General features: G+C 37.2%; 1 protein-coding gene, 1 non-coding gene and 2 pseudogenes across 6 annotated transcripts; all 4 read right to left on the bottom strand.

Moving 5' to 3' along the window:
* Positions 1 to 18971: 18971 nt before the first annotated feature.
* Positions 18972 to 97746, bottom strand: PKIB (cAMP-dependent protein kinase inhibitor beta). 5 transcript variants are annotated; one of them, XM_036024637.1, is made up of 4 exons: positions 38663 to 39253; positions 35834 to 35938; positions 23243 to 23419; positions 18972 to 20227 (listed from the first exon to the last, which is right to left on the bottom strand). In XM_036024637.1, exons 2-4 carry the CDS (start codon positions 35916 to 35918, stop codon positions 20160 to 20162), a joined length of 330 nt encoding a protein of 109 aa, XP_035880530.1. In that variant the 5' UTR covers positions 35919 to 35938; positions 38663 to 39253; the 3' UTR covers positions 18972 to 20159. The 5 variants fall into 5 exon arrangements, with proteins under 5 accessions (XP_035880530.1, XP_035880531.1, XP_035880533.1 ...); XM_036024638.1 differs by lacking the exons at positions 35834 to 35938; positions 38663 to 39253 and adding an exon at positions 97670 to 97746; XM_036024640.1 differs by lacking the exons at positions 35834 to 35938; positions 38663 to 39253 and adding an exon at positions 77738 to 77901.
* LOC114495754 lies at positions 95196 to 95302 on the bottom strand. The gene has a single exon (XR_003684431.1). It is a non-coding gene; the product is annotated as a U6 spliceosomal RNA (small nuclear RNA).
* A 12818-nt stretch (positions 97747 to 110564) lies between the features above and the next one.
* LOC114495080 lies at positions 110565 to 116777 on the bottom strand (annotated as a pseudogene).
* A 4152-nt stretch (positions 116778 to 120929) lies between these two features.
* Positions 120930 to 121799, bottom strand: LOC114495707 (annotated as a pseudogene).
* Between the last annotated feature and the right edge of the window lie 11618 nt (positions 121800 to 133417).

Here is a 133417-nt window from a genome sequence, read left to right as displayed (position 1 = left end):
GGCACAGCTGATGAAAATCAAGAGTAATACACTGGCACCACCCCTTGTTCCCTCAGGAACCACCATTATAACCTGGAATGCAGCCCAACAGCAAGAATGAGGGCGGAGGCAGTAATAATGGTAGCAAACATATAGGGCGTTCCCCAGACCAGGCATTATTCTGTGTAGTTGAATTCTCACATCTCTCCTATGAGACAGGCGTTACTATAAAACCCGTTTTACAAATGAGGAAACAGGCACACTCAGGTTAGCAATTCTGAATTTACTTAATGAGGTAGAATTAACTGACATCGGTTTTATCATACCTTCTAGATGAGAGTGTTCAAAGAAAAACTTAAGTGTACATACTTATTTATGTACAGATTTGTTATACACCTGCATTTCCACACAAAGGTTTAAACCCATTAAACAGATGTCTACTATGAATTTTTAATTATGAGTTTATTATGTATACCAGATAACAAAGAATTGAAGTAACAGCATATTTGGCAAAAAAGAAAAAACAGAAAAAAAAAAACACAGAAAAAGTCATAGTAAACTCAAGCAACCTAGAATAGGAAAAGCTCCGCAATCTATCCTTTCCTCATCAGCACACACCGGTTCTTTCCACTTTCCCTTACTCTCTCCTTGTCAGCTACCTTCGGACTTCATTTTTCTCAATTCATGGGCCTTGCCCTGGAGTAAATCATTCCAGTGTTACTTTTATCATCACTGTAAACTCTTTCACAACATCTGGGTTTAGACCAAGTTTCTTCTCTGTTTGTCTTGCCTTTAACACTACTGGGTTCCAGAGTCAAAATAAAAGAAGAGACATACATACTATTAAATACATGTTCTGTCTCCCAGCTTTGACAAATATACCTTCATAATCTAACATAATATTTTGAAAATTAGCAAAATGTGGAAGACAAAAGAATTTAGCTATTGCTGCATGTTTTGGATTGTACTGCTAATAAACTATCAATATGTGAATGAATTATATAATAAAAAGCTCAACCTATGAATTATTATATGACTATTCTACAAAATATTTTTTTGCTGTCGTTTAAACAAAATAATTATGTAGTAATAATCAAGATTTTCTACCCCTTTGGTGTTCTATTTGCAGCAATTATTATAAAGAATTAAAAGATATATAATATTATTAATTGTATACAAGCTTGAACATAGCTTCATTAAAAGTAAATTAAAATTAATATAAAACTTAAAAAATTAAAATTATTTTCATACATTTTAAAGCATTTTTCCTGAAATATCAACACTATAAAATTTATAAAGCAAATACAAATTCAAAATTGAGTGTTAAACATATTAAAATTAATAAAGAGCAAAAAATTTATTTAATTTTTCAAAGATTTTATTTATTTACTTTTAGAGAGAGAAGAAGGAAGGGGAAAAAAGGGAGGGAGAGAAACATCGATGTGAAAAGGAAACATTAGCAAGAAACAGTATGTCTGGTATTAGGGGAAATGATATTTTATAATGCAAGAGCCTACTGCCATCCAACTGCCTGTGAAACAGAATTTGACAAGTGCATTTGTCTTTTATCTCAGCTAAATGAACCTCCTCAACACCCCCTGCACCCAAAGCATGGTTCGTCTCTGTCAATGGCAAGGAAACTGCACACAGACTTTCAGGCACTAAGCATTGTTGCCTTTCATTTCAAGAGTACAGGCTTTAGGCAATGATACCTATGGAGAAGTGATTCCTTGGGGCCTGTATGGTTTTAGTCATGAAAGTGATATTTAGGGTTACAAGCCATGATCCTCCATCTAGGAGCATCTGATCCCTAGAAATAGAGATGTACTTCTTTTCCCTAACTAATATAGAAACATGAACATATACACAGATGTAGAGAGAATATTAATGATCAGTTAGTTTCCAGTGTTTTCATCATGGTCTTATGTTCTTTAATAAATATGTGCAGTATCATGAATTTCTTTTAATTAGGGGAAATGAAGTGTTCACTTAGTTTTTGTTGATTTGCTGCTTTGATCAGTACAAGTATCAAATTCTCCTTCAATCGAATTTTGCAGGGTTCAGATGTGGCCAACCCTCTTTGTTCCTTGCCACAGCAGGGAAAACAAGTGTCAGTCATTGACGATCCAAGTTCCTTCTTTCTACAGCTAAAGCGTTCAGTACCAGAGCCTGTCTCAAGTGAGACTGACCAATGTGTTCCAGGAATTATTTGCTTTGGGAGGCAACAGTTTCTTCCCCCTGTGGGATGTTTAAGCTGGGAGGTAGGAGTCCGTGGTTGTCAGTTGCTATTCTTCTGTCAGCCACAGGTCTAGTCCTACTGTGAAAAGTCAAGCCAGGCAGAGACAAGCAGAACCAAGGGTGACATAGCTTGAGCTCCTAGACACAGCCATGAATAAACCAGATACAGAGGTCTAAGAAATATAGTCAGAGACCAATAGCCTTATTGAATGTCCTGGACCCCATTCCAGAGGTAGTACCTCTGGACTTAAAGTTACATGAATCAATGAATTCTTTTTGCTTAAATTCAGATTGAATATCTGTATCTAATAACCAAAGAGTGCTGACAATGTTTAAATCTATAATAACTTCATTATAATGATTAAATATAGATTCACATCATAGATACTATCTAGAAGTGCAACCAGTGGGTAGAGGAAGAAGCAATAGTGGTGGGTTCTGTCCTTATGGTGATATGAGGGATAAAAATGGCACCATCATAAAAAGCGTGCATTGCAGAGCTCACCCAACTAGTAATATTGAGTGATCTGTGAAGCAAAGGATAATTCGTTTATTGTGCTCAAATAACAGATATTTAAGAGTTGGATTAGAGGTTTGAATAGAGTGCAAGTGCACACGGTGTGGGTGAGTCTGCATGGTGTGAAGACGGAGTCACCGTTTCAGGACTTCCATCTCTGCCACCTGCACCTTCTTAGTGGTTCATGCTTTCCAGAGAATTCAAACCCAGGGCTTGTGGGAAAAGTTGCGGTATACCAATTATTTTATTTTTAGAGACTGAGCTGTCTCATTGTAATGAGAAAGTTGAGACAATTCATCTCTAGGAAAAATAAAAGAAAGTACTTGGGGAAATTTAAATTATCAATCTGTGTGAGCATTTGCACCCATGTAAGAAATAGTGAAATAGAGTTAAAATAGTTTTCTCTTTTTTTTCAAATGTAGACTACCAAATCATTAAACTTAAAAATCCTGATAATCAGTTGCCTGAAAAACCACATAATTCCAACAGTAAAGTTGAATAATGGGACTTCTATTCACAATGTAACATAGGTAAACTCAGTTCACCTTCTTAAACAACTACATCAAAATTACAACTAAACTACAGAACAACCATTATTCAGAACTGCCAAAAATAGAGCCAACTGGAAGTCCTAAAACTACAGAATTAAAGAAGAACCCTCTTCAAGACTGGTAGGAGGGGCAGAGACTGGAATGGGCTGGTCCTACACCAATGTAAACAGAGAAGAATTGGGGGGGATATTTTGGGAATGAGGGACTTCTGCCTTTCACCAGAACCTATAGCCCAGGGTTCCAGTGCTAGGAAGATTAGTCCCCCTAACTTCTGCTTGTACAGACTAGTGGGGATTGAGGCTGTGGAAGAAAAACTGCTAGATTCCCAGGCAGTTCCTCTTAAAGAGCCCATGCACAGACCTACTATGGCTCACTGGACTCCAGCATTGGGGCAGAAGATTGACAGGCACCAAAAGCATATGGGAAGGAACTGAGGTATCTGGCATAAGGCATGAACTGGGGGGGGGGGGGGGGGGGGGGCGGGGGGAGGAGCTTTCCCCCAGGCAAAAGTGCTGGCAGAGGCTAATGTTCCTTTTCTGAGCCTTTCCCCAGCAGAGCAAGCAGGCAGGTGCCATATCTGAGACTCCATCAACCTGGCTCATACTGTTTCTCCTAACCTGGTGATTCCCTGAGGCTCTGCTCCACCAAACTTTTAGACCCACCCAAGCTATTTCCAGTGGCTTTTCCATGTAAATGGTCTGTCTTGGCTCATGTTTCAGGCTTTCCTAAATTCTCTCAAACAAGCGGCATCTGGACTCAGCATGCCCCGTGCCTATTGCTAAGTGGACCCAGGCTCAGCATTAACAGTATCTAGCCTTAGACTTGCTTGGGCACCTCCAAGCTCAGCATAAGTTGCAGCCAACTGCAGATTGCTTTGTAGCTTATTTGGGTGACCCCTGACAGAACACAAGTGGCGGCTGACCTTGGACCGTACCTCCCAGGAAGCTCCAGAGTGTGCACACCCAGGTGACAACCACAGACCACATCAGAGCACCACTGATCAACCACATCCACAAGTGACACACTGAAGGGATGGATTCAGTGGGCACAAGAGCCCTGCTGAACACCCATTCTGTGGAGTGTGCCCCTGCACAGCTGATCCTTCATTTTGGTGGGAGGTTAGTGGTCAGTGGCACCAACCAGTCCTTGCAGCTGAATGACCTTGGTAAATCCTTCCCACTGACCTGCCAAAAGCAATCAAGGCTCAACTATAAGAGGAGGGTGTATACAGCCAACCAATGGGTATGACTCCATTACCCAGTTTGGGTGATATGGGAGGCTGTGCCACTGGCCCGTACAGGACACTTATTACATCGAGCCATTCTTACAAGCTAGGAGGTTGTAACAGCTCTACCTAATACAAAGAAACAAATACAAGAAGGCTGCTAAAATGAGGAGACAAAGGAACATGGCCCAAAAGAAAAAAAAAACTCCAGAAAAAGAACCAAACAAAATAGAGACAAGCAATCTATCACATGTAAAATTCAAAACACTGATTATAAGGATGCTCAGTGAACTTAATGAGAACTTCAACAGCATTAAAAAAAGATATTGAAACTATAAAAAAGAAACAGTCAGAAATGAAGGATATACTAATTGAACTGAAGAGCAATTTATAGGGAATCAACAACAAAGTGGTCAAATTGAAAATCAAGTCAAGAATTTAGAATATAAGGAAGAACCAGAACAAGAAGAAAAAGAACCCTAAAATGAGGATAGTGTAAGGAGGCTCAGGGACAGATTCAAGCATGCCAACACTCACATAATGGGGATAATGGAAGGAGAACAGAGAGAGCAAGAAATTAGAAACCTATTTGAAAAATTAATGACAGAAAACTTCCTTAATTTGGTGAAGGAAATAAACATGCAAAAATCATAAATACAGAGAAAGTGTTGATGTTTGCCAGATGGAAGGGGTGTTGAGGGGTTGGATGAAAAAAGTGTAGGGATTAAGAAGTACAGATCATTACAGAATAGTCATGGGGATGTAAAGTACAGCCTAGGGAATAGGGTAGCCAAAGAATATACATGCATGACCCATGGACGTGGACGTTGATGTGGAGATTGCCTGAAGGAGTGGGGGGTCTGGGTGGAGGTGGCAAAAGGAGAAAATCTGGGACAACTATAATAGCATATACAATAAAATATAATTTAAATTTTAGAAACTTGAATTATCTCATTACCAAAGGGCCAGAAGAAAACACTAATTTGATTAAAGTGTTTTGTGACACTATAACAGAAATCAAGAATTTAAGTCTTCTTCATACTGCTTTAAAAGAACTAAGAACTACAGTAGGAAAAGGTTTTTCATATGAGAGCATTGTGATAGCCAGCTTATTATAAGTAGGCTACCATTCTTATCAAATATGTAAAAAGCTTAAGCTTGGTAAATCTCACTCAATGGAAATATTTTATTCTGAATGAATTTTCAAAAAATCTATCAGATACTACGAAAGTAGTTACAGATAATATAAATTGATGTATTATTACATGGTGATTTTTATTACATATAATTTACCAAGTATAAAAGTATTTTCTTGGTTAAAGATATGTTTTATGTCTATTATTTCTATATTTCTTGGAAATTATGTACTCTAAATATTAGTAGCTGTAGATATGTTGTAAACATATTAAATAACCTAGAAGATTCTCCAAAAATTTTATATAAAATAATACACAATGTGGGTAATTCATATAGTTATATGACTAGTAAAAATTGTTTTTTTCTGCAAATAAATAAGTTTATTGAATTTAAGCATAAATTTGTAAGCAGTTGTGCTTTTAAACTATATACCTCAAAATTTTAGAGACCTGTGGCATTTCCAAAATTTAAAAAAAATTATTATACCTCTAAAAAATACACCAAATTAATTTCTTAATTTTCATAAATAGAATCTCATGTTCAAATTTTCAAAATGAGATATAGAATTTTTAATGAAATGGTAATAAAGCAGACTCTTTTGCAAACATTGGTAAGTTCACTGCCTTTGCTAAAGGGTTAACGTTCTAGGAACATTGAATTTATTGGGGTTCCCAAACTGAGACTGCTAGATCTATTTTCCAATATTATTAAAAACTATTGAAAGCAGGTTAAGGGCTCCTTATGATTTCATCAATACATTATCCCAGTTGCTTATTAAAATATGTCACTATACATTTTCACCAGCATTAGAGCAACCATAATATATTAAGATTAAACTCTTGATATAGGCTACAGACAATGTTAAGCACACTGGAATGACCTTATTTAAATCATCATTAATCGCCCTATGGGTAAGTGTCATGGTGATTCCCAGCTTACAGTGGGAAAATGCAGACTTGCCCAAAGTTTGCAGTCTGTGTGAGAGGCACGACAACAACACGACAGCAACACCCAGCGGCTTTGCGTGCTGCAGAGCTCATGCTCTTAGCCAACGTATGTATTGCTTTATCGTGACTAAGTAAACAGTCAAAAATTAAATTTGTGCTTTTTCACATTCTCATAATTTTTTCAAACTTTTGTTTTTCTTCCTTTGTGAACTATTTCTGGTATTGTCACTTATTTCTTTTTTAATCTGAATACTACTGCTTTTCTTACTGTTTTATATGTCTAAAAAATTGTAAATTTTTCCCAAATTTTTATCTTTCCTTTGATTTCATGTAAGATATTCTTTTTTAAATAGTAAAACTTAGAGAAATATTTTCAGAATAAAATTATTAGAAGAGCATCTAAGCCAATTCCCTAATATAATATTTGGGGAGATTCAAGGTCATATACACTCAGGTAATTGCCTTTTTAATTTTATTATATTTAATTGATTGTTATTACAGTTGTTACAATTTTTCACCCTTTGCCCCCCTCCACACAGTACCACTGCATTGTAACTTGTAAGGCAGCGGCTAAGAAATATACTATATTACCTTTATAATATAAATTTTATTGGAATTTTCAGAATTATTTATTTTAATATAATTAAAATAAATCATTATTCTTGAATTAGATTATGTTTTACTCTTTTGTAAGGTTTACTTAGAATTTAAATGTGTGGTTGCCAATGCTGGCATAAAGACCTAAAAAATTGTATACATACATGCATAGCTATGCCTAAGTGATTTACAATAACCAGAGATATAATATGTATACCTGACTTTTCTTTCAGCATTGCCTAGATCCAGTAAAATAAATAAATGCAACCAAGACAAAAATCCCACCTATTTTCTTGACTTCTCTGCCCTATTTTAATTTTGAAAATATCTTGGCCTTAATCCAGATAGGTGGCCAAAGGTTAAGTATTTCATTTGCTTTACTGCTAGTCCCTTGGTGAGCTTCTCAGACTATACTTTGTTCTATGTTAGATGAAAGTAAGGAGGAGTAAATGATTGACGAAATGAATTCCAAGGAGGAAATTCAAACATTTGCCGAAAGCCAAAGATACTATTTTGTTTTATGTTATGCCTTTGCAATTCGTTGTCTACAAACATAAATATTTACGATCTAGGATTCATTCTATCTTGCAGAATAGAATATGGTTTTCCCTTATTGGAAACCTGTGTAATGTGAAGGGAAACTTTGGTGATATAATTAAAGTATGTTTGCAAACAACAGCAGAAATTCTTACACTCTTAAGTTTAATTTTTGTTTAGGAAAAAGATGATGCGAGAAAAGTGACTCAGTTTGGCAGCTTTTGTCTCATTGCTTCACTACTCATTATGTAAAATGGTCTCTCCAAACCCTGTTGCTCCTCCCCCTACCCCATCCCCACACTACTGCAAACGCACGTGTTCACAGATCAAGAATTTAGCCCAGGATACACAATAGAAATGGGTTTATTTGTAAAAATGTAATATTAACATTTCCTGAAAATACAGTAAACTACAGGAAAGACAAATTCAAATTGGAGCAGTCAAGTTTTTTTTCATACTTTTGTTCTTTAATATGCTATGATTTTTTTAAAAAAAGCGAAAATAGAATCCATAGAAGCTGCATACAAATGGAAAATAAAAACTGCTTTGTAATGTAAAACCTCATTTGTCTCTATACTACATGACCTCAGGTATATCAAGCTCTGTGCATGGAAAAATGTTTTTCAGCAGCATATTTGTCCAACTGTAAAGCTGATCTCACAGTGCCAAAGGGACTTTGAGCTGCTTGCTAATTTACTTTTTCCACGGTTTGTTGCACAATGTTACACATACTAATGTGCCGTCCTAGACTAATCTGATTTTTCAAAAATTTCACCATTCTATGTTTCGATCTTACTATGTCTCTCCTATTACCCTCCAAAACTGTTGAAATCAAATTCTTCTACTCTTAGGAAAAATAACATAGGAAAATACGGTGCTCATAACTATTACATCTGAAATGTGTTTGTTTTCCAGTTGATACTGGCAGAGCCAACAGACTCTAAATACCATGTGCTCTTCAACAATTACTCAGTACAGACAGAACCACTCCTAGTCAGGTTTCCTAGGCAACCATTTGGTAAAAAATCTGCAATTATGTCTTCTCTCTCACTTTTTTAGACTGATTAGTCCCCACCTTTTTCTAATATCCATGCCTCCTCACATTTCTCTTTATATGTTATCTTTAAAATTTCTTCTCCTCTTGCTTTTCTCTTAGCTCTTTGTTAGAGTAAGTAGTTAGGCAGGATATGAGCAGAATAAGAATGAGAGGCCAGGTACAGAAGGTCACCAGGGTAGAAAGCCCTGGCTGCCTAGCAACAGGCAAAACTGGGAAACAAGTGTCATAGGATGGGACCTTGCCCCCAGGGTGACCTTTCTTCCCCTGGCATGTTGCTGATCATGCAGCTCAGATCCCCTGACCTTTCATATTGCTGGCCATGTGGTTCAGACCCTCCCCTGGCTTTTCTTCTAACACTGGGGTGTTGCTAGTCCTATGGTAGATCCTCTTAGACAAGGAAAAAGCAGGCCAGAGAGTAGCTTCATACAACTCCCATGCATGCCCTTGCACAAGCACTCCCTCAAACATTAAGCTCTCAAGACAATGAGATTCTGGTCCCCATCAAATAATCTTAAGAACAAAGCTTTGGGTCTATTGCACAGACAGTGCAACTAGAGATAATATCTAGGCCTCTGTTGTGTTTCAGCTTCAAGCCCAGAAAAGTAGCAAAACCAGACTAAGTAATGCCATGGCTGACATCAGGACCAGCTACAGGGACTAATGATCCTAGTGCAAACCAATTAATAGAGACCATGACACTTGGAAGGCTGATGAATTTTCTATTGAGATCCTCCCCTGAATCCTTCCCTAAAACCCCCACCTTTGGAAACCAGATAAAAGCCCTTAAGTCGCAGGACCCAATGGTCCCTCTCTTTTGCTAGTGTACCTGCCCCTTTCCTTCCCCTTTTCCTTCAAGGTGTGTAACTCTGCTTTCTATCTCCCAAGTTCCAAGGGCCCTTCTTTTCCTCTGTAACTTCTTTCCTGAGTTCACACAGCCCAGCTGACTCATTTCTTCTACTCCTGTGATTGTCTAAATAAACTTGCACTTGTATTTGAGTTCTTGGCTCTGAATTCTTTCTTAGCTGAACTCAAGGACTGGGGTCTAAATGAGCCAGTAACATCTGGTGCCATTCACTATTAACATCTTTGCTTCTATTAATTATCTAATTTTTCCCCCTTAGGAAGGCAATCAAAATAAATACTTGCCTTTAAAGTTAGCCTGTCGATTACCATCTGGTTACCCTTTTGTTTCTTTAAAAAAAATCAACAGTCAACCCTTCATGATTATGGAAATTATGCTCATTTATACTACCAGAGCATGGTTGTTAAAAATGATTTTTAAAATCCAGCTTATTAAAATGCAGAAGTCTTAATTATAGAGACAACAGTGATTCAGATTCTAATTTCCACATCTGCCTGCTTCTCTGAAGGACGAGGGAATTTGAAATGCTATTTCTTAAGGGTGAAGAAATTTTCATCTAAAAAGAGACTGTTTTTGTTTTCAGATTACCAGGTATGCAAAAGGTCAGTCAGATATGCAAGAAACACATCACGTGTTCTGGGAAGGGAATGTGTGAATGTTGACTAGTCATTTGTAAGGATTCGGAATTCTGGCAGCATCCAGATCTTGTTCTCGGGTGTGGAGATCTTTTCGATGATGTTGGCTAGATTTTGTTAGGTGCCATCCATTTATTGACTGAGAATAAAATATGAAATGCTTTCATTTGCATTTGAAAATGCAAGCTTAACAAAATAAAGATGTGTGATAAAGTTTATATCTACTTTACTACTCAAAAAAAAATTTTTTGAAGCATTCCCATTGCCTACAGGATACGGTAGGTCTCTAGAAATCTATTCTTAATCTCATTTCCAGTTTTATTTGCCAATATCCCGCTACTTCTCTCTGCACCTCAGTGTCAACCACACCTGCCTGTTTCTCTCCAAGTAGGCCTGGGACAGGCACTTCTGCCTCTCAGCCCCTCAGCCCCTCAGCCCCTCTGAAATGCTCTCCAGGCCTTACAAATTATGCTGTCTACACCCTGCTGCTCAGCTTGTCTTCAGAGAGGAAGTAGTTCCTCTCTCCACAAGGATTCCCAGAAAGGCAGCCGCAAGTGGTTTCCCTTCCTCCCTTCTCTGACTGCTGTTGCCAGAACCTCTCAACTGTGGTAACTTCAGAACCACAGGATGAAAAGAAGAGGAACAGGAAGATTGTTTGGAGGGATGAAAGACTTAAGGGAGAGAAAGAAGACTTAAGGGAGAGACCATGTCTTTATATGGTCACTGGCCAGAGATGGGTTAGTTTCTCACTGAGGGTAATGTGGTGTTTCAGGACACACAGGGAAGTTAAGACAGGTGTCAGTGTGGAGCTGCCTTTCTCCACATCTTGAAAGAAGCAGTGAGGAGGGAGTGAGAACAGCTTTAGGAAAGAACACAACTGAATGAAGTCGAGTAAGTAAAAGTTTTACATAGCATTACTTGCCATGCAGACTCTGATCATTTCAATTTAATACTAAGAATTTTTATTATCGCTCATGTGTTAAGCATGCAGTTGTGAAGACTGCACACACACTGTCCAGTCTGCTGTTTCTTGGCCGGGAACTGAAATGAGTAGCACAGAAAACAACTTTAAAACAAACGAAACAAAGTATGAATTTGTACATGTGCTACTATTGCTAATATTTTTATTCTGTGAGTTTTATTCTCTCAAAATATCTCTTAAAATGCGTCCAAAAGTAAGAGAACATCAGAATTAGGTAGAATGTAGAGGACGTCTCAGTTACTTTATTCTACATAAGAACACTGAAGTTCTAAAAAAATTTAAGTTGTTTTGAAAAGAACCTATGAATGGAAAAAAAATGAAACACTCTTTCTTCCTCTTTTGGATTTTCTGTCCCCACTCATGACATAATCATGAGGCCCTTTGGCCTCATTTTCTGCTAAGAGATGAATATGTTATCTCCCCGGGTCTTTGCCCTTCTCCTCACGCTACCTCTGGACCAACCATCTGGATGTCCATTGCTTTAGAAAGGCAGGTGTTATCATTGGAAGAATTGATTTCACTTTGTTAACTACAGTGGAGGGGACAAACATTTGGGGAGGAGTCCCAAGGCCACTGTGGCTGTGGGGGGAGGGGAAGACAGGTAGAAAGGTATGTCCATGGAGGGCAGGATGGTGTTGAGAAGCAGGTGAGCTTCTGTGAAGCTGCCCCAGATCTTGTGGCTAAAGCACCCCTATCTCAGAATTAGCACTCAGGGCAGAGGAATCTAGTGTTTCTTGTTCTCCCTTTATATTTAGTGTCTTTTTAAAAAAAATCCCAACCTTGATAAGAGGCACTAAGAGAAGCTCATCCCTGCTTAGACCAAAGCCACCAAAGAGAGGCAGTGAGACTCAGGGGCAGCCCGGAAGGCGGGGGCAGAGGGGCAATAACGGCAATAAACAAACCTCAAGAAAAAGGAGAAAAGGGGGAGGAGGTAAGAGCTACTCTGTACCTGCTGTGTACCCTTTAAATGGATTTTGTTTTAAAGTCTTATCTTTAAGCACATCCTCAATTTTCATTACCATCTTAACCTTTCAACTGATCTGTGCTTCAGTTTCCTCAGCTGTAAAATGAAGACAATACCTACGTGACAGGGTTGTATTAGAAGAGTTAATATGGGTAAAGCACTTATTACAGAATCATATCTGGCACCTAGGAATCGCTATAGAAATGTTTGTTCTCGTTTAGGAAGATGATACAGGTTAGCGGCGAAAAGCAGACTCGAGTCAATCTGTTTTGGTTTGCAGCTTAGTGTGACCTTGGGCAAACGCATCTCTGGGCCTATTTTTTCATGTGTAGGGGTATTGTAAGATCTAAATCAATAACATGCAACAGTTGGAAGAGTCTTTAATGCATATTAAGCATTATCCCCATTCTCTCTCTACTCACCCACAAGTGGCCCATCAGTGAATATGGGACTTCTTGGCCAGTGACAGCACTCCAGAGCCATCGAGAAGCTGTGCTGGGGCCTTTGGGCCCCAACAGGGACTTTGCGGAGACTACTTGGCCAGCATCTCCTCTGTGCACCCAACTGCCCCACACAACAAACAGCGGGGTTTTCGGGGGAAGTTTTCCCTATTCCTGCCCCTGGAAGACCAGGAATAACCCCTTAGTTAACCTTCATTCTGTTTTCACGAGCCCTGTTTTTCTCCAAAGTAGAGGGGGAAATTGTTAAGTGATAGATAACGTTTTAAATTAAATCAATAATAAAGTTACACATTCACATACCATTTACTTGGGTTCAAGGTGAGGGGGGCTTTTCAAAAGTCTCAAAGGCAAATTCAAAATAGTACATTTTAAAAAATAATAGTACCTTTATATTTAAAGCCATCAAGGGTCTGTTGTAAATCTAAGATTGTTGAATACTGGGAAGTGTTTTTAACTTGATTTTACTGATTTACGTGCATGACTATTTTAAATTTAAAAAAGGAAAGAAATCCAGTCACATGGAAGTAAATATTCTGGCCTTTGCATTCCTAATATATATTATTTTGAAAATGCATTAGAGCACTCTCTTTTGTTACTTAAGAACACAGAGTATCCTAAATAACTGATAGGCAAAGATTAGCACACTTTTTATCACTTTCTATTATAATTTCCTTTTTGTACAGCCTCTCAGAAAAATTGTGGTTGAAATACTATACTTTGTTTGTTGTATTTTGTGTTTTCAATAATCCTGGTCAACACACCTAGCAGAACTGGTAAAATGAAATAAAATAAAACAAACTGGAAACCTTAGGAAACCTAATTTGACTTTTGTGAAGTGCGTCAGAAGTGTAACGCCAGCACCACCTAGTGTCCATTTTGAGTAAATCTCGCAAATGAAAACAGGAGGAAAACAATTTATCCAAAAGCACACAGTCAAGGTTAAATTTAGGTCAAAATCCTGGAATAAAACCTACACTTATTGACTAAAAAGCACCTGATTTTTCCTCTGATTTCCCACAATATCACATAGCAAATATATAAAAAGCAAATACTTTTACTAATATAAATTCAAGTTGGTGAACATTTTATTATAAAAAGGGAATATCTGAATGTCTACTATGTCTAAAGAATTTTGAGAGCTTTCACGGAGCTGCCAAAGTCAGTTTCTTATACGCTGTACGGTGCGGCAAGACCTTTTTCGAATGTCTTGCTTTGAGAAGAACAGGTGATCGGCATAGAGTGCCTCTGGTGCTTCTCTGCTAATCAGTATCGCCAAACATCGTTCACCCTCGGAAACTTGTCTGTACGGAGCAAATGATCTGCTTCTGTCTGCCTACGTGGCCCCAATTTTAAGATATTTATAATATAGATATCTATAAAAGATATTTATAGATATTAGGCAATCCCTAAATCCATTCTCTTCATCTGTAAAATGAGAAACATTAACAACTGTTTTGTATGATTATTATACATATCTCCTGCAGAAGGTCAGTGTGCCCTTTCCACAATCATGGCTGAGTGTGGCGTTTCTCTGCTTTCCAGGTCAGCTTTTGCCTCCCTCTGGGTACTACCTCCCGCCCAGAGATCCACCAGCTCCTCACCTCTTTTCCATTCTTTCAGGGTCCTGCAAGTTGATGACAAATTGTGCTTACCAGAGAAAGCCTTTTCTGGAATAAGGTAAAAATATGAATGAATGAAAGAGGGAATGAATGAAAAAATACCAAACAAAGAAAAAAATTGCTGTGCTAAGATAGCAATGCTTTGTGATGGCTTATGTGATATACTACCTATATAAAACTTTTCAATTTTCCATGGAATCCAGACAGATTTAACAATTGAAATAAGCCTGCCAGAGAAAAATAAGTATGATATGATTTCGGTTATATGTGGAATCTCATGAAAAAAAAATAAACAAAACAGAAAGAGACTCATAGATACAAAGAGACTGACAGCTGTCGTGGGGCTGGGTAAAAAATGTGAAGGGATTAAGCAAAAAAAAACCCTCAAAAACAAAACCCCACAGACAGAGACAACGGTATGGTGATTACCAGAGGAAAGGAGACAGGGCCTGCTAGAAAAAGGGGATAAATGGTGATGGAGGGAGACTTGACTTTGGGTGGTGAAAAAAGAATACAATATACAGGTGATGTATTATGGACTTGCACACTTGAAACATATATACTTTTATTAGCCAATGTCACCCCAACAAATTCAATAAAATTTTTTTTAAAACACACACACACACACAAACAAGATTCAGGGATGTGAGGGTCTGCGGCAAAGGGACCTCCCAGTGCAAGGGTGTGCGAAGGCAGTACACTCCTGGACCTGAGGACCCTATCTCCCACCGATGCTGCTTTCTTACCTGCATGAACTCTCAAAGGCCATCCCTAAATCTGTTTCCTTCATCTGTGAAATGAGAAACATTAACAACTGTTTTGTATGGTGATTATTATGAAGCTTCAAAAGGACCTACTAGTGTGTTTAGTAATCACCAGTCACACAAAGTGTGACTATAATAATAAAGTTATCCCTGTTGATGTGAGCTCAATAAGAAGTCTGTTCTAGGATCTAACAGGTAGCAATAGCACTTTTCCTTAGCCCTTCATTTGAGCCAATGCTTCCATTTTAAATGGCTGTGAAGTTTTGTGCTGAGAGTTGTTACCAGTAACTCTGAAAAAGAAAAAAAAATCCACTCTGATTCCTCAGTCCTTGTTTTAGCCAAGGAGTTGCTGATCATGGAATGAAAAGAAATCAAAGAAATAAAGGAAAATCTACTTTAGCAAATAACATAGAAAAATATCAACAGATGTAGGACATTCACCTTAGAGTCACCACCACCATTTTTGCTCATAAAATTAATAATAATAATAAACTTTTGCTATGTATCAGGCACTTAGTGATTTATCAGTGTTCACTAATTTTATTCCCATAATAATTCACCATTTTTCACACTGAAGAAGTTGAAGCACAGAAAGTGAAATAACCAACGTCCTAAGAGCAAATGGCAAAGCTGCAATTTGAACGTGAGTGAGGTGTCAGTTTCCACAGATAAGGCATCAGGTTAGCGTACTTCGGGAATTCCCCCTCTTGTCCTCTCTGTCTCCGCCATCATCTGCCCAGCTGCCCAAGTCACTTGAGCTGGCAAAGCTGAAGAGAACGAAATGTTTCTTTTTGCCTCCCATTGTAGTCACTCACATTCTAAGGAGATGCAAATCTTTCAGCCAGATTACAAAAATATCTTTGGGCACATGACACAGAACAGTTTCTTTTTGTTCTTTCTCCTCCTTTGTACAGAATCGAGTTTTCAGATAGCTGGTTTATCATCCCCTTTGTCTCAGTTTATCTCACAGTATTAATTAAGACTCTACAATCATTAAGGAAGAGGCTCATAAAAAATGGCAAAAATGGGCATGGAGATTTTCTTTAATGAGCCTCGACTATGCAGCTTTGTTGAAAGTGCCTACTTGCTGTAACAAAATACTGTTATATTTTATAATGTATAAAACAAATACATACATTCCCCCAAATAGCCTGATTTTTTAAAAAAGAAACTGGTAGTTGAATTCAACTTTTCAAAAAATCCTCCTCCAAGAATATATTTATTGATTTGAGAGAGAGAGAGAGAGAGGGAAACATCGATGTGAGAGAGAAACTGATAGATTGCTTCCTGTATGAGCCCTGACCAGGGGAGTGTCAAACCCCCAAACCTGTGGTGTCTGGGATGACGCTCCAACCAACTAAGCCACCCAGCCAGAGCAACTTTGTCTTTAAACTACTGATCTCTTCTTGTTCTCTTTTGTCCAAATTCCTTCTCAGGAAAAAAAAATCTCCTGTTGGCAAATATTGAATAAGCTTGGTACATTGTGTAACACAAAATACTTATAAATATGGCATATAATGGGACGTTTCTGTGTGCATTGGGATGAATAAGTGATTCCGCACATACAGCATTCAGAACATATGTCATCACTAGCAATAATGAGGAAGAACGTGGCTTCATTTCTTCATTGGTGCACATCTCACATTCATTTCTAAATACTAGATACGCACCAAATACCACTGTGACCCAAGAGGTATGTTGCTTTCTTTCTCTTCCACATTTTCATGGAACAAGTTACTTATTTAGTTACTGACACAAAATTCTGTTTAGTTGCAGTAAGTGTCACAAAACACTAGTGAGTGACTCATTATTAAAATGTTGGCAGCTCATTAGCATGACTGAATTGGCATCAATGTGGTAATTACCACGAACTGCCCATTTTCATCATAGCGTCTTCCTTGTGGTAACGCAGAGGAAGGCAGAAGATGGCCAAAAGAACAAACCCACCACCCTCCCTACCAAAGAAAAATGGCAAACACACCTGGAACAAAAATGATGGTGGTGATAGGTAATATTTATTGAATGATTATTCTGTGCCAGGAATTAATCAAGTGTTTTACATATACAGTGAGTCCATCCTCACTTAATGTCATCAACAACTTCTGGAAACTGTAACTTTAAGTGAAATTATTTGTAATGACATCAAAATCCCTAGGCTAATTGATATAAACAAGAGTTAGGCTCTTATTCCTGGTCACAAAAACATCACCAAACTTTTAAAGCGAGACCTAAAACACTGCCCTGATTGATTGGCTCAATGGGCTGGGCATCATCCCACACGCTGAAAAGTTGCCAGTTTGACTCCCAGTCAGGGCACATGCCTGGGCCATGGGCCAGGTCCCCTGATGCCATCAACGTTTCTCTGTTTCTCTCTTCCCCTCTCTCTAAAATTAAATAAAATCTTTAAAAAACAGGACCCAAAACACTTCTAATATTCAACATTAAAATAAATGTAAGCTATACATAAAGTTAAGAAATACTAATAGAAACAATTAAGAATTATTTTCCAGCTCACTTGTTCTAGTTCAGGGGTGCAGGTGGCTGGCTATCCTGCCACAAGATGGCAACCAACCCTGGACGGGACGCCCTTCCATCAAAGGCGCCGTCACACACACACTCACTCAGACTGATGCAGTTTAGACACTCCGATTCACCTAGCTCGCATACCTTTAGGATGTGGGAGGAAGCAGGAGCACCCAGAGAGAACCCGTGCAGACATGGGGAGAATGTGCCGACTCCACACAGACAGTGACCCCGGCTGGGAATTGATTTTTTTTTCCCCTCATCAACATTGTAACAAGACAACATTGAACAAAATCAGCTTATTTGAAGACTTGCTGTACTATCTCATTTACTACTTCCATTAGCCCTATAAATTATGCATATTATTAATACCATTCTAAGAGGATAAAATTGAGACCTAGAAACATGATGTAAATTGCTGAAGATCACACAGGTAGTGAGTTGTAGGGCTAGAATTCAAACCCTGATCGTCTGAAGCCAAAATCCACATGCTTGACAGTTAAACCGCACTCCAGGACTTCTCAGCCTCAGCACCACTGACGCACATGACCAGGTAATTCTTTTCTCGGAGGGTCTGCCGTTAGGACTGCGGGATGCTTAGCAGTTCAACAAACATCCCCGGCCTCTGCCCACCAGATGCCAGTAGTGCCTTCTCTCCCAGACCCCTCCCCTGCCTGTAGCAGCCTGTGTCTCCAGATATTGCCAGATGTCCTCCAGGAGGCAAAATTGCTACCACTACCCCAGGCTGAAAACCATTCTTCTACTTTAAGCCTTCTTTATAATGATTGTAACGTCATGCCATTAAATAACTCAGAAAAATCATTTTAATGACTAAAATGTATTTTATTGAATGTTAAATTAGTGTTACACCTAAAATAGTGTTTTTGATTTTTTAAAAAATCCTGGGCTGTGAATACGTCTATTCATTTTTAGGGAGAAAGCGGGAGAGAGAGAAAGAGAGAGGGAGAGAGAAAGAAACATGGATGTGAGAGAGAAATATCAATCGGTTGCCTGCTGTAAGTGCCCCAACCAGGGATCGAACCTAAAACCTAGGTATGTGCCCTGACCAATAATCAAACCCGCAACCATTTGGTATATAGGATAATGCTCCAAACAAATGAGCTGCCCAGCTAGGGCAGTACTTTTGATAATTTCATAAAGAAAAAATTGTATTTGAGAACTTAAAACAATCAGGTTCTTTGAAATCTACCTCTTTGGTGTATTTTACATATAAAGGTAAACTTCATCAATGAAATAATAAGAAAGAGGTGTTTTATATTGCAAAGACTCTTACCTCCCTGCTTTAAATGCACTGCTGTTTTTCACCTGGTGTACTTTAGAAGCTAAAAATGAAGGAGACTTGTTTCCATAACAGATTTAACAGTGAAAAAGTTTATTTGATCACTGTATACAGACATGGCCTAAGCTATAATCAAATGAAATAAAACTGCATGCATATATACTTGACAATAAAAATAAATTCATTAGTCAATTATTTTAAAATTCATAATTCTATTATGTTCCTAAAATGTCTAATAAATCAACACAAAGGCTTTGGTTTTGTTTTTGGTTTTGTTTCTTTTAAAATATATACTTAAATATATATATTAAAAGCAAGTATTTTGCTATTTCTACCTATATCATTCACCAAATATTTAAGTGCCTACCATTAGGTTACCTACTTTAGGAAAGATATAAAAATTAAAGTCTGCATTCCTGAGAAAATTGTTTTAGAAACTAGTCATATATACACAACACCCTAAGAATAAGAAAAGACCATATAAAGCAACTAGTAAGGTGTTTTACATAATTCACATTAAAGAAAAACATACACACACACACACACCAAAGTTAAGGAAGATAGTGAAATTCATTTACTAGGCATATTACATATAAATAATTTGTCACAATTTTTGCACTTGAAGAGTCCACATGAAAAATTACAGTATGCATAGACTAGAAGCGATGTGTACCAGACAAAAGCATCCTGGAGAGATTTAGGTTGTTAAGCTTTTACAGTTTTTCCCCAAATCTTTTTAGGATTTGGGGCAAAAAAAAATGTGGTTAAAAGCAGACATTCTGTCCTTATGGTTTTGACCTATTATTCCTTCTACCATAAAACAGGAAATAAAAACAAGCAAGGAACACCATAATTTGCTACAAATTCCATAAAGTTTTAATTAATGGTGTTTAGTTTATAGTTACTGAGAAATGTTTTACCCACTATCGTTAAAATATAATTAAGAACACACCTGGCTAAATAAATCCAAAAGAGAGCAGTGGATTTTGTTGAGTTTATAGACAATGATAACTATTTAAGTGACCATACATTTTTAACCTTTTCCTTGGGTGCAGTTTGGAAGTAAGCTGCCTTTTAATAACCTACATGGGGCATCATGGTTGTGATCCAAGCGAGTAGCCTCATGACAAAAGCATCTAATACACACATGTTGCTTAGGGCTGCACTGTTACCATAGTTACTACCACATCAAACATCTCAGGAAAGCAGAACCACTGGTTTTTCAATTTGCAGGAAGTCAGCACTTTCGACAGGTTATGAGCCTTCATTTTCCTTCATTAGGGGGCTTTGTCGATTGGTCTTGTGTTGTTTCTTCATTTTTCTCTTTTACATCTAAAAATAAATAATTTTCATTCATCTATTGAATACATTAAGATATGTTTTATATTACATTGTAATAAAACCACTGGTCTTTTTCTGTTATGTACCCCAGTCATTTTCTACTTGGTTAAGACATATTTTGTCATCAGTCCAGACTTGGAAATGACACAAAAAATATCAGGTCCCAGCTTTTGGGTTTTATTAATTGAGAATGATTAATTTTTAAACCCTTAATAACATTTGTGGTTAGATAGTTTTTAAAATAGGCCTTAAATATGTTTATTTATAGCTGTTAAAAAAACATTGTCTCTTTGTCCATTTATCTACCTACCTCTGAAAATGCATTTCCTTTTGTGTGTTCTTTAATATCTGGTGTTATATACTGATTGTATTTTTAGCACTTTAAGTTTCTTAGTTAATGTCTTTGACTTTATTTCAAAATGACTTAAAGGAACATATAAAAGTAGTAAAAATATTCTTTCAGATAATGGTTTCTTAAGTGACTAAAATGAAATGGTGAAAACTACTAACTCTCCTACAGTAAGTACAGTTGTTCTATTTTCCTTAACTAAGTAACGTCAATGCATATTAAGGTTTTGTGTGTTTATTTCAGCCTTTTATATTAACAAGTAGCTTCTCTACCTCAGTAGCTGAGGACGGTCCTTCAACAGCTTCATCATGCTCTGATAATCATAGACTAGTCCCCCCTTATCCACCCACAGTTTCACTTTCTGTGGTTTGAGTCACCATGGTCCAAAAATATGAAATGGCAAATTAAAGATATAAACATTTGTAAGGTTTAAACTGCACATTGTTCTGAGCAGTGTGATGAAATCTCGTGCCATCCTGCTCCGTTCCACCCGGGACGTGAACCATCCCTTTGTCCAGCGTCACCAGGCTGTAAACACTTCTGCCTGTGAGTCACATGGCCGCTGCCTTGGTCATCAGATTGAGACATCAGATCAACTGCTGCAGTATTGCAGGGCTGTGTTCAAGTAACTGTTACTTTACTTAAAAGGGCCCCAAAGCCAGTCCCATAATTTTTATTCCAGTATATCATTATAATTGCTCTATTTTATTATTAGTCATTGCTATTAATTTCTTACTGTGCCTAATTTACAAATTAAACTTTGCCATAGGTGTGTATGTATAGGAGAAAACAGTGCATGCAGGGTTTGGTAATATCTGTGGTTTCAGGCAACTACTGGGGGTCTTGGAATGCATGTCCTCTAGATAAGGGGGAACTTCTGTTATATGACATTTTCAAACTTACAAAGCCAAAAACATTATACATATTTTATTTCTTTTCTTTTTATGTCTTTCATCTCTTCTTTCATCTTATGTGTATACTATTCTACTTTTACTTGTAGTGAACCATCTGAGAAATGCAATGACCTTTAGAAAAAGGTGAGATAACTGCAGGACTCCAGGATCTGACCACAGTCCCTGGCCTAACAAAGATATATTTATTTCATAGGGATCAAACCAGGAACATTTGTAACTTTAGCCGGTAATAACTTCCTGAGGCAAAGAACTAAGAGCCCTGCTCTGGGGCTTGCATTAATGGGGTAGATGTGCAGAAGCTTCCAGCTCTTTTGCCTAATTGCCACCAGGAAGAAATTTCTACACACAGAGTCCACTTTGACATCTAAAATGGGATAACTGGGCAATTCCACTTCAAGGAATATATTCAAAGAAACCCAAAACACTAATTTGAAAGAATATGTTCACCCCTATATTCATTGCCATGTTATTTACAATAGCCAAGATCTGGAAGCAGCCAAAGTGCCCATTAATAAATAAGAAGATAAAAAAAGCTGTGATGCATTTACAAAATTGAATACTACTCAGCTGTAAAAAAAAAAGAAGGAAATCTTACCTTTTGCAACAACATGGATGGACCCGAACAATACTATGGTAAGTGAAATAAGCCAGTCAGAGAAAGACAAATACCATATGATTTCACTCATATGTGGAACTTAATGAACAAAATAAACTAAAAAGCAAATTAGAAATACAATCAGATACAGAGAATAGACTGACAGCTATCAGAGGAGAAGGGAGTTGGAGGACGGGGTGAAAAAAGTTAAGAGGTTAAGAAGAAGAAAAAAACAGGCATAGATATGGACAGAAGTGTGGTAATTGCCAGAGGGATGGGGGCGGGAGGAGGTGGAACAGGGCAAGGGGGTGACAAATGGTGGTGGAAAGAGACTTGACTTTGGGTGGTGAGTGTGCAATGCAGTGTGCAAACAATGTGTTATAGAGTTATATGCTGGAAACCAGTGTCACTCCAATAAAGTCAATTAAAAAAAGAAAATAAATAAAATGGGGCCCCAGCCACAGGTATTTTGGTAATGACTTAAAATTGAAACTATCTTTAACCTTTTTGAGTGTTTTTTAAATGAAGAAATGCTTTTAAACCTTTATTAAAATTATCATTATATTTAATTCTCAGAAAACTAAACTCTGCAAGGTATAGAAACTGTATGTAAACCATGGGAAGAAAGAACCAAGATTTTCTTTCATTGGCTTGACAGCTCTCCTTTTTTTTTAGTTCAACTACTGGTTGAAGAATGACCATCTTTTATACAAATACCTTAAAGATCTCCTCTGTAGTTGATAAGTAAACTTCTTCTAAGAGACATAGCTAAGCTTATAGAACACTGCAGTGAAGCAGAAGCTTCCAGGATGATTTGTCAATGGATGGCAGAAGAAAAATTATATTGTTTCTGAGTACTTCTTGATTAATTTTATAAGTGCATTGAGGGAAAGGATAATTCCCAGTCACCAGGACTGTGCATGATAATACACATCCACTGAATAAACAAATGTCGTTTCCACCTACACACCATGAGATAAAAAGATGAGATTGTCCACTTTTGGAAAGCCTGAAGAATTTACTTAGCCTTAAACAAAAGCTGGAATGTTTTAGTATACCGTAAGAAAAAAAAAACACTTAAAATGAGACTTTCATAGGAAAGGATTAAGAGAGAAGCATTGCTGATTTTAACAGAAGTTTGCTGTTACCTTCTTTGATGGAGAGGGCCTCCAGTTCAAGGGGCAGCTTTGAAGCTCCGCCTGTCCCAGCAGCACCCTGGATATCTGGGATGGCATTCCGGCGGCCTGCCCTTGCTGAAGATGCAAAATTGTTGACCACAGCCTCCACATCAGTCATTTCTGAAGCATCTGTCCTCATAGCAACATCTACAAATAAAATGTGAACATAGAGAAAAGGGTGAGCCTATTCTGAGGCAAATGTTCACACCAGTGGCTGAAAGGCATGGGTTGATCAAATATGCAACAGCCTCAAAAATCTAATCATTGATCATATCCTGCATCTATGTCCACTGTGCTGGTGCTGGAGTTTCCAACTGCACATTCGCTCAATAGAGCAGGAAGTTCCCAGTGTGAGCCAGATTGCTATAGATAACCCCTGAGCCAAAAAGAGCCACTTGGATGTTTTAGGGTACAGTAATCTCCTACCTTTTGTTCTGCTTTTCTATGGAAGGATCAGCCAAAAGGGGCTTGGAAGGAAATGAACACTGACTTGTTTGACCATTCTCATACAGACTCTGCCTGCCAGGATTTGCTTTGGGTACTTGTTCAGCTTGAAACCAAATCACTATAATTTGTGGGAAGCAAACAAAACACATGCTGTTCTTACTCTTTAGAAATAAGAAATTAAACTTTTTCTCAAAAGCTTTTCCCCCCAGTGACAGCTGTGTATTTCTATCTGTTCTCTTCTTAGACCTAATTTTCAATGCTGCATATTCATGTTGGGGAGAGTAGGACTTGTACAATCTTTTCTTGCTTTCAAGTGGACATGGTAATTACTAGTGCTTTCCTAAGCAATCTTTATCTTCCCAGCATCTGTCTGTCTCTATGAAAAGATTCTTAAGAGATCATTCACGACACAGGGAAAGAAGGAGCAGATATTGCTTATTCTAAAACCCTTTCATATGATGTGTTCTTTTATTAACCTTTAAAAAATTTAAATTGCAGCTGATGTCCAATAATATATTAATTTCAGGTGTACAACCATATGACTGGACATTTATATAACTTATGATCATCCCGATAAATCTAGTGCCCATCTGATATCATATATAGCTATTACAATATTACTGACTATATTCCCCATGCTCTACTTTACATCCCCATGAAGATTCTGTAACTAAGTACATCTTTGCCTTTTTTACCCACTCCTCCAACCCAGTCCCCTCTGGCAACCATCAACATGTTCTCTGTATCATATGATGTTTTCTAGTGAATCTTTCCTAAGAAGTCAACACTGAACACTACCTCAAAAGCAGGAGGAGCAGGCACAGGAGGAGCAGGAACAAGCATTTGCTGAGAAGCTGTTAAGTGTTAGGCTCTCAGCTGGGCACTGAGAGCACAGAAGAACGATGTATTCCCTGTTTTTAGGAGACTTGCACTCTCAAAGGGGAGGACAAAGGTACATATGCAAAGGCACATAACATCATAACACGGAGTGTGCTGAGTGGCAGCCAAAGGATGGAGATGACAATCATTTGCGGTACTCGAGGGCAGAAATATGTGAACATTGGCCTACAGAAAGCAGATCAAACTTTTCTTTGTAGTTGGAAAAGAGCCCTTTCCAATCAGTTAACTTCAATTTAGGAAATGCTAATAATGAAGGGACATAGACACAAAATATGGTGCAATTGTTATGAAAAATGCACCTCTTTTGGTCTAGAGCACTCAAGACATGCACACTGAGCTTAGTGTTGGCCTGAAGAATCCAGGAGTAATCTAGACTATTCTCCAGATATTTTTATCTTTTTAGGAATTAAGGAAAATTTGAGAATAATGCTAGGTTTTCAGACATAATTTTGGAATCAATTAGACTTCTGTTTAATATTTGCCAACCGCCTGGCATGTACAATACTGATAGTACAGAGCACTGGACTAAAAGAACATTACAGGCTTACAAGGTGATATTGGTTAGTCCATTTAATTTCTCTAAGTCATGGTTCCTCCCCTGTATAGTGAGTATAAAAAATGGCCTGACTGATTCACAGGATTCTTGTGAAAAACTAATGAAATAAAGGATATAGAAACTCTTTGTAACTATAAAACCATATGGTTGATTATTGGCCTCATTGTCCATGTCTCACTAAGTTTTATTTACTCTACCACTCTCCTAGCATCCTCTTTAACAAGAAATATCTTCCTATTAGAAGACCTCTTAAGTTTTCTAAGAGGGAAATGAGTTTTCTAAGAGGAAACCTATGAGGTAGTGAGGAATAATCCTCCCTCTGTGGATTTGGAAACTGGTGCTCAGGGAGGTTAAGTGACTTATTTAAACTCGCATAGCTGCTGATCTGGTATTCGGGGATGTAAATTCAATTGCCACTGACTCTAAAAGCAAGATGACATGGATTACCACAGAATTAGCTTTCTAAATCTCTGAGATATGTATAAATGGCCACACAATAGCAAGTTTAGAGTCTGCCCTACATTGCTTTTTTAAATATATAAATAAATAAATGTTATCTTGTGAGCACCCCTGTGATACACGCCTTTCAATTAGAGATCTCTTCTCCACTTGGGAGCAGTGCCTGACACCAGTTTGGAAACAGACCTCATTTCAGGCCTCCACTCTGTCCTCAGCCAGTTCACAGCACATCCGGAGCCATGGCAATGATCCAATGTTAATTTCTGTGAAACATCTCCCTGTGGAACTACAACTAACTATGCTAAGCCTGAAGGAGCAGTTCCATGAATACCTTGATTATTACTGGCCAGATAGTCCAAAATCTTAAAATTGAAGATAAAAGCAGATATAAAAAATGAACATAAATAATTATATGCCATATAATTTATGTTAAATAAATGGGTAAACTAGTTTTTTTGTTTTCCTTTTAGCAAAATGGGATAAGTTGAAGGTGTATCAAGTTAGCATTTGTGTATTGAAAGAAAACTTCCAAAAGGTGACCTGTAGAACAGGCTATCAATATGGAAGGAAAGATTCTGGGCTCCAAGTTTATTTCAAGGTTTCTTTGCTGCTGGCTGCCATTTTGAAAGTTTTTGCTTTTACCTGTATTATTTTTCTAAATTAGTTCTTTTATGGATTGGTGTTAGAGAATAAGCTCATCACAAAATTAAGTTTGCCAAAATTAGCTCATTAACTCTCCTTGTAAGATAAAAAACAAAACTGGATGTGCAGGGAGCCCAAGCAACAGCGGGCTTCTCTCTGGAGCTTCACTTGGTCGTTCCCAGCTGCCACTCGGCATGACCTTCCCTTCAGAGCCCAGCACTGATGCTGAGTGACCAGGATGTCAGGCTCCACCACAAGATGAACAACTCACCCAGTCCAGTCCCACGGGACTGTGGGGAGAGGAAGCTTGCTACAGTGAAAAGTCGTCTGATCTTCCCGACAAAATGTATCTGTGACTTAGAAGTCACTGGCAGGAGTACATGAACCCACTGGGTGATCCTTAACTGGATTCATTTAATTCCCTGGCAAAAAGGATTATTGCAGTGTTGACAATATTCCGAAAACCCATAAAGGAGAAAATGGTTAAGAAAGCTGTATATATTATATTATGGAGCATTATACAGCTGTTGTAAAGAATGTATTAAATCCAATCAGATCTACCTATGGAGATGTATCCATGATAGATTTTGAAATAAAACAAGTTTAAAGAGTAATATGTACAGTGTGTGCATGTTGGGAACAAATAATGAATACAATGTGATTTCAATGTAAAAAGAATAAAATCCTAGTTGGAAATGTGAGAACAAGGAGAATATTAACCATTTTCAGTACCATCTTACATATTTTAACTTGTAATAATGCATGTGTTACTTTTGTAATTTAAAAGAATTAAAACATAGTCACCTGGCAAAATTATGAATACACAGATATTCTAGCACAGAAGGACTCTAAAAATAACATTTTGGTAATTTAACCAAAAATAACATCCCTCTAACTAAAATCTTCTCTGTCTTCCAAATTGTTATCTTACTTGTCTGTTATTCTCCTATGCAACAATGATTGCCAATGTTTGATGTATATGAACATTGTTCTCTCCAAATGCTTTATGTCATTTAAAAAGTGTATAGCCTATAGGAAAATGAGGAAACACTGCTAAAAAAAGAAAGAGAAAAATTAACTTGCAGTTTCTTTTAATGTTCTGAGCTTAAAAAGCTGTTTATGTTTGCTAACTAAGACAGCTGACTCGCTAGGAATTCCCTTTTTCTTCTACAGAATTAACAGAGAAATTTGGATGAATTCTGCTTTGTCAACTGTGGCTGCTTACAGGAGCTGAAACCACTTGGACATTTGGAGATTCCTCAGAAGTCCTTGCATACCCACAGCAAGGTAATGTGGTTAAGACTGCCTGCAACAAACTCCTGTCTCTACACAAATTTCAGGATACCTTAACAAAAGACCATTACAGAGGCATATATACACATATTGTATAGTCCAGCATCTCTGCAGTCTCTGAAGCAACAGCAGCACCACTGAAGAGGACAAAGATGTGCTAAATGGAGCACTGGAGAAATATATACATTTAAAAACAATCACTAGTCAACTCCCAGTGGGCTCAAAAGAGCCTGTAATGAAAAACATATGTTATAAAAGCACACTTTTAAACAAATAGGTTTTGCAAGTTATTTTCTTCCCAACTGAGGACACTCCATACTTTTAGCTCACACTCATTCTTTTCTGAAACTTTTTTTTAAAAGATTGTATTTATTTATTTTTAGAGAGAGACGAAGGGAGGGAGAAAGAGAGGGAGAGAAACAACTATGTGTGGTCGCTTCTCATGAGACCCCAACCCGGGACCTGGCCCTGCAACCAAGACATGTGCCCTGACTAGGAATGAACCGGCTACACTTTGGTTCACAGTCTGGTGTTCAGTCCACTGAGCACCAGCCAGGACTGTTTTCTGAAGCTGCTTTACTTGATTCCAAACCTGCAAGGAGGTGGATACCTCTTTTCTACTCTCTGGATCCACAGCACTTGCCCCATCTCCCACAATGAAACCACTACTTATTCTACATGTAAGACATGAAATAAACTTCTTACCCTCTAAAGTAGTTCTTTGGGGGTATGAGTCAGGCTATCTGAAAAGACACTTAAAATAACAAAGAAGGAAGCACATGCATTTTGGAAAGTCAGTGTTCTTCCTTGCCAAAAGGCAGAGAGAAAAAGATACCGATACACACTGGTTTTAGCTGATAACTATCTCTCCAGCTTTTAATACCTTAATACCTTATGCCAGAGTTCTTTAGCCCTCTGCCTACAGATCATTCTTTTGTATGACTGTTTAGAACATACAAACCTCTTCCAAACAAAGAACTATAACAATTGCCTCTTAATATGGACCAAGAGAAAGTTATTTTGTCCAGTCAACATTTATTGAGCTCCTACTGAATTATTAAGTACCAGGCCTTTCGCTAGGCCCACAAGCTACGAAGAGGGACCCCCGGTCTGGTGAGATCAAACACATTCTGATCTTTTCAGTGACATTTCCTGAACTCAACTCCTGTTCTTTGCAAATAAAGTAAAATTATCCACTCCAAAATGTGAATCTTTTAATATATCTCTTATTCACTTAAGTATCAAGAGCATTCTAGGCTAACTAGAGCTTACATGGAATGTGTGTACATGTATAAAAAATGTGTTTTTAACTTAGAGACCTTCCTCTTCTTTGAAATTCCTCTGTATAAGGCATTGGTGTGGTTCGGGTCTATGCCAAGGGAGAGTCTACCTCTTGTCTATTGACACATATACTTTTTTCATGCTTAGGTTCTTGCCTGATAATGACTTACACAGACTCTTCAACACATCATGGTGGACCTACGGAGGCAATTTTCATCACAGAAAAATGTTGGTACCTTAAACCTGTAAAGTTCAAAATGAAAACCCAGTTGATTTTCCTATAATTTTTCAGGTAAAATAATGAGCAAATCCAAATACTTACCTTCCCAACACAATGACACTGGTTATACTAAGATACCATCACTCAGAATGATACTATGCACTGATATGATGTAGACAAAACAGATTAACTGTATTAATCCATGGAACCCCCTTGAATGTGGGGGACACGTTTAACTGGTCATCCTACTCTCCTTAGTTTCCTGCTGGAAAAACTTCTTTAATACATTAAGGATTGTTGGCATTTAGGTTGACAGGGCTTCTCTTGACCCCCTGCAACTTCCCAAAAGGACCATAAAACTTTGCCCATTATTGCAGGAATTGAAATTTAAAATGACCTTACAGTGCAACCTCTCTGACCCTAATACTTAAGTAATGTTAAGTAGTAATTGACGCCAACTCTGTGCAAAACACTGTGCTAGTTTCTGTGGAATTAGCCACAATAAGAAAGGACTTCCCCTGCCTCAGCTGAGAACTGGGAAGACTGTGGGCCAGGCAGCTACTCACATACACAGAGGAGAGGCTGGTTAATTGCAGGAGAAAACGGGCAGGACTGCCCAGGGAACATAGCACTAGAGGGGTGGTTCCAGAGGAGGAGTAAGCAAACTCCAGGGAGAGACTGCTCTCAGACCATCCGTGGCTCATCTTTGCCCTCTTCCAACAATTTTGGACACAAGTGTTCCTAAATTTCAAAAGGAGCACAAAGACTCTCCAAGCTCACAAAAGCCCAAGGGCTATTTTTGCACTAGTGAGACAATGATACAATTTTGAGGTTCATGTGATGTGCTTGCACCCCTCCCATCTCATAATGAACACAGCCTGTGTGTGCAGGGGGCTTTAAATGCCTGAGAAGTCAGTTCCTTTTTTAATGAGACTGTGGTTTTAAAGTGACATCAATAGGAAGAAGAAAAGGAGAAGTTAACTATGACCAACGTGGTCCCTAGAAATGGCTCTGCCTGGTACATGGTTTTTGTATTCATATATAATATAATGTTACAATAATACTGTATTTCAAATATAACATGTTTTGAATTAAAAACTGTATGTTACAACACCATACACATTTATTATACTGTATGGTCTTAGGGGAATACTAGACTTATTGGGGTGACCACTTTGAGTTACATAAATGTCTAATCACTATTTGTGCACCTGGAACTAATATAATATTGTATGTCAAATGTAATGGAAAAACAATAATTGTTAAAAGGCTGTGTGTTCCTTTTGATCACCCATCTCTTTGTACTAGGCAGACTTCACGTTCTTTTCAAAGCCTCCTTGTGTAAGTCAGACTTGCATATGTTCAGAAGTTTTCAAGTGAAGAGTTCAAAGGAACGCTCTGAGCAATGACATTACTAAACTTCATTAATACCCCCTTTGGGATGACAGCCCTTAAATTAGTCCTGATGTGTGTTAAACTGTCTATATGGAGCAACAGAAAGTTTGGTTGAGTAAAAATGAACATTCCTGAATTGTATCCTTCATTACCTGCATTTGTGACTTACAATAAGATTTCTCTGGCAATTAAATTCCCAGTTAATAAAAGCAAGATTAATATTACCTATTTTACTTACCTTGGAACCAAACAAACCAAGAGATATATAAATGTACTTGGTTAACAACCACATAGATAAAATTTGTTTAGAAATCACTGATATTAATTTATAGGCACTATAATAGATTATCATTATAAACATCTTGTTAAACTCTAGTGTTGATGTGGCTTAAAAGCTTCTTATAGGAATTATAAAGACAAAAAGAGATTAACATTGATACATTACCAGAAACTTGATGTTCAGGAAAAAAGCGTTAAAGAAATCCTTTACAATCCCCCCCACACACACACACACACACTCATGTTCACTCACATGCAAATGCCATAATGGCTACTTTTGTGCCATGTCTGTTCCAGATGAGCCACTTGTCCTAGAAGTCCCCATGTCCCTGACACTCGTCAGAGTTTCTCCCTAATGGTGAACCTTTCCTATACTTTGAGCAAAAAAACAAAACAAACAAATAAAAAAAAAACATATTTAAGTCTTTCTTTAATAGTTAAAATGGGATTAAAATTCTCAATTTCTTCATGATGCCTGAAAAACAATTCTTAGTCATGGAATTTGTGAGAAAACTCTGCTTTCTCAGTGAGGCTCACGCTGACCGCCCCATTGGAAAAGTGTCTCCTCCTGTACTCCTGACCCCTTTGACCTTGCTCTACTTTCCCTAGGACTTAGTAGCTTTAATGCATATGACTTATTTTTACTGCACTTGCTGTCTACTGTCTGTCTCCTTCCACTAGACTGTAAGCTCCACAAAAGCAGAGGCTTCGGTAAGCTGTTAATTGGGGCAATTAAGAGACACTTCACAGAAGCTGTAGTATATGTATTAGACCTTAATATTTAGAAGGAATTTATACAGGTAAGAAAGAAAGTGAAAGGCTTACCAAGCCAGAAAAATAACTTAGGCTAAACCATTAAATTTAGAGTATAAAAGTGAGCCCCCACAAAAGGAAGAGGAAACACCTGATTGTAACAGTGTTATGTCACATAGAGTTGGAAAAATAAGTCAGACCATAGTCATAACTAGAATCCAAGTTGCAAAGAATACTAATTCAAAGAAAATGAATACTATTAAAAATGAGATTGTACTTCTTCCTGTGAGCATTGAGGAGCCATACAAATTTTCAAGTCGTATAAAAAAGGTGTATAAAGATGAACTGTCTGAAAAGAGAACTGATGTGAAGGATAATCATTAAAAGGGTACTAAAGAGGGAAGTTTGTAACCAGATCCACTATAATGACAGTGATAAGTGGATTACAAAATTTATATGTCAAAGAACCAGACCAAGAATAGCTTCGACTTAACAAAGAGGAAAAAAAGGAGGACTTAACACTGTAAGTTGTAAAGATTCCTTATCAAGTTTTGAGGACTTGCACTTTCAAATACAAAGGACTCATTATAAAGTACTAGTTATTACATAGCATGGTATTCTTCAAGGATAGACGAGTAGAAAAATGGAATAAAATAGAGACCCCGGAAATAGACACATATGCCGTGATTTGTGACAAGAGTGAAACTGCCGATGTGCTCACTGACTATTGCTAGTGGTCTTAGAAAACCCACAGAGAGGAAACGCAGAAAGCTAGATATTGATGGGAAGATTGTCAGTCGTGGAAAAACATGGAAAGTATATTTATGACAAAATTCTAAGATTATTAAATAAATAGCTTTGAGTTACAGTATCTTCCCTTGAATTTTCTATTTAAATATTTTCATACAGAAAAGTTGAAAGAACAATGTATAACTTTCACTCAACTTCAATAATTGTTAAAAGTTTGTTAATTAATTTCTCTCTATAAACACATACACATGTACAATTTTGTTCTAACGTTTGAAGCAAGCTGTTGATGACATGATACTTCATATCCAAATATTTTAGCATGTATCTTTTAAGAACTACATTTTTCTATATATCCATATTACCATGATATGTCCATAGCATTCTTTCGGCATGCTGCAATTCAGAGATAAAAGGGACCCTTTTCTGTTTAGAAATTTCTTTGGGAGAATTACTGGTTTTTCTATGTTTGAAAAGTTCTATTTTATCCTTATTTTTGCAAGGTATATTTCTCTAGGTTTATGTTATCTTCTAAAAGCATGTCACAATATCATCCAACTTTATTCCATTTTGTTAAGAAGCTTGCTGATTGTGATGGTTAATTTCTGTGTCAATTGCCTGGGCTACAGAATGCCCAGGAATTGTTTGAACCTTGTTTGGGGTGTGGCACTGAGGGTGTCTATGGATGAGATTAACATTTGAATCAACAGACTGAGTAAAGCAGATTGCCCTAGCAAATGTGAATGGGCATCATCCAATCCACTGACTGCCTAAATAGAATAAAAAACCTATTAATGGAGAATTTGCTCTCGCTGCCTGTCTTAGAACTGGGACATTGGTCTTCCAGTGCCTTCAAACTCAGACTATATCTCCAGCTCTGTCACTTCTCAGGCCTCTAGACTCAGAACAGAATTACATTACTGACTCTCCTGAGTGTCCAGCTGCTGGCTGGAGATCTTGGGACTTCTCAATCTCCATACCTTGAACTAATCCTTATAGTAGATAAATGTACGTACTATTTGTTTTGTTTCTCTGGAGAGCTCTGAATATATTTTGGATATAATTGTCATTTTTGTGGTTTATATAGTCTTTTTTCTAGTATATTTTAAGGATTTTACAAGGTGCCTAGATACCTTTTTTTTCTTCTTAGTATCTGTTAGGATACCTAAATTTTGAGATTTTCATCAATTCTAAAAAAGTCTCAGGTGTTATTTCTTTGAGTATTACTTTCCATCCTTTTTCTGTTATTTCACTGGGAATTTCAATTAGACAAATGAGATTAATAGTCTCATTCTATTGACCAAGTCTCTCAACCTTTCTTTCACATTTTCCATCTCTTCTGTCTCTGTACTGCACTGTGCACAATGTCTTCAGAATCCATCTTTCTGTTCACTAGTTCTCTCTTCATTTGTGTCTAATCTGCTTCACTAGGTATACACCAATTTTTCATTTCTGATTGTATTTTCATTTCTAGACAATCTGGTTCTTTTTCGAGTCTGCCTCATTGTAGTATAGTATCTTATTCTTCAGTCCATACATAATTAAAATACCCTCATTTATTCTTTTCAAATATAGTAAGCCCATGTTTTTAAAGTTCATTTAATTCACACATCTGAATTCTTTATAGTCTGATTCTGCTATTGTTTCAGTAAAATCTCTCTCACAGTGGCTTATTTCCTTGCATGTTTTATGACTTTGGGTTCTGAGCTTATGTTTTTCTAAAACGTCTTTGAAGTTACCTGAGATACGAATTAAAGTGTTTTCCTCTACATAAGCATCTGGGGTCATTACCAAATTGGTTAGCTTTAAGTTCTCAACTTTACAGACTACACAGTTTCAAGCATTTGAGGTTATACTTCTGGTAACAAATGATGAGTAGTGCTTTTCCCCTCTTTTCTACCCAAGGCAAGGCTAAGACTGACAAGTATCCTTGCTGTCTTTCTTTGAAAGTTAGGACTTTGTCATGTGACCTTTGGTTGAATATGTCACTCTTCAGCAGTCTAAGTCTTATTCTGGGAACCCAATCTGATTCCCTACCTTGAGTGGGTCCTAAGTTTCCTCCCCTTGTCCCCAACACAAGATTCTTTAAAACAGAAGTTCTGAGGCATTAGGGAACTGAGGGAGCCTCTGAGTATAGCACTCACCTGCTTCTAGATTTGCATTTCTTGTTTTTCTGGGTTTATGAAGTATTCTCTAGTTATTTGCCAATACAAACATCATTTAAAAACAGTTTTGAAAATATGTTGTCCCTGCATTTAGTGCATGTGTACTAGGGCTTTTTTAGAAGGCACAGTCTTCATAGTGCCAGAAAAGAAAAGTTCTAGCTAAATTTCTATAATTTTGTATCCAAGTAATATCAGATACCCATTTTGTGCAGTCACAAAAAACATGTGCTGTAATGTAACTGTATTAATTGTTAACAGAACTTACTTTAACTCACAGAGCTCCATTTTTCCTTCACAGCAAAAAACAAGTCTCATGATTCAAGTAAATCATTCACTTCCACATTAATCCACAGGATTTATTTCCTCCGTCTGGAGTAAGGCCTAAAATTAAGGTTTAATATTACATGCTGCCCGGACAGCTAGTAAAATTGAGAGTGCTCCAAATGTTGCCTTTCCACTCTGCTCGCATAGATAAGGTACTCTAGCCAAATAACACCCTTTTTATCAAAGGGATCAGGTACAATTCCTCCTTATTCCTGAGTGGTGTTTTTTAGTTCCTTGCCAGCCTGTGTATTACTCAAACAAGCCGATTACATCCTCTTGTTGGAATCAGAGACACCATACCCCTCTTGTTACTACAGTTTGTTTCCTATAACCCTTGGTTATTTACTCTGTCCCCTGAGTACAATCCCCATGTAGCCCTGCATGAACCTATGGTGTCCTTCCTGGGTTGTGAATGTATGTGGCTAGTAAACTACTGTCGATCTCATTTGTTCAGTGTCACGTGTTGTGTGTTTAACCAACTCCACAACCCTAGGGCAGGAATCTCTTCCTCAGCAATAGGGTGAATAAGAGCCAATAAAATCTATTGGTGTCACAAACCACATGACATGCCCAGCCATGATCCATGTAATTAGCTGCTCTTGGTGAACTAGTTTTGTGATATGGTGAATGCTGCCTCAGATGGTACCACTAACTATACCAGCCTGGAGCTATGTCCTGTGTGGCATTCTGTTGTCTTTGCCAGCCATTGTTACCTCTCTTTCTATCTTAAAACCCTCTTGCCCCCAAGACAAGATTGGTTGTTATTTGATATTCCTTGGCAATCCCTGGTGCTGTCAGGTTAGCCTGTGTTTGGCAGGTGGTCTCTGAGGCCCCTACCTGTGAAGGCAGTGAAAACACAATACCTTAACCAGTCAGAGCTTCAGTCCTGCTTACCAAGGTTTAGGTTAAGTCACTGCATCTAGCCTGATGACCATCACTGGCTGCTTTGGGAAGCTATAAAGACATTGTTGGTGATCGTGCACCTTGGAACAGGACCAAAGACAGTCCTTTGTGAGGCTAATGCAAAGGAAGGAGAAAACTGCCCCACAGAGAATTAAGCATGACAATCCCCATGTTGTTTTTCACACAACGGTAGTGACCTTGCTGATCTCCTGTGCTGCTGCTTCTCTTGCTGCTGTTGCTTGCGCTCTCCTGACCCTCAAGGGTATTGAGATGCACATCCATGGTGGCCTGTGGCCCACGGGCTGATAAAAACAAAAAGGGTAGGGGGAGGAAGGAGCAGTGGGTACTTAACTACTCTCCTAATACAAAATCCACAGCCAATGCACCTAAGCTTTTTTACTTAACCCTTACCATAAATGTCAGAGATAAAATGTAGGGGAGATTATCTCCATAATTCAAATGAGATGACAAATTAAGCTTTCTAGATATTAGGAAGTTTCTCTAAATTAGAATTTAAGCCCTGTTATATGTGATTTGAAGTCATAGAATATGAATGATTTCGTTACATTGCCTCCCTTCTAGAGTCATAGATACTAATAAGTTTAGAAGATTTAAAATAGCATAGAAATACCTAGGAATAAACTTCAGGAGACCCAGAAGCCATGTAAAACCCACCCACTATGCCATTTACCATATGCATGAGTCACTTCTGCAAGGACACTTCTTTCATTGGACTACATGTTCTCCTTGGTGTTAACCAAACTCAAAACATTGCTCAATCATTTATCTAATATGAAAACTAAGTCAACTTTGAATTCCAGAAATGAACGTCATGTGATTGAAATAATATGCACAACATTGAATAGAAATTACTTTTTGTTTTCTTTATAATTCTCAGTAACTATCATATAATATACATAGACAGTATAACTACTAATCTGTGACCACACACATTCAGATGTCCTAAAATTCTCTCCCAAAGTAACACAGAAGCAAAGTCCTTTTGCTGGTGGTATAATTTCATCTCTAATTTAATATAGTTATTATCAGTTATGTTAGTTTTAATTTTCAACTAATCTGCAGTGACACAGCAATTAGCATTGAATATAGTTATTTGTTTAAGATCCTAAGTTTTTGGTTTAATTTTAGACTTATTTATTGCTGCATTTTATCTTTGCAGTACTTTGTTAAAATATGAAAATAAATTTGCACTTAAAAGAATGTCATTTTCTGATAACAAAGGAGAGAATGCCCCAAAGAATGTAGCAAAGGAAACCCAATATTACATTCCCTGGAAGTAACTGACTGTTGACTCCATTGTATTTATCATATCTTTAGTCATTTTAATACAGTAAGAAAATAAGTGTGCATTTTACTGTAAAATTTTGAACTTTCCCCTTGAAAAGCTGTAGTGTGATTTGGTGACCTTCTCCAAGTTGCCCCTAGCTATGTACATCTTGGCCCAAATGTCCTTTTAGCTCAGGAGCTGCTAAATGATCAGGCACTCGGCTTCATCCATCTGTTCTAACAGTGACCTCTCTCAATTTTTTTTTAAAATAAGCTTTGGATATTTTCTTTTTATAGCTTTGCCAACTATAATCATGTTACATCCTGACACCAGGCAGTGTAAATTAATTCCTCTTCCGTCTTATGAGCCATGCTACAGAGAAAAACTAGATTTTTCACCTTAACCCTTAATTAAAATGAAGAAAGGAGAAGACAAAAAAAGTGAGGTCTCTGGAAAAGTTTAACTCTATGTCATCCTGGAGACTAACAGAGTGATTTTAAAGCAAATTAGCTCTTCTTATGATTTAAAAAAAAAATCTTAATGGCCCTATTAGCTGTGGGTGGCTGGTCTCCACATTGCTATCTTGGTGAGGAGCATGGAGTTTTGCAGCCTTTTTAACCTGTGATTTTTTTCTCACCAGTGGCAGTAGGGTTCTTTTAGGGGAATGCTGCAAGAAAGCATGTCACACACCCATGCATGGACGCTTGTGGTGTGGCAAGTGTCATTCAGGTAGAAATGGAAGGCTGCCCCTGTGTCCCATCTCTGCCTGTCTGCCACAGAAAAACTCCAACAGTGTCTTCAGCAAGGCCAAAGCAAAGGCCAGTGTCCAGAGTTTTCTGATTCGCTGTTCTGGCACTAGGAGTCTCAGTCCCCCTCCAGGTAGTTTAGTGCTACTCCCAGCAGCCTTACTGTACCTAGGCTCTCACCTAGAGCCTGTGTTTGGAGTCCATGCAGCCATTGGCCAGTAACCTGCATAGTTACTATGGAGAGAATGCGAGAAAAGAGTGAGCATGGGTCACTGAGCCTGGGAGGCCAGGAGCTTTATAAAATAGTGAAGCAACTTCCCAAGTGTTCTCAGGCTTCTGATGGATCTGCCTTCCACTTGGAAGGCAACCAATCCATTGTTTGCCCATAGATTGATTGACATGCCTTGATGGTGGCCATTTTGGCTCCCATTGCACATGTGCTTATTGTTTTATTCCTTCCCCTACTGACCTTTGGGGTGACTGATGGTTCCCTGGGGAGCATGTGAAGCTGTAACCTCCTGGTGGAACAAGTAGGCTTATGCTTACTGTTGTTTATGGTAAACAATGTCTGATTCCCTATGCTTTCTTCCTATATTAATAGCTAGCTAATGATCAGTGGTAACAATATGACATGATTTAAGACATTTTAGCTAATTAATCACATCAAAGTGGGAAAAAGGTGAGTCTGTTCTTTCACTCCCATACTCCCCATTGATGATTAGATTAGGAAAGGGTGCATCCGTTCTGCTGGTGTGCATGGCCAGAGAGAGTATGGGGGGAGCTGGCTTTCCTTCATTAGTTTAAACCAAAATGAGCAGAGGGAAGAAAAGTGTGAAGAAATGGGAAACAATTTTAATGGAGGAGAAAAATAGAAAAAGAGGGAACAAGCGTGGATAAAGAGTCTACAATCCTATTCTAGATGAACTAAAGTAGTATTTCCTAAACTTGTCTGTTGGAACATCTATTAACAGTACAGACATCTAGTGCCTTACCTACAGCCTCCTATTCAGTGTGTATGACTCCGTATGTACTGCAAGTCCTGCAGGAGATTCTTGTTTTCTCACAAACTTGACAACAACTGAACTGGAATGAAGGTTACATAAGATTCCCCTCCATCTTTCTCTAACAACATACTGAAAAAAAATATGAAACCATAAATTATTTTGCTTCAGGGTCTAACAGTCTATATTGTCCAAAAGAATAAACTATTTGCTCATCATTTTAGTGAAGTATACCAATGCATACACACAGCCTTGGGGACCTACTCATCCAATTCAGACCTTATTAAAAATTGCCTTGTAGTAAATTAAAAATTAAATGAATCACAAAACTAACTTTGTCCAGACCTGTTCTATCAGGATATATACTGATGGTCTCGGTTATATCAGTCATCCCCTGGACTCTTTCACCTTTACTCTGATAACTGACCCTGAAGGTCATCACTAAATGAGGTTGATATGTTGTTCGCTAAACATTCTATGTGGGTGACTTGTTTTACCCCCCAAAAGAGAAGCAAGAACAAATAGGTTCTAAGTGTAGATAGTGAACAGTAGGTATTCAATGAGGACTTTCTGAATACATTTCATATCAATCTGACTGTGCAATCCACATCATTTAAAGATCCTGTCTGTGTAGATAGTAAGTTTAGTTACTGAACTTGAAAAAAAAAGAGCTGTTATTTAAGTGAATACTGTAGGTTGGCAGTGTATTGAACAAGAAAAGACTTTTCAAGTTATCCTGTCACTGTTACCCATGTCACATCGATTTTTCATTGTTATCCTTTGGATTTGATTAGTGATGTTGAAGAATGTTAGTTGAAAAATTCTCCCATAATTCACCATAAGGAACAAAAATTAAGAAAATAGTAGAAAGCTAATTCCATTAGTAATTATAGTAATAATAAAACATTACTATAATTACAGACATTTTCAAAGATCCTCAGTAGCAGGTGTAGATGAGGCGTGAAGGAAGCATGATACAATGAAAACAGCAGAAAGAATTGCTCACCAAAGCATTTTAACCATGGCAAGTGGGCCTGAGAAGCCAAAACATCCTAGATGATATTGACTAAGATCTCTCTGGGTATCTCAAAGATATCTCAAAAAGTTAACTGGGAAAAGGGCATAATTAAAAAGCTCATGTGATTAATTAATATTTGGGGGGTGTCATTTTTAGATAGATGTTCATCTGAAAAAAGTCAAAAAATTTTGAAATGCAAGTAAAACGTTTATTGGTAATAGGACATATACTGAGAATGAGTGTACAAAGGCAGTGAAGTGAGGATAGACAGCACCTGTGAGGACTGCTGCAGAGCACACTTCAGCACAATCCCACTACAGCAATGCGTTCAGCCTCTGGGGAATGGCACACCCCAGACCATTTCCTTTGCACCTTCACCATCTCCCTTCATCATCTTCTCTTGTTCCTCTCTCCAGCTCCACCCTTTCCCCTTCCACAGACCTTCCCATGCCCTCCTTCTCTTCATCCCGTCGTAACAAGCTCTTGGAAAATACAGGAGTAGACAAAAGTATGGTTAATAATAATAATAAATAATAATACAATCATAATAAATAATAATACAAAACAAACTATGTTTTGCATACTCACAGCTGTAAATCTACTTTTACCCACCCCTGAATTAATTCACTCACAGGACTATGTCTTATATGTAGCCCCCTGCAGGGAAAACTCCAGGCAAAGTCTTAACACCAAAGAAGCAAATCATTACTGGTGGGGTGGCATTTCCACAAATTAATGGAAAAGGAATTTTCCACAAATTAATGTTATTCAGAAAAGATGAGAAATTTTCCTGAATTATCAGCATTTTATCCTTTGCTCATTTTTAAGGTTGGTGGGGGTGTTGGGGTCAAACAGGCATTCCGAGTGCCACCAAGTACATAACATTGAGCAGATTTCCTAACGCCTTTGAGCCTCAGTTTCCCTAGTTCCTGTCATGTAATGTTCTCTCAATACCTAAAATATCCTTTTTTTCCATTTGCAGTGTGGACAGGGGAACCTAGATTTTTTACAGTTTTCTTTCTAATAATTAAGTAGCCTCTAGCTGTCTCTTGTTTCACCTCCCTTTCTATACACAAATCTACTTAAATAAAACTCACCTAAATTTCCCAATCATTCATCAGAAATAGCCAGGAACTAAAGAGGAAACTGGTGATCCAAGCATATTCTCATTCATTTGTAAGTATTTAAAAGCCAATTTGGACTTCTGGCCAAGATGGAGGCATAGGTAGACACAATATGCCTCGTTGCACAACCAAAATAGGGACAACAACAATTTAGAAACAGAATAACAACCAGAACTGACAGAAAATTGAACTGTATGGAAGTCAGACAACGAAGAAGTTAAAATAGACATGTTCATCCAGACCGGTAAGAGGGGCAGAGTCAGGCAGCCGGGCACAGGCCGCAGTGCAGAGAGCGTTAGGATGGGCGTAAGGCAACAGGGGCACGCAAGACCAGAGCAGGTGGACCCTTGAGTGCTCAAGCGGCAGCTGGCAGACCCCGGCCAAGGGGTGGCAACCCGCAGACCCAGCAAGGCGGCGATTATGAAGCAAGGCACTGCGCACAAACCAGGATCCCGGCGCAGGGAAATAGAGCCATGGGACATTGATTGAAAACACCTGTGGGGGTTGCGGTGCAGGGAGAGACTCCCAATCTCACCGGAGAGGTCGTTAGAAAGTCCCACGGGTGCACAAGCCCACCCACACAGGAATTGGCACCAGAGGGGCATAGTTTTCTCAGGGGAAACAGAGGAAGGAACTGAGGTCCTATGGAGAGTGGAGCAAGCACCATTGTTCCCTCTTGGACCCCGCCCCCACATACAACATCACAACCCAGCAACGGGGTGCCCTGCCCTGGTGAACACCTAAGGCTCCACCCCTCATACATAACAGGTGTGACCAGACCAAAAGAAAAACAAAGATGGCTTGAACAGAATTGAAAGCTCCAGAATCAGTACTTTAAATGACTGAGAGATAGCCAACCTATCAGATACACAGTTCAAAAGTTCAAAGCACTGGTGATCAGGATGCTCACAGAATTGGTTGTTTTGGTCACAAATTAGATGAAAAATGAAGGCTACAATAAATGAATGAAGAAAAATGCACAGGGAACCAATAGTGATGGAATGAAAGCTGGGTCTCACATCAATGGAGTAGACTAGAAGGAAGAAAAAACATACAATCAGAAAAGAATAAAGAAATAAGAATTCAAAAAAAATGAGGAGAGACTTAGGAACCTCCAGGACATCTTTAAACATTCCAACATCTGATTTATAGGGGTACCAAAAGGGGAAGAGGAAGAACAACAAGTGGAAAACTTATTTGAACAAATAATAAAGGACAACTTCCCCAATCTGGCAAAGGAAATAGACTTCCAGGAAGTCCAGGAAGCTCACAGAGTCCCCAAAGAAGTTGGACCCAAGGAGGAACACACCAAGCCACATCATAATTACATTAGCCAAGGTAAAAATGAAGGAGAGAATCCTAGAAGCAGCAAGAGAAAGGAGACAGTAACCTACAAAGGAGTTCCAATCAGACTATCAGCTGATTCTCAAAAGAGACCTTTCAGGCAAGAAGGGGCTGGGAAGAAGTATTGCAAGTCATGAAAGGCAAGGGACCTACATCCCAGATTGCTCTATCCAGCAAAGCTTTCATTTAGAATGGAAGGTCAGATAAAGTGCTTCTCAGATAAGGTCAAGTCAAAGGAGTTCATCATCACCAGGCCCTTAGTATATGAAATGTTAAAGGGACTTATCTAAGAAAAAGAAGATAAAAAACATGTATAGTAAAATGACAGCAAACTCACAATTATTAACCACACCTAAAACAAAAACAAAAAGAAACTAAGCAAACAACTAGAACAGGAACAGAACCACAGAAATGGAGATCACATGGAGGGTTAGCAACTGGAGGGGAGTGGGAGGAGGAGAGAGGGGAAAAGGTATGGAGAATAAGTAGCATAGATTGTATAGGTAGAAAATAGACAGGGAGGCAAGAGTAGTGTGGGAAATGTAGAAGCTAAAGAACTTATGGACACATGGACATGAACTAAAAGGGGGGAATGTGGGTGGGAGAGGGTGTGCAGGGTGGAGGGAATGAGGGGGGTAATGGGACAACTGTAACAGCATAATCAATAAAATATATTTAAAAATAAAAGCCAATTTGTTTCACTTTTAAGACTTATGGACTAGTGTACTTCATTACAATAACCTCAAAACTTGGAATTTCCTTAGCTAGATAGATAAAAATTACTAAAAAAAAAAACCTTACCTGCATTAAAAAGCATGAGCTCAAAGAAAAATCTAATCAATGTGTATATGATAGATGGCTCTTGTTTCTTTGAATGAAGAGTGTTCTCATTCAGGTACTCTTGTGTTACCAGGCAACTGTCCCTAGGTCTTTCAGGCTTGAAGGAGTTGACTCTTAAATCCCAGGTTACACACTCCACCTTATAGTACTTGCATTTGGGAATCTGCCAGGCAATGGCAATAATCCTACACCACAGAGTCCAGAGAGGTGAGCATTTTGGTATTTTCAGAAGCCTCTATTATGGGCATTGAAATAATAAAAAATAATACAAATATTCATTTTTTTCATTTTTTGTTTCTGTTTTTACCTATGTGTGTGTGTGTGTTGCTGTACTCAGCAAATCCTCAGTCAAGCATGGAGAGAAAGCAGAAATGCCTACCTCCTGTTAATCTGAATTGCCTCTGTATTTTAAAGTTTTATAGCCAAGGTTACAATTCTAAACGTGCTGGAAAATTGTAAATCAGAAGGCTTTCTGTAGTCTAAAACACTGTATTTCTTTGATGTATTTTTAAAATTATTTCATTTATTTATTTTTAGAGAGAGGGGAAGGGAAGGAGAAAGGAAGGGAGAGAAACATCAATCGTGTGGTTGCCTCTTGTGGGCCCCCTACTGGGGACCTGGCCCACAACCCAAGCATGTGCCCAGACTGGAAATTGAACCAACAGCCGTTTGGTTCACAGGCCTGTGCTCAACCCACTAAGCCATACCAGTCAGGGCTCTTTGATGTATTTTTAATTTAAGATAATCTAGTCCTGTCATAGCAAAATATTTCCACTGAATATTTTTATAAGCAGTTATTCTACTGAGGCCACATAGAGTAGTCACTTTACTGCTGTGTTTATGCATGAGCTAAACTCTTTTGAACCTAAGAATCTTCTCTTTTCTAAAATTCTTCCTATAACTTGCCTGCAGATTCATCTGGGAAGCACCTATTGAGTCATTCTCATCTCTATTTCTCATATACATAGTAGTAATTACAACTATGAATAGAATTTTAAATCTTCTTCAAACTGCAAATTTAAATATTTTCTGCACTATGGCATAATCTCTCTGGTTTGTTTTAGAGGTAATTTCCATCTTTTAAATTAAGAATATAGTGATGGAAACATATGATTCAGCCTAATTCTATTGCCATGTATCACTAGGGGCAACTATCACTTTGGTGACTAACTTTTCAAAACACATTTTTTTTTCCAAACACATTTTTAATGACCTGTGAGGTTCAGTAGCTGGGCAAAGGTTGTGTATTTCTGAATTTAAAAGTATGTAGTATTCATTTATTTATTTATTTATTATTTTAATTGAATGTATTGGGGTGACATTGGTTAATAAAATTATATAGGTTTTAGGTGTACAGTTCTATGATACATTATCTGTATATTTAATTGCGTGTTCACCACCCCAAGTCAAGTCTTCTTCCATCACCATTTATCACCACTTTACTATATGTTGTCACATCATAGATGGACTAGAGAGTATTATGCTAAGTGAAATAATCCAGTCAGACAAAGTACCATATGATTTCACTTATATGTGGCATCTAAAGAACAAAATAAACTACCAAACAAAATAGAAAACAGAACCATAGATATAGAGGAGATACTGACAGCTGTCAGAAGGGAGGCAGGTTGGAGAGCTGAGTGAAAAAAAGGTGAAGGGATTAAGAAAAAAAACCTCATAGGAATATTTTAATAGCCTAATTGTTAAGACTGAGATGGAATGTTTTGCAAATTCAAATGTCTATCTGCCCTTGACCACAGCATACCTAATCCAGTTTCTTTTTCCTATTTACAATTTAATGGAATTAATACAAAGTCAAACTAATCAATGTCATAAAAGACAGTCAAGAGAAAATGAAACAATTGACGATCCATAAGTAACTTACAGATATCTGAGAATTTTGGAGCTAGAAAAAACTTTAGTCATCAGCATATTAATAAATAAATAAACAAAACACACATGATTTTAAAGATAAGGAAAAGGTGACCAGATTGTTGGTTCAATAGAATACTGGTTAATTTCTGAGTCAAGTTTAAACATCGTGTTACTGGATATTTGAGTCTGTACTTATCCCACAGGAAAGGCAGTTTCTAATTATTTAAGGATAAAAATCACTTTTTAACAGATCTCTTGTGTGGACAGGGTGTATATAATTTGTTAAGGGGAAAGCCTCAGTCTCTGACGGTGGAGTGGGGGAGGGTAGACTTTCTGTCAGGCATTCATGTGCTTGGGAAGGGTTTCTGACTGTTGAGTCTGAGAGGCAGGTATGTCCATATCTTGACCTTGAGACTTGCTTAAAAGTCAATCTGTCTTCTAAAGTTTTTTGAAAAAAATCAGTCATCCCTTTGATTGGCAAAGCTGTCTTACTTAGGAGTAGATTGTTGGGGTGGAGGAGGCTTGGTTAAATGAGAATTGTACTTTATAATAATGAGATTCAGACAATAACAGTTACTTACTGTTGTAACTTAAAAGTTGTATTCACTGGAATCTGAATTTTGTAGCTGCCCGAATATAACAATCATCAACAGATACTAATTTATTTACGTGCAAGAAGGACTTTAGCCTAGATTCTAGGGAGGCAGGACAAGCTTGAAACCACCTTGCCTGTGGACAGTGGGAGAGACATGAAACAAGGTGATAGGCTGGATGCTAAAGAGAGGCAGTAGGGGACCCCTGTGCACAGGCACAATTAATGGGTACTAGTAGTAATAATGTTGAATATCCAATTCAAATTTTCCTATTTCTGCACTAAATTCTCTTAAATTTTCCTCAAGATTCTGTTAAAATTCACTATCCACCACAACCATCAGAGTTATATCTCTGCTTTGGGCTACAAAGGGAGAACCCTAAGGACAATCTTAAGGTGATATAGACTAGAGAGAGCTGCAGTGGCATCAAAAAGCTTCAGGAGACAGTAAAAGACTGAGCAGAGGGACCAGGGCATCAGACCAGAACAAGTGACAGGTAGTACTAAGGACAGATTCATGGTATCTGAGGATTCTCAGAAATACTAGGTGTGGGGAAGACAAAAAAAATATTGTACATCTTGTAATATGGAAGCCATAACTATGTTTGCTGAGATTTACGTGCAAGATGACCCCTCAAGGTTAAAGAACCAGTATTTTTTATCTATCTGTTGATTGAGAAAATATATAACAAGTGAAGTTACTATGAAATATTAAAAATTAATTATTTTACAGTAATAATCTGTATTTTAAAAATTGTAGTATATATTTTATGTGGCAGTATTTATTTAGGCAGAGTAATGGCTCTGTGGACCCCTCTAATAATTGCACAGAATCCTGGGAGACCAGGACCCTGTGTTGACAGACACTGGACTGTATCATAAATCATCACCCTAGTGGCCAGCACCCTGTCCTTTGCAACAAGCATAACTTCAACTCATAATATGCAAGCCTTCTTCCATCTACTTTTAATTCACCCCTTCCTCCATTTAGACTTATAAACAGTTCAAGATACGAAGAATTGTTTAGCATTCATCTAATTTAATTCCCTCTGCTGGCTCTTAAAGATCAGAAGACTACACAATTGTGATGATCAACATTCAGCAGACAGTTCCAGGGAGTCTCAGAATTTTTTTCTAGAAAATGAATACAAAAATCTCTCACACTGAGTTCCATTCAGCCCAGAGTCCTGGGAGTCAATAGTAAGCACTGCCAGCCCACCTTCACTTCAGGGCTTGGGCTGACACGTTAGTGGCGAGCTTTCTGAGGCCATATCCATGTCTTATTTGTTAGGCTATGAGAGAGTCACATGGCAGAGAATCATTCTTGAAGGAAAAAAAAAACAAAACAAAATATCACCCCTGAACATTCTAACTTATTTTCAGCAAGTCTAGGATGGAAAAGTCTCATTTAATTAACAAGTACAATAAAGATGTGATATTTAAAAACAAATTATAACGTATTTCCATCCTTCACTGGTATGCTGAATGATAACATATTGTTCTTTTATAGTTGCCATTTCCAAGTTTTAATTGCTTTGGTTTTAATTGGTTTTTAACCACCCCCCCCCCAAATGCCAATTCAGTAATTACCCTTATGCTGTTGGAATTAGCTTCATTTATCGAGCAAACAAAATTGACTTCAGAAAGGGAAAACAATTACAATATCATACCAAGGAAAATACTATATTATTGAGTTATTAAAAATCAATGTTGTATGTGACTGAAACTCAGTTTATTTTATAGAAATAGAATAAATGTTCTTTTCACCCTCTAAACAAGAATTTACCAAATAAATAATCAGATATAAATTAGTTGATTCTGAATCATTTTCATTCATTTATAAATTTATTAATTCACTTGGAAAATATCTAGTGTGTGACAATTAGGTACCTGGCAAAACAGTTATATAACTGCTTTTATGGAATCTAATGGGTAAGAAAGAAATATCCAGTACAAACTCCATGCATAACTACCAACTGTGGTAAGTCTGAGATGAGAAATTACAAGGTATTGTGTGAGTGTTTCAGCACCTGACTCATTGGCAATTAGAGCTGAGACACAAAAGAAGAAAGATGCTAGTAGCATAGAGACGGAAACAGAGAATTCATACAGAGGAGGACGACCGCGGACATTTCAGGAACTGAAAGAAAGACCAGTGCGGCTGAGCACAGAGAAGAAGGTAGAAAATGGCACAAGATGAAGATAGGGGCACGTCACTGAGGTGTATTAGGGAGTTGGTCTATCCTCATAGCACTGGGAAGACATTGAAGACTTTTAAGCTATGGCGATCAAAATTGAACTCATAAGATCACTTTGGCCACAATAAGTGGGATAGATTTGGACAATAAGAGTAGATTCAAGAGATGAGTTTGGCGGCAGCTGCAGTATTCCAAACGAGAGAGAATGATACATTAGAAAGTGGAGTTTATACCTTCAATTTGACACTCCATAAAGTCTAAAGTTATCTGTGTTCTGCAAGTGACCTACTTTCACAGAATTATATGTGTCAGAGCTAAAAGAAAGGTAAAGTGATATAATAGAAGGTATAGGTGCTATAAAAGGAAATACCACTGGCCTAGCACACGGGTCTGAACTTTTGGCTCCACCACTTATCGGCTGAGAGACCTTAGGCAAGGCAATAACCTCTCTGAGGCCCAGCTTTCACATCTTCTGGGGCACATAATAATACCTCCCACAGTTGAGATGATTAAATATGACAGTGTGTGATATTCTCAGCATGTAAAAGGCCAGTTAATAGTGAACAACCCTGGGAGAGGTCAGCAGTTCTCACCCACTCATGTTAGAGACCTTCATCTTCCTTTTGAAACCTGTTCTTCCTCCTGGGTTTTCTCTCACTGTACAGCACTATAATCCACCCAGGTGCACAAGTCATAAGCCCAGGAGGTATCCTTTTCCCTCACACCTCACAATCATCAAATCATATAAACTTTGTCCTCTAAATAGCTCTTCATTGATGGACCAACTGCTCTGCTCACCCTCTCTTACTATCCTAAAGTCACCAGCCTCTCTATATCTATCCTCTTCATCGATTATCCTGCCTATCTTGTTGCCTGCTAGTCCATTTTTTACACTGCCAAGCAAATCCATCATTCAGTTTTTTCACTCTCTCTCCTTATGCCAGAAAAATCACCCAGTTCCTTAATCTAACAGCATCCTACATGAGCTACACTCCGCTTACTTCCCAGGCTCACTTCCTTCATTTCTCTCTGATCTACAATTAAAAGAAACTGCTACTTACTCAACTCCAGGTTCAGGCCAATGGATAAATGCAGCACCTTCTGGCTGGAGTGCTCGCCTTCCGAAGCATCTCTTCCCCAGGACAACAACTACTCAAAACTGAAGCCTCAGTTCAGACAGCACTTTGTCAGGGAGGCATATTCCAATCACACTCCCAGCCCACCCCCTGACTGTATCCCAGTACACAGGAGGGCCTGTAACGTGAGTTTCATTGTCTGAGTAAACTGAATGCGCAGTTGAATGAGGCCTGGGGAATCTGACTGGAGTGATGATGATCACACAGGTTGGGAGTGGCAGCATGAGGAGAGGACCCAGGCCTCCTGCCATGTGCTGCATGTCTCTTTCTCTCCATCATGCTGACACCAGCCTTATAAATCTCAATTACATCCGTTCTCTTCTCTAAGCCTTAGAAACATGGTCTTCCTATGTTTCAGTATGTTATACCATGGCTGCGATTCTGGCACCCAAAACAGACCACTGTCACCTCCTTGCCAAAGCCTTCTTTGACTCCCCAAAGAAGAGGCTCAAGCTTCCTGTGGGGCCAACAGCTCCTAAAGGAGGGGAGGGAGACTGGTAATTTCCATACCAGTCTCCCTCCCCTGATACTGTGAACTTTTCTGAAACTAGGGCTCTGCTGGATTCATTTTACCCAAGACTGTTCTCAGGATGAAATAGTTCTGGATATTCATTGAACTTAATGCACTCAGAGATGAATAGTGTCCAAAAAAGGGCAACAAAAGATATAAAAATGCAAGGGTAAAAAGACAGTTCATAATGATGATAGCTCTGCCACTGAGAGACATGGAATTTGAGAGAAGGCGTGGACAACTCTGGCTAAGGAAAAGGAATGAGGAGGTGGTGGAGAAGATGGTGCCACTGCTGGAACAGGTTGCCTCTCTTAGTGAATCCTTCCACTCCACTCCTTCAGTGGACTGCTTACCTCTTTTTACCTATGGAGTTGGAAAAGAAAGAGTTCTCACTTTCAGACAGCTGGACAATTAAGTAGGCAAGCTCTTTGCCTGCCTTGAAGACTACAGCCAGCACTGAAAAAATTGTTTTCACAGGTGTTGCAGTTCTTGAAATGGCAGAATCAGAGCCAACCAATTGTAATGGAAATAGAACCTAACTGGGGGCATAAATCCAAGTGCAAGACCAGGTCTTGCCCTGTGGCCTTGGACAAATATTTGAGCCACTCTTTCTCTCTCTGTAAAGGAAGAGATTTGAAAGAGATGGTCTCTAGCAGTCCTTTCTTATTCAGGAATTCTGCAGTTTATGGGCTTGGCACTTGTAATTACTTAAAGCTGAGATACAACCAAGGGTGAGAAGACTGTCAGCCCGGTTAATGCATGCAAATGCAGATGTGCAAACACATCATTTTCACTCCTGTAAACTTGATTTGGACTAGTTGAAACACACACACATGATTTCCCCCCCTCCACATATAGTAAGCACCTTGAAAAACTTTATCAACAAAATTTACAGTGAGGCTGTAAAGCAGTAGTTTGCAAATATCAAAATCAGCCTGGCAACTTTTTGCCAACACAAGTTCCAAAGCCTGCCAAATCAGAATCTCCAAGGAGAGGCCCTAAGAATATACATACTTTACAAAGTTCCAATGTGATTTTGATAATCAACTACTGTAATTGGGGTATCATTTTTAAAGAAAAGTTGTTTTTCAAAGAGTAGTCTGTAGATCATTTTCATGTGAATTATCTAAGATGCTTGTTAAAAATATCCAGGAATATGGCTAAGGATCTGCATTTTTAACAATTATTTCAGTAATTTAATAAACACCAACTTCACTGACAGAATAGCTTATGTATATGGATAAGTAAGACTATTATGTGAACAAAATGTCAAATCTATGAAACAATAAAGAGAAAAACTTATGATTATAGCATAGGCTTATTTCATTATTGTTATTCTTATTATTTAGATTGTATTGTTTCATCATTTTATTTAAGCCCTATAACAAGTCTGTTAACACAGTAACAAAAATGCCTGGTAACACAGTGATTTTTATCCTCATTTTACTGACCAGTTATAACATTAGAGAGTTCAGGTAACTTGCTCAAAACCACAAGATTCACAAACAGATGGAATGGAACAGAAAACTAATGCCACATATCTAGGAAACAGCCTATACTGCTAGAGAATGCGTAATGAAGAGTTCAGTACACCTTCCAATTAAACAATTTTTTGAGATCTTATCTGATGAAGCATATTAGAATTCTGTCTCAGTTTCTGTTGGGTGGATTTATTAGCTGTTACAAAAATATTAATGTAATTATAATAATCACATATTAAACAAGATAAAATAACTATTAACTACTAAGGAACAATGTTTCAGAGACTCCCTGGGATCATAAATCACCTAAAGTAGTCATCATTTCTAGCCAAAAACCTTCAAACCCAAATATTATAGTTGAGAAGTTCAGAACTGTCCAAGGTCTTACACACCTAGCAAGGAATCCATCCAACTCCAGACCTTAGTTACTTAACTCTGCTTCCCTGATCTGTCTTTACATCACAGGCCCTCGATTCTATGCTCTTCAAAGCAATATGCTGACTCTTTGCTTTAGTGCTAGAATTGGACTACATGTCTCTCAAGGATTAAATATAATATTTTTAGGATGAAATTTTTTCTCCCTCACTGGTTTTTCTCAATTCATTCAATAAAATACCTATTTATGGAAAGATATGCTTGTCTTGATCTCTTGTTAAATTATAGTAGGAAGGATTTCCTAGATTCCCCATTGCTGAGCTGAGCACTTTGGGGCTTAGCACAATAATAAGCATTTCAAAAATATGATGAAACTGAATAGACCTTCGTTATCATGATGCCGAGCTTTTAATTTTTTTTAAATCACAAAAATGTTCATGGAAAACACAAAGTTCCCCAAAGCTGTATAACTTAGCAGAATACCAATTCTTCCCCTTCCTGTGTTCACACTCTGCACTTCTCCTCTTCCTTCCCATTGATGTTGCAGATTTTCTAAAATATCTGGACACGCAGATATTCTCACAAAGAGAAATAAGTACTGAAAGTGACATCAAGAAGAGAAATGGCCAAAAAAATAAATCAAATCTTTCCTAGCTGTAGATAGATTTGGGAGGGTTTTCTGATTGAGGTTTTGTTTTGATTTGCTTTTTGAGGAGTGATTTTTGTGATTTTTTTCATTCAAATTTTGCATGCGAACTCAGATTGTATAGCTATATCCTGTGAAGTATTTTACTGAAAGAGCCATTTTTTCCACAAAAATCAATATTTAATTTTCCAATAAAGAAGAGAAGGATGCTTACAAACTGTTGATTAAAATATGGTATTTCTAAGACAGGTATAGGAAGAAATTCTGATAAACTTTCCTTCTGCAAATTAAAAAATTATTTATGAAGAATCAGAAAAAGTGAAAATCTAGTTAGATTATCAAACTGTAATTTTTTTTTAACTGAGTTAAAAGTAGTAAACACCATGACTTGGCTGATATTCTTGGGACAAGTGGAACCTCCAATCTACACTAAATTTTTCTATTAAAAATTCAAAAGGATTTCATTTCAAGCAGCAGCTCTCTTAGTACCTAGGATTACCAGCTTACAAATGCAGCAAATAATTACTTCATTACTGCATTTAGGATTAATGTCAAGTTGAGGAAGCCATGTCCTAAAATGACTGACCATTTCGAAAACACGTGTAGGCATAGAAAAATGATTCTAAGAAAATCTTGGGCTCAGTAGCTTTTTGTTTTTTTCACAATAAAATTTTGTGATTCTATAACTATAATAAAAAGAATACTCGACTGATTCTACCTTTGGGAGATTATACAAACATATCACCACTTTTGCAATATGACTTATAGAGAATTTTTACATTTTTCTTCTCCCTTAAATGCTCTGAGGCAGAGTACTGATATTTCCAGCATGCACAACCCACCATGTGGAAGGTGTCAATTCATCTTTCTCCTAGAAACCAAGATAAACTCCAGATGCAATTCCTGTTCACAGAATGGACCTGTGTCTCAGGGCTAGCATCTGACACAAGGAGGATAAAAAATACTAAGAGTATGAAACCATTAGTACTCACAGTAGCCACTCAAGGAAACAGGGCAAATTCCCTCACCGTACTTCCACTGCCTTGTTCAGCCTGCCATTCATTCTTCCTGGACTACTGCAGCAAGTCCTAAAATGATTTTCTTGTACTCATTCTGGCTTTATCTAAATCCATCTGACAGATTGTAGATGAAACTATTTCAAAGTAAATCTACTCATGATCACTCTATGATTAATCCTTCACAGACCCCCATCACCTATAGGATCGATTCCAAGCCCCTTCGCAGGGTACATGGTGAATTCCAGGAGTACTCCCCACCCCCATCTATCTATTCTTCATTTTCAGCCCTGTCTGTTCTGCAATAATCCTAAAGCTCTCAAGTCCCCCAGTCAATGGCACCTATGTGCTTTGGTTTATTGCTCTGTGACTAAAATTCTTTGCCCTCATCCCCTCCTTATTCCCTAGCTAACATCTATTCATCCTTCAGAGTTAACTTGGCATCCCTTTCCAGAAGCCTTTTCTGGCCCCCAATGGCAAGGTAATTCCATCCTCTGGGTTCTAAAATACTTAATGTATCTCTGTTGTTGAACTTATCACATATATTATAAGTTTCTGATTATTGCCTGCCTTCTCTCTCCCACTGCATATTTTTTAAAGTATATTTTATTGGTTGTACTATTACAGTTGTCCGGATTCTTCTATGCCCCCTCCACCCAGCAACCCCACTCCCTCGGGCAATCTCCCCACCATTGTTCACGTCCATCTGTCATGCATATAAGTTCTTTGGCTACTCCATTTCCTATACTATACTATATATCCCCAAGGCTATTCTGCAATTACCTATTTTTATTTCTTAATCCCCTCACTCTTCACCCATTCCCCTTATACCCTCCTCCTATCTGGCACAGAAGGTTTTTTTAAAGCCTCTTGAGGGTATGAACTGTGACTCATTCATCTTGCACAATGTTTTGCACATGGTGGGAGGAATGCAATAAATATCTGTTTGAGTGTCAAGGTGCCACTTTTCAGACTCAGAGCTGCCTGAATGCACACTCTATCATCCTGGGAGAATTTAAAATGAGAAGCAGATATTTTTCAACCTTGCTCCTATCCAGCTCCCCACATGGTTTTCACTTTTTCTCTCACTCTGTATCTAGGACTATTTCACTTCAGTTGAGCCTTATTTCTCCAGCCTGAATATAAGGAACTGAGAAGAGGAAGAGAAACAAAAATGAAAAAAAAATCATGTGGGAAGTAATAACAAAATAAAAATTTATAAACTTTAGAGTTTATGCTAATACAACGCAAATAAACACTCCTAAAAAACAAGATTAAGGAAACATACTTCTGTAGCTCCTAATTTTTTCACACTTGCATACAACTCTTGGCAAAGATCTAGCAGAAATGACAAAGGAATTCAGTTTAAAGTCCGATGAAGCTAAACATTATTATTTGTGTCTTTAAAATGCATGTTTAAAAATCACTATAATTGTTATAACTAACCCATGATTAAATCTGTTTTGATTTTGTGAATTTCCACCTAGCTCTGCTTATAGCCATAGAACCAAAAAACAAAAACAAGACAAAAAATAGGGTAACATACTTATTTTCCTCTCCACTTTTTTGTGCTATATTACATCCAAATTTACTCATGCAATGGACTTTGAAAATAATATTCCATACATATTTTTGATTACTCACACACATCAAAATTCAGGTTTATGGGGGATATGCTAAATCCAAATGTGCAAAAGTTTAAAAGACAGAGAGTCTATATTCATACTTTTCAGTTACCAAAAATTTTACTAACAAAACAGAAGTAATTCCTGAAATTATTCAAGAGTGACATGCCTCCTAACAACAACAAAAAGTTATTTTGGGCACACATTTCCTATTTCTGAATATTTACTTTATAAGTATTACTACACTAATAGACTAATTATAATTTATCTCATATTGTAATCATTATATATGTAAATACATTAGCAGAAACTTAAAATAATTATAACTAGGTGTTCTATTATACTATGCTCTTTCTGAACTTTAGTATAGAATGCAGAATTCTCAAGACATTGCAACTACACAGGACTTAGTACTTTGGAACTAAAATTAAATCTAGAGAAAACCTGGTGATACATACGACAGCTATGAGATATTCAAGCCAGCGGGTCTCACCAAGGTGGTACATGCCTTGCAAGTAAAGTAAATTATGGTGTGGGTGGATCAGCAGAAATCCAATGTATCAGAAACACATGCATACTCAGAGCTGTGAATTAACAGAGATCTTGAAACTTCATCTAGTACAGTGATTTTCAAACTATTTCTTTTTAGCTGAGGGATTTTTTTAATGACACTTTAGCAAGTGGCCAATACACAAGACTGATACAAACAGCACTTCTAGCTAATACAACTTCAGGGCTTGAGGCTCTCCCTTCTCTCTCTTCATCCTCCTCTCCTCCATCCAGGAGTGTAGTTTGAAAACTACATGACCACATTGCCATTTGAGAAATAAGCCTCCCAGGATGGAAGTGGAAAAAGAGCAGCCATTTTTGAGACAATGTAATAAAGTAGCTAAAAGTATGGATTCTGGGGGCTTGTCCATCTTCCCTTTGGATGCCTCTGCCTTGTTTCCATGGACTGGTTTCCCTGCATATCCACATCTGATCCCGATTGTAAAAGTAAATAATTAAACTGTGATCTGATAGGATTTAAAGTAGTTTTTGTTTGTAGGTTTTGGTAAAATAATGAACCCTTATTTTCCCTGGCTGAAATATATATTTTCTAACTTGAACGTTTCCATGGCTCAAGCAGCCAGCTATGTATGATATACAGCTAATTTGCACAAAGAAAGATCCAGTACCTCAAACACAAGAGATTTCAGGTGGTCCCCAAAACCTCAGAAATCAAGATAAATAAAATTTTAATGTAATATTTTTCACAAACCAAACATTAATGCAAAAACATGCATGAACAAAACATCAAAACTTTAAACAAAGATTTGATCCTGCACTTGTACAACTTAGCCTCTTGCACCTCTGTATAGCACGGGACCTGGTCCAGAAACTTCTCTGAAAGAATGAAGAACAAATATAAAAATCAAGTCGGGATAGTTGTATTACTACATGTTTGCCTCTATAATACCTAGGATTATAGAAAGAGAAAAAATGTAGTTCGGAGAGTAAAGCCCGGTCAAGGTGAGGTGTGTGCAGAGACCATCACATCTCAGGCTGCAGAGCTGAGGATGAGGTTGTCTGGAAACAAATAAGCAACTAGAAAAACTATAATCCATGAGGTAATACTCTGTCCATGTTTGCATTTGAGCAATTTTACAGTTTCAGTGAGCTGCTAAATCTAGTTAGAGCTGCTCCAATAGCATTCTTTTCCATTTTTTTTTGTTTTAAAGGCAAATCATAGTTTTACAATGTATAAAAACCTAAAAGTTCAAAATGCCAGGTGATTACAATCTGACTTTTAAAAGTAAACTAACCACTTCAACTGCAAGGCCTAGTTTTAAAAGGCTGTTCTTAAGATGCATTAACCTCTTGAGCATTATAATGGTGAAAGCAACCATCAAAAGCTGAATCATTGTGAAGTTAGGGAGCATGACATTCATGAGGAGTTTTCTGTCCATAGAACCAACGTAACTAGCTTAGGGAGTCAGATGGCTCCATGCCTGCCTAACATATAGTAGGCACTCAACAGAAAAAATAAATGAGTTACTGAATGAGGGAGAGTTGAAAAAACATGGGAGCAAGTAGGAAAAGGACAAGATTATAAAGAGCTTTGAAACACTTATGCTGTGAGCTATTACACAGAGGTTTAACAAGAAAATATAACTCTTCAACAGAAAGAATGGGTGAATTCATAGTGAGCAGATAGTAAATCCAGCCATAAGTCTCCAGGACTAATCTTGGCATTGGGCAACAAAGGCCCACCAAAGTTCAAAGACAGTAAAATTGGAGTAAGGAAGGTATGGCAGAAACTGGTCAATCCCAAGAGCTCTTCTTGCCCTTCTCTAAAAATATAAAGTTCAGTTGGGTAACATAGCATGTTACCAAGCCTCATGTACAGCTGATATGACCATACAACTTGATTTTTGTCATTTACACATGAGCTATAAGCAGAAGTGATGTATTCCATTTCTAGGTTACACCCTTAAAAGAAGGGAGTGTGGTCCATTCCCTCCTCTTTTCCCCTTTTCTGAAAAAAGGGCTGAAGCTATGGGGGTGAGCCATCATTCTCCAGGTGGACAAGGACAATACTTTGGGGATGGCAGAGCAACAAAACAGAAGGAGCCTGCATCCCTAACATGATCAAGGAATTTTGCCACCTCTGGACAATCTACCTGGGCTGTATGTAAGACAGAATCAAACTTACAATGTGTTTAATCCACTGTTATTTTGGCAATGCCAAAGGTATATGCACAATCAGTAATTGAAAGTATGGGCCTGGAACTCAGAGAATAAGAGAAAATTAAAGATGAAAATTTCAACAAATTGTTATAGCATATATAGTTGAAAGATGGGAATTGACAGAAGCTCAAACTAAAAAACATCAGAGTGTGTCAAAAACTGACCTATGTAGCATCCTCACAGAAGGTGAGAGGAGGAAGCAGGAATCAGCAAAAGAAAAAAAAAAAGAAAAACATTATTATCTTAATGATTGAAAACATGAAGCAATAGAATTAACTTTAATTCAAGATGACAAACCAAAAAGGACTTTGATGTGGTCTAAACTTTGTAAATCAATGTTTTAGACAATCATTTCTTGAAATAGAAAAGCATTAATCAGAGTTCTGAACAAGCCAGGTCTCAATCATACTTTATTTTCAATTTAAACTTCCAGAATGCCCAGAGAGCAAAGAGCAAACATCAGGTACTCACATCATTCTCTCCTTCCTTTCCTCTCATAATAGAGGGAAGAATGAGGTGAGAGAAAAGAGGGAAGTGGAAGCAGAAGTGTTTTGCTACTGTTTTCAGCCTTTCCAAAACCTGATGTTTCTAAGTGAAAATGACAAAACAAAATGAAATCTTCCTCCCCAAATTTACTAAGGTGCATTCAAAGATGCAGGGGAATCTAAATTTCACATTTAAGCTTTGAAGTTAATATAAGGCTGGCAACATGGCAGTCAATAGTTACTCAGTTTTATCTATTTGATAATTTTACAGTAAGTCAGTCTCATTAATTCTGATAGTTATCAATGATGCACTTTCTAAAATGACATTTAGATGAATGGCATTTTTGATAGTCATATGGCTTTTTACTGTTAGACTAATCAAAATAACTAAAAGGGATAAAAAACACTAAAATTTCAGATTATATATAGTTACATAGCCATTTCACAGTTTCTTTGAGGTACAATGCTTTAACTCATTGTTCTTGATAGTTAAGCTTTTGTTGATTATACAACTATAACAGTACATTTCTTTTTTTATAATGTAATAGGTTTTTTAAAATATTTTATTTATTTTTAGAGAGGGAAGGGAGGGAGATAGAGAAAGAGAAACATCAATGTGCAATTGCTGGGGGTCATGGCCTACAACCCAGGCATGTGCCCTGACTGGGAATCGAACCTGCGACACTTTGGTTCACAGCCCGAGCTCAATCCACTGAGCTACACCAGCCAGGGCTTAATAGTACATTTCTAAGATTCTGAGTTAGCAGGGTTCAAAAGCATTTTGTGAAGACAAGCAAACTAGTAAAAAAAGCAACAATACCTTTAGTTTAGCTATAAATTCTCCCTTTCCAACTTGAGAAATCCGAACTAGTTTGCACATTTAATTCTAAGAAAGATGATCACTTCTAGCAAGGACAGCAAGCAACATAGGTTGGAAGGTGATGGCTAATACAGCTGTATTCTGTGTATAATTTACAAACAAGCATTTTATTTTGTTACTTAGACATCTCCTTAATACTTAAATTTGTAGAATTAAGACCACTTAAGGGTATGGTTTTAGAGAAATGGACGTTTCAATAACCCACAGAGCATCTGTGATCTTTCTACGGCAGCTTCAGCTTTGTGCCAACATTTCATGTCTTTGAATATGAGTTAAAATTATCTTTATTAAAGAAGATCAGACTCATAAAGAAAGAAGCAAGAATTTGGAAATCTGTGACACTTGCCAGATGCACCCTAATCACTAGGAGGTCGTTGGCCTTCCACAGTGTTCAGGTAACATTGTTGTACCATGCACTCCAGCAGTCCCAGTCCCCCCAGCCTCACCCATCCAACCTGGAAGGCATTATTATGAGAGAGATTTCTGTCTTTCATTCTACTGCCCACTACAGATTGACAAGACTCACCATGTTAGCTTTTTCTTAAGATTATTTTCTCTCTAGCTTGATCCTGCAGACTATACATTACAGCTACCCAGGGGACATCAGGGAAAATTCCAGGATTCTTTACCACTTATGACTACATTTTCATTGAAACCAATCATACCAATTTATTTTGTATGAGAAATTAATATTCTCTTTTTTCCCTTTGAGCAAAAGTCTGTTAGTAATCTCCTGTTCCTCTTCACATAGTGATCGCATTATCCATGGTCTTTAAGTTGCGTTGTGTATACTTTTTGTCCTTGTTTTTAGCATTATAGGTGGGTTTCATAATAAATCCTTTTTTAAGTTATTAATAATGGCTTGAATTTTAGAGTTCCTCACCACCTCTTTTTTTTTAAGTAATGACCAGACATTACCATTCCTCCAAGTAAATCAGGGAGGGAAGGTCTGCTTTAAAATGACCTTTCCTTTATAATGGTTGCAAACTACCCTAAGAAAAGTTGTGGTACACCATCAAACTAGCTTGAGGAAGAAAAACACTGTTTTTAAAAGTTAGTATAAGAGAAGAGTGTCTGAGGTCAGTGGTGGGAGCAGGAGGAATTGTGTTTTTTGGTACTTAGTATTCAACATGCAAAATTGTCATGCTTCATGCCCGTCTGTTCTGCCCATCTCCTCAGGTGTGGTTTGTGTGGTTCTGAAATTCCTGGCATTTAGCATATAATTTGAAAGCCACTCTAATCATTCAGGAAAGCCCCTTTCTCTACCCTCTTACCATGTGTCATATGAAAACCACAGCACCAAATGAACATTTACTATAAACTACTCATTGCTTCCTAAGGTTTGTTCACAAAGCTTCAATAAAGGAAGTACCTATAAAATTTTTCCAAAGTATTAAACTTCTTAGCCTATATTACTTTCTTGACTGTATCATAATCTTCAAACACCAGGAAATTTGCTCATAAGCCTCAGATGTGTTCCATGTGGCTTATAACAGTTTAACAGATATATCTGGGGCTAAAGAGAAAACAGGTACCACAGTTAAAAAGGAATTTTGATGTTACTAATAAAATAGAGTTAAATTTCTACATTCTGACTCTCATACTGTTATATTCATACTAGCAGATTTAGACCTGGCATTCAAACATTTATACTGACAGAGAAAGCCAGTGAAAACTATATTGTATGAGAAAGTGAATATATCAACTTGGGAGGGAAAGAAGCAAACAATTTTTGAGTGCTCATGATTTTCTAGATGTCTTAAATATTCTCTCCATGAATCCTAACACAAGCCCTAGTAAATAAATGGCATACTATTGGATGCCTCAGGAAGTCTGAGGCTTTCATAAAGCCAGTGCCAAACTATGTCCAGATTTGAACCCAAGTTTGCCTGGCATAAAGTCATACTGACTCAATAATTGTAGTGATGCTTAAACAAGTCAACACATAAGAGTAGCAAAGAGCAAACATGTGGGAAAGTAAGGTTGGGCAACTTTACTCTAGAGGTCACTTAGGACATGCTTAGTGGTTTTTATAAGACTTTCCAAGTGTTATATTTTAACACCAGATGTTCCATCTCCACCTTGATAAGACCAGTAACCTGTTCAAAGGAGCCAGCTCTATTTTATCAAAAGCACAGAAATGTCCTTGAAGTCAGTTCAGGACCAGCATTAAATGTACTGTCACTTTGCATATTTTCCAGAACGTGATTTGACATACTCCTAGAGTAACAGAGGTGGCAGGTAGGGAAGGAGTACAAAAATAACATAATAGATGCCCAACTTTAAAAATTGTTTTTGAAATAAATATTATGATAGTGTAGTGCTCTTTAGGGGAGGCCAAAATACTCATAAAATGGACATAGTGACCTTTTAACAAAACATTAAACTCTTTGGACTTTAATTTCTGTATCTCTACTCATGGCCTTTAGGAGCTTTAAGGGTTTTTGTGATGTTAACTTTCTTGTGTCTGGTTGAGAGGCAGTGTCAATGGTGACAACATGGGGCTAAGGAAATCAAACTGTCATTAAGATCTGGTCTGAGAAGGCTGCAGCTGGGAGAGATTCTGACACTAATGCAGTGCAAAGCTGTACACATGAGCTTTGGGGCCAGATTGGCTCTAAGATTGGCTGTAAGTTGGGCAATTTCAGCCCAACTTTCCTTACTTATGATGTGGAAATAAAATTTCCGCCTCACAGTGTTATAAAGATTAAATGATACAATGCCTGAAAAGTACTTAGTGTAATGCTTGACACATAGTGCTTAACAAACAATGGTCATTATTAGAATTTCTTTGTACTAAAGAAGAAACTGCACTTCAGAGAATTAAATGACTGGCACAAGATCACAGACCATTTCTTTCTTGGGGAATAGGGAGTATAAACAGCTTCATCTAAAACCAGATTGCCTCCAGATAATGAATTACCAACACTGGACCAGAAAAGGTCTGCAAAAATTTCAAATGTATTTAATGTTTTTTTTCATTAATAAAACTAATTTTATAGCCAACTTTTTATCACTTTTTCTGGCCTCCATTTCTTTTCAAAACTAACTCTGAATTCCTGTGTGTTTTGTTCCTGTTACTTCTTGGGCTGAAGATCTCCCTCTTGAATCTACTTTGTCCTGATATTGTTAGTGGTTGCTATTTCCTTCTCCTGTAGTCTAAAAAAGTAGACATAAAAGAGCAATGTGTTAGAGGAATCTTATTCAGGGGCATATATTTTTGCTAATAATTTAACATGCTACGGATGTAGATGCTTCTATGTAAATGAGATAGACTGTTAGTTTCAGATTTGGAATCACATTAAGAAAATATGAAATAGCATTTTGAGATACATCCAATTTGAAGGGTCTGTTGAAGGGTGACTCTCGGGCACTGTCATTAAGAAGAAGCTCTGAGAAGTAAACTGACTGAGTTAAGCTTTCATAATTAGTTCATCAATAAAGAGGCTCATTTCTGGTTTTCCTATTTATCTTCACTAAGTGACAAAGCCTAGCCTTGTTTGTTTTTAGCCGTCATTGTAGTTCTTTTGAAGATTTAAAAAAATCCAGGAAAATGGTCAACTAAAAAAAAGCTTTGCTTTTCTAATCCATGATCCATCTAGAACTGGAGAGGCAATTACAGCAGACCCCTGCACTGGGCTGAACAGACTGTACACTTCTCAACTGCCATTACATTGTCATCCGAAGGACACTCACGGCCAAATTTAAAAACTGTTTATATCCACAAAGTCCAAATTTTGAATGAAAGAAAGTCTTGTACTTTTTACAAGGATGTATTTTGTTGCCATTGTTTAATTAGGCACACTAAATTCCTTACATTAAATATATTTGCTTTTTAGAGATGTTAATTTATTTAGATTGATTTACTTCAGACCATTAATTCAAGACACAAGATTATGACAGGACAAAGAGAGACAAAAACAACACAAATATATTTCATGTCAAAATTATGTCTTTCTTTGAATTTGAGAATGACTAGGTGTCTCGTACTCACCCCAGTGACACTCATTACTAGCTGAATTTACACGTCCTATAACAGCAGCTTGCTCGTGTCAAGATTTACCTGGCTCCGAGGGAAACAGCAGCTGCAGTGGTGACTCACTGAGACCAGTTCTCAGTGAAGCAGCTGCTGCTGAAGCTGTGCTCCACACATCAGTCATTTCCTGATTGTCGCAGCTTGTTCGGGCACATCATCTGCTCAGTCCCTTGATTTTGTGGTTGGTAATATTTGGATTTCAGCCTTACTCTTGTTATATCATACTGCACTAGTTGAAATAACATCACCTTGTGGACCTTCAAATATGAGGAAATCCACATAATCACGAAAATGCAACCATTTCGAGATATAAGTGGTGAAAATTCATTCTAAATGCTAGCAGACTGACTGATTTTCAGCAAAATAATTCCATTCACCTCTATGCTTCTCTTAGGATTGGCTTCCAATGAGTCACCTCCAGCAGTATCACAAGCACCAGATTTGGTGTTATGGCTGAATTGTGTCCACGAAAAGATGTGTTGAAGCCCTAACCCCCAGTGCCTGTGAATGCGATTTTATTTGGAACTAGAGTCTCGGCAATGTAAGCAAGTTAAGATGAAGTTATACACGAGTAGGTTAGGCCCTTAATCTAATATGACCAGTATCCGTATAAAAACGGGGCAAACAATATGAAGACACTCATGTGAAGAGAACATCACATGAAGTTGGAGGCAGAGACTGAAATAATGCATCTCGAGCCAAGAAACACCTACCGGAAGCTTGAAGAGACAAGTAAGTATAATACTGTAGAGGCTTTGGGAGGAGTGTAGCCCTGCCAACACCTTGGTTTCTGAGTTTTTAAGCCACCAAATTTGTGATAGTTTATATGGCAGCCCCTTAGGGATATCCATTTGGCAATGGCGAAGGAATATTAACAGCTCTTAGAGAGCATGAGTATAAATTGTGCAAGGAAACAATAGTGACTTGATATACTCATCTTTCAGTCCACATTTACCCAGACTAGAGACTTCCCTCAAATTAGAGCAACCCTAAGTGTGTTGCCCCAGAAGCTCCTTACACTATCTTCAACTTTTGGGATTCTTTTTTCTTCTTGACTTTCTGTTTGGGAGTTTTTGTTTTCTTATATTCCAAATCGCTGATTTGATTTTTGGCTTCATCTGCCCTACTATTGGCTCCCTGTAAATTGATTTTTTAATTTTAATTGATGTACCATTCATTTCTGACTGGTTCTTTTTTATGAATCCCATGTCATTTTTATGCTGTTAAAGTTCTCACTAAGTCCACCTAGTATCCTTTCTTTTTAAAAAAAATTTTATTTATTTATTTTTAGAGAGGGGAGGGAGAAAGAGAGAGAGAAACATCAATGTGCAGTTGCTGGGGGTTATGCAGTTGCTGGGGGTTATGGCCTGCAACCCAGGCATGTGCCCTGGCTGGGAATCGAACCTGTGATACTTTGGTTCACAGCCCATACTCAATCCACTGAGCTATGCCAGCCAGGCACTGAGTATCCTTATAACCAGTGTTTTGAACTCTGCATCTAGTAGCTTGCTTGTCTACATTTTGTTTTGTTATTTTTCTAGAGTTTTTTTTGTCCTTTTCTTAAATTAATTAATTAAATTATTTATTGTGTTCAAGTACAGTTGTCTTCATTTTCCTGCCACATTCCCCCAACCCCAGCCATCCCTGCCTCCCACTCTTGATCCTACCCCACTTTGGCTTTGTCCATGTGTCCTTTATAGTTGTTCCTTGACAACCCTTCTCCCTTTCTTCCCCACTACCCCTTCCCACCTCCCCTCTGGGAGTAGTCAGTTTGTTCTTCATTTCAGCATCTCTGATTTTATTTTGCTTGCTTGTTTGTTTTGTTGATTAAGTTCCACTTGCAGCTAAGATCATATGGTATTTGTCTTTCACCGCCTGGCTTATTTCACTTGGCATAATGCTCTCCAGATCCATCCAATCTGTCGCAAAGGCTTCCTTTGGGCCATGTTTCTTTGTCTTTTCATTTCGGCAGCCTCCCTGTGCTTGTTTCTATGTATTAGGCAGAGCTGCTATGTCTCCCAGGCTTGATAGAGTGGCATAATGCAGTACAGGTCCTGTAGGGTCCAGTGGCACAACCTCCCCTATTACCCAAGCTGGGTACTTGAGGTGTGCCCACTGTGTAAGCCACGTACGTACACCCTGCTGTTGTGAGTGAGAGAGACTTGATTGCCTTTGGCACATCCAAGATCAGTCATGGCTGTGTTCTGTCCAAGGTCACACAGCATAAGCTACAAAGCTACCTGCATGCAGATAGCTACTACATGTACTGGGTTTGGAGGTGCCCAGGCAAGGCCAAGCTGTGAACCTAGGCTGGCTGCTAGTGGTAGGCCTGGGGCCACTTAGCAAGAGGTATGGGGCTTGCTGAAGCCAAATGCTGCTTGTTTGAGATAATTTAGGAAAATATGAAGCATGGGCCAAGATAAGCCATTCATATGGAAAAGCTACTAAAAATAGCTTGGGTGGACCCAGAAGTAAGGAGGGGCAGGGCCACAGGGATCATCACGATGGGGTAAACTGTGTGACCCAGTTTGACAGAGACTCAGATACGGCAGCTGCCGGTTGGTTTTGAGGGTCTGTGAAGGAAGGGGCCTCTGCTGGTACTTCTCTCTGGGAGAAACCTGCTCCCCAACTCTTATCCTGGTGGTGGATAATTCAGTTCCTCCCTGTATGTTTCTGATGCCTTTCAATCTGCTATCCCTGCAATGGAGCTCAGAGGGAGTGAGTCTGAGCAAGTCCATGTGTGAGCCCTTTAAGAGGAAGGGCCTAGGAATCCAGAACTTTCTGTCTTCCACAGCCTGGTTTTTATAGCCAGCAGTTATGGTGACTTCTCTTCCCGTCACTGCAACCCTGGCCTGGGGGCCTGGTGTGGAGCTGGGGCTCTTGGCTCCTGAGATATTCCTCCCAATTTTTATCTACCACATGTGGGTGCGGGGAGGAGCCCTTTTCATGCCTCCACCTTTCCTACCTGTCACATTATAGTTTCTTCTTTAATTCAGTAGCTGTAGGACTTCCATTCTGAATGATAGCTGTTTTACAGTTTAGTTGTAATTTTGATGTGGTCATGCTAGGACATGAGTCATGTTTACTTATACCTTGATCTTGACCAGAAGTCCATACATTCTAAAAGAGCCTTTTTATAATGTACCAAGCAAGCACATGGTGCTGAATCCACATAACATTATCTTATTCTTTTGCTTCCTTTTTTTAAACTTTTCCATGTGAATTTTAGATATCTAAAAATAGTGCTATACATATTGTTACTAGAGATTTTCCTCTACCTTGAAATTGGTCCATTCAAGAAAGAAAGGTAGATTTTATAGATACATTTTTGGATCTGAAGACTTAATATGATTAAGATGACTATACTCCCCAAATTGATATACAAATTCAAATACAGGCCTCATCAAAATGCCAGATTGCTTTTCTGCAGAAAGTGACAAATTGATTCTATGCTTTTTGCATTCAACTGGAATGCAAAAAACATAAAATAGCCAAACCAGTCTTAAAAAAAATAACAAAGTTGGAGTTTACACATCTCAATTTCAAAACTGACTACAGTTATAGTAATCAACATAGTGTGGTATTGACATAAGGATATACATGTAGATCAATGGAATGAAACTGAGAGTCTAGAAAGAATGAATTTATGACCAATTGATTTTCAACAAAAATGCCAAGATAATTCAATGGGGGAAAAACAGTCTTTTCAACAAATGGTGCCAGGAGAGTGAACATCCAGATGCAAAAGAATAAAGTTCAACTGACCCATATCTCACACTATACACCAGAATTTACTCAAAATAGATCATAGATCTAAATGTAAGAGCTAAAAGTATAAAACTTTCAGAAGAAAAATAAGAGTAAATTTCATGACCTTGGGTAGTCAATAGTTTCTAAATTATGACACTAAAAGCACAAGTGACAAAAGAAAAAATAGGTAAGTTGAACTTAAGCAAAATTTAAAACTTTTGTGCATTAAAGGACACCAATCAAAAGTAAAAGGTGAACCATGGAAGTGGAGAAAGTATTTGCCAATCATATCTGATACATGACTTATATCTGCAGTGTCTAAGAGCTATTATAATTAAATAATAAAAGATAAACAACCCAATCTAGAAAATGGGTCATGAATATTAAAGACATTTCTTCAAAGAAGGTAAGAAAATAGTCAATAAGCACATGAAAAGATGTGCAATATTGTTAGTAATTAGAAAAATGTAAATTAAAACCACAGTGGAATACTACTTCACACCTACCAGGATGATTACAGAAGAAAAGGTGAACAGTAACAAATGTTGAGGATGTAGAGAAACTCAAAGGTTCATTTAATGACAGTTAGAATGTAAAATGGCATAGACTTGTGGAAAAATAGTTTACCAATTCTTCAAATTGTTAAACATTGAATTACTCTATGACCCAGCCATTCTAGTCCTAGTTATGCACCCAAATGTCCCTCAATTGATGAATGCATGAACAAGATGTAGTGTATCCTTACAAGATAATATTACTTGGCAACAGAAATGGATAAAGTTCAGATGTGTGTTATAACATTGGATAAACCTTGAAACTATTATGCTAAATGAAGGAAAACACATATATTGTTCCTTTTATATAAAGTGTCAAAATATACAAATTTATCAAGCTAAAGTAGATTTGTAGTTTCTTAGGGCTGCTGGGGTGGTGGTTTGAGGGAACTGGGGAGTTGAAGCCTCTCATGATTTTAGGGTTTCTCTTTGTGGTGATAAAAATGATCTAAAATCGATTGTGGTGATGGGGCATGAATATACTAGAAACCATTGAATTGTATCCTTCAAATGGATGACTTTTATGGCATGTGAATTATATGTCAATAAAGATATTATTTAAATAAATTTACTCAGGACATCCTCAGAGGGTGTTAAAGTTCAGTGTGAATATCTGGGGAAGGGTTAATGTACAATATGCCAATTAAGTTAAGAGCCATTTATTCATTCAGCATTTTAGAAAACACTTTGATTGTAGATCCCAACTTGAGTTTTTCTTTTTTTCTAAACACAAAATATAGATTTAGGATGCTGGTATGCTAGTTTAGCATATTTTGTATATATGCTACCTTTTGTTATTCCAAAATAGAAATATCTATGTATATTCAGTCTATAAATATAAATGCTTTATAATAAGCATTTATAGAAAGGTTTATTAAATAGGTGAGGTTTTTAAATAAATGGTAATATTGATTGCAGGAATATGACGATCACTGAGGTTTTGTAATTTATCTACATACCAGTTACAAATACTCACATAGTTCCTGAAGAAGTCACAGATTTCCATAAGAAAACGTGCTCTCTTTGGCTATTGAATTGACACAGTCATCCTTCAGATCATAAAACAGCATGAAGAGGGCATTGCCTCATCTTATTCTGATCAAGAATTTGTGCTTGATGAAATAAGAATATTTTAGCACAAGTAGCCATAGGCTTATTTGACTCCAAGATATTGATGTCTTTTGTGCTTTCTAGTGATTACCACTCTAAACATATAAACTCTCTTGGCCATGACATCTAAGCAAGGAGGACATCACTGCATCTATATCAGAGCTGCAGAATGCTAGAGTTGGAAGGTGCCTTTGAGGAGAATACACTGAACTCTTTAATATCAATCCTTTTAATTTTAGAACTGAGGCTCTATATGCCATAGTCTCTGAATGAGTTGCCAAAATGAAGAACAGAGGCAGAATTAAGAGCCAGGTCTTTTGAGCTCCTTCCCAGTGTTCTTTTTACCACATCATATGGTCTTTTCAATGCAAAAGGCAGCACGGGCTTCTTTGCTATTGACCATGTCCTCAACAGTGAATGCGCATACAAGTGTGATAAATCCACCATATTTCCTGGGGCTTTTCTTATGCATGTCAGAATCCACTAGGTTCTGCTGTGTTCTGAAAACACCTGCAAATGATTCCCCGCTTAGTCTTCTCATTCATCCAGAAAATTTTTGACATTTCCAACTCATTTGTAAAAGCAAACTAAAGTAGGTAATTAATTTCCATCTCCTTTCAGAATACTTTAATATCATGCTGCACAGGATAAATGTTTTCCATTTTGCTCACTTGTGCGGCTCTTCCTATTTTTGACTGTTATTTTCTGTGTCTTATCTAAAAGGGTTTGGGGTTTTACTTTTTTCTTTATTTGTGACCTCTAATGATAGTATAAGCAGAAATCTCTCAACTGATAGATTTTCAAATTATTTCACTTTTGCATTTACAAATTGATTTTGCTACTTCATTAAATCAATGCTAGCCACATACATAGACAACTTTACTCATTCCCCAAAAGTCTGAGACAGGGTTTACTAAATTAGAATTTCAAATGCTCATTTAAAATATGTCTCCCATCAAACAGTGAAATCCTTGCCAATGGGAGGGTGGGGAGACTGGATGGAAGAAGGTGAGGGGATTGGCCAAAGAACACTTATGCGTAAGCCACAGAGAAAACAGTGTGGCAATGGCCAGAGGGAAGGGGGGTATGGACTGGGTGGAGGTGGACAAAGGGGGGAAAATGGGGCATCTCTAATAGTATCAACAATAAAATTAAGAAAAAATACCTCTCTGAATTTGTAAATTGAAACTAACTCATCGTTTAGTAAGGATCACTCAGTTATCATAACTACACAGTAGCTAATCAGTGCCCATATGTGCAAATGTTATCAAGACATAATAATAAATAACTTCACCCAAACCACTTTTTCACATAAATATCTAATACTATATCTAATATTTCCTACTAATTAAATTACTCCAACATTAACACAAAACCATCTTACTCCAAAAACATTTTAGAGACTTTCAGAACATTAGTAAAAGTACATAATATTTCTAATCATTCTCAATTAGTATCAGGACCCTGGCAGCTTTTTCTTTAAAATTTGTATGAAAGATTAGTAAATTTAGTTTTGATGTATATCCTAATCAATGGTGTAAACAGCTTAATCTAGTGATTCAGGATAAGAGTGGAGAACCAGAATTTGTGAGTGTTTCACATATCTGATATTTGACAAAGCCCTTATCTTTAGATTTGTCCTTTAATTGCTCTAGCAAGAGCTGTGTGGTTTCTGCATCTGTGAGCCTGCGGTGAGAGGACTTTCGTTGGTTATCTGAGTACATTGAGATGTGGGTGAAAGCCAATGTTTACACTGAATTACTCCTTAATCTTTCAAAGCTTAGAAACACAGCTGAAAAGAGCTCAATAATATCAATAGAGTTTGCTGAAAACACCAGTGTAAGCGAGATCCTATACAGCCTTGCTTCACTATGATGAAGAAGGAAGCAGGCTGCAGATATCTTCAAGGGAAGAGACAATCCAAATGCTTCTGTAATCATTCACTCATAAATTGCCCTCACTATTCATTTATATGTTACCTTGAAAGTGAAAGCTAAATTAGTACTATCTATAAAAATATCATATTAACATCTGTCTTTGGTACCAATAAAAAGTAACTAATGACATGAACATAAATCATGATACCAAATTATGACTAAAAGTTTCATTTTGGGTATAAACAATCACCAACACCTATTGTAAGCCAATTGAATACCCATTTGGGAAAAAGAAAACTCACACGCATTTCTAAACATTTTGGTGATGTTCATGAGAGCTCCAAGGGAATAGGTAGCCAAGAGCAGCAATTTTAGACTCAAGTTGGATAAAAGGAAAAGCCAAGAGCAACCAATTGAAAGCTTTAACTGTCATTCATTTATTTCACAAAAAAGTATTGAACAACTAGAAGCTAGTTTGCGGGGTAGGTAACATGGTAAACAGGAAAGACAAGAACCTAAAGACTAAGGGAGATTATAGAACATATATAAGTAATCAAATGCATAATTTACAGCTTTAATGAGGACTATACAGGAGGTAAATTTGTTGTTAGAGAATAATGAGAACAATCTAAATTAGATGCAGGAATCAGAGACAGCCTTTCTGTAGAGGTGAATCTAGTGAAGCTGTACATGACCAATACTGGGGAAGGCAAAGTAGGTTTACGGTTGTGAGTACACTAAACACAGAGTGTATTCTTGTATTATTATTTGTTAACTATTATATCATTTTTCATATGAACAACTGTATATTAAGTATGCCCTGGAGCCAATGTGGATTGCCCATGATGTTGTCTGCATTGATGAAGTGACTTGCTTTCACCCACATGCCAGTTCTGCCTCTACACCTTCAGTACCACATCGAAAATTCAGGGATGCCCCTATTTCTCTTCTCCTCTACTTGCAAGAGTCCCGGCTTCTCCATCAATCTCCTGCACCCGCATTCATCCCAGTTGGCTGGCTGCATGTCTAAAACCTTCCCTTGGTGGTCCTGCCGCATTACGTGGCCAGGGTCAGAGAAGTAAGAACAGCCAGCTGACACACAAAGGGATACATCTCAGCACTGGTAAATCAGTTCAGCTAAGAAGGTTTCTGTGATATTATAGAAGAAATTTCTTACCACAATAGCCTGGCAAATTTATTTTTCTCAAATTCAAGTAGTATATTTAAAATCTATTTAGTAAACAAGTTTAATTTCATTCCCTATGAACTGATTCCTTCGTGTTATTTAAAAATATGCTTTAAGCCTTAGTGTTCAGTTTTCCAACAGTGTGGGGGATTTCTGGGGGAAGGAGTCATAAAGGGACTAAATGGTAATGGAAAGAAATACAATAAAGGTTAAATTTTTAAAAAGTGAATAATAAAACTTTAAAAAATAAATAAAAATAAAAGTGAGATTTATGTTATTGTTGCTTTTTAAAAGAGCACTTAGAGCTCAATGACATAACTTTTAGAAAACAATGTTATTTTATGTAACAGATTAACTGGATTATTATTTAATGGATATAAACATTATCCTGGTCAGATTCAGGCATGGACAATGGCTCAATAACCAATTGTTGTTTTTAGGTATAAACATTTGCAGGTGCCAAGCCTGAAGATTCCTAGTTAGAAAAAAAAATTCCTAAGAATATTACCAGCCTGGGCAAATAAAACTCTCAATACCATGAAAGATAAATTACTATCAAGGGTAGAAAAAATACAAAAATATAATACTGTTGTCACTGAGCTCAACTTTGCAATTTCAAGTACCTAAACTTTCTAAGATTCAAAGCTTTAGAGTTGGACAGAACATAAATGTTTTTCAGTGTTTTATAGATAGAAGAATATAACCAAAAATGACTATTTTCCTATTAACATTCTGTTATAGGCTATCTAATTTTTAAAAAATTAAGTTATATTTTTAGTACTTTAAATAGTAAGCCTATTCTGTTTAGCAACCCACACTTTTTGCATAATACTCATCACAACTTAGTAGCTATATATTTCTATGTTTATTTATGTCTGTCTTCTCTACTAGATTGTTACATTCCTGAAGGAAAGCACCATTTTAATTTTGGTTCATATCCTCAAATCTTCAGGATTAGAGCTTGGAAAGACTAGGAGAGGCAACAGAGGGAATTTGGCTTCAAGAGCTAAGATTATTTGGCCTAAAATAATACAGAAATGATATCAAGCTGATCACAAATGGAGACAGGGAAAGACACCCAGTGGAAGAAGGAGCTGCTGATTGCCAGGGAGCCCCTATGCTCAATTATGAGTCATCAAGAACAAGATTAAACTATTGGAATGGAGCAATGGTTTCCCAGAGGATAAAGAAATTCCACCTGTGGTCAGTGGCTTCAGTTCCTGCCAAAGAGTTTCCAACCTGCCAACTTTCCCTATGGATTTCAGACTTGCCTAACCAGCCTTCATAATCACATACAACATAATCATAGAATCTCTTTGTTGGCCATTTGCTCCTAAATGTGCTATAAAAGAAGGAAAGGAATCAATGAGCTCAGAGTTTGAAATTCTCAGTTCAAGCTCTACATAAATGGCCAAAAGCTTCTATGCCGGCCCAGAAAGAAACTCTTACCTCCCATAGCTGCAGGATTGAGATTTCAAACCTCAAATCTTTTCCTCTAAATTGCTAAATAACAGCACAAACTGAATTCCCAAACTTGCTGAAATTACAGTGAAAATGGCTGCCACTGAACTTGGACTTCCAAATGCAATAGGGATAATTGGAAGCCAGGGTGTCAGGGGCCAAGTAGCAGCCCTTAATCACTAAAGGTAAGGTAGCTGTGGTTCTATAATGGACAGCAGAGTCAATGCAGTAATCAGAAGTCAGACTTGCAGAGAGAGAACAATGGTGTTGGCTAGTTGATATCATGGTATCCCTAGAAAACATAAATAGATGAGCAATCAAAAACATCTTACCTGAATTATTGAATTGTAGGACCAGTGAAGAGATGCCCATTTTCAATGATCAAAACAGAATCACAACCTCTCAATTGTTTCAGTCTTGACCTAATTTCAAACCCAGAACCCTTAATGAAGGGAACCTGCTCTACTGTCAAAAAGTCATACTGTTGATCTTTTCCCCAACCTTCTCCAAAAGCACCTATGCCCATATACTAGAGCAACTGTGCACTGAGGAAAGGAAAATGGTCAGAAGTGACCCAAATGCCCATGGCTCCTTCTCCTACTACATTACCTTTCTCTACCAGCCCATACCTATTGCCTTATGGGGAGTTCCCTAAAATTAGCTGACTGAGGAAGAGAAAACTTGAGCCTGGTTTTACAGATGATTCTGCACAATGCTCAGGCACCACATTGCAAGTGGACAGCTGCTGCATTCCAGCCCCTTTCTAATGCATCTCAAAGGGCAATGGTGGAGGGGAAATCCTCCCAGGGGGCAGAACTTTGATCGGTGATGTTGGGTGGTTGATTTGATTGGAAGGGGAAATGGCCAGAGGTACAAAACTGTACTGACTTACAGGATGTGGCCAATGATTTGACTGGGAGGTCAGTAATCTGGAAATAAAATAATTGGAAAACTGGTGAAAACAAAATTTGGGGAAGAGGTATATGGATATACCACTCTTGGGCAAAAAACATAAGATATTTGTGTCCTATATGGATGCTTACCAAATGGTCACCTCAGCAGAGGAGGATTGTTATTAGTCACATGGCAAGGATGACCTATTTTGTGTATACTGTGCCTTTTCACAGGCACTGCTGTGATTGCCCAATGGGCATATGAACAACAGGCCATCATGGCAGAGGTGAAGATTATACGTGGGCTCAGTAACATGGAATTGCTTCTCACCAAGGCTGACCTGGCTTACAGCCACCACTGAGTGCACAATCTGCCAGCAACAGATACAACACTGAGGTTCCCAGAATGGCACCATTCCCAGGATGATCAGCCAGCTATCTGGTGGTAGATTGATTATACTGGCCCTGCTTCCCTTATGGAAAGGGAGAAGCTTATTCTTATTGCATAGAAACTCTGGATATAGATTTTCTTTACTGCTGCCAAAACCACTATCCATAAATTTACAGAATGCCTTACTCATTGTCATGGCATTCCACATAGCACTGCTTCTGATCAAGGAGCTCATGTCAACCAGATGAAGTCAATGCTCATTCACTGGGATTACCATGTCCTCCTGTTGCCCTTCAAAATGGACCTCTGAATATCAGGCCCCAACCCCAACCCAACCCTTGGGCTCCCACTATCTGTGATCAGGCCTCTATGTTTATCTGCCTGGAGATCTATCACCTGCTTTCAGACTCTGTGTCACCACAGCCCGCCCACATGCTGGGATACCATCTGTTACACCTTGCTGGTTTTCCTGGATCCCTATCCCATGTCTGTCAGCACTGCTTCCTCCTGTTGCCATCATCATTTTCTCTAAATAATAAGCCCACTAGCTTGGCTGGGCTTTCTCCCATCAGCTGAAGTTAGTTCCAATTTCAGTGGCCTCTTTCACACTGCTGGGCATGTCCTGTCTTTAACAAACAAATTAATCCACCCCTCCACCACCAAGCACTTATTCTGAAGTTACACTGCTCTATGCCCAACAAAATATTTCAATTTAACAGATATCAAGCTCAATGAGCAGAGACTGAATTGTTTAACAAGGAGTTATGGGTGTATCATACCTCAAAAAGGTAGAAATCATGCACCAGTCTGTACAAAAGAAATCTGATAAACAGTGAAATGCTTTCACTGACACTACAGAGGTGAAAAGCAACTATCAAATTGTTTTCCAAAGAGCCTGCCATCCAATAGCATATTTATAAAGACAGAAATTGAAAAATGAAATAAATGATATTAACCCTTTAGGAGGTAAACAAAATGTCCACACAATGTGAAACAAGTCCCAGGCCTAGACATCGGGGCTATCACAGTCTACACAACTATGAGATACTGTATTTTGCCTAGACTTTAAAGCATTTTTTTAGTTTCACATTGTGCCTTAAGTTAAAACAAATGACAAAAAAATCATCAGTGGTTGAACATATAGTCACTGATACTCTGTAGAAACAATGTCTTTACCAGAGTAAGTTTCATAAATTAAAGGTGTGTTCAATCCTGACTGTTGTGACTCAGTGGATTGGATATTGTCCCGCAAACCAAAAAACTGTCAGTTGGATTCCCAGTCAGGGCAGTTGCTTAGGTTGCCAACCAGGTCCCCAGTTGGGTGTGTGAGAGAGGCAACTAATAGATGTTTCTCTTGCACATCAATGTTTCTCTTTCTCCCTCCCTTCCTCTGCAGCAGCCATGCCCACACATATGAAACGGTTATACACTAAACACTTTCATTATGATCAACAGCTAAAACATTTATGATGTCTTCCAGAAATGTAAGGAAACATTATCTGAGACAAGTGACAAAAATCAGCTCAGGTGCAGCTTTGGGACAATGATTTCATCTTTCAAATGTTATGTTCTTGATCTTTTAGGGTTGTGTTTAAAAATAACGACAAGCACTTATATTAACCTACCAATACATTTTTATTACTATGTTACAACTTTTATGCTATGTATAACATAGAATAAGAGGTTGACATTAAATTAATCAAAATAGTAGGTGTTCTCAACCATCTGTAAATTAGGATTTTACAGAATGAATTTGTATGTAAAATAATCAAATTATCATGATTAATTAAGTACATAATTAGGTACTTGATACTTAACACAAGCTGAACTTTCAATGTATAATTTATCTTACATAGAGTACATAGAAATTAAATTATATTCCAGCAGGTAGTCAAGATTACTGGTTTTATTTATATTATAAATGTATAAAACATCTTTGGAAAACAAAAACAAATTTGAAATGAATAAAATTTAAGAATTATTTGCAAATCTTTTAGTCCTAGGAGTTATATATTAGTTTAGAAGCTTAAAATAAAAATGAAATGATGAATTATTTGTCCTAACTCCATGTACTATAAATGACATAATCAGAACACCACCCTACTGTGCAAAGTGCCGGAGGCTGGGCCTGGTAAAGGAAACTCAAGACCTGAGTTAGAACCAAAAAGCCTTGGTTAGTTGGTGAGTCAGTTCTCTGTCTCCCATACCATCTTGGCACAGCCAAACCTTGCAGAAACAGATGTGCCACCTTCATTAATTAGCCAGCTGTTAACAAAACAATTAGGGCAAAGCCAAGTTGACAAGTAACTGGAAAAAGATGACTTTTGATTACCAGTGAAACCTGACCTGCCTGGCCATATTCTGCTACCTATTGTGGCAAATGGGACTTGATCCAGTAGTGGGGAAGGGGGGAAGGCAGTAATTACATTTATCTGGGATGGGAGAAAAGCAAGCATAAGAAAAAAATGATGGATTAAAGCCATACTGTAACTAGCCATTCTGAAGGCAGGGTATCAGGCATTTCCTGGATGAGGTGGCCCTAAGATTCCATTAACGTGCTTTTCTACATCTTCTGAAAACTTAAAAAGCAGCATGATGAAAAGAACAATGGACTGGAAAGGTACATATTTCTGTATTTCAGCCCATGCAATTGTTTGCTTTTGAGATTTGGGCTGGACATTTCAAGGACGTCACTAAACCAAGTGTGTAATCCAGAAAGTCATTTCACTCCCACAACCTGGTTTCTTCCCACAACCCGGCTCATCCGCCACTGGAGTTGCCTGGGAAAGTCCTAGTTTACTTACATTTTCCCAATGTCCCATCTGGCTTGGCCTTTGTCATTTCAAAAGGTCTCAGTGGTGACAATATATAAAGACATAAATTAGAAGGTTGTTTTCTCCTAACTCTCCTAGCAATAACATCCTGTCATCCAGGAGCCTAATTTAGGAGTAAGGAAGGCCACCAGATGTGAATAGCAAATGTCTTATCAAGGAAAACACAAATTTCACCAGGGAGAACAGAGCTAGAGCTATATATAACAACACAAATCTCAAAAACAAAATGTTGTAAAAGGCAGTGTGATATCTTATTCTTGCAAATTTTAAAAATACAGCTAGGACTAAATATTGGAATGGTTACATAAATACTTGGGCAAAACTATGAAATGGATTAGAACAATGGATCCAACTGATAGATGCTTCTAAAAGGAGACTGAAGTAATTATAGCATTTTATTTCTTTAAAAAGACTTTAAGCAAATATTATAAAATAAAGTAAGTGTCAGTTCTGAAAGGTAAGAGTTGATTTTTTTTTTGTCCTTTTCTGTCTTGTTTAAATTTCTGAATATATAAATATAATAAAAAATATAACATGGACTAGTGAATCAAAGAGAAGGTGGATCTAATTGAGAAAACCTGGAAAATTGAGCAGAGTAATGAAAATGACTCATTTATTGCAGCCATTTCACAGTTCACAGTCAACCACAATCTGTTGAGTTGATGTTACAGGCAATCACTAATTGTTTTATTGGCTCATGATGGCATAACCTGGCTATAGCACAGCCACCTGAGGTCCTTCTGGCTTTCTAAATGGCTAAGTCAAATTAGTCAATGCCAATATCAACAACATAACTAAAGCACCAGAATTGATTGCAACACAGATACACAGTTACAGCCATAGGTCATAACACATTGTCCAAGATCCTTTTTGATATAACAAATGGAGTGTGACAATATAGGTCCCCTAGCATAATTCAAAGAGCTACAGACTGAGCTATAAAAGGAATCTTTCCAATAACTAAGAACAGATAATAAGCAAATGCTAACAAAATGGAACACTGACCTGATGTATTTTACAACGTCATGTGCTGACTATTTTTCACTGTACAGTTTAGAAAGATTGTTTTTACAAACCCCAGGACAGGGAGAGACTTACCTCATTTATGGGTACCATTTTAACTTTTTGGATTGTTTAAGGCAGTCCAAGTGTTTCCCAAGATGAGACTCTGGGTCCCTGGAACAGTACCATGTATCAAGTGACTTATAGGCTACATTATAAATTAGTTCACTTACACTCATTATTTTATTCAATTCTCACCACAAATGAGAATTGACTGTGAGACTTGGACTATTACTATCTCCATTTCTTTGATGTAAGGCTCAAAGGTGAGAAATTTGGCCAAGGTCTGGGGGTTAAATGCAAAGATGGTGGGCTTGATTCCAAAACAGCCTTAGAGTCCTTCATTTTACTGTCTTTAGGGAAGCCCTTCCCATCAATGAGCTCAACAACAGACCCTGGAACTTTTGTTCTCAGAGATGAGTCCATTACCAACCCTCCAGCTGCAACCCTCCATTGATGGCAGCCATTCCTTTGATTAAATAAGAATGTCGTCCTCTCATTCATCCATCAATCAACCAATGTTTGCCTTCTCAATCCTCCAGAACGGATGGCATTCCTCATATAATTGAAGAGTGTTAGCATGTCATCCCTAAGACCTCCCCAAAGTACTGAACGTCAGTCACTCCTTCTATGATGGTCTTTTGAGTCCCTCACAGACCTGCAGTCAGTTTTCCCCAGATCAGCACTTTCATTCTGGCAGTTCACAAAACCTGGGTTACTGCAGCATCTACACATCTGTATCCTCAGTGACCAAAACAGTGCCTGGCACAGGGTAAATGAGGTAAGCACTCAGTAAATACTTACTGAATGAAGGGATGAGAAAGAGTTTTGCAAATACCATGAACATTAAATGACAATGGTATTTTGATTAGTACCAGTTAGTGCTAAACTCTCCGATGACCATCTCCATTCTTTGAATACATTCTTTTCTTCTTCCTTTACAAGGGTGTCTGTTCTGCTCTTTCGTTTGTCATTTTTTTATTTGCTTTGTCACCCATTTTATCCTCCAACTCATCACTTTCAATGATTTTTTAACAGTTTTTCGAAAGTGACAGACTGGCTAGCACAAAAGTTAACAAGATTTATTTCTTCCTCTCTGGGGTGGCACTTACTTGATTTTGTTACTCAAATTTAACACAAAGTGCCTAAGCCTCTCTTTTGGTTTTATTACTTATGAGAAGAAAACATTCTATACTGTTCTTTTGTCTACTTCCAGGCCTTTTTTCTGAGGATGGTCAATAATTATATACCAAATATACATCTATGCATAAATAAATATTCATGCTTAAACCAGTTTTGGTTCAGCAGGGGTACTTGAGCTAGGGCCTAAGCCTTATTATTATTATTATTTAGATTTAGACATTTCCAGGCATGTCTCATGAGTCAGCAAGGAGGATCTGCCAAGAATATAACTTCATGAGTCCTTGCAGCAAGAGCACTGATGACAGCTGCTACTCAACCCCCAGGATGAGGACCTCTAATCCTCCTGAGAAAAACCCACTTATTAACAGTCCCAGCCTTTCTGTCAGAGACAGAAAAACATCTTTAGAGTTTTTGGATAAAGAGAGTTAGACAAGAAAAACTGATCCAAGGATGGTGGTCAAGTTAGAAAAGAGGGTAAAGTGGGGTTAAATTGAATTCCATTAGCTTTATAAATTTATTTGAGAACTAATAAATATCACTACAATATTTATTATTCTCATCCAGGAATACAATATAAATCTCCATTACTACTAATCTTTTGTGTTTCTCAATAAAATGTTTTATTTATTTAATTCTTGTATATTCCTTATGTATTTTATTCATAGATATATAATATTTCATTGCTATAATAAATGGAATTTTTCATCATGTCTTCAATTTGTAGCTGTTCTAGGAAAGTCAAGTGATTTACACACATTTATCTTTTGTATGGCTACTTAACTAAAGTCTTATTCTAATCATTCTTTAGTTGATTTTCTTGGGATTTTTAGTAAAAAAATACATTTTTAAAGAAAAAAGATGTCACCTTTTTTCCAATAATCGTAACTTTTGGGGGGTAGCATACCATGCTGTCAAAGATTAAAGACTCATGAGTTAAGTCACTTTAAGTTTTAATTCAGCTCCACCACTAATTGGTTGTGTGAACTTAGTAAGTTACTTAGCTTCTCTGAGACTCAGCCTTTTAGTTTGTAAAACGAGGATGACAGCAGCCTATAGCTCCTAGAATTGTTGTGAATATAAAATGAGTTAATATTTGTAAAGTATTTAGAACTGTTTCTAACATACATAATAATTTTTTAAATGTTAGTCTTTTAAGAATTAATTGCATTGGTTGGAATGTATAGGATGATGTTAACTATAAGTGCTGAAGTTGGTCATATAGTGAGCCTCTAACATTTTTCTGTTTTCTTGAAATTAATTTTTCACAATTTATAACACTTCTCTATTCCTAAATTACTAAGTTGTATGTGGTTTTCTTAAAAGAAATATGGTTGCATTTTATCAAACATCATTTGGAATCTATTAGGAAGTAAAAAAAATAGGGGTTTTATTCTTTAGTCTATGACTATAAATTTCTTTTAATAAATTTCAAAATATGGAATATTTGTACATTCCTAGAATACACACCATTTTTACATTATTCTATTTTGTTGATTTCTATATTCCTGTATCTAGTATTTCAATTAAATTTTGTAATTTTCTTTTTTGTGCTACTTTTATTAGTTTATTGTTTTTGGCATTACATTTTTCATTAAATAAATCAGTAAAGTGTTTCATCTCTACATTTTATAGACTATAGAACAATGTGTTCCTTAAAAATTCATAGTTTCAATCACTAATTATTAATACCTGATGAAAACAAGAAAGTTTGCTCATCTGAACAGAGTATTTTAGCTCCTGCCAAATTTTCTTATCTAGGCTGATCAAGGACATAGGCTTCAGCATCACACAAAATTTGGCTCCAGTCCTAACTTCACCACCCAGTAGCTAAATGTGTGCACTTGGCAAGGTGCACTTTTATCCCTGGGAATAGCCATGCCTTCCTTACACTCCTCCCAAGCATTATTATGAGGGTTGCATTAGATTACATTTATAAATCACCATACACTCCACCTGAAATAGATTCAGTAAATTGCTTTATGGGTTAATTTTTGATTTTCCCTAAATACAAAATTAAGGTTGATAATTTTACTTGCTATTTTTCTTTGTATGGAGATTATAGTTGTTTATGTAGAAGTATAAATGTTTTTGATAAAATTATTTGTGTGAAATTACTTCATAATAAAAGATAGATTTCAATTAAGACATTATTCTCTAGTGACATAATTTAAAAGTTGACATGAAAGTAAAGATGCTCTGATAACAAAGGAAAATAAACCCATTGTCACATCTAAAGGAAATCTCAGTGGGTTAATAGGAAAGTTGCACTATTTTGAGAAAGCCAGGCAATGAGCCTAAACCAAATTTAATGTTTTCCACTCTTTCCTGTTCCCTAGCAGCTTTGTTCTCATGGCAATCCGAGAGTGGGAGGAGAAAGCTCTTTTCTGCAGGCTTACTCCGTGTTCTCTGATCTGCCATCTGACCTGTAAGAGGTGGGCAAGTCTTTCCCTCCAAGGGCAAGAACTCAGCCCTAAGGGATTGGTGTGGCCTCAAATACGAATCCCACCGACATAAGGGTTTTCGTGAAATATTAAGATTGAAACATAAATATATCCTCAGTTGTAAAAGATACGCAATTTGTATAGGTGAATATGAATATATAGATATATAGATGTATACAGTATGTACAGTAAAAGGTATATATACAGAGTCGGGCAAAAGTAGGGTAACAGTTGTGGGTACATGAAATGCAGAGTTTATTCTCATATTATTATTTATTAATTATTGTATTATTTTCTTTACAACTATACACCTACTTTTGCCTGACCCTGTATAATATGCAGCATCCATAGAGTATATATAGTATATACATGTGTGAGTATACATTCATATTCACCTCCACAAATGAATGCCACTTATATGTATCGTTGCCATGTATATGCTATATATACATATATACACAGACACAAATATACATACACACACAGAGATGGGCAAAGTAGATTAATAGTAATAATAAATAATACGATAATAAATAAAGGCTGTATTTCATATACTCACAACTATAAACCTACTATGCCCACTCCTGTATATAAATAATACGATATATAGAAGGATATATAGATATACATCATTAGAATATGTAAACCTCCTTCTCAAAAAAGTGTTTGAAATTTCTCTCCGTTTTCTGATTATAAATCTTTTACTGTGTATACTTGGTCTGGTTCCTTAACTTTTGGGGGTAGGACTTGACTTCCCCACAGGTAAAACATCCATAAGAGAACCTATTACACAGAGTTGCTGGGTGACTTAAACGGCATAAGCCATGTAGGACATGCCTGGCACATACTATGCTTTATATTTAGATTTATTAACTCTTAAATAACAAGAATAAATAGAATGTTCCTGCCAATGATATATATGATAATAGTAAAATAAATCATTTTTAAACATTTAACTTGAATAAGGCATCTTAAATTACATTTTCTATTACTATTGATTTATCTCAAGAGTATCCTTTAATCCAATGGCTTCGGCACATCAGTGGGCATGCATGTATGTGTGTATAAAACCAAAAGATGTAATTCTTGAGAAGAGTTTTAAGGGTTTTTTTAAATTAAAGAATATAGGTCCCTATAAAAGAGTACAGACCCTAATGCCAACAAAGTAGCTTCCCTCCTGCACCCAGAGCAAAGCTGTGCTCCCTGAACCCTTTGGACCAGTAGGCAAACAGCTGCGGCCTGAGGCCAGTAGTACTGGATGAAAAGGTAGTAGGAACAAAGAAGCTAAGAGGTTTATATCACTTCTCTCCAGTTGGCCAATGTTAATTATTTCTCAGATCCAACAGTTGCATGTTTCTCTACTTTACACTCTAGTCTCAGATGCAACTGTGTTATTCTAAGATACTGGAAGAGCTCAATTTTGGTTGTTCAAATATGTGCCTAAGATCTTCAGGAAGAGCCATTGCTCAACACCGGTAACTTAAGTCCTAAAAGCAGAACTCAAGCCTTCTTACAAAAGCTTAGTTTTGACATTTTTCAACTCACCTGAAGAGTCATTTATGGACTATGTTAAACATTAAAAATAAAATAAGATGTAGTCCTAGTGAGTTATCTCCTGATTTTTTATTCTTTCTTTTTTTTGTCCTCACCCAAAGATATGTTTTTATTGATTTTTTGAGAGACAGAGAGGGAAAGAGATGAGGCATCGATCGGTTGCCCCCAGCCAAGAATCAAACCCACAACCTAGGTATATTCCCTAACAGAAATCAAACCTGCAACATTTATGGTGTATCGCACAATGCTCCAACCAACTTAGCCACCTATCCAGGGCACTCTTGACTTTTTTATACAGAAAAAACTTCAAAGCAGTATCTCAAATATTAGTAGCAAGTTCTTCCTTTGATATTCAGGGCTACTTTGCCATTTAAGGCCCATTTGACAAGACCAGAGTTAACTTGCTGGCTTTTCTCAAAGGCAAATATTTGCTTTGGCTAAATAATGGTAACAGGAAAAGTTACATATTTAATATGACATAAAGAAAAATTACTTTCCATTGACCCAGAAAATTTACCTTGCAACTAAGGCTGAAGGAGAAAGAAACCAGAATGGAAGTACTTGAAATGAGAACCGTAGCTGCCACAACTACCTGCCTTGTGCCAAGTTCATGTTTAATTGAATTTACATCAATAATTTCATACATTGCTTGCAGGTTCGTAGAACATAAGTTACTGTCTTTGATTCTAAGGTCAAATACTTACTGCTAGCAACCCTTGTGTCTCTGAGGGAGGCTTATCCCCCTGCCAGACTGTGCTCCTTCTTCCATGGTGGAGGACCGTGACTACTCTGAAACTGCATGGGGGGAGGGGGGCGGTGATGCCCCACCTAGAGCCCCAGGTTGCTCAGCAACAGCCCCTTATGACTGCTCCTCTGGGAATGCTAAGCAACGGCACTGAGTCTGACCCAGCTGCTCCCAGTGCACTGCCTCTCAAGAGGGCCAGGTTAACAGGAGGCCAGGGGCTCTAACTGACTAGTTACATAATTTATACACATTTCTCAGAATGCTCTCCAACTGTCGCTCAGTAAAAATCAGAGCAGAGCTAATTCCCACCCTGAAGGGTACCCTTGAATGTATTTTTAATTTAAACTCTATCCTTGGATCTTTAGAGAAGCTGACAGAAAATTAATGCATCACATCCAAAATCCATGGCAAAAAAAAAATGTGTTAAAAAGCACACGTAAACATTGAAGGAGGCCATTCCTTTTTAAACCATATTTAAAATATGACTTTCAAAGCCTTCATAACTTTAAAGAATTTTGCTATTTAGGTATTGTCTGTTAAGAGACAAAAAAATGGGAAAAACATAAGAATTAAACCACATTACTCTTATGGCAAGCCTGTTCCTAAAATATCTTAACACATAACTCTATTAAAGTATAGCAATTCCTAGGAAAGGCCTTCAATTCTTTTCTATAGTTAAACCCACATTTACATCTTTAATCTCAATGTCTCCATAGTTCTAGAATCTTAACTCAAACTCATCAAATTGAAATTAGTCAAGTTTTTCCATCCACATCTGACCTTCTTCTTAGGACAAAGGCAACAACTCAGTCAATCAATCTAAAAACTTACCTGCACATTAAACATGAGTCCAGCCTTGCCCTATCTCCCTTACTTCCCCTTATCTCTCTGCAGTAAAGGAAGAGGTATATGACCCTGGAAGCATAGACTTGCAGCCAGTATATCACAGTACAAATAAGATTCCATTACTCCACTAATTTAAAGTAGTCAAGCCCAAGCTACTTAGCATGACATGCAAGGCACTTCTGAAATGACTTCCCATGGAATTTCCAGCCACATATGCTGTCACATGTGATTTAATTATAGTCTCCTAAACACATCACACACTTTAAGTCTCTTTCCTCTTCCTAGCACACATTCTCCTTTGCCTGGTAAACTACTGGTTATCCTTAAAGATGTAGCAATAACATCACTTCTGCTGAGCAACTGTCCCTGATTTTAGAATTACTTATAACCTAAATGTCTTTATACTTGATTCACACTGCTATGGTGGCATTAGTCACATTGTTTTCAGTATAAATCCCATGATCTTCAAGGATTAGTGCCTTGTTCTTGCAACCTGGTCTCCTTGGTATCTGGCATATTCCTCAGCATTAAAGAGGTATTTATAGTATCATTTATTAAGGGTTAGAGAACTGTACTCCTAGGCAAAATTATAAACTACATTAGGATTGGGCATTTTTAACCTTTTAATTAACCAGGATGGGTAATAAATAAATTCACCTAAAAACAAAAACTTAATCTTAGTCTGGTCTAGTCTTCTTCTCCATAAACTATGCTCAATCATGGAGGACAAATAAATACCAGGTCCCTCTATAGTGATGCAATCCATCCAGTAACATGGTTAAAATAATCAGTTGGCTCATGCCCCTTCTATTATAATAACCTGAAACTAAGGGGAGCTATATGGCCAGGTAATCAAATCACTCAAAACTGTTGCAGAGCTAATACAAAGGAAGATAGTTTCCCCTTCAGATTCGCAGCCTTAAAGCAGGCTTTGCAGAAATCTTGGTGCTAAAGTAGGGAAGACAGTATTAAAAGAGACAAATAAAAATTAAGATTAAAGAAAAAGCAAGCAAACTTACTCTAATTTAAAACTTCCTAAAATATTACTTCACAGAACAGCATTTACTCAAAATCTGGCTCCCTCAAAGTACCAATTTAAAAAATAAATAGGCAAATAAGCAAACAGCACACAAAAGGCCACAAATACAGTTTCCAAGTCTAATATGACAAAGCCACTCAACTTCGTAGCTCCTTACTTCTTACCACCACAGGAGCTAGAGATTTTGGCTCCCATTTTCAAGTATATCAATGTTTTTATGATTCTTCTATAACTTCTTAGGTTCATATTATGTAACATAATTGCCAAATATTTGATATTAGCAATAATAATGACTTTCTCAATTATCCATGCAACACAAACCCTACTCAAATGGAAATCTGAATTGTTAACCTATCCTGTGTTAAACTGAGAGAATTTTATTTCTATTACTAGATTGTGCATTCTATATACTGCTAAGTCTATGCATCTTCAAGTAGGAAACCTGTAACTTAGAATACTTGACTATATGCTGAAGGTACTCACAACCTTATGACAAATTTGCACATCAAAGCAGTCCTACTTGAATATATATATATTCAAGTTTGAACTATTGAACTATATATAACAGTTAACTATATATAAACAGTTAACTATTATAAAAATAGAATGAAATTTTTATAAAACTTTATAAGGGTGAATACAGATTTTAAAGAACCTTTGCATTTTTCTATTGAGCACTTTGAATTATGCCTCTAGATTTCTGGGAAATCTTTGGTGGAGCAAAGCGAGAAGGCTTCTCTTGGGGATTCCCTCCTGGAATATGCTGAGAGAGGGTTTTCTTCACTTTCATGTAAAAGTGAAAAATAGCTTGGCTCTCACTTATTACTATCATTAAACTCAAAGAGCTACTTCACTTAGACATTACCATTACTCTTTTATTGCAGCTTAACTTTGTAACATCTTTTTTATTTTGTAGTAGCAGTCTTTTCTTGTCCAATATTAGTCTTACATCTTCCTGCAGATACCTCACAAGGACCATGTGAACCCTTGTATACATACGGGAAAATGATCTCAAGTAGTGGAGGGTGTACTCCTCCTGCACTAGATGCCAGAAATGTGCTGGGTACTAACAATCATTAATCATAACACTCAAATTGCAAGTAATTAGTCACAACACTATCCTGCAAATGAGAGAGAATGAGACAAATGTGCTGGGTACTTGAAAATCATTAATCATAATATTCAAATGGCAAGTAATTAGTAGCAACATTATCCTGCAAAAGATGAGAAAAAGGACAGAGACAGAGACAGAGACAGAGGAAAACTAAGCCTACGTGAGGATAAGTAAACCTGGATCTAACTTCAACCTTCTGCTTGTTTCTGTCTCACATTTCCATGTCTGCTTCCCAAGTGTTTATTTCTTCTAGCTAAATTTCTCTATTTTATGACTATTCCTTCTACTACTTTTGCAATAAATCACCATTGTGAACAATGTGCATGTGTGTGTGTGTGTGTGTGTGTGTGTGTGTGTTCATTTGTAGAATTAGGATGTCCAAAATAACTTGACCATGACAAAACAGAGTTGGGGCATCACTTACCCTCTTCTGAATAACATACTGCTCTTAATACAACTTAAAAATATACTACCTTTGCTGGATATCAAAGTGATATTACCAATTCATATTGAATAGTCCAATAAACCAAAATCCTGCAGTAATTTTTAAAATAGATTCTGTTAGCCTTGTTTGGAGCATGATCCCATACACAAAAAGATTGCAGGTTTAATTCCCAGGCAGAGTATACACCTAGTTTGTGGGTTTGATCCTCAGTCAGGGCATGTATGGGAGGCAGCCAATCAATGCTTCTCACATAGGTGTTCCTCTCTCACATCAATGTCTCTCTCTCCTTTTCCCTTCCTCTCTCTCTAAAATCAGTAAACATATCCTTGGGTAAGGTTTAAAATAATAAAATAAATAGATCTGCTAATGACGATTTCTTCTCTGTTTTTCAAAATGTATACAACTTTTAGTCAAGAAGAATTACACCCACCCTTCTCAAACTATCCCAAAAAATCAAGAGGAGAAAGAAGATTCCAAGCACATTTCATGAGGCCATCTTTATCCTTAGTTCCAAACCAGGTAACAACACCACAGAGCAAGATATAGGCCAATGTCCTTTTTGAACTTAGATGCAAAATCCTCAACAGAAATATTAGCAAACTGAATCCAACAATACATTAAATGATCATACATTATGATCAAATGGAATTTATTCCTAGATGCAATGTTAATACAATATCTGCAAATCAACTTAACATGATACATCACATAAATAAAATAAAGTATAAAATAATCTATGACATCAATAGATGCAGAAGAAGCATTGACAAAATCTAGCACATAATAATGACTATATATAAAAATCCCATAACTAACATCATACTTAACAGGGAAAAACTAAAAGTGTTTTCTTAAGATCAGGAATGAGACAGGAATGTCCACTTTCATTATTCTTATTCAACATAGTAATGGAAGTCCTAGACACAGCAATCAGACAAGGAAAAGAAATAAAAAGAATCCAAATTGGAAAGAAGAAACAAAACTGTCCTTATTTGCAGATGACATGATACTGGATATAGAAAACCCTGAAGATTCCACACACACACACACAAAAAAACCCTACTAGAACTGATGAATAAATTCAGTATACTATCAGGATACTGATATAAAAATATTCAGGGATAAGTTTCATTTTTATACACCATAATGGACTACCAGAAAGGGAAACTAAGAAAATAATCCCATCTGTAATTGGATCAAAAAATAAAATACCTAGGAATAAATTTAACCAAGAAGGTAAAAGATCTGTATTCAAAAAATTGTAAGACACGGAGGAAAGAAACTGAAGAAGGTACATGGAAGCATATACCATGCTCATGGATAGGAAAAATTAACATCTTTAAAATGTTCATACTACCCCCAAAAATTTCCAGATTCAACACAATTCCTAGCAAAGCATCAAATGTATATTTCACAGAACTAGGACAAATAATCAAAAAATGTATAGGGGACCACAACAGACCCCAAATTGCCACAACAATCTTGAAAAAGAAGAATGAAGTTGGAAGTATCATGCTACCTAATATCAAACTATGCTACAAGACCATAGTAATCAAAAGAGCATGGTACTAGAAAAAACAAATATACATCAATGGGACATAATAGAGAGTACAGAAATAAACCTATGCCTATATGATAAATTAATGTATGACAAAGGAAGTTAGAACATACATTGAGGTGAAGATGGTCTATTCAATAAATTGTGTTGGGAATATTGGACAAATATATGCAAAAAAAAAAAATCAAACTAGACCACCTTGTTATACCATATACAAGAATAAACTCAAAATGGATTAAAGACTTAAATGTAAGACTCGAAACTATAAAACTTCTAAAAGAAAATGTAGGCAGTAAAATCTCTGATATCTCTCTTAGCAATATTTTTTTCTGATATATCTTCTCAGGCAAGGGAACAAAAGAAAAACAATGAACAAAGGGGACTACATCAAACTAAAAAGTTTTTGCACAGCAAGGGAAGCCATCAACAAAACAAAAAGACAACCTACTAAATGAGAGAATATATTCCCCAATAATACACCTGAGGAGGGGTCAATGTCCAATATTTATAAAGAACTTATACAGTCCAACACCAAAAACCAAACAAATAAACAACCCAAACTTGGCTCGGTGGCTTAGTTGGTTGGAGCATCAGTCCCATAGACCAAAAGTCTGCAGGATCAATTCTTGGTCAAGGAACATACCTAGGTTGTGCGTTCAGTCCCCAGTTAGGGCATGGACAGAAGGCAACCAAGCAATGTTTCTCTCTCTCTCTGTCTTTCTCTGGCCCCTTTTCCTTTCTCTATGAAATTAATAAACATATCCTCAAGTGAGGGTTAAAAAAACAAAACAAAAAATACAATCTTTTTAAAAAATGGTCTGAGGACCTAAATAAACTCTTCTTCAAAAAGGACATACAGATGGCCAATAGGCATAAGAAAAGAAGCTCAATATCACTAATCATCAGACAAATTAAAATTAAAATGATAATGAGATACCACCTCACACCTGTCAGAATGGCTATCATTGATAAATCAACAAACAACAAGTGCTGGTGATAATGTGGAAAAAGATAACCCTTGAGCACTGTTGGTAAGAATGCACATTGGTGTAGTCTTCATGGAAAATAGTATGGAGCTTCCTCAAAAAATTAAAAATAGAACTGTTTTATGGCTCAGCAATTCCACTTGCGGGTATATCTGAGGAAACCCAAACCACTAATTTAAAAGACTATGTGGATCTCTATGTTCATTGCAGTGTTATTTATAATAACCAAGATATGAAGCAACTCAAGGGCACTTCAATAGATGAGTGGATAAAGAAGTGGAGGTACATATATACAATGAGTATTAGCCATAAACAAAATGAAATTTTACTATTTGCAATGCTATAGATGGACCTAGAGGACATTATGCTCCATGAAATAAGTGAGTCAGTGAAAGACTAGTACCATATGATTTCACTTATATATGGAGTCTACAGAAAAAAATAAATGAACAAACAAAATTGAAACAGAATCATAGATAAAGAGAACAGACAGAGAGCTGTCAGAGGGGTGGGAGTGAGACTGGGTAAAAAAGGGATTAAGAAGTACAAATTCATAGCTACAAAATAGTCAGGGGGTATTTTGTAGCTATGGGAATATACAAATACAGAAAAGGAAGAGATAGAGTTATGTAGAATATAAGGGAATATAGTGCAGCATAGGGAAGTGCAGCATAGGGAATATAGCAAATAATATTGTAATTACTATGTATGGTGCCAAGTGGGTACTGGAAATGTGGTGGGGAAAGTTTGTAAAGTATATGATTGTCTAACTACTATGCTGTATACCTGAAAATAATACAAAACAATATTAAGTGTAAAATGTAATTGAAAAATAAAATTAAAAATAAGAAAGCTGAAGGAAGAAAATGCTAGATATGGGTAGAAATTAACAAAATAGGAAATAATACAATAAATAAGACTAGCAAAAAATGTATATAACTCTTGTGCTTATTTACATATAAACAAGCTGACAAAATACCTTTGACTCATAACATACACCACTGATTATATGACTTCCTACACAAAATCACTCAGGGATGCAAACTGCTAAAAATTTAACACTAAAGTCTTTCTCCCATTATTTAAGATTCTTCTCTATAGCTCCAATGTATGTTTCAACACTTACCTTCTCCCACTCCCTGAAATTCTACATAACTCTATCTCTTCCTTTTCTGTATTTGTATATTTGTTTATACTGTTCTTGCAATCAGGAAAGTTTTGCCCAGTCATTGAAATTCCATCAGTCCCTCAAAGATCATCCCAATGACTACATCCTTTATAAAGTCTTTCTGATGAATTTCAAAGTTTATCTTTCTCTTCTTTGAAACCCTGCAGCACTTTTTACTTCTTTTGTGGTACCTATTACAGTCAGCCTGGCAGAAATGTTATGTGTATTATCTGCCTTCATCTCCCCCAAACAGATAGAATTCTAAGCTTCCTGTAGAAAAAACTGGAGTCTCACTCATTCTTGTATGCAGCATATCACTAACACAAGGACCTGAATCAAGGAGGGTGCTTTTATTTATTTATTGTTCTTTAGGAGGGTGCTTTTAAATAAACACTTATTTATTTGATTTTTTAACTATTCATCTCAGAGGTGTATGTACTGAGTTTAAAAATTCATTGAAAACTTTTAAAAAAGACATCATTAACCATCCACAGAAATGAACCTGACAATAAATGAGCACATATAACATTAAAATGTGGAATTAAAGACTCTGTTTATAATAATATAGGTACTTCTGTTCAATGTACTCATTTAAAGATGAAGAACCTAAGTCATATTCATATTGGTGTGACTGTGTTGACAAAAAGCTAAAATCTCAAGAGGTTAGGAAACTTCTTCAGGTTCACATGACTAATTAAAGCTGAGTTGGCCTCATGACAAAGCTTTTTAATTTCTACTTTAGTTATTTGTTCCACTACTACCATTCAAATCATCTGCTGACATATTTTTTAAATGCTAGCTGCAAAAATATGTATGTAAAGAAGAAAGGCTACCTTTTTTCTTTTTATTTATCTTCAAAATACTATTTAAATAGGCAGAATTTTAAAAATGCATTAGTAACGATTAAGGAGAACTATATTGAACCAAATTTATTTATACAAAGCTTATTTATTTTACAATTTAACTACAAAGAATACAGTTGAGAATCAGGACATTTAAAAAATACTGCTGTTCAGTTAAAATAAATGTCATAAGATCTACGCACTAGTCATGTTCACCTTCTTTACATGCTGCACGTTTAATCAAGGCCTGTTTATGCCTCTGTTTTGTTTTTAACCTGTTTGTCACTAATTTGGATGGTAGTAAAAATTTTGCCTGCCGAACAGCCATTTCCCCTTTGACAAGCCTTCCCTCCTATGTTCACTCTACATGATTCAGTTGTTACCAAGCATGAAGCTGAAACCGAGACCTGACAAATCAGAGCTCCAGATATGCCCCTAGCCACAGCGATTAGTTCAGAATTGCTGTGTGACTCAAACCCAGTCCCAGCAAGCTTACGACATTTTCTAACCCAGCAAATGCTTAAAGAGTGGGCTCATGATGCAAGTTAGTTCACCTTAGGACTGATGCAAACCTACTAGGTAAAGGTGCTTTTTTTTTTTTAATTTAAACTTAAGAAGTTAGACCTGGAGCTGGTAACAGCTATTTTATCATTAAGCACAGCCTGAGAATAAAGTCAAGTTGAAGGAGAACAGAGCCAAGAGGTAGAAGGAAATTGGGTCCCTCAAAAATAATTTGAGTTCTAGGTTAAACTATGACTAAAGTCTGGGTTACATAAATCTGATGAATTCTTACGTCCTCAAGCCAATTTGATGCTGATTTTCTATGTTTGGCAATTGTAACATTCCTAACTAATGCACTTGGTTATCTGAGTTTTTCAACTGCCACTAGATTTAAAGGGTCACATATAGAGGGAGGGAGAGGGAACACACACAGTAGGTCCTCATTTAATATCATTGATAGGTTCTGAGACTTTAAGCAAAACAACATATAATGAAACAAATTTTACCATAGGCTAGTTGGTATAAGTAAGAATTAAGTTCCTACAGCATCTCACCAATGGTATAAGAAAATGACATTATTCAAGGATCTGCTGTACTTCAGATGAACAAATAGCTCATAGCTTGAAAGTGAAGATGAAGAGAGATGACATGTAAAAAGAAAATAACGAATTTCAAAAAGTTGAAGTCTTTATGTCAAGGACTTACTCCTTGTGGCATTCTGAGAAATCCCTCAGTCCCAGAAAAACCAGAACAGTTGACCATGCTCCTTGGAAGTACAGGGATTTTGCAATAATTTGCATAAAAAAGAAGATAGGGGTCATAAGGTCATGGAGGACTCAAGACAGGTGGTAGTGAGACTGAGGTTGCTGTAGTTGTAGGGAAGAGAGTGGTAAGAGTCTAGCAAGAAGCACATAGAATTCTTAGGTTCTCCATTGACTTGAGCTGATAGAAATGGAAAGCACTGAGACATATCTGACTCCAAGCAATAAGAGCATGGAGAATGAAAACAGAGGGTCAAGTTATTGGCCACCCCAATGAACAAGCATAGATATGAATTTCTGGATTAATGTAAAAAAAAAAAAGAATATAGGTGCTATGCCCAGAGAGTTTCTGAATTCACAATTTTAGGAAGGAACAATTTCACAGGATAGCAAGCCCAGGGTGTGGTTCCAAAAGTGGCTTGGTAAGGAGTAAAAGAGAAGGTCACTGTGTGAGTCATGGAGATAACTGAGAAGGTGTATTGGATGTAAATATGAAGTCAGTCAGATTGAGGACAGGAGAAGATGACTGCATATCAGTTGCTGGAGTGTTCAATGAAGGAGAGACTTATTCAGATGGTGAGCAGATAATAGGAATGAGCAATGGTGGAGGATAGCATAGCCAGATGGCTGAGAGAGCAGGGGTGAGTATAAGACAGTGGAGAAATAATGGTGTGGAGGTGGGATAATAGGGCACGTGACCCACCTCCCTACCCTAAGATTCAGGAACCGTGATATTCAGGGAGAGTCAAGTTTCAGGGCCAGGAAAAAAAGTGAAGGTTTAAAGGAGTTTATTGTGATTGAATAGGTGTTCCGGAGAGCACTGTGGAATGATTTTGAAGAAAGAATAAAAACAAATTAGGTGAGAGAGAGACAGAACAACACATAATAAAATTTTAAGGCAGAGAGGAAAAAAAATAAGTAGACAAATGATAAAAACAGAAAATTAAAGCATTACAAAATTATGTTTTTAAGAGCCAACAAAATGATATGTTTCTAAATTGGTAATGTGAGAATTCGGGAAGAGCCCACAGCTGTGATGTGAAACCTGGATACTTTTTACCTGGATACTTTTTATGGCTGACATGTGAGGGACAGGTGTGTCTCAAGGCACCTTAGGGAGGCGGTCAGAGAGGCTGCAGTTAGGTGTCACGTGTAGGCAGCCAGGCGAGGGTGTGGGTGGAAAGTCTGTGGGTCTTCCCAATGGTAGGGGCAGCTATAAGGAAGTTTGACTCCTAGGAGGTGCAGTGGGGAGGGGCACAGGATAGCATTTCAAACCAGTGGAGAAGAAATCAATTACAGAATGAAAGGATTTAAGAGAAGACTAGCCATGAAAAAATAACAATTATAAAGTTAGGCTCCCTACTAAAATAACTTTCAAAGGATAAAAATTTCAAATAAGAGAAGACATCAAAAGTACTATAAGAAGTGTAGTTGGACATTTTTACCAGTGGGAAAGTCCTTCTTGAGAGTAACAAAATCAGAATGAGAGAATAAAATTGACAGCAGTTTTGACCCGTAAAATGAAAGTATTCTACAAAGCAATGCTCACCAAGTAGTCCATGGCAAAAAAGAAAAAAAGAAAGAAACTGATTAAAAAATTGTAACATAACAGATACACAGAGTTAATATCCTTATGAATAAAAAGCTCTTGAAGCAGACGAAAAAGGATTAAAAATAAGCAAAAAGATACCAAAAACGGAATTCATAGAAATATATCTAAAGTATCTATTAAACATTTTGGCCAACAAAAAATATTCAGCCTCACTAGCAATCAAAGAAATACAAATATGAACTATCATTTCTCACTAATTTCTAAATTTTTAATATTTGAAACTGTATGTTAGTAAAAAATGTTGTTTAGCATAGAAATTGCTATTAGATTTCTGAAAAAAATTTAGAATGTATCAAAAATCTTTTTTTTCATTTTAATCATTGTTCAAGTACAGTTTTCTTTCTTTTACTCTCAATCCAGCCCATCCACCCAACCCTCCCCACTTCCCTCCCATTACAACCCTCCCCCTAGTTTTTGTCCATGTGTCCTTTAAATTTGTTCCTGTAAACCCTTCTCATTGTCCCCTGAAATTCCCTCTTCTTTCCCCTGTGGTCACTGTCAGCCTGTCCTCTATTTCAGTGTCTTTGGTTATATTTTGCTTGTTTCTTTGTTTTGTTGTTTAGGTTCCTGTTAAAGGTGAGATCATATGGTATTTGTCTTTCACTGCCTGGATTATTTTGCTTAGCATAATGCTTTCCAGCTCCACCCAAGCTGTTGCAAAGGGTAGGAGCTCCTTCTTTCTTTCTGCTGCATAGAATTCCATTGTGTAAATGTACCACAGTTTTTTGATCCATTCATTACAAATATGGAACGCTTCACGAATTTGCGTGTCATCCTTGCTCAGGGGCCATGCTAATCTTCTCTGTATTGTTCCAATTTTAGTATATGTGCTGCCGAAGCCAGCACATATATCAAAAATCTTTAAAAAGTGAATATGTTCTCACCTTGCAATTCTGTGAAAGTTTACTTAAAGAAATTAATCAAACAGGTGTGTAGAGTATATAAAGATTATGAATAGAGATATCTACTATGATGTTGTATATAAAACCAAATTTGGAGAAATTGTGCATACTTACCAATAGGGATTAGTTTAAAATTTAATAGAATACTATACAGCTGTTAAAAGTATAATTATTTTCTAGGAAAAATATATTAAGATGATTCATTAAATGGAAAACAGGACATACACATAATATGTAACTTTTAAAAAAAAATTATGTATGAGCAAAGAATGTTATAATTAATGGTGAAAACAAATTAAAATACTTTTTAAAAAGTTGGGAAAAATAAATATATGTGAGTAAAAAATTCTGCTTCCTCCCATTTTTGCAGTTAAAACTGAAAGGTTTATGTTTCATTTCAAAGCATTCAAACCTAGAACCCAAAACATGGACTTACCTATGCTGGGTTTTACTTGCAGTTTAATATTGTTGGGCAAAAATCACAAACATCTCAGAAAGCTGACACAGATCTACTCTGTAAGGAAAACATTCCCTTTTTCCCTGAAAATTTTCACCCACTGCTCCAGGAAAAAAATGGATAAAAACAGTTTCCCCTCCATGTGGTAGACTGGCCCCATTTCCACACTATCAAATCCATATGGTATAAATGAACAGAAAACCTGAAATGACCTTATTTAGACATGCACCTGGTTCAGTGGTATTGGACTCTGACCAGGTTTTAAAACTGAATTATGGTGATTATTTTACAATTTGGTAAAATTTTTAAAAAATCATTGAAAGTAGTAACTTTCTAAAAAGTTCTGATTTAAAATTTTAATTTAAAATTCTCTAAAGAGGAAAGAAAATTATTTAACAAAAGTGATATTTGATACATTTTTAAATATCCTGCATAAGGTATTCCATTAGCCTTTGATATTTTGTTGAAAAAGTTCTGGTAAATATAAAACCAAAAAGTGAATTACTAAATATTTTTTCAAAAAAATTTTTCCCAAAGTATACTTTGCTTCAAAACTGAATCACTTGATCTTCCAAAATACCTATTCTGAAAATAAACTTATTAAAGATAATGTCGGTGGAGGGATATGTCCAGCAGGGGACGTACTAACAGGAAAAAAAAGAGGGTTTTTAAAGTGCTAGTCTTAACCAACCTTAATTAAAAACCTACCCCATTACTTCCTGTGAGCTTATGACCACCAGATCTCATTTTAATAATCTAAATTCTCAGCTTTTGAATATTAAACCCCAGACTATTTTTTTAATGTGTGGCAATGTCAATAAAGAAGTATCTGGGATTTTGAATCTACATGTATACAAAGAGAAATTCAATACTCAAAATAAATCTAATCCAATACTTTTTCAATATCCAAATCATTAATATGAATTTTACTGTTTCCCACCACCGCCTTAGATGAATGTTTAAGTGATCGTCAGCCTCGAATCTCCACTTTCCAGTCCCGTACAATACTCTAATAACACCACCTGCAGTTTTTTGGTTTCTTCCTTAATATTTTTTTAGTGTTTCCTGTGAGCCCCCACTCAAGCCAAGAGCTTCTCCAAAGGGACCGAGTGGGGCTGTGCTGCGCAGGATAAGCTCTGCGAGGATGGGACTGGCCGGTCCATCTCAGCATCACTCAGCAAGGACCCCAGCCTGGACAGCTGGTAACGAAGATTCATCTCCCGCACCCCGCTCCCCGCCCCGCCACTCAGAAGGCACTGTCAGGAGCTACCCAGGGGGTTGCAGCAGCTGCACTGGTCAGGACTCTCGCCCTCCATCCTCTAAGCCCGTAGACCACGTAACGTTCAGATGTCTCCCTGGCTACAGCCAGGGTCCTAGGCTCCGGTAAAATCCAATAGCTGCCAGGGATCGTTGGGATCACCCGGTCTAATTATCCCCATATTTTATGCCAAAAACAAAAATGGTACTGGTGAGGTGAGGTGACCTGGATAAAACCACTCAGCTCGACGCTGGCAGAGCCGGTGAGAACTCAGGTCCTGCTGACCCGGTGGTCCGGAGCGGCTGCCTGGGAACGCGCAACCGGAGCAAAACGACGTGGCACCGCCTGCGTGAGTGGGGAAGGGCTCTGCAACTTATGACAGGTCACCAATATCCACCTTCTGGTCGGAGTGCGCAAAAAGCAGGTGGCCAGACCTCCCCGGTTACGTCCGTTGACCAGAGCCACCCAGTTCATTTTAAAAGTATCCTAGTTTGCATGTGAATAATGTGATCACTCTAGTGAAGGGGGGCATCCGCTTCGAAACGGCCCCCCCCACCCCTTGTCGACTGGGCGTAATATGGGGAAGTTGCACGTACCACATATTCGCTGGCTCAGTCTCCCCCGACTGTCCAAGTCCCTTCCGTCCATTCTCACACCGTCAACACCCACTCCCGCCGCCCCTCCACCAGGTACGTACCAGCCGTGCCTGGGCCAGGTGTCCTCCTGCGCTGGGGCTCGCCCAGCTTCTCTGTGGCCGGGAGCTGGGACGCGGGCTCTAGCTCGCTGCCGCCTCTACAGTCCAGAGGGATGCGGTGGAGTCTGAACTGTTGCGCTGAGGTGCAGCCGAGCGGTGGCTGCGACTCGGAGGGCGGAGGAAGCAGCCGCTGGGACCCGCCCCCGAGCTCCTAGAGCGCGGTGTCCCGCTCCTGGTGCAGCCCGGGTCTCCCTCCGTGGAGCTCTCTCGGCAAGTGCCACGGTAGCTCTTACACGTTGGCGTGCGCGTTAAAAGCCAATTGATCATCCTTGCTCATCCCTGTGTGACTGTTCAGCTTCTGTCAAGAATGTGCTTGATGTGAATACGGGAACTTCGCTTCTCTCCCTGCTCCCAGACTGCAACTTCTCGTGCTGACTTATGTGCGTGCTCACCCTGCGCTTTTGTGCTCCAAGAGTCATAAGGTTGCACTTTGATCTATTGGTAGCTGTTTGGAGAAGGTAGGAATTACACAGTTTTCTTATCTGTACCCGGAATCTGGGTTTTCCCGTTTATTAACAGATTGGGAATCAACGTGCAATGTTGACTACTTTTGGGCAAAGCAAAGCGGAAAACAGTGTTAGGTACTCAAAGAAAAATGAGGTCCTTATCACTAAGGTTTCATTGTGTCCTTGAAGCCCCATATTAAATGGATGAGATACTAATGCAAAATTTAAGGTGCTCTTTGCTTCCTGAAAAAATGGTTTGTCTTCACTGAATTCCCAAGATCTCTGGTTTCCTGAAAGTCATTATTAGTGTTCAAAGTCTTCTTAACAACCTAGGTTCACTGACGCTGTGTTCTGGCTTCCTATTCAAGGTCTAGATACCTGCAACTTCGCTACTACTTCCAAATTCTTTTTTAGGCAATGGCTATGTGAGATATAAAAATATAATTAAGTAAATATTTTGTATAAAATACTAATGGTGCTACAATCAGGTCCTTTAACTTATATAATATCCCCATGCTCACAATGTAGTAATAATTATCTCTATTTTCACAGAATAAATTGAGGCCTATCAGGGTTATATAATCTGAATAAGGTTGAACTACTTAGAAAGATGCCAAATCAGTTTTTTGACTTAAGTCTTCTAACTTTAAGGTTGATTGACATTTTTTAACTTACACCGTGTTGATAAAGCTTGTCATTTTACTTAATGCTGGCCAGTGCATTTTATTTTCTAAAAACAGTTGTGTGGTCATAGAGATACTAATTAAAGAAATTGCAAGTTATTTGGATTTTTAGCGTGACTTGAAAACTTATTGGGTATTATTCCTAAGGCATATTATTATTTTATTACATAATAATATATAGTATTACCTAAGGCCAATTATTCTAAGGTCTATTTATTTTAGAGAGCCTACAGAAGAGAGTAATGCCAAAAGGTTTGGATATATGAGTTACGCTACCATGACTGGATTTTTATGATTCTGCCACTGTGTTTTTACACTCCCAAAATTTGTTTCATAAAACCTATATTTTGGGGTAAATTTGATAAAATCATTAGCCCTCAGTAATAATGTTTTTAAGTTACATGTTTGAAATCTTCAGAACAGTTTGAATACATGCTCCACGAAGGCTTTACATTCAGGACCCAGAGTAGTACCTGTACAGCTAGGGGCTTAATAAGAAATTTTGTAAATGAATAGCTATAAGCGCATTTCCTTCAATTAAGACAAAATAACAACTTAAAAAAGTATTTATATAATGCTTTTGTTTATTCATAGATGATTGAAGGTTTTTTTTTAGATTTTATTTATTTAGAGGAGAAGGGAGGGAGAAAGAGAAGAGGAGAAACACTGATGTGAGAGAGAAACACTGATTTCATACCACCCAGACTAGAGACTAGAGTCCCCCTGCCCCACCTCACTGAACCCACAACCCAGGCATATGCCTTTACTGGGAATCAAACTGGCAACCTGACCCTTCAATTTCCTGGAGGCCCAAGCAACCAAGCCACATCAGTCAGGGTGGATTGAAGATTTTTGATTGTCTCTCATTTCTACTAAGAATGTAAGGGATATGATGCAATCATGTAAACAACCTAAAGGTTCTCAGCAGCTGGTGTTGGGAATTCTAAAGAGGACCTGAACATAAGTCCCAAGAACTACTTCTGAGTCCATTGCTGGTAGCAGTAGTTCCATACAATCATGTGAATTTGTGTAAAATATATGACTCTAAGTGCAGAATGTTCAACTAATCCAAATTTGGGGTTTTGTCAAGTGGTCTGATAGAAATGCAAAGAGAAAGCTTGGCTGCTGTTTTTAAGAGAATGGTTGAAGTACAGGTGATGAAGTTAAGGTTACCTAGGAAAATAGTGAAGACAAAAGGGGAGAGAAAAGGAAGTTAAAGAACTACAAATCTCAATCATATGAGAAAGAGAGGAAAATGAGAAGTTGTAGTCAAGGTGGAATAGTTTTCTTCAAGTTTTAGTAGGAGCATGATGGCATGGTTTATGGAAGAACTGGGTGGGTGGGGCTGGCTAACATAAAGTGAAGATCAAGAAATTGGATACTAAGGCAATGAAAAGGCTATTCACACAGACATTGGAGTCACTAACAGTGAGGCCATGAGATAGAGGAAGATACCAAAGATATCCATGAATGTGGTAGAATGATCTGGAACTGAATGGATAGCTGTGTCGAGTTGAGGCAGAAGGTACATGTCCATGGAGCAGAGCCTAAATGGATCAAGGGCATGTATATAAGACGTGGTATGCAGTTCAGAGGCAATACCAGAGATCTACAAGATTACAGGCTCCCACAGTCCTACAGTGAGGTAATAAGCATTCTACACTGAGGAGACCCACTATTCCCAGGAGAAAGCTGATTTTCACCTAATGCGAGAAGCAGAGTATTAGTGGATTATAAAGGTAGGCAATCCACTTTCAATATTGAATAAGTATTCTTGAAGGTCAGAGTGGATACATTTTTGGGGGCGAGTAACCTCATGGGTGTGCAACCTGTGGGGTAGCACAAGGCACTACTTTTAAGAACACCCCATACTTGGCTTAATACACTGCTGTCCCTGCCTTGAAATTTCAATAATTTTCAACAAGTGATGCCACATTTTCAATATGCATTTGGCCCCACAAATTTTACACGGCCAGTTCTGTTTGGAGGACGTGGGGAAATGGAAGCTTGGTTAAAGCAGAAGCAGTACTCATCCACTGGGGATTAAAGTATGGGAAAGAGTAACTGCAAGAGACTCTATTTTGAGGTGAAACCAAGAATGATGGGAGAAGGTGTTTGGCTGCAAGGTTTCAAATGACATCACCTTTGCTCTCTTTAGGGCCAGGTTAGTTGAGACCTGGGCAAGAAAGGCAGGTGGCAGTCACCATCAACCTACTCCACGTCTCTGTATGCCAGTATATTAGTTTTCCTAGTGTTGCCATAACAAATGACCACAAACTTGGTGACTTGGACCAGTAGAATTTTATTTTCTCATGGTTCTAAAAACCAGAAATTCAAAATCGAAGTGTTGGCCAGGCCTCTGAGGGCTCTGAGAATCCTATTTTGCCTGTTTAGCATTTGGTGCCTCTAGGTAATCATTGGTACTCCCTGGCTTATAGTTGCCTAACTTCAGTCTCCACTTTCACCTTCACACATGGTCTGTGTTTCTGCTCTACTGTCTGTATTCTTCTCTTCTCATAAAGACACTTACTGGATTTAAGGCCCACCCAATTAACTCAGTATGATCTCATCTAGAGCTCCTGATCTCAATTCCATCTTCAAGGGCACTTTTTCCAAATAAAGTCACATTCACAGGTACCAAAGTTAGGATGTGATTAGGTCTTTTTGGAGATGGGCATTCAGTCTACTACAGTGAGGTCAGTTGAGGCCACAGGAATAATCAGACTGCTTAATACTAGAAACTGATAGTTTTTCAAGTTTATTTGGCAAACCAAGATATCTATAATAAATATGAAACTTCTTGATGTTTCTAGAGCTTTCCAACCATGAAGTTTCAACCTGAATTCAGAAGATTAAAAGTGCCCAGAGAAACTTCAACATCCCTAGGAATGGCTATCTGTCCTTGGGGACAAAAGATCCTGGGGACAGGAGTCACATATCTGAGACAGTGTCAAGGCTGGTTGCAGAGAACTGAGGAAAGGTTATCTTCAAATTCTCCTCTTCAGCCACCCTCTATTCTAGAGGGCATACGTGGTGCCCTGGCACTGAAGGAGAGTCTACAGGATGACCACATTTCATCTCTCCCTAAAACATGAGCTTTAGATGGGCTGGAGGAGTGACCTGGTGAATCTGTGGTGAAGGCTGAGCTAGCTTCCCAGCCTATGCTTAGAGACGTGAGAAAGAAATGTTGGAACTGATTCTAACTATGCTATCCCTATTCTTCCCCTCCAGCAAACACATGCTCTGAAAAACAGATCAGCAGGTGCCAGAGTCAAATGAACTCTTTAAAAATCCTTACACTCTTTGGTCTAATCCCCTTCTGTTCACAGTAGAATAGGCGCCATAAATTCCATCACGGTTTCCAGCCAGTATTTTCTGGGTGATGTCAGTAAGAGGATCCTCACTGTGGCAATGAGGCAGCAGCATAAGTGAGCTGAGGTTTCCAGATGTTGAAGGAGTGTTTACATTTGAGTGGCTTTAAAGGAAGTTGCTCTGAGACCAAGCTTGGTGATAAAGTAGCCTATGGAAAAGGGAGTTGGAGCTTGAGCTACATGCTGGTGATCCTGCTCCTGTTGTGTGGCAGAAATGATGTCACAGACCCACACCCACGGAGGGAGAGGCTGGGCAATGAAATGGCTGAAGCATGATTGACTTTCATAAAATCAAAGGCTGTGGAGTGGGAGGCAGAAAAAAGGGGAAGTGACTGCTTTCTTAGTATTTAAAGTAGACATTCCTTAACAAAGTATTCCAAATTATCACTGTATTCATATGTTTCTCCTGCTCCTGGTCAATAGGGTGTCATTTTGCAGAGTAGCAGGGTACATAAAAAGAACACTGAGAACAGGAAATATTGGGCTTTAATCCCAAGTGGCAATACCACTAATGGTGAATAAGCTCAGTGGTTGGTTTTCTCTGAAAGAGAAGTATGACTAAAGGATCATCCTACTCTAAAATTCTATTAAACTCTAAATTGTTTTTTTTATTCAGTGCAAACTCCTCAACCCAACATTTAGAATGCTTTACCCACCCATCCCCATCTCACTTCAATTTGAGTCATTTCCCAGCACAAACCTTGTTTTCCACATAAGCTAATCAACCTGCCACCCTATGTGACTTCCTCCTTCCAACATTCATAGTTGTTGCAGAGGATAGGCTTATTTTTACTGCCTCCCACTCTTAAGCTATGCCACTTATTTTCTTCAAATTTCTGTTCACAAATAACCTATTTATGGAAGTCTATTGATGAATTTTCCCCATCTCTGATCAACTCATTCAAACATATGCCAAAATGCTAGCCAAATTTTGTAGCCTTGTTTCATGTGTTTGGGGAGCACAGCAATTTTAAATTAAAAGAAAGATATTATTCTCAAGTTTTTGGCATGTCCTTTAAGACCTTTTCATGTGTTTTAAGTCTCCTAATTATACTCTAAGTTTCTTAGCACAAAGTTCTTACATTCCATTAACAGTATCTTGTAACTGCTTCCAGTAAATGAGACAAGTCTGAATGTTTTAAAGCCAATAAAAAAATTTACTGACCACCTAGCCAGCCACTCATTGGTAGACCATCAACAAAGTGCTTGGTCAAGAATAGGCATTTAATAAATGATTTGCATAAATATATAAGTAAATTAATCTATATCTTTCTACTCAACTATAATTACATTAAGTACACATTAAAAACATTAACCATTTTCCCTCCTCTGTTCAATATGATCATTTTAACACCTGACAAAAACATCAAAAGAAATTAAAGAAATCTAAAACTTAAATGTGTCTTTGTGATTTGTCAGTATGCAGTAATGTATTGCCCAAGTAAGCTTTATCTTTAAAAACATAGATAAGAAACAGTTTAAAACATTTCAATATATTTGTAGGAATTATTTCTGTGTATAGACTTATAAAATGAGAGATGAGACTTTAAAAATTAGATGACCATCATAGTTAAAAATTTAACTCATACCTGGCTGGTGTAGCTCAGTGGATTAAGCACAGGCTATGAACCAAAGCATCGTAGGTTCTATTCCCAGTCAGGGCACATGCCTGGGTTGCAGGCCACAGCCTCCAGCAACCGCACATTCATGTTTCTCTCTCTCTCTCTTTCTCCCTCCTTTCCATCTCTAAAAATAAATAAATAAAATCTTTTAAAAAATTAACTCATAACTTCTAACACAGGGGATCTTGGTGTCTAGAATTTGCTCTTATTGTATTAGAAAATACACATTTTTATCAGATCTCCAGCAACTTTTTCATGACATTTATTATACTTTGCATGATATATATTATTTATTATGTTGCTGCATTACTCAGAACTGTAGATAATATAATGAATGCTAAGTTGTCTTATAAAATGAGTTGAGTTTTTTTCAATTTGGGGCAAACTCTAATTTAACATAACTCAAACGTCACTGTTAGAACTTAGGGTGGATGGAGTTTTCTAAAAAGGGAAGATTCTAAGGTATTCCTGGGGCATTGGCTTCTTAAAAATTTCCTTGGAAACTGAGAATTTAAATTTAATGCCAATTGGGACTCTTTTTAAAAAAATCTTCTTATACTGCATAGGGGTTAGAAAAGCTATAAAAATTAACATTGACCCATAAATCTCAGGGAAATAACAAAAAAATCCTTAAATCAAAGTATCCTAACAGCTGAAATATAATCTTTACCATTTACATTTCTCTGGCTTAGGTGATTCTCTTTATTATTGGCAGCCCAGACAAATTTTTAAAGTAAAGCCTCTGTGCATCCTTTTGCCTTCTCCTTCCCAAACAATCTGAGGTTCTGCGGTGAGCTGTGAGGACATATATAAACACGCTGACACTCTTAGTAGCTTCTGGAGCGACACTCTTTGGGGTCAGCAGTGAGAAGTGGAGTGGAGTAATAAACATGGCAGATGAGAACTTTAGGGAGATAATGTCTGAGAACAAATAATTTCCAGAGGTGACAATTCAAGCACCACTTTGATACCTAGGAGAGGACATCTTTCTTTGCAAATCAGACCTTACCATTATAAATTAATTCACATGTATAAGACAATCCTTTATTGATAAAGTAAGGAAGGGAGAGATTTGGAAAGAAGGAAGAGGGAGTAACTGCAGATTCACTAGACAAGGCCCATGCTTTCCTGACTGATTCCAAACTCTACAGTGAAGTTTCATTTTCTTAAGTGAAAAAGGAGGACTTGGAAACAGTATTCTACTTTTCCAATACTTTAAAAAAATTACTGTACTCTGTCCTATGTACAAACTACGTCTTTTACTCTCTGTTAAGATTTTCTCTTTACCAGTGACTTAAGTAATTTTATTGTGTTCCTTTGGGTAGTTTTCTTTGTATTTCATGTACATGAGGGCCACTGCACTTCTTGAGTTGAAAACATTTCAGTCATTTCTTCAAATAATTTTCTGCCTATCCCCCTGCCTGGAGGATTTCAGTGAACACATGTGCTTAAGAAGCTTAAAGGTCCCATGGATTACTGGTGCTTTGTTTATTTGTTTTTGGTCTTTTTTCCTCTGTGTTTTATTTTGAGTAATTCTATTGCTATATTGTCAAACTCACTGGTTTTACTTTGTAAGTGTTTAATCTACTGTTAATTCTATACAGGGTCTGTTTCATCTCAGATACCGTATTTTTCATCTCTAGAAGTTGATCTGGGTCTTTTATATATCTTTCATGTCTCTACTTAATGTGTTCAACCTTTCCTCTAGTTTCATGAGCATATGGGATATAGCTACCATAGCTTTTATAACGTCATCACCTACTAATTTGATTGCCTGAGTCAATTTTGAATTGTTTCTATTGGTTGCTTTTTCTTTAGACTATAGGTCATATTTCCCTGATTCTTTATATGCCTTATAATTTTTGATTGGGTGCCAGACATTATGATTTTGCCTTGTTGCGTGGGTAATGGGTATGTTTGTGCTCATATTAGTACTTCTTGAACTTTGTTCTTAGTCATAGTTAAGTTACTTGGAAAGAGTATATCCTTTTGAGGCTTTCCATTTTGTTTTATGAGGTAGGTTTAGAGAGAAGTTATTGGTCTAGGGCTTATTTGACTCCACTCCTGGCTAATAACTTTGTGACTACTCTATCTAATGTATACTTATTTATGCCTAAAAGCTCATGTACAGGAACATGAAAAACTCTCAGTTCTGTGTGAGCTTTGGTGATCAGCATTTGTGTGGTTCTTGTTTCCTTACATCAACAAACTGATCTGCACCCAACTGAAGACCTGAGGGGATCCTCTGGAGAATACTGGAGCTTTGTGCAGTTCTTTCCACGCAGGCACTCTGCCGGCAACCGTTAGGTGTTCTGTCTCCCCAGATGACCAGTTTCATCTCTTCAGTTCAGAGAATTGACCAGACAAAGTTCAGAGACTTAGCCTGGGTTCCCCTGCCCTGCACTGTTATTGGAAACTCTCTTCAGACACTGAGCTGAGATAATCATAGTGCTTCCTTTATTTGTTTCCCCTTTCCCAAGGATCGCTAGCCTCTGCGGCTTGATGTTCAATATCTGGAAAATGTTGTTCCATGTATTTAGTCTGCCCTTACAGTTGTTTCAGGTAGGTGGGTAAATCTGGTCCCTATTACCCCAACTTGACTAGAAGCAGAAGTCCATTTAGCGGTTTGTTTTTGCTTTTTAGTTTTGTTTTGTTTCATTTTTATATAATCCTTTTCCACAAACCACTTAGTAATAGTTCACTGCACACAATGGACTTTTTATAAAGTCCATATATTTTGCATTAAATGAAGTAAATCTTAAAGAAAAAGAGGGAATTCTGTTTGCTTACAGTTTTCTCAGAGGAAAACGTACCTAGAGAACTTAGTGGGGGACACAATTCTGAGATAACCAGTTCTATTTTCAGCTCTGATCCTGACAACTTGTGTTGCCTTAACTTTTTATGCCTGTTTTCATATAAAATGACAATGGAGGTTGACATTCTTCTCTAAAATTAAAAAGGTTTCTTTAAATTAGATTCAGGCAAATCTTAACTAGGATTAAATTGAAATTATTGCTTTTGAAGCACTTTGATAATTGTGAACATTATCTATGTATAAATTATTCAGTATCTATAAGGGATCTATTACCAAGTCATGCTCTGGAAATCATTTGATAATACCATTAATGCCAACACTAGGGCTACATCTCAAAAATGGGGACAAATAAAAATCATTTCTCAGTTTAATGCTGATAATCTCATCTTTTATATTAAATGAACGACAATGAACAAATCTCACCTTTTTCCCAAAAAACATTTCCATGATAGCTATATATAAACAGCTTATGCAAATTTCTGTCATGTTTGAAAACAAAAAGTGTATAAACTTGCTGCATCCAACTCTTTTCCCACCCTGTTCCCCAGTTCACATCAAGGCATCTGTGGCATCCAAACTGAAGAATTAAATAGCACAGACACATGGAATAATTCTGTCTTTAACTAAAAACCCAAGTGGACAGATCTGTAGACATGGCTGGCTTGATGTGTTGAAGATTTAGTTTCATTCCAGTAAAACAAGTCCTTCTCAGTACGGGGACAACTTATGTCTTACCACACGCCATTACCATCAATACTTTTAGTCTATGAATGTTGCTGAGAGAAGTGACTCCTGTTTTATATTAGCTCCTGTTGCATTTAAAGGGAAGTAATTTGCAATAAAAAATTACAGAATTCATTATGTATCCTCATTATGTAACTGATATCCTGCCAACCTCAAAAAAATTTATTATTACAAAAGGTCACTATATATAATAAGACTGTTAAACTATATTTGTAAAAAATATATAAAAGGAATAAAATAAATATATCCCCATGACCTGTGTTTATGGATATTAAACATTAAATATGGTTAATCACTTCTTGGAAATTAAGGCAAAAAGGTAAACTATATAGCAAGTTAGCATTTACAATCCTATGTATAGAATCTACTTGAGGATATTAATAACACATAGTTCATTTTTCTTCTTAAAACCTTCTATAAAGATTATCAGTTTTTTGAAATACACTTTTATCTGAAGGGCTTTATTTCTACAGTAAATAAAAGATGCTTACATTTGGTTCATTGCCATGCTGTTGGATAAAGTCTAATATAAATGAAAAAAATCCAAATTCCATTGGCTAAATCCTGAGTAAATGACACTAGTAAGAACAAAGATATGGTTTAATTTTTAAAAATTAAGAAATAAAAAGAACCTTTCTCTTGATGTTTGATTAAGTTGTATTCACCTAGTTGAAACCTTCTGTTTAGGTATTCATGGAACAACTGTATTACGGAAATAAAGCCCTTTTGCTCAATACTAATATTTACTCCTTCATCAGATGAAGACACTTTGAGAACCAATAGTTGTCATGTGCCCTGGCATTGACTTTTTTGTGTCAGTGTTGGTATTTAGATCAGAAACAAAATACTGTTTTTGTCTTGGATTTCAACTACCATCTTGACAATTGACTTTAAGTTCAAATCTATGGGGAGTTATTTTACAAAGGATGGTGAAGGGATATTTCTCATTTCTAGTAAAGGAAGCAGTGGAAATCCGTCTATCAGTGAAAAAATTATAGTAACAACAAGCAGCAGCTCTTCAGTTATTCAGAGGAAAAGTGTGTAAGCAACTTGTGTGCACATGCTGGGGGAGAGGGCATGGTAGGTGTGTGCTGAGAAATAGGAGTTAGACAAAAGAGAAACCTTCCTGGCTACAGAATCATCTAAAAAGGAGAACCCAGAACGTGTAGAGTTTCCTGTCTTAGCGTTAAGTGTGAGAGGTGGATAAGTCACAATCTGAGATTTCTTTTTTAAAGGTAAAGCTTGTGATAGGCCCGTGACGGAAGAGGCAGTTCTAAAGGAACCACACAGCTGTGGAGTAGTTTACCATTGGCAGATATTTTCCCTGCCTTTACCTCCTTCAATCTGTTTTCTCCCTCAGTCCTTGTCAATAAAAGTCACTTATCATCAGGAGCAGAAAACACCTCGTGGGGAGAACACTGAGCACACATCCTCTCCCCGCTGTCGCCTTCATCTCCAGTCATCTCCCTGGCCCTGGCCATACTCTCTCCTTCTTCTCCACCCACCTAAACCAAGAAAAATCTCTGATTGGTCTGCTTTTACCTATCATAAAATCTGAAAAGCTGACTGTGGTGATTAAACTGTCATATCTTTTGTGTCTATAGTCACCAGATAACTAAGGAACTAAATGATCTACACTTTGTTTTTCAGAACGCTAATAAAAGGCTATCATTTCATTGTTTGCCTATGTTTATAAACTTCTGCCAAAGGGAGAAAAAAGTAACTCTTCTCTAAGAGCAAATGCTAAGCACGACTAAGCAAATGCTTTTCTTTCATTACCTCACCTGTTACCAAGTTAAAACAGCCTGTGAGCTATGCAGTGTTATTTCATTTAACAAGAGAGTAAACTGAGGCTCAGATAGGTTAAGTAAGTTGCCCAAGATCTTTCTGCCTGTAAACGCTGGAATCAGGATTCAAAACTTAGCTGTATCTAGCCTGTGATCTTCACCTCCACACTACGTAACTTCCCAGTAACAAACCTCACAGAGTTTCACTCTGAATCACGTTCTATATAAAATAGAATTCGTGAAGCTTTTCTTCCTGAATAAGATTTCACTTTAAGATGACATAATATTTGCTGAGAGCTCAGAAAGATAAATATTTTAATCAGATACTGCTGCTCCTTAACAATTTAGCATGTTTGTGTATTTCACTGTTTCCCTCTAAATATATATGCCTAAATATCCCCCCTTTTTTTGATCCTGTTTCCTACTCATTTCTTCTGATTTCCACTTATGTCTGAACATACATGATAAAAACAAAAGATAAAATACTTTAGAATAGCCAAAGCCTGAAAATTATAATTTTATTCAGAGAATATCATGTAGTGTATATTTAAGATCACTTATCTGGACTTGAGAAGAATTAGTTTCTTATTAACTAAATTAACTCTTTGTTGATAAAAAAAAAACATGATCAATTTTCCTGTTTTTTTCCATTACTGCCCCATTGTTCTGTACAATTTTTCTTTTTTCCTATAATTAAATACCGATAACTTACTCATATCCTCTGTATAGAATAGGAGCTGGCCTAGAAGGACAACCTTCTCTTGTACATCTGCATAGTCTCTCCCAGCCCTTTCTATGTAAGGTAATGCCAAAATAGAGACACATTTAGCTTTTATTGGATAATGTGCTTTTGTTTTGTTTTGTTTTTGTTTCTGTGCTCTTGTATTTCAAGTTCTTTCCAAAACAAGGCCTTAGTAACCCCCAGCTTCAAGTATGCCTCTGGGCTTCATCCACTGCCATCTTGTGTTCATGCTTGGGTTTGGATATCTGTTCATCAACGTTAAACCTCTGGACAGAAGATGTGACCAAGAAGGACCCCTCTTCCATGTCATGAGTCCTTTGCTGATTTCAGAGATGACAGCAGTGGCCAATGTGCAAAACCGACTGGACTGTTCCTTTGGAATTGGGCTGTGATGAGAAGTGCCTGCCAGGAATATCATCATCTTTTCCATGACCCTTTCTCTCAAGTTTCTAAAGATATAGCAGTGAATAATCTTCTTTGAAAATGCTGGATAATTAAAAAAAAACAACCACATGCTTCCACTGTCAGATATTTTGGGTTAAGTTCAGCTACTGGACGAGCTGATAGATAAGTTCACCTCCATAGCCATGTGAGCCCACATTGAGGAAACCTACTCAATTTGGGGGGCCACTAAGAGATGGAAAGGGCACAGGAACCCTGAAATCTCCTGGAAATTCTTCCCTGGGAAGGCAATTTTACAAAAGAGGTCTTTTAAGCTAATGACACCAAACTTTCCCAGATGTTCCTCAATCACTGTGTTGCCTGTCAAAGAGATCTTATTCTTGATCTTGGCTTGCCCATGTTTCAAGATGAGTTCCCTGACAGACTTCGGATTTGGAAATACCCAGGTCATGTAGATTTCACTATACATAGTGTTTTCATGGTCGGGGAGGTCACTGTGACAAAAACACCCCTGAAAATCTTCAGGCAAAACCTTGCAATGGCCCTCTTTACCATTAAACTTACTCTCCATTAATTCTTTGGATGCTACAACAAAGGCCAAGGATTGTTCATCTGGCACTTCCAAACCCCAAGGTTTCACTTTTAGTCATTTGAGGTGCAGCCTGTTACATTGTTGCTGCCCGGCATCACGCAGGCACCATTCCAGTTGCTGAAACCTGAGATCCTTTCTTTTCATCTCCTCCTTTTTAACAGTGCCTGCTTTGCCTGGGTGGCTATGAAAGCCTGGTAAGTCTTTCTCTTTTTTAGATTTCCTGGAACCAAAAGGGTCTTTCTTCTTTGCCCTTCCTCGCTGTCTTTCCAATGCTGTAGCTCATGCACAATCGTACCACGTGGGGAAGAGAGGACCCGCTCTATGTTGCCTTAACCATAGAGACGGCTCTTCTAGCTCACACCTGGGATAGCAAGCTCCCTCTTTGTAGCAAGAACTTCTGAGGCTTGCTAACTCTGATTCCTGCTAAAAGTTGCACAAAACCTTCACACCATTTCTGATCGTTTTAGAGCCCTGTGATCTTCAAACTCAAGCTCTTTTAAGCTATAGTCTCATAATGCTAGTGGCTGGGCTATAAACAATGAAATGCTTCCCACAGTGCCTAGATAATGTGATTTTAAGAAACTTTTTTTTATATTACACAAATAATTCATGAATGCATTCTATTTTTTAAAGATTTAAAACATGGAGATGAAATCAAGCCACCTTTGAAAGCCACCTTCAACTGTTAGCCATGCCATCCCCACAGGTGACTGACTCCATGACACCTGTCACATGTTTATTCTGTACCCTTCGTTAGTGCCTTTTACATAAATGTCATGTAGAGCCAGAATTACTCTATTTTTTTTTACACATCTTTGTGTTTACATACCGTATTGTTACAACTTTAATTTTTATTGTACCTTCTTAAAATTATGTTGCTATTACTAGAAATATGTGTGACTCATTCTTTTTAACTTGCATAGTGTTTCGTAGAATAAAAATATTAAGATTTATTTAACCACTCCCCATACAGAAACATTTAAGTTCTTGCCAAGATTTTATTACTATATATGTTGCTGAAATAAACATTTGAGTTTATTACTCCTTATATACATATGTTATTCTAGGGTAGATACTGACTTACTCATATGTCTTAAACAAAGAGGTATTTCTGTCTAGAAAGTTACAGGGTCATAAAGGCTCAGATACTAAAGTAACAACCTCCTCAATCCCGGAGTCAAGAGCTTTAAAAATTCTATTGATTTAGCAGCAGTTGTATTTTTTCCCATGGTAAGCATACTGTAGTGGAAATCAAAGGAAATGGACACTAACCCCCTTCTACTGCTAATTAGAAGATAAGCGGCCTTTCCAGATTCCCATTTCCTCATTCTGTGGTATTAGGGGGCAGGACTACATGATTTATTTCTCAGAAATGTTTCAGAAAAATGGCATATTTCTGTTCTTCTTTTATTGATTCATTCACAAGTATACACAAGGCATTACAATCCGTGATGTTTCCCTAAGGACTAACAAGACAGAAAACCAGGAAACAAAGCGATGTATAAACAGATAGGTATCATTTAAACAAATGTATCTAGGAAACAAAATGTGTGCTTTCTGAGAGAGAAAGAGAGAGAAGATAAACACTTAGATTTATTTAGTTTGCTTTGTCTGAATAAAGCAGCTGCTTGGTACAGCTTTATCTGTGAACAATAAAATCTGGAATGAAGTGACTGTCTCCTCCCAGCACCCACCTCAGGCAGAGGCACAGGGAGAGTTCTTTAAACAAGTGCTTACGTGTTTCTGTGGCTGTGATGTAGTAATTGCCAGGAATAGCTTTGTCCAACCGTGAGACTTGGAGTTCTGGGGGCTGTTTTTTGTGTTTTCATGACTCTTAGCTCCCCAAATTCTGTCTCAAGGCCCATCTGATGGATTATTTTCCTAAATATTGTCCTTTTCATCTGCTACTTCATAAACCATACTTAGCACACACCCACACTGAATAAAGAAGGGCTCGAGAAGGAGGAAGTATAGGGGATGGACTTCCTCAATAAGAGACTTGTGAATATAATACTTTTTAACTGCCCCCCCCAAAGAAACCAAAACTATTTTTATCAAGGTTTTTAAGATTCCTCTTTTTTAGCCCTGAGCATATATATGTATGTATGCATATCTATATATATGTATATATGCATACATATATGCATACATATATATGCATACATATGTATCTTTGTTTATTTTAGCTTTTTTCTTGAAGTTACAGTATCTTCAAAGGCAAAATGATTATAGGAAGACACAAAAAGATGAATCAAAACATAGACAATATAAAGTAATTCAAACCTTGAATTATCAGTCTTCCAGGAGGACAGCCAGAAATAAATTATGTAAAGTATAGTTATATTAAAATGAGGGAAACATGCCAGTATCAACACTGCATTTACAATTACAATACAAATAATGAAAAACCCAACCAGGAAAGAACCATAAGTCCCTGTTTGGCGATGCCATGCTTGGTCCGATAGATGGATGTAGTTTCAATTTAAACTGTGTCTGCCCACACAGAGTGGAAAAGTGAAACACTCTGAGTGGCTGAGTTCACAGCATGATGTCACTAAGCCATCGACAATTATATACACTTGGTTAAGCTTAACTGAGTTCAAGTGACAAAATTGGATCTCTACCAAAAAGAGTCTACCTTTCATTGGAAGTATTTCAAAGTTCTCAAACCTCCCTCAAAACCAAATTAATTTCAGAATGTGCTACTTTTAAACAAAGAAAAGAAAAACAAACAGGGAGAGAGAAACAGGCTACCTGTATGTTTGGCAAGGCCTCAGCGTGATTAATGTAATAAGAAAGTAATAGCTCTATAAACATTAGAAATTACTATTCTGGAAAATTCAAGGAAAATGTTTTTGCCCAATTTTAATATTTTTTTAACAAATTGCTTGGGGAAAGCAGGATAGTAGCATGGAAAGAGCACTGGACTGGAAGTTAAGAAACTGGATTTCCGCTGTTGCTCTTTCATTAGCTTGCACTGAGTACTTACATGATTTAATTTTACTTCTATAGGCTTAATGTTCTTCAGCCATGAGAGAGGAAGAGCATTCAACCCGAGGCCCCTTTCAGCTTTAACCCAACAACCGAGTGAGCTATGACTTTTGGTTGTTCGTGTGGAAAAAGTAGCAGATAAAGGTAGCCCACACAGATCGACTCTACAAAAGCCAAGTGAAGTTGAAAGGTGTTTAATTATTCAGTAGACCGTATGCTGCTCTTTGTACATTTCACCTCACTCTATTGGGTAAATGCTCCTCTCTCAATCATAGTGCTTTGTGAATAAGGTGTATAATAAACTCAAAATTTTGGAACACAGTAAGTTCATCCGATGTCTTATACTTAGGTCTCAGCCTTCCATTTTAAAATCTTTTCCTAGTAGACTGAGGCTAATTCTTTGACCATAGATAAATAATATGGTAAATATAGTTTAACATTTCTTTGTTCTAACCATTGTTAAAATTATATTTTAATCTCCATAGTGTAAAGTTAATATTTTTGCATCTTTCTTCTAAATATGAAATGTAGAAAAAATCCTCTAGATTGTTAATCAGTGTACCACAGGCCTTTAGCTTGCTACTGTTATTTATTTTTGGATTAATTTATGCAAAAATAAAACACCTGGTTAGAATTTATTTATGATTGAATTAATCTCAGATTTATTATAATTTTCAAATTATATTGCACTTTTGTACTGGTATATTTAACCTCTGATTTGTAGATATAAATATTAATTAATTTATATATTTGATGAGATAAGACAAATGATATTTATTTGGAGAAATATATAACAATAAAGTGGGAATACTGACCTAAAATATTTCACATGTAATCATTCTTACATTCCTCTTATTCCTAATACATTTTCTTTCTTATTGGAATGTAAAAGTTTTCATTAGATCTTCTTTTATACTTACAGTGAGCCTGTACTTTAGCCATTTGCCCCACTCACAACCATTAATGGTGTGTAAGATTTCCCCACTTGACAAAGGGGGTAGAAGCATAAAATGGAGTAGAAATATCCTCTTTAACAAATGGTGTTGGGAGATCTGAACAGCTATGTGCAAAAAAATGGAACTCGCCTACCAACTTACATCATACACACACACACACACACACACACACAAAACCCAAGATGGACAAAAGACTTAAATATAACTCCTGACACCATAAAAGCCCTAGAGAAGAACATAGGAAAGAAAATCTCAGATATTCCACACAGCAATATTTTCACCAATATGTCTTTTAGAACATTTTTCTGCTCTATTATCCCTGCTCTCACAGGATCCTAAGGAACTGTTTACCCCTCAAGTCAAGAAAAATGGTTTAAATTTAAGTCTATGAAATAAATCAACTAATCCAGAATGGATTATTGTTAATGCTATGATTAATTATGATTAATGGTGTCCATTAGAACTGGTATTTGTGCCCAGAGGAAAACTGAAAAGACACACTAGGATTATAACTGTAGAATGCACATGTGTGTGTGAGTGCGTGTCTCTTTTAAGTAAAGGGAGGAAGCGGTGTGGTGCTAAGATAGTGCCCTAAAATGAAAGCAGCAAATATTTAATGGAATAACCTGGTGAGTGAAGAAAAATATTAGAGAGGTATTTCAGGAAATTATTTATGAATAATTGTATTCTTCAAGATGCATTATGAGTCCTACCTTTAATATGTGTCATATTGATTTATTATGCATGTTATTATTAGAATGAAAATTCTCAATTCTGGGAATAATTTAATATTACTATTATTGTAATGTGTAAGTTCTCCCAAAGAAGTATTTTGGCACACCAATCTCATCATTTGTTGTGTGCAATAGAGGATACTAGTAATTTGTCTTAAGGATAGTAATAAAGTATATTTCTGAAATATATATTTAAATAAAATTGTTAAATCCGGTCAAAAACATCTTCACCAAAACTTAGTTTGTTTGATTTCTACAGTGTATTATGCAGTGAAATCAAATAGCAACCCACATAATCAACCTACTTGGAAGAAATAGCAAAAATGAAAAGAAAACATTCAAGATAGAAGTGTTTTTCTATCTTGATTGCTAAGGCTATTTTGTATCTTATATCTTTTCATTTCACTTAGTACTAATCAATACTCTGTAGATGATTACAAAGTGAGGAAAACAAAACACAACTAGCATAGCCAAAGACAACACAATGCAAGAACAATGTGTTCGTATTTGTAATCTTTCATATAACAACTATTTCCTCTGTGACTACTATGTGTTAAGTACTGTTTTAACTCTTAAGATACATAAGAGAACAAAACAAAAATCCTTGACCTTGTAGAGCCTATATTCCAATCTCGACTTAAAGATGTTTATATATTTGTTAATAGGGTCATCAGTTCCTATATCACAGATAGAACAAAGGAATTGCACCTTCTACAAATAGTATTCATAAACAAACAAAAAAAGAAACAGCAGCCATCCTCCTATGAACACAGGTTAGAAAAGACTGCTGGTTAGATATCTGTGCCTAGTGCCTAGGCATGGTAACACCATGCCTAGCTTCAACCTCTTTAAAAGGTCAGTAGTACATTATTAAGAGGGACTCTTAATTCAGAATCTGCTTGTTTAGCATCACATTATTGCATAAAACCATCTGTTGGTTTTGGGAATCCTCCCCAATCATTCTCATTTGAATGAAAGCCACAAGTCAATAACTGGGTGGGTCATTAAACAGTAACCACATCTCATTCCTCTCTTATACATCTCTTACTCACTTCTCTTTTTCATGGCGAGCAGGAGAAATTAGAGAGAAGCCCAGTGACATTACTGATAATCTTGCCTTGAGGGTCCACTGCCCTTCCACATACAGAGGCCAACAGCTTTTTAGAAAAGAAAACTTTATTTGAAAGTAGATTCCTGGATCTGGGATTGGGGCAGGGTTTTAAACAGTAGTAACTAAGGTCTCATAAGAGTTATTCCTGAGTGGCTTACACAAGTGTTATGCATAAGTGGTGTAGAAAGGGTTTAAACTCTGGTTCCGGGTCTTGATAGAAACAGGATAGGACCAGCTCGAGCTAGTTCTACAGTTACAGTAAGTTCAGTTTGATGAACAATATCACTGCATTCTGGGGAGGCACATTGGCTCAAGGAAAACCTGGATGATCACAGCACTTTAACTTTCATTATTAGGATATTAACTGTTATCATACTAGTTCCATGGAAATGACAGAAAATAAACTGCAGAGTCCTCTCAGCTATTCAAGAGGCAAAAATATTTTTTGAATAACACCCATGGATGAACCATAACCCACAGACTGAATGGTTCATAGTGGTACGAGATAATCCCTGCACTCAAAAAAAAAATTTGTGTGTGTGTGTGTATATATATATATATATAGTACTGCTACGAACGATGTATGGTTCATGGCTCATACATATATACATTCATGTGTGTATGTATGTCTATTTGTGTGTATGTATGCTTATGTATACACATCTATATGTTCATATATATGATATATATGTAAAAGAAGAGCATAAACATTTTAAAAGTACAGAGTGGTGTAATAGTCCACATTCAGACCACTCTTGGCCACATAGACAGAAAACTAGAATAAAATTTAAATAACTGTTATGCATAGAAAGATATGGCAGTCATGAAAACAGATCCTCATGGCTCAATTAATTAATATTTATTCAATAGCAGAGACATATGGCATAATTGAATATTTGCAGTGGTCCCTGACCACAAAGGAGATTACAATAAAATAGGAAAGAAAAACAGAAAAAACACGGTCAGTTCAAATGTACATGGATAAATCACAAAATTACAAGCACAAAGCACATTAAACGAGGATTAATCTTGTGTAACAAAGAAAATGAATTTCTTTTAAACCTTTAATCTTGATCCTTGAAATTTTAAAGATCTGGTAATTGTTTTTCAACATTTATATGGCAAGTTAATTAAATGTAAAGTAGTCTGGCATCTTCCATTCTAAATCTATTTAAGTCCTTTGAGAGGCTCTCAGACCAAGTAATTTACATGACTTCTCTTCTGCCCAGCTACTCATGCCCACCATTGCCTAGATTTGATAATAACTAGCAGTCATAAGTGAAGATAGAAAGGAAAATCTTACAGACTAAAAGAAGTGTGATAATAAAAACAATTCTGATATAACTCAGAGAGTAGAGGAAATTCCTCTATATAGAAAAACTTCGATAGAATTATCATGGTTGCAGATCATAATATGGTATTGTAATTAACTTTTTATTTCCACAAAATGACTAGGGATATTTGAGGAATGAACTGAGATCCTGGCTTTGCAATCACCATATGCGATTCGAACTCATTTGCCAACCCCCCTGGAAATGTCTAGGTCGAACCCTGACTTTATTTCTGTCCATAGCTCCCCAGCCTCGTTTCACTTGCAGTTAAAGTATAATCGATGTTCCTGGCTCTTACCGTTTCTATCCACATTTCACTCTAACTACATAGTATTTGTTAATTTCTCACCAATCATGCTTCCCTTTTGACACTATCATAAATTCCTACCCACTAAATTTCACTCCTTCATCCTAAATTTTACCCCTTCATCCTTTTTTCCCTTTACTATGCTCTTTTTTGTTTCTCACCAGTTAATGCATTTTAAATGAATGTATGTCTTTCTCATCTAAAGTGAGAAAAACCCTTTTAATGTTTCCTCAATGCTGGTTTCTGTATTTTTTTTTTCATTGATATTTGACAGCAAATGGGTGCTGTATTTGATGAACTCACAAATCTGAACATCTTGATAACCTTGGTTCTGCAAATCTTTTTGAAATACAATTATAAAGTGTAATTATAAACTCCTAGGACAACGTATAAACAAAATAAGGCCAAATTCAAGGCCCATATTTAGGCTCTTGTCACTTTATTGCTTTTTCTTTGATGTTTCGCCAAGTCTGCCTCCCTCATCCCAGGAAAAGTTATTACACCATGGATTTCTTAAAGTAACATGACACATAATAAGTGGCCTAATGTTTGATGAATAAATATGAAGGAATTAATATGAAAATTGTGGGGCTAAACCTAATAGCCATTCAGAACATAGTATTTCAAAAGAACTATGCTTAAAATGTCATATCAATTTCCTTAATTATCTCTCCTCTGGTAGTCTTCAAATTGTTTAATTATAAGTAAAGCCAAATAAGTTAGAATTTTAAAATGAATAAGATAATATATTATAGCTTAACAAAATCAGTATGTGATGTTAAAAGGATACTTTTAAACAAAAAAATGTTGTCAGTAATGTTCCTTTACTTATACAGGGTGGGGCAAAAGTAGGTTTATGGTTGTGAGTACATGAGACAGTTTATTCTTGTATTATTATTTACTAGTTATTGTATTTTTTTCATATGAACAACTTGTAAACCCACTTTTGCCCCACCCTGTAATTACATATAAATTAAATTATACTCTTTTCCATCATATTGCCCTAGTGACTTTTTATGATTATGAAAGTAATATCATTCATAGTAAAGACTTAGAATATGCTAAGAAGCATAAAGAAAAAAGTCATTCACAATTCTACAGCCTAGAACTACAAATACTGAGTTCATTTTATGCATATGGTTTGATATGCAGGATCATAACTAGTGTACAGCTTTTATCCTGGTCTATTTATTCCCATTTAATATCACATTGTGAGTGTATTCTTTGTCACTAGACATTTTTTGAAAATATCTTTAATGGCCATATATGTTTCCTTTGTAAACAGTATCATATTATTTTTGCTTGTCTCTCTCTATATTAGGCATTTAGATAATGTGTAAATTTTTAAGATTATGTATACTGCTGTAAGAAACATCGCTATAATAAAATGACTATCAAGTGAATAACTCTGAATGTTTAACCCTATTCTAACTTGTTCATTACATGGTTTAATTTAATCTTCAGGATTTTCTATAAGATAAATATAATTATCTACATTTTACAGCAGAGGAAATATGTTCAGTGAGGGAGAAAAAAGTAACTTTCTCTAAGTCCTATAATCAGAAAGAAGTAGAAGAGATATTTGCACCGGGACATGTTTTATGCTTCAGCTTCTCTCTGACTAGGAAAACCATCACCCTGATTGGGCCTGTACAAGTAAGTCCAAGAAGGCAAATTATTGAGGCAAAAGGACCAACTTTAGAAAATGCTATGAGCACATTTGAGAATGTGTATGCCTCCTAACTGGCATTAAAAGTACTTAAGTTTTGAATCCTTAAGATATTTAGAAATAAAAATTTAAACTGTTATTTATTATGCTATTATTTGATTACTAGTGAAGTTAACTAAAAGCTGGTTAACTAGTTTCTTTTGTTTTGCAGCCATTCTTATCTTCTGTTGGAGAATTGTGTGTTCATATGCTTTTGCCAGGGCCTTTGTGTTTTTCTATCGTGTGATTTCTATACACTAAGAACATCATGGTTTTCTTCTTTGTGGTAAGTGTCCTAGTGTAGACAATTTTGTTTCCACTTTTTACATGAAAAATTTGACTTTTGTACATTTTAATAGACTATTTTTTAGATTAGTTCTCAAGCAAAACTGACCAGAAGGTACAAAGATTTCCTCTAAACCTTCTTTCCCCACACATGCATGATCTCTCCATCATCAACATCACGCACTAGAGTGGTACATTTGTTAAAATTGATGAGCCTGCAGTGGCACATTGTTATCACCCAAAAACCATAGTTTACATTAGAATTCACTGTTGGTATTGTACATTCTAAGGGTTTGGGCAAATCCTTAATGACATGTCTCCACCATTATAGTATCTTAAAATTTTACATTTTTTAATGGACAATTACAGCTCTCTTATAATAGATAAAGTCCATTGCTCTATTCTGGTGTTTGTACACAGATATCAGGGAAAATGTACTACAAACAATTTTTGTTTTGGTTAAAGACAGAAACCTGCATTGTCAATGTTGCACTTGATTGTGGTGGATCTGCACTTCTGTCTCCCTTCTCACCTTCTGTGTACAGTGTACGGGAGTTTCTGCTGTCCATGGGAAGCAGCTCTTGGAGTAAAAACAAGGGTCAAGAAGAAAAAAGTATTAAAGGGAAGAAGCACAAGAAGGCCACTTTGGGGCAGCGGTTGGCCACTCAGTAGAAGCAGACGGTGTGCAAGAAGGTCTGGCTGCTGTTCTCCTCTAACTCCTGCAGATCATCAATAATGTTCTTCATGTCTTCCTGTCCTCTGCATGCTGAATGCACTGGCAGAGCTACTGGATGAGGAGGGGCCCCCAGGCATTCTTCCTGGTTGTCTTCAATGTCCACATGGATCACGAACACCAGCTGACAGGTCTCCTGCTCTCTGGAACTCGGGTTGTTCACCACCTGGTCCTACACTCTCATTTCACAGGTAAGGATCAGGTCAAACAGGTCTTCCCAGTTCTGGAAACTTTCTGGCCAGACTTGATTCACTTATTTCTGTCTGACATGTGCAAAATGTCATTCTGTATCCAGAATTCTTTGTCTTTCCTAAGGAGGCCATTGTAATCTGATCATAGGTGGGTTTGAAATCATACACATTGGCCCTGGAAGCTTCACGTGGGCTCCTGTTCCCAAGGACCAGACACTGAATCCCCCTTTGCTGAGGATGTTGTGCACTGCGTGCATAGGTCTGGTTGCTCTAGCAGACCACTGCCTTGTGCCACTGGGATGATGGCATGGGGGTGGCTGCACAGTCTGCACTCACCAGCTCTGGGTCTCCCACAATACTTCCACACCAAAACTTTACATTTTTGAGGGTCACTTCTAGCCCAGGCCAGGTGGCTCAGTTGATTGGAGCATCATCCTATACACCAAAAGGTTGTGGGCTCAATTCCGTGACAAGGCACATACCTAGGGTGCAGGTTTGATCCCTGATCAGGGAGCATAAGGGAGGCAACTGATCGATGTCCTCTCACATTGATGTTTCTCTCTCTCCCCCCACCCACCCCTTCCTCCCTCTTTCTAAAATCAAAAATCATATCCTTGGATGAGGATTAAAAAAAAGAGTCAATTTTATCCAACTTTTTATTGCTCTTTTGTACTTGTAAGGTTTTTAAAATTTAAATATTAGATAAATATTTTATTACAAATATTAGGTGAATTTTCTTTGCAAATATTTAGTTTTATTGTATATGGTTTAGGTAATTATTTTTATATTTATGACATATAAAAACATATGGAACAAGATAATTACACAGAGCTCCAATGCAGCTTAAAAAATAAATACAAGCATAACTGAAGCCTGCTATATAAGTCTCCCAATAACTTTCCCCATCTCTTGTGACAATTGCTTTGGTGGCAGAAGGAGCCCACAGTGTCCAGTTGTCAGTCTCAAAAACCAGTTTAGTTAAACCATTACTTTGCCCCCCAGTGGAAATATTTGTTCCTTTGGAAATAAAACCTAAAAAACAGCAGAAATAAGAAGTTGCAGAAATAAGAAGCAAAAGGTGTTGATAAAAGCCCCCCCCCACCATTTCTGTACCTTCAATCCTAGCTGTGGGAGAAACAGTACCATACACTGGTCTCAGATTCAGATGATATACCTAATCCTGAAGGACATTACTGCAGCCCCTGAAGGTGTTGCTGTCCAGCTAGCACTGCATCTGAGTTTTTAAAAGGACATTCCATTGTTCTGTGAAGACAGCTGCTTCACGGTGATAGGTAGCATATTAAGATCAGTCAAGTCTATGAACATTAGCCCATTGTCACCCTTCATTTTTTGTAAAATAATTCATCGGTCAGAAGCAGTGCTATGTGGAATTCTATGATGTTGAGTAGGCATTCTATAAGTCCATGAATGATGGTTTTGCCAGAGGTATTGTAGATAAAGAAGGCAAATCCATATCCAGAGAAGTGTCTGTTCCAGTGAAAATAAAGGACCAAGATGGAAAAGGTTGGATGTAATCATCCTGCCAACAGGTGGCTGCCAAGACTACCAGGGGAATGGTGCCAGAGTAGTGTCTCAGCTTTTGTATCTCAGCAGGTTGATCAACCTTGTGTTGCTGAGCACATTAAAGACCTTCGCCCTAGCTTCTGTGGCCACGCTCTGTATTCATTTAGGTAGACAGCAGTAACTGGGGATGATTGTGACATATCCACAGAAGAGCAACTTTTTACTTGATTATTAAAATCTTCCTTTGTTGATGCCACTTTTTGGTGAACATTAACTTAGGTCATAAATCTCTTCATACTCTACACAGCCAGAGTTGTCTATCTCAGCTCTCTTCCCCTGACTGTTTTGGGACCTATTTTCTGATTGTGCTCCTTCCAAGTCTCTGACTGCTCATCCAAACATTCAGTTCTTCATGCATCCAGGTAGAGCCATGTCTCTAGCCGTCTCTTCTTCCAGGCAAAATGAACAGCCACATACACTGCTTTGAGTTCTTCCCATTGGAGGGATTTCCTTTACCACTGTCTTTTAGGGCTACCCCTGAGCGAAGCTATAGTCCTGCAGCTTTCCACTTTAGAGTGGTGGTAACATACAGGTGGTCAGAACCATCTGTAAACCATACCCCAAGTTCTGTTTTTCACCAGAGAGTTAGTCATAGGGAGTTCCCCATGAGGCCATAGGCAGAAGGTGGGATGCAGGAAGCAACTTAGGCAGAAATATGGGCCATGAGTATCTGTGACATTTGTTCATACTCTAGTTTGTGCCTTCAGGGCCTGCTTGAACCTAATCTTGTACATATTACTTTCATTTGATGATAAAGTGCTACTGTAGCCCTGGCTGGTGTGGCTCAGTGGATTGAGTACCAGCCTGTGAACCAAAGGGTCACTGGTTCTATTTTCAGGGTACATGCATGGGTTGCAGGCCAGGTCTGCAGTAGGGGGAACACAAGAGGCAACCATACATTGATGTTTCTCTCCCTCTCTTTCTCCCTCCCTTCCTCTCTCTCTAAAAATGAATAAATAAAATCTTTTAAAAAATAAAGTGTTCCTGTACACACACAACATTTTGGCTTGATGCCAAATACTTGGTTCATGATGGACACTCAGGTGATTTGGTAACCTAGCAACCCATGATCAAGCTTCCAGTTATTTGTAGCTTGTCTAGCATCAAGCCAAAAGCTGCTTTTCTAAAGAAGGATAGTTTTCTGGGAATAAGGCAAAACTTTGCTCTCATTGTTATAGTTCCCATCTAGGAGTTTATGTAGGGACCTGCCAAAGGTTCCATACAGCATCCCTATGTACCTCTGCCACTTCAAGAACCATCAGATCTGCGCAGTCATATGGCTTAAGTTGTGGGACAGCTTGTGTGGAAGCTGGAACCCGATATGGAGCCTTCTCTTTCTCTGGTCCCACTCGAAATGAACAGCCTTTGGAGATACTTGGAAAATGAGTTAGAATGGTAAGTCCAAATGAGATATATGTTGTCTGAAAAATCCAAGAGGCCCACATCTGTTTGCCTCTTTCTAGGTGAAGAGGCAAACAGCTGTGGATGAAGTGAGATGCAGTAACCTGTCCTTCATTCTTAAAAAAGGTGTGTCAACATGCCCCAGACAACTAGACCTCTAAAAATTTCACTATGGGGGAAAGGCCCTGAATTTTTGTGTGGTATTTCTGTGTTATACACATCCTTACATTTCCAAGGTGGGGAGGTTTTATCTTGCATGTTATGATGAGACTATCCTCCTCAATGGTATCAACACTAATAAGGAAGAGCCAAATGACAGTGAACAGGATCTTCAAACAAGGTATGAGTAATGCTCTGAAAGAAAGCAGAATGCTAAGATAAGAAATGGAATTAGAGGCTAAAGTCTTCATGGTAATGTGAAAGGAAGAAGAGGCCTGCAAGGTAGAAAACCATAAAATGAGTATATGAAATTATTCCCCACTCCATACTCCAACCCCCACCAAAAGGAGAATGTCACATTCAGGAATAATTCTGCAGGCCCTTTACCTTATCTTCCTCATTTTTAACACTTAGTTATCTCTTCTCCTCTCAACCTAAGTGCTGAGTTTTATCTATTACCTCTGCCACAATCTGTCAGGTTCCAATGGCTCACTGCTGTTTGCAAAAACAAACAACTCATAACAAAAGGGCTCTTTTAAACATGACTCCAACTCTCCTTCCAACCTCAGGTCCCTAAACAGCCTATTCTCAAGCCATGTGGAGTTCCTCACCTTTCCTCAACTGCCTTGTATGTTTTAATAGCTTCCAGTTTGCACACACTGGTCCTTCTCCTAGGATTGACCTCCCTCTTCTTATTCTGAACTGCTCAACTCATCCTCAAGACTCAACTCAAACATCATTTCTCCTCTGATTTCCCTGATTCCCCAAACAAGTGAGTCAATCTCATCCCTGAGTTCCCCTCAGCACAATTGTTATCACACTACAAGAAATTGTTATTTTCCTATCTATACATGCCTCTCAGCAAGTAGACTATAGGAGGAACATAATGAATATTTTTTTCAATAAATGAGCAGATGGATTTATTACCTTCTAGTTTGCCCAGATCATCCACTATAACACTATATCTATTCACCTACAATTTGCTGTTGATTTCTTTTAATCTTTAAGAGGGAACTTATTTTCTAAAACATCTATGTAAGCAGTCATCCCAAGTCACTAATGGAATGTTCCTTTGAATTGATTTCTTTAGAGGTCACTTAGAAAAGTCTGGTATTTAGTGTTTAATTCATTGATTTGGGGAGTGGGGCATCGAGCCTTGCATGAATCTTTATATAAGACAAAGAACTGACCAGTTAATTACATTGTTGACTTTCTTTTTCTATTTTACTCTGTCAAAGTTACATACTTATCCTAGACTAGTAGATAGAGGCCTTGATTAAAGTCCTATTTTCCAATATACTGCCTATGTAACCTCTAATAGATAACCCCTTTACTGCTAAGTTATCTTTCAACTGTAGAATAAAGATACTAATCCTTGCCCATCTTACAGATTTCTTGAAATCTGTGTTTTAAGTGAGTACAAACACTAGTCAAATGTAAGTGTTCGGAGTATTTTGTGTGCTTACTAAACATACCAGTACATTTAGTAAGTCATTCCCAAGATAACTCATGTACTCTTGAGATTTATTTAAACTTTTTCTCTACCAATGTGAACTATGTTTGAACAAATAGGAACCTAATTAACACAAGTGTAAATATCTAAATTTCAAAGATCATTGAGACAGTATTGGAAAATTCAGGAATCTTTGCTTCATAGCTGGAGTTAATTTTTTCTGCCATTATTGTAGCTAATATCTTACTTTCATCCAAAAGAATCAAGTAGTTTGTAGTTGTAGTAGTTTAGTGTAGCAGTCTTCATGTCTAGGTAAAATTCCAGCCCAAGTATATTCCAAGATAGTATTATCGAATTTTCAATGGGTAAATATAAAGAATCTATGACATGATAAATTCTGAATTTTTTTCTGAGAACTATGGAATCTCCATTACACCTGTTAACCTATACATGTAAAAGTTCACCAAATACTGCAATACACTGCCAATTTGTTTTACCTGAATTAGAAGTTCCAGTTTACTCTAACTACATTGGAAGTGTCACTTTGCCCTAATCTTATGAGTTGTGAAGAACGCCAACCTCAAGCGGGCCAGCTGCTTTGAAATAGCAGGGTCATGCAGGTGTAACTAGACACAGCAGTGGAAATAAGGCTACACATCAAGGGAGTGCCATCCTGCCATTTAACATTTTCCCCTCTCCTAAAATCTCAGCTTGATTTTGCTTTATATTCATAGTTCATTTCTCTTTGGAAGAAACTGTAAATTAGATTCCTGAAAAATTAAACACATTCATTCATTTCACAAAGGTTACGGAGTTCTTAATACATGACCAAAGGGCAATGTGCTAGGTCTGGTAATAGAAAGAAAGTTAATGGGCTTACTGTTAATTCAGGGAGATAGACCTGTGAATGGCTTGTGCTATAAGGGAACAATAGGTAAAAACAACTAATTTCAAGAGAGAGAATGGGTCAAGGAAGACTTTTCAGAAATGGTGGCACTGACCAATGCTGAGAGATGACTGTGCTGATGAATGAAGCTATTTCTAGAGTGAGGCAACTGCATGCATTTAAGGCCCAGGAGTATCAATCTGCTTTGTGAACCCTGAAAACTACAGCTAATGTAGTGCTTTTGGATAAGAAATGAGTGTTTAGAGATGTACAGCAGAGTACACAGCAGCCAGGATAGCCACAGGAATAAATGGATAGGTGGTCAGGGACAGATAGGGAAGAGCACTACATATCATGCTGTTATGCTGTGGGTGACAGCCAGCCTTCCTGGGTTTGAAGTATAGGCTCAAAGGGACTGTAGCAGTCATGTCTGAATCACAGTAATTTGAATGGGGATAGTTTATTATAAAGAATTACTAACTGTATCAAGGGATTGCAGTAACCAGTGAGTAACTAGGAAAAAGTAAAAAGGACTCTAGAGGTTACAGAAATAACAGATATAAGGAGTTGCCACTACCTTATAAAGAAAAGAATGTTCAACTATTCTCAAAGCAATAAGAGATATAAAGGAGAATTCTCAAAAGAAACTTTACAGACAAGAAGTGACTAGAAAAAAATATTCAAAGTCATGAAAGACAAGATCCTACATCCAAGATTACTCTATCCAGCAAAGTTACCATTTAGAATGGAAGGGCAGATAAAGTACTTCCCAGATAAGGTCAAGTTAAAGGAGCTCATCATCACCTAGCCCTTATTACATGAAATGTTAAAGGGACTTATTTAAGAGAAAGAAGATGATCAAAACTCTGAACAGTAAAATGACAACAAACTCACAATTATCAGCAACTGAACCTAAAAAAAAACAATAACAAACTAAAGAAACAACTACAACAGGAACAGAATCACACAAATGTAGATCACATGAAGGGTTATCAGCAGGGACAGGAGGAGAGGAAAATGGGAGAAAAGATACAGAGAATAAGAAACATAAATGGTAGGTACAAAATAGACAGGGGAGATTAAGAATAGTATAGGAAATGAAGAAGCCAAAGAATTTATATGTAAAACCCATGGATGTGAACTAAGTGGAGAGGGGGAATGGTAGAGGGGTGGGACGGTGGTGCAGGGAGGAGGGGGATAATGGGGAAAAATTGGGACAACTTTAATAGCATAATCAATTAACTAAACTTTTAAAAAGAGGACATTTGGACAAAAAAGGAACATGATAAAAAGCATGATGGCAGAGATGAAAAATTCAATAATAATGATGAAAGATAATGTCAAGGAAATCAGCCAGAAATGAGAGTACAAAGAGATGGGGAATAAGAGAAAAGATAATAAAATAAGAAGACAATTGAACAGTAGGTACACTAATTGAATCATAGAAGTTTCAAACAAGAAATAGATAAAACAGTTATCAGGTGATCATTAATAAAATAATTTAATTTCTCAGCACTGAAAAACATGAGTTTCCAGTGCCTACCAAGTAATAGCAAAAGAAAAAAGAAAGAAAGAAAAGGACAGAAAAGATAATGGTGAAAAGTAAATCCAACTCACAGATATTAGTGAAATTTCAAGATAACAAGATAAGTTTCAGAAGAGAAAAGAGAAGGCCATAAAGTTGCCATGCAAAAATGAGGAACCAAGATGAGGTATGTTAAGAGCAACTGTTCTGTAGAAGAGAGTAGAGTAGCACTTTCAAAGTCATGAAGAAAAAGTTCTTGCAGTGTAGAAATCAGTGCCCAGTCTAACGGTGTTATGGTAGCATAAAGATATTTTTAGATATACAAATTCTCAAATATTGTATTTCCCATGCACCCTTTCCTGAGAAATAATTAGAGGATGTATTCTGATAAAGCAAAGGAGTAAGTGGGAAATAAGAACAGAGGGGATCAAAAAACAGGACACCCAAATTAGAAGAAAAACAAGGGAATTGTCAGCATGATGAGAAAGTGAAATTCCTGGACAAGTGCTCTGCAGTATCCCTGAAGGTCAGTTCAAATGGGAAATGAACAGAAGGCTCCAGATGGATCCCCATTAAAAAATAATTGGAATTGACAGATTATGTGAGAAGAATGATCTTGGGAGAAATGGTACTAAAAGACTATTGTAAAAAAAATACCAAAATTTTTTAAACTTTATGTTCATAGCAGCACAATTTACAATAGCCAAGTGCTGGGAGCAACCTAAGTGCTCATCAGTAAATGAATGGATCAGAAAACTATGGTATATTTATACAATGGAATACTATGCAGCAGAAAGAAAGAAGGAGCTCCTACCCTTTGCGACAACATGGATGGAACTGGAGAACATTATACTGAGTGAAATAAACCAGGCAGTGAGGGACAAATACCATATGATCTCACCTTTAACTGGAACCTAATTAACAAAACAAATAAGCAAGCAAAATATATCCAAAGACATTAAAATTAAGAACAATCTGAAAGTAATCAGAGAAGGGATGGTAGAGGGTAATGGGGGGGAAATGGGGGAAGGGTTTTCAGGAACAACTATAAAGGATATATGGATAAAACCAAGGGGTGGGGGTAGAAGCAGGGAGGGAAGTGGGGATGGCTAGGGTCGGGGCGGGGGGAGTGGTGGGGAGTAAATGCAGACAACTGCACTTAACAATAAAATAATTTTTATAAAGTTTTAAATAAAATTAATCTAGTGAAAAGCCAAGGCTATAATCAATGTCAAGAAAAATCAAATTATAAAGCAAAATACAATTTTAGCAAATTCCTAAAATACTCAGCTATAAATACTATTTACATAGTCATAATAACATACGCAATTAATTAAATCAAACACAACTTTTTCTAGGTTTTTTGAAGTATATTTTATTGATTATGCTATTACAGTTGTACCAATTTTCCCCCTTTGCCCCCCTCTGCCCAATTCCCCCCTTTCCTCCTGCAATCCCATCTCCCCTTAGTTCACATCCATGGGTTGTACTTATAAGTTCTTTGGCTTCTCCGTTGCCTATACTGTTCTTAACATCCCCACTGTCTATTCTGTATCTACCAATTACGCTTCTAAATCCCTATATCTTTCCCCCCATTCTCCCTCTTCCCCCTCCCAGCTGATAATCCTCCAAATGATCTCCATATCAATGATGCTATTCCTGTTCTAGCTGTTTGCTTACTTTTTGTTTTTTAGATTCAGTTGTTGATAATTTTGAGTTTGTTATTTTAATGTTCACAGTTTTGATCATCTTTTTCTTAAATAATTTCCTTTAACATTTCATATAATAGTGGCTTGGTGATGATGAACTCCTTTAGCCTTACCTTGTACTAGAAGCACTTTATCTGTCCTTCAATTCTAAATGATAGCTTTGCTGGATAGAGTAATCTGGGATGTAGGTCCTTGACTTTCATGACTTTGAATACTTCTTTCCAGCCCCTTCTTGCCTGCAAGTTTTCTTTTGAGAAATCAGCTGATAGTCTCATGGGAACTCTTTTGTAAGTAACTCTCTGCCTTTCTCTACTGCTTTTAAGATTCTCTCCTTAACTTTAACCTTTGGCATTTTAATTATGATATGTCTTGGTGTGGACCTGTTTGGATCCAACTTGTGTGGGACTCTCTGTGCTTCCTGGATTTGCCTATTCCCTTTGCCAAATTAGGGATGTTTTCTTTTATTATTTTTCAAATTAGTTTTCAATTTCTTGCTTTTCCCCTTCTGGCAATTTTTAATGAAACATGATTGTTGAATGAGGAGAGGAAGCAAGGTAGAAGATTAAAGAGCTAAATCCTAACCACCATATTAGAAAGTCAGTAGATAACATTCAAAATTAAAAAGTAAAGATACAGAAGTATATGCATAGTACTGAGAAGTATGGACACCTGTGAAGAAATGTCTAAAGTCAAAAATGATTGCCTCTGGGGAAAGGAATTGGGAGAGTCTGACAGAAAATTACTATATTTTGTTATTTACACATTTGATTTATAAACTATGCATATGTATTAGTTTTCCAAAAATGAAATTAATTTGGAAAGGAATGAAAAAATTTATTAGTTATATATGTGTGCCTTACTCACTACCCTGAACTGGGAAACAAATTGAAGACTGGATTCCTACTCTCAGAGAGCTCACAAAGTTAGAAACTGACAGGAGGGTGGTGAGAGAAATGTGAAAAAAACAAATTAGAGGACATTGCCATTAAGTGACAGATGCAGAGTATTAACTGTGGCATGGGGAATTCAATTGTCTAAAAGTAGTATAAAAGAAAGTTTCTTGAAAATATTTTTACAGTTTAAAAGATGTTACTGTATCAACTTATTAATAATAGTAGCAATAGCTGCAATTTTTTTCTTTCTACTTTCTCATATGTATAAGACAGCATTCTAGGTCTTTTATCTACATCCTTTGATTTAATCATAACTTCAATAAGGCAAATCTTATTAGTGTCATTTTATAGATGAGCTAAATCATAGTAGCTTTAAGAATTGAAAAGCTTCACATCTGTGTGGATGGCTAACACATGATTCAGTCACAAGAGGAAGGAATGAAATAAATTACCTTCTTGTCTTACTTCAAGGACTATGCATTTATAGTGTATTTTTCCCTGCAGGCTGTAGTTGAGAAAGTTGAAAAATCACTGCTGTAGGTTGCCAGGATCTCACAATACTGTTGAAATAGATGTGTGTATAGGACATGGAGACATCTTTGTCCTGTAAATATCCCTTTAAAAATTCAGTATTAACTGTGGATCACTACAGATACATGAGGTCTGTCTTGAAAAAGTGCAACCATTGTTAACATAATGAGAGTGGTTTGTGTGACATCGATTTAACCTGGCTGTCATGGAGAGTGGAATGGAATGTACATGTGTAAACAATGATGACTTCACTGTTCTAGTCAATGGGGGTGGTAGACCCTGTTGAGTGAGTGTGTGTACTGTGTGGGTGTTGCACTTAAAATGACTGAGTAGAGCAATGAATCTGCATCAAATTTTGCATTCAACTTGAACATTCCTCAAGGAAGACCATTCAGATGATTCAGAAGGCAACAGCTGTGGGCAACTGGTGACTGGCAGCTTTATCACAACAATGGGCCCACTCATGAATCACATCTCTTGCAGTTTTTTTGTGAAACATCAAATCACCCAGGTGACTCAGTCCCCTATAGTCCAGATTTGGTGCCCTGCAACTTCTGGCTTTCCCCAAAACTAAAATCACCTTTGAAAGAGAAGAGATTTCAGACTGTTGATGAGATGCAGGAAAATTCAACAGGGTAAGTGATGATGATTGGGAGAACTGTGTGAGGACCCAAGGTGTTTACTTTGAAGGGGACTGAGGCACCACTGTCCTATGTACAATGTTTCTTGTATCTTGTAGCTTCTTTAATAAATGTTTCTATTTCTCATAGTACATGGATTGATACCTTCTGGACAGACCTCTTATGTGTAGTTATCAAAGAAACTATTTCTTTTTTCTCTTTAAGTAAACTTCTTAGAATTTCCATGTGAATAAATTCAAAGCATAATGAAAATATGCTTGTGTTCTTCTCTTTTGTAATTTTGAAATGTTAATATTGTTAATTGTGCTCAATATATTCTGAATAAAGTAATTTAAACTCTAGCTACTAACCTCCATTTTTCTGCTAATTTAGTTATTGTGAAACTGCCATATTTGTCTCTTTTATAGCACAAAATAAAGGATGAAAAGTGAATGAAATAAAATGCTTAACTCTATTTTGTATTTGTCCTGCCATCTTGTTATTGGAACACTTTGAATAATATCGACATGTGACCTGTGTAACTATCACAAAACTATATTGTAAATGATAAATGCTATAAATATTTGATGTCCTTTCTCCTATTATTCTCTGCGTATGCTTTCCATCTTGATGCCAGATGCCCACTCTGAAAAGAACAGGATGAGATTTCATATTTGTTAAGAGGTGCATTTTTTAATACTTTGGAAATACTCAGGAAGTCAAGAATTCAGCCACTGCAAGTCAATAATAAACCATTGTGTAAATTATAGAAGTCCTTACCACATATCTCATAAAATGTTATTTTCATATTTAAAATCCACAGTGAATTAATTTTTTGATCAGGAAATTAGTTGAGAGTTCTCTGTAAGCTATGATAATTCCCGGGTGTGTTTCTAATGAATTAGTGTCATGTCAAGACAGGTGTGTTGAAATTAAAGTACCTTTGTCTTCCCTTACTACATATTTCCAAATCTGGCATAAAAAAGATTCAATAAAACACCGGCAACAAGGTTCTTATTCTCTAAAATATGAATGGTAAATAAAATGTTCTAAAGGTACACACAGATCTATTTTATGGATTTAGCTTTGTTACTGACTGGTAGAAAGCCAACCTTCATGAACAGAAAGTAAATAAAAAGAAATGCAAGGCAGCAGACATAGCCCCTTCTGTCCCTGCATCTGCACAGCACCTCTTCCGAGCCCTTCTGCAGAACCCGCTGCGTCCACCATGTATTGTGTGAGTCCCATCTCCCTGCTACAACACAGCTCTTTAAGAAA

The sequence above is a fragment of the Phyllostomus discolor genome, chromosome 4 (genome assembly GCF_004126475.2).
Source record: "Phyllostomus discolor isolate MPI-MPIP mPhyDis1 chromosome 4, mPhyDis1.pri.v3, whole genome shotgun sequence".
In the NCBI taxonomy this organism is placed as follows: domain Eukaryota; kingdom Metazoa; phylum Chordata; class Mammalia; order Chiroptera; family Phyllostomidae; genus Phyllostomus; species Phyllostomus discolor.
The sequence above is the reverse complement of the archived record's forward strand: the minus strand, read 5'-3'. Positions and strand labels throughout refer to the sequence as shown.

What these genes read in the sequence shown, in the direction of transcription:
- PKIB (XM_036024637.1), bottom strand. Translation starts at nt 35,918, where the DNA reads ATGGATGTGCATCTCAATACCCTTGAGGGTCAGGAGAGCGCAAGCAAC. An exon ending in CAGCACAGGAGATCAGCAAG is followed by an intron (nt 23,420 to 35,833) that starts GTCACTACCGTT and finishes TTTTATTTGTAG; the next exon opens with ATGTTGCTATGAGGACAGAT. An exon ending in GGCCCTCTCCATCAAAGAAG is followed by an intron (nt 20,228 to 23,242) that starts GTAACAGCAAAC and finishes ATTTATTTTTAG; the next exon opens with ATGTAAAAGAGAAAAATGAA.